Source organism: Eleutherodactylus coqui, chromosome 3 (genome assembly GCF_035609145.1).
Source record: "Eleutherodactylus coqui strain aEleCoq1 chromosome 3, aEleCoq1.hap1, whole genome shotgun sequence".
Taxonomy (NCBI): domain Eukaryota; kingdom Metazoa; phylum Chordata; class Amphibia; order Anura; family Eleutherodactylidae; genus Eleutherodactylus; species Eleutherodactylus coqui.
In genome coordinates this window covers 36,250,904-36,391,493 of record NC_089839.1, presented here as the reverse complement: position 1 = coordinate 36,391,493, position 140,590 = coordinate 36,250,904, and the positions used below count along the sequence as shown (strand labels likewise).

At 44.6% G+C, this 140,590-nt stretch overlaps 1 protein-coding gene across 1 annotated transcript; it reads right to left on the bottom strand.

Moving 5' to 3' along the window:
• Positions 1 to 30,913: 30,913 nt before the first annotated feature.
• Positions 30,914 to 110,640, bottom strand: SERTAD2 (SERTA domain containing 2). The gene is made up of 2 exons (XM_066594481.1): positions 110,457 to 110,640; positions 30,914 to 32,877 (listed from the first exon to the last, which is right to left on the bottom strand). Exon 2 carries the CDS (start codon positions 32,871 to 32,873, stop codon positions 31,929 to 31,931), a length of 945 nt encoding a protein of 314 aa, XP_066450578.1. The 5' UTR covers positions 32,874 to 32,877; positions 110,457 to 110,640; the 3' UTR covers positions 30,914 to 31,928.
• Between the last annotated feature and the right edge of the window lie 29,950 nt (positions 110,641 to 140,590).

Sequence of the window (140,590 nt, the reverse complement as noted above, 5' to 3'; positions counted from 1 at the left end):
TGCCTTCCTCTGGATCAACACAGTAGGATAGACAGGCTGGACTAGATGAACATTGTCTTCATTCGGCCTTACATACTATGTTACTATGACACAAGGTAGTGATACTGCATTAGCAAGGTCTACCCCAGGCAAAGATTTCACAGCAGACCAGGGGTTTCAAGATGTGCTGTTTAAGCTCTTTTGAAGCAGCACAAAGAAACAGTCAACTCAACTATGCATGAGACAATGGAATTGGGGTACAAAAATGGCAGCAGGTGCTCTGGACTGATGAGTCAAAATCTGAAATATTTGGCTTTAATAGAAGACAGTTTGTTTAATGAAGGACTGGAGAGCGGCACAATAATGAGTGTCAGCAGGCAGCAGTGAAGCATGATGGAAAGCGGTACAATAATGAGTGTCTGCAGGTAGCAGTGAAGCATGGTGGACAGCAGTACAATAATGAGTGTCTGCAGGCAGCAGTGAAGCATGGTGGAGAGCAGTACAATAATGACTGTCTGCAGGCAGCAGTGAAGCATAGTGGAGAGAGGTACAACAATTAAGTGTCTGCAGGCAGCAGTGAAGCATGGTGGAGAGTGGTACAATAATGATTGTCTGCAGGCAGCAGTGAAGCATGGTGGAGAGCAGTACAATATTGAGTGTCTGCAGGCAGCAGTGAAGCATGGTGGAGAGCAGTACAATAATGAGTGTCTGCAGGCAGCAGTGAAGTATGGTGGAGAGCAGTACAATAATGAGTGTCTGCAGTCAGCAGTGAAGCATGGTGGAGAGCAGTACAATAATGAGTGTCTGCAGGCAGCAGTGAAGCATGGTGGAGAGCAGTACAATAATGAGTGTCTACAGGCAGCAGTGAAGCATGGTGGAGAGCGGTCCAGTAATGAGTGTCTGCAGGCAGCAGTGAAGCATGGTGGAGAGTGGTACAATAATGAGTGTCTGCAGGCAGCAGTGAAGTATGGTGAATGGTCCTTGCAAGTTTGGGCTGCATTAAACAAATGGAGTTTGAGATCTGATCAGCATTAATGGTGTCCTCAGTGCTGACAGGTACAGGCAGATACTTATCCATCATACAGTACCATCAGGGAGGCGTCTGATTGGCTCCAAATTTATTCTGCAGCAGGACAACGATACCAATCATCGATCCAATGTCATTAAGAACTATCTTCAGTGTAAAGAAGCACAAGGAATCTTGGAAGTGATAATATGGCACACACAGAGATCTCAACATCCAGTCTGCCTGGGATTACATGAAGAGATAGAAGGATTGTAGCGAGCCGACATCTACAGAAGATCTGTGCTTAGTTCTCCAAGATGTTTTGAAGAACCTCCCTGGCCAAGTTCCTTCAAAAACTGTGTGCAAGTGTACCTAGAAGAATGGATGCTACATTGAAGACACTGAGTTAATTATCTTGCTTGGACAACGAGGGTCCATAGCACCAATCTAGAATGACCACGACCAAGAGCATTGTTCCATTCAGTGTAGATGTCGGAGGAGGTACCGATGCCTATCTGTTGCACCCACGAGAGCCGCGGATGACCAGGAGGCCTCCGCTATCCAGCAGGGGGTCGGCTCTTGATTTTGTTAGGAATTACTGCCGTTAGAGCACCGTGGGCTGACAAGCGTGCAACATGACCAAAATGTGTGTCGTCTCCTTGTTATTGTTTCTGTGATTGACTCAAGGCCCATGCAAGCCTGTATCTCGCTGTTTCTGATGAAGTCAGACCAATGGACATGGAGAATCTGGCGTTGGCAGCGCATGTGAAAGGACTCCTGACGCTCAGTGGTTTGCGACAGCAAGGTCCGGGTCTCTGAGCCATACAATAATATTGACATAATGCAGGTCTGGTAGAATCGAATCTTAGTCCTGGGTGTTATGTTCTGCCTCCACCAGAGTTTATCCAGGGACCTCATCGCCGAGGCTGCCAGTGCTATTCTCTGCAGGATATCCGGAAGTGCCCTCCCATCTGTGTGCTGCATGCTTCCGAGGTACACAAACTCACTAACAGTGTCGACCCTCTGGCTGTTTGCGTCTAGGTCCGGAGGGATTGCGCTGGCTCCTAAATTCTGCAGCTTGTTTTTTTTGTCAGGGAATGTGGAGCCCAAGACAAGACGCCTCAGAATCAAACTGTTCCAATGAGTGTCTCAGGTTATTAGATGCGACATCCAGGAGTGCAACATCATCGGCATAGTCCAGGCCGGTGAAGTGGTACTCTAGAAGAGTGACCCCATTACATTGCAAAATACGCTGAAGGATCCAGTCCATGGCCCTGCAGAAGAGTGCGGGAGCCAAGACACAACCTTGTCAAACAGCAGACAAGGTCTCAAAACTAGCAGAGGTTAAACTGTTGATACGGACTTTGGCGGATGTGCTCTGAAGCATGTCTTGCAGTAGGTTTAGAAGGGATGTAGAGACACTGATGCCACACAAGGCCTTCCAGAGGGCTTCTCTGTCAACCAAATCGAACGCCGCCTTGAGATCGACATACGCGACAAGGAGCAGTCTGTTAAATTCTCTGTGTATCTCTGAGAGGAGCCTAAGAGCGAGTATGGCATCCACGGTGGAGCGGCCTGCCGTGAAGCCTGACTGCTGGAGTCTCTGCTTGGAGGTCAGGAGTGGTTGTACTCTTTAGAGTAGACTGTGCGCAAAGACCTTGCCGGGAACCGAAGGGAGCATTATCAGCCTATAGCTAGAGCATGCAGTTTTTGGACCCTTCCCTTTGTACAGGGCGAGGATGATGCCCTCTTTCCATTCGACGGAGACTTTCCCAAAGGGCCAGAAGCGCAGAAATAGTTGATGTAGAGCAGTGCTTATTGGCTCAATTGCACATTTCAGCAGTTCGGGTGTAATGCCATCTGAGCCGGAGGCATGTCCATGTCCAAGTTTCTGAATAGCAGAGCGGACCTCTTCCTGTGACAGGGCATCCTTACCAATGGGGTCCTTACCATCCTTGCCAATGGGGTCGCCTCTGATGCAGTGCTACAACTCACAAGATTCATTCTCACACACAATTATTTCTCCTTTGGCAAAGAGAAATTCCTGCAACTCACAGGGACTGCCATGGGCAGTAAAATGGCACCGCAATATGCCAACCTTTTTATGGCAAAACTGGAGAGTGACTTTCTGGCCTCTTGCCCCAGCAAACCATTGGCCTACTTCCGCTACATGGATGACATCATGATCATCTGGACCAACACCGAACAAGAATTAATAAAATTCCATGAAAGATTCAATGCATTCCACCCCACCATAAACCTGACATTAAACTACTCGGATACAGAAATCAACTTTTTGGACACCACCATAAAGATTTCAAATAACTCAATACAGACATCCCTGTACCGAAAACCGATCGATCGGCCCACATACCTCAGATGGGACAGTTTCCATCCTAAACACATCAAAAAGTCCATTGTCTACAGCCAGGCCATCAGATACAACTGGATCTGCTCCAACCCAACAGACAGAGAGGAACATTTGTACCATCTTAAAAGAACATTTATAAATCAGGGCTACCATCCCACCTCAATTGATGACCAAATCACCAGAGCCACCAGGATACCCAGAAGTCAACTACTCCAATACAAGGAGAAGGAAAGAAACAATCGTGTGCCTCTAGTAGTGACCTACAATCCGCAACTAGAGGTACTAAGGAAAACCGCAAGAAAACTCCACCATACCCTGCACAAGGATGACCGTCTGAAAACCATATTCCCGGACCCTCCGCTTCTGTGTTACAGGCAACCTCCTAACTTGAGGAACTTTATAATCAGGAGTGCATTACCCTCTGACACACAAAAAGGAACTTATCCCTGTAATGTAAGGAGCTGTAAGACCTGCTCACATGTACTGACTGCGGACAGGATACGGATCCCCAACACACAGCAGGACTATAAGATCCCGGAGACATTCACATGTTCCTCGTCCAATGTTGTGTACCTGATCCTGTGCAGTAAATGTCCTGTTGGGGGTCTTTATGTTGGAGAAACAGGACAGAAACTCAAAGCCAGGATGAGATCTCATCGCCACACGATTGAACACAGAAGAAGAGAATTACCTGTGGCCGAACACTTCTCTAACCACGGACATGACATAGGAGATATGAGAGTTTTGATATTGAAGGGTGGTTTCAAGTCACAAAACCACAGAAGAATTTGGGAATATAAATTGATAACAACCTTTGACACGCTGAATACTGGGTTAAACTATTCCCCAGGATTTATGCGTGAATGGGAAGTGTGAGACTTGATTGCACAGATAAGACCCCCATCAACAGTAATTCAGGGACCATAAACTTTCACTCCCTTATCAGTATTTAGCTAAAAATGTTTGTGTATCTCTTATAACAATTCGAGCCTGTTGACCTTTTTCCCCCCTCCAACAGTAATATAGGGACCATAAAACTTTCACTCCGCTATCAGTGCCTAGACAAAAAAAGTTTGTTTTCTGGTTTGCAGAATTCCTTTTAAGTGCGAACCAATCACATCCATATCTGTGCCTTGTCATAAGTATGTATGTTATAAGTGTGTATAAATATGCATGCCTCTTCAGATCCAATCCATTTAAGCCGGAAGAAGTACCCTGCGTTGGTACGAAAGCTCGCTATTATTACATCATGTATTTTTGTTAGCCATTAAAAGGTCTCATATCTACAAGATTACGTCGTTTCTCTTGCTGAGAACAATCACATAGGGCATCCTTAGGCACAGAATGGTCAGCCACAGCAATGGATGTGAGGTCGTTGTGGTCGTGGCACGGATTAGCCAGTGGATGGTTTAGGGCAGATGAGAAGTGTTCATGCCAGCATCGGAGTGTCTCGTCATGGTTGGTACAAGGGCTACCATCAGATTTGTGGATTGGCGTATACCGGCTGGTCCCTGAAGACCCTCGGATTCTGGCGACTGCTTTGTATGCTGCTCTTAGATGGTTAGACTTCAGACCCTCCTCAGCTTCATCAGCCAGAGCATTATAGTACCACTATGACCCTGCCACTGTGAGGCCCATTGAGGCACAGAATGACAGTATCCGATGTGAATTGTCGTTGGTTGGGTCTTCGCCAAAGGGTCCAATGATGTCTTTGTAGCCAGGAGTCCAGGGACCTGGCTTGGCATTCAGGTCGCCAAGCACTATGAGTGCATCATGCAGAGGGACGGACTGCACGGTGGCAGCAAGCTGGTCGTAAAAAGCATTTCTTGTCTGCAACTGTGTGTTCTTCAGTTGGTGCATATGCCACAATGATGGACATGTGACCGTGACGATGAATGAACCTGGCGTACAGCAAACGCGGTGAGATTTGATGCCACATTACCGTGGAATGATTTATGGAAGGGCGAAGGATCAGTTCCACTCCCTGGGTGTGGTCTGAGCCACCAGAGTGTAATATGGTGACGCCATTAACCTTGCGCTGGTCATGATGCAGTAGACGACCTTTGGTGATGCCGGCTACTGTGATGTTATATCTAGCCAGTTCGTTGATGAGTGCTACCTAGAACCCAGTCCCGTTCAGGGTAAGGACATTTCATGTGGCAAAATAGGTGACTGAACGCAGGTCAGTTCTCGGTACCCGGTGATCAACCTTCATCCAGAAAGGGCCGTCCCGAATTGGGCTTTTGGCTCTTTCCTTAATGCGTGCAGTGTGAGGTGCTGGTTGGCAATGGAAACTCAGGTTGTCAAGGGCTCTAACACTTGCCAGGGTTAGCGTGGTGACATGTTAGTCGGAATACCAGCATTGTATTTGGCTCCAATTTGCATGACTGTGCTGCGCCTGTTTGTCAGAATGATACTTGACGTTCTCCTCTGGACCTTTTTGTTGATGAGTTGTTTGCATCCACATTTGCTGGATGTTTTTTCTCGATCACGCCATTTTCCGTACCCCCGTCCTACCGCTGCATGAGAAAACCCCACATGGTTGGCGGTGGGATCCTGACCCTGGCTAGTCTAGCACCAATGGCCAGGCTTTGTTGGGTGTTGCTCAGATCGCTGATTCACGAAAACTTGTCAACTCTAATTTCCATACAGGGAAGCTCCAATCATGACAGGGTGGGTGCCTCAATGGCCACTCGGTGTAAATAAAAATGCTAAAGACTGGTGGGGAACGGTAAACAACCGGAGGTAATTAATGAGTATCTATTAGAGATGAGCGAGCGTACTCGCTAAGGCAAACTACTCGAGCGAGTAGTGCCTTATGCGAGTACCTGCCCGCTCGTCTCTAAAGATTCGGGTGTTGGCAGGGGAGAGCTGTGAGTTGCAGGAGTGAACAGGGGGGTGCGGGGGGGGGGGGGGGGAATGAGAGAGATCTCCCCCTCATTCCTCCCTGCTCTCCCCGCCGGTTCCCGCCCCCCCCCCCGCCGGAACCTGAATCTTTTGAGACGAGTGGGCAGGTACTTGCATAAGGCACTACTCGCTCGAGTAGTTTGCCTCAGCGAGTACGCTCGCTCATCTCTAGTATCTATCCAGCAGCTATCATACTGAAACTTTTGGAATCAATGGTAGAGGGCACATTCCAAGACCCCCGCCTTGGGCACAGCTGCTCTTGTTATTGCACATCTTCATAGTCCATCTAGCGTAAGGTTCCAATAGATCTACAAGAGAACGTTTTGGTTCATCGGTCCGGAGCACTCCCTTCCATTGCTCAGCAGCAGTCCTAATGTTTTTCTGTTTCTTGGCTTTGCATTCACTTTAGTAGAATGAATTTCATGGCTAATTTTCCACGAAAACCACTTCTGAAAACACTTATCCAAATGTTGGAGGAGCACATTTAGGTTCTGAGAAGTTTCTGTGCATCCCAATCTGATAACAGTGATGGACAAAGGGGTTGTAACATGTTATGTTAGGACAACATACCGGAAACGTTCTATCTTTGTAAGCAGGTTTTCCATATTCTTCATGACCTTCCAATAATCCAGAGCATCAGATCCGCCAGTGTTGGATTAAAAGCATTTTATTTTATGTGCAATACATCTGCTTGTTCATTTTCTTCACTTTTTCAAATATGAACAGCGCCCTATTGCTTAATGTTACGTTAACGTCACGCACTCACTGACAATTCCTCAGCGCATGTGTTCCCCAAGCCAGGAAACCACTGACTATGCATTTTTTACAACAATAGAAAAAAAAGCCTTTACTTATAAAGCTCCAGAAATAAATGGTTTTAGACCTAAAATGAATAAATGATACATTTTTCGCGCAATTGCTAACATCCAGATTGACACAGAGAGTTGGATGTGCGGGCATTCTTGGAGTACATGGCCTGGATATCATGTAGAATCAATGGAGTTCACAGTCAGTGATGGAGATCTTTCTGATATTTTTAGGTTGTTGTATACTGTAGCCAGGGACATAACTAGAGACACATAGTCCCTACAGACTCGTTTCCTTTGTGCCACCATACAGTAACAATGCCCACATTGTGTCCCAATACAGTAATAGTGTCCCCTTTGTTCTTCCATACACTAATAGTATGCCATATAATAATAGTGCCCTCATTGTGCCCTTCTACAGTAATAGTGCCCCTTTTGTGCTTTCCTGCAGTAATAATACCCCATATAGTAATGGTGCCCTCATTTAGTGATAGTACCCATATAGTAACAGTGCCCCTATTTATACCTTCATTTAGTGATAGTACTCCATATAGTAATAGTGTCCCCTTTGTGCTTCCATACACTAATAGTATGCCATATAGTAATAATGCCCCCATTGTGCCCCTCTACAGTAATAGTGCTCCCTTTGTGCTTCCATGCAGTAATAGTGCCCCCACGGTGCCCTCATTTAGTGATAGTACCCACATAGTAACGGTGCCCCCATTTATACCTTGATTTAGTGATAGTACCCCATATAGTAATAGTGCCTTCAGTGTTCACCCCTACAGCAATAATGCTTTCGCTGTGCTATCATACAGTAATATTGTCTCATATAGTAATAGAGCCCCCATTGGGCTCCCATTTAGTTATAGTAACCTATATACTAATAGCACTGCACTGTGCCCTCATACAGTAATAGCGTCCCATTTGATCAACAATATAGTAATAGTATGCTATATAGTAATAGTGCCCCAGTTTGCCACCATTCAATAATAGTGCTCCCATACAGTAATAGTACTCCCCATAGTAATAGTGCTGCCATTGTGCTCTCATTTAGCAATAGTACCCCATGAATCAATAGTGCCTATACAGTAATAGTACCCATTTAGTAACAGTGCCCCCACTGTGCCTTTGTGTAGTGATACTAACCCATATACTAATAGTGTCCCCATTATGCTCTTATTATAGTTATGGTACCCCACATAGTAATATTGCCCCTACTGTGCCCTAATTTAGTGATAGAACCCCATATAGTAATAGTGCCCCCATAACAGATAGTGCTCCCATTGTGCCCCCAAATGCAGATACAATCCCTATATACAGAAAATGCCACCTTTGTGCCAATCGAAATTTAAAAATCTCACATAATGGCCATTCCGTGACAATAACCAGAAGTTCACTTTCATCTACCTGTACCCCGATGCAGAGACATCATCATGCCAAAAGCATTGTCCAAAATGTGTGATATTCCAAGTCCCAGCCACTGGAAGCGCTGGGACAGAAAGTCAATACCTCTATGCAACCTTAGTTTTCAACTTCAGCCATGTCCCAAGGCTACAGATCCAGTTGCAAAGGAGTGCTCACCTTGCGATCCAGCAGGTCCCTTTCCCCTCCGGTCTGGTTGCAAGTCGCACCCCCAATGACAGTAGTTGTTACACCCTTGAATGTAGCTACTTTTAACACATAGTCCATTCATGAAACAACAGGGATGCTTCTAGCCTTTCTTGGACCCGGAATGTAATCTAAGTATAATGATCCCTATCCCATAAAAGGCAGGGATGGACTATATGGAGAAGTGCTGCTGAAGGAGTTGGCAGAGGGTGAGCTGAGAGTGCTGGGCAGGTGTCCCCAAATGTGCGATATTCTGCAGGAGAGACTATTGGCTGCACAGGTAGAGGTGCAACTCATTACCAGGCTGGAGAATAGTAGCAGGAACTCTTGGAAAACATTGGTGTTCCCAGGACTGGGGAAGATAAACTGCCCAGCACTGCAGAGAGACTACTACAGAGGAAGACAATCTGCAAAACAAAAACAGTCTATGCCGAGCCTTCAACCCCCAAGAGGACATCTGAATAACTGCTCTGATTGTGAGGAACTGTGGTCAAGGAATGCTCTCACCTCCCGATCATTGGGGCCAGCCAATGCAGGTATTTCCATGCAACTACCGTAAGTGAGGCCAGCCTCATTAAAAACTGAGTAGTGTGCAAACCCATAAAGGTGTAGAAAGCAATTGAGCACTAATCACTGGGACAGTGCAGATTTCACGGAGGCTCGACTAAGTACTAGTGAACTGTTACTGGGATTGAACTTAGATACGTATGGACACTAGTAATAGAGTTTCTGCAAACTGCTTCAGGGTCCTGCAGGGTGTGGGTGGAGGGTATTTTGTTATTCACGAGCTGTGTGTGTTAACCCATGATTTCCTGCCCCATTAATCTATGATAGACTCAATAATATTGTGTTGCCGGCATTGTAATCATCTTATACGAAGTGTGAAATATTTTTTCCTAGGGCACATAAAGCAATATTGGTAAGCCTTAGCTAGCCACAGTCAGGATATACTACTGCCGCCTGTAGGGATGACCAGGCCTCATTGCAAGTCGCTCAGATCGCTGGATTTTCTCATTCTAATGTGGATTCATACTGAAACTGATCTTCAGAAATCTTGTCATGATTTTATGCCAGGGTCACATGTCTAATTTCCATAGAGGTTAAGCTCCAATCGTGAAAGGGCCAGGGTCTCTAATAAAGTGGCCAGTCTGTGTAAATATGTCTGTCTCTGACGGCACGTGCAAAAACTCATTGCCTTTGGCCAGCTATAGTCTTACCTTCACATCAAACCCACATCCCTAGTAAGACCACATTGCGGTGTATTGCACTTGTACGTAGGTTTGATGTCTCACTCCTTTCTCTCTTGCTGCTTTGATATTTCCCATCAAAAGTAAGGTAGTAAAGTGCAGGTGAGGGCACTAATGATTTTCTTTGTAGCGTACATTTGCAGGGTGAATAGAGGGCAATACCAGCTGAAGAGTATCAGACGTTATTAGAAAGTATGCCACGGAGAGTATCTGATGTCAATAGGGCCCCACTGAAGGCTCCTTCACACAAGCATGTGCTCATTTGTGTGTGCACTGAACAATGCTTTTGTGTGCACGCTTTGGCATATTTTACTGTACTTTTTGCGCCCGCAATGCATGTTCATTTGCGCACGGCAAACAAAGACGCACCTATTAAAATGGCTAATTAGTCCTAATACTGGGTCCTTGTGTGGCGCAGAGTGTTAAGGCAGCAGAAATGCAGTCCTAAGCTCTTGCTCACAACCTGAAGGTTGCAGGTTCAATCCCCACTTGGTTCAGGTAGCCAACTCAGCATTCTATCCTTCCAAGGTTGGTAAAATGAGAACCCAGCATGGTGGGGGGTAATAAATAAATTACCTGAATGCGCTGCAGAATAAGTTGGTGCTATGCAAATAACAAGTCCTTAATACATTGCTTTCTTTTTATAGCGGAATTATGCTGCGTTTCACGCATCTCCTTGTGTATTGTGTGCGCATTTGCACAGCCCCATTGACTTCTGTGAGGACCTTTGGTGTGCAAATATGCAGAAAAATAGAACATGCTCCATTTTTTTTTTGCGCCACCGAACCGTGTGTGCAAAATACGGAAATGTGAACGAACCCAATGGATTATATTCTCTGTGAATATTAACCCTTTCCAATCCACTGTCTGACGTCTAAAGACATTCTGATTGAAGGCTGTACAGCTTCCGATGCCGGAAGACGTCCGGTAAGGTATTCTTACAGTATATTACTAGCCGCTCTGTTGTCAGGGGCCTCTCCAGCATGTCCCATAACGCAGTACTGGCTCTAGCCAGCAGGTGGCACTATTGTATAATGGCAGAAAGAGAAAAACCCCTAGGAAACCCTGAATCCAAAATTGGATCGCAAAGGGTTAACATATGGCAATAAATACCACTTTTGATTCTCAGGTGTCCGGTTACTTTGGGCAGCACAGTTTGTTTTTCCCGCTATCTACAATGTATCTTACCCAGCAGCAGATTGTTATTTTACTTAAATCTCTGCATTACTACAGCGACGTAAGGAAACCTCGAATATCGCCAGGTCTGCGCTGGAGGAGAAGTGAGTTTGTCTCGTCTATTTTCTTTGCTGTTTCCTGTTTCTGATCAACTCCGTCTAAAAATAGAAGTAGTTTTTCACTCTTCTTGAAGGTCATGTAAGTATTTCCTTGTGCAGGCAAGAATTTGTTCCATAAGAGAAAAGGGCAAACATTTGTAAAAGTGCTAAGTAAACTAGTCAGCATTTAGCAAGCGCTTGTACAGAGTGAAACGTGTTGTGTGTACTTCATATGTATCTTCTGCTGATCCGTGGCGGCGCGCCCAGTCCCCATGTGTACTGTTACACCATCTTCCTCTGCACAACCAGCCACTCTCGCTCGCTGCTTCTTTGGGAGGAGGATCCAAGTTCTTAACTGTTTATCAAGTGGCGATGCGTTTTGGAGGGACCTTCTGGAACTGATTTTGCAGCACTTTGCAATTTTGCATTCCCTAATAAATCGAAGATGAAAGACATAACACACCCTTCACATCTCCTATGTAGTCAATAGGACGCAGCGGCAACATTTGTACAGGTCACACAACTCCGGGGGTCACGGGTCGTGCAGTGTGCCAGAGTGGGAGGTTAGGGTCACGGTGGCTAGTCTTCTTCCACCTAGTCTTCTTCCACCAGTGAAATTGTTACCATACAGTGCGGCATGGGGTCCCGCGGTCGGCGCGCGTCGCTCCGGCGTCGGCTCCAGCAGCCTGGAGCCCTGTGTCGAGGTCATCCCAGCAGCTTGGGTTGGCCAGTGGGCGGCGGCGTGGGCGTGCCCACCCGTAGGGTGCCGCCCGCACTCCTCTGTGCTTCTTATACAGCAGTGGGTGGAGTTGCCTCCTCCCACTCTCCGCCCCTGGGCGGAACCTTGTGGTTAAAAGACTGGCAGTGAACTGAGCTCATTGCCAGTTATTGGTTCTGCATGCACCTAGCCAGTCTGTCTGCGGTTCTCCTCAGTCAGTCCCTAGTTGTCGGTCAGCTCCCTCTGGTCCCCTGTTACTCAGTCTGTTTTTGTTGGTTCTGTTTGCCTCTAATCTAGTCTGGCCCAGTCAGCACTAGTTGCTAGCCAGCACCCTGCCAGTTGGCCTGCGAGTTCCATCTCCAGCCTTGTCAGTTTTGTTGGTCTGATTCATCTGCCTCCTCTGTCGGCACTCTGTTCCCCCCATTAGGTAGGTTCCTGCTTGTCAGTCGCCAGGTCCCTAGCCAGGGCAGGGACCGCCGTCCAGTTGTCCGCCTGGGGTTAGCCAGGGCCGAGGCAAGTAGGCAGGGACAGCGGGGGTGCGGGAGAGCAGGGCACCCCAACTGGCGCTCGGGGGGCAGAGTGCCGTAACATAATAACTGGCCCTTAAAATACTGTTTTTCTTTTCATGGCGGCGATCAGCGCCCTCGCAAACCAGCTGCAAGACCTGGTGCCGGTGATCCGGGATTTGTCAGCTCGCATGGTGGCCCAGGAGCAGTGGGCATTTTCGCAGGAGCAGAATGCCGTTACCAGTCCCGAACCCAAGTACCCTCTTCCCGAGGTGTTCTCTGGGGAGAGGAACAAGTTTTTTGTTTTTCAACAGGCGTGTCGCCTGTTTTTTCGGATGCGTCCCCGCTCTTCCGGCTCGGAGGTCCAGAGGGTCGGGCTCATAATGTCCCTGCTGCGGGGCTCTGCCCAGACTTGGGCCTTTTCCATTCCCGAGGGTTCCCCCTCCCTGCATTCGGTGGACTCCTTTTTTCAGGAACTTGGGGGCATCTTCGATGAACCGGACAGAGTGGGGTTGGCGGTTTCTCGGTTGCTGGCGCTGCATCAGGGGTCGCTTTGTGTGGAGGATTATTGCTCCAATTTCAGACGCTATGCGGGTGATACTGCATGGAACGATAGTGCCCTGAAAGACGTTTTTATGCAAGGTCTCTCAGACGCGGTCAAAGAACTGTTGATCTCCCATCCCGTTCCCGGGTCCTTAAAGGAGGCTATGGAGTTAGCAGTGAAGGCAGATAGGAGGCTCAGGGCTGGGAAGCAAGATAGACTGACCCATAGAGTCAGGGAGGTCATTTGTCCTGTTCCCTCTCCGTCCGTACCAGTCTCTGTTCCCGAACCTATGGAACTGGACCCGCTGGACCCCAAGGAGCGACGCCGGATTCGGTTATTACATAATCTCTGTCTCTACTGCGGGAAAGCTGGACATCGGGTGATAACTTGCCCCTGGAGGCCTCAGCGTCCACAGTCTGAATCGGCAGAAAGACTTCCAGTCCTAGGCGACTGCAGGGAGGGTCGCCTAGGACCTCAGGTACGTCCTAGACTTCTGATACCCTGCCAGGTTAGATTCCGGAACTTCTCCCGCCTAGGGCAGGCGTTTATTGATTCCGGAGCAGCTGCTAACCTGATAAGCATGCGTCTCGTTGAGCCCCTGAGGGCTGAATTTGTGGCGCTGAAGATGCCAATTCGTTTTGCTACCATTGATGCTACTCCTCTTGCTTCGGGCTTGGTTCGATGGAGGACCCCAGTGTTACAACTCATGGTGGGGGGTCGCCATTCGGAAGGTCTATCATTCCTGGTGATGGAGAGAATGTCGGTAGACATGGTACTAGGGATGCCGTGGCTGGCGTTGCACAACCCCCAATTCGATTGGGCCACTGGGGAGCTAACCCAGTGGGGGCCGTCCTGCCATAGCCATCGTGCTCCCCCTCCCCCCTGCTCAGTCGAACAGAAGGGGTACCGGTCCTCTGGAAATCGCAAAAGGAGGGGTCGCACGGGGTGCCATAAGTCTTTGTCGAAACCTGTTGTCTCTTCGGTGATGCCCACCTCCGGTCCCCCGCCGCCCACCCTGGTCTGTGATGAAGTTGAACACAAGGCCCAGGAGGTCCTGGATTCTTGCCGGGGTCCAGAAACCGTACAATTTTTGGGGGCCCGGAAGAGTTTTTTGGAGTATGATAGCTCAGATGACAGTGATTTTAAAGTTAGAGATGCCTCAGATTTTGAAGGCAGCGTCATTGGTAGCGAGGATGGGTCAAAAGACAGTGGCGAATGGTTGGACATTGACTCGGAAGACGACCTGAAACATGACGATATGTCAACGGTTGGCCCTGAAGGAAATGGGGCAGCCACAGACTACCGAAGTCATGGACCTGAGGATCAGTCCATGGTGTCCGCTCAGGAGGGTCACATTCTCGGGTTGGTACAGCGTTTTCACAGCCTTTGCCTGGATAAGCCTGGTCGAGTTTCCGGGGGCCCGTAGGTCCCCCGTCAGAGGGGGGGTAATGTTACCATACAGTGCGGCATGGGGTCCCGCGGTCGGCGCGCGTCGCTCCGGCGTCGGCTCCAGCAGCCTGGAGCCCTGTGTCGAGGTCATCCCAGCAGCTTGGGTTGGCCAGTGGGCGGCGGCGTGGGCGTGCCCGCCCGTAGGGTGCCGCCCGCACTCCTCTGTGCTTCTTATACAGCAGTGGGTGGAGTTGCCTCCTCCCACTCTCCGCCCCTGGGCGGAACCTTGTGGTTAAAAGACTGGCAGTGAACTGAGCTCATTGCCAGTTATTGGTTCTGCATGCACCTAGCCAGTCTGTCTGCGGTTCTCCTCAGTCAGTCCCTAGTTGTCGGTCAGCTCCCTCTGGTCCCCTGTTACTCAGTCTGTTTTTGTTGGTTCTGTTTGCCTCTAATCTAGTCTGGCCCAGTCAGCACTAGTTGCTAGCCAGCACCCTGCCAGTTGGCCTGCGAGTTCCATCTCCAGCCTTGTCAGTTTTGTTGGTCTGATTCATCTGCCTCCTCTGTCGGCACTCTGTTCCCCCCATTAGGTAGGTTCCTGCTTGTCAGTCGCCAGGTCCCTAGCCAGGGCAGGGACCGCCGTCCAGTTGTCCGCCTGGGGTTAGCCAGGGCCGAGGCAAGTAGGCAGGGACAGCGGGGGTGCGGGAGAGCAGGGCACCCCAACTGGCGCTCGGGGGGCAGAGTGCCGTAACAGAAATGTGTGTGTGTGTGTGTGTGGGGGGGGGGGGGGGGGGGGGGGGGGTTGATGGTAAAGGCCGTCCTCTGCTCCCTGGTGTGTTGTTTTGGTGTAGTGCAGTGTCGTCCAGATGAAGAGAGTCCAAGGAGCCAGGCAGTAACTTATGTTTATTCAGCACCCGGGTGATCAAGGGTTAAAAGGATTGTCCGGTTACAGAAGACAACACCACTTCAATAGGCTTGCTTGTATTAAAATAATAAATAGAGCTATACTTACCCTTCCAGCACCACCAGGATCCAGAGCTGCAGTCCCGCTGTGGTCCCAGTGTTTGTTGTGACAGATGATGTCACAGAAAATCAGGTGAATGTTGCAGCCAATGAGAGGCTGCAGCGTCACTGCTCGTACTCCTCACATGCTGAGCACCATGACGCCGAAAGTTTACTGGCTGTCGGGACTGAGGTGAGGGGAGGTCAGTAGGATCTGGAGGGACAGTGAGTCGAACAGAGAGGCAACGGAGAAGGTGAGGTGACTGGGGTCACTAATACTTCTGGGGCCGCTAACAGAGATCACTATTACTACTGGGGCACTATTACTACTGGATAAGCTAACGGGGGATATTTTTACTCTTGGGGCGGCTAACAGGGTGGCACTATTACTACTGGGGGTGCTAACATGGGGTCTCTATTACTCATGGGGCCGCTAATGGGAGCACTATTATCGGGGGCACTATTACTATGGTGGCCGCTAACTGTGGCACATTGGAAGTCCTATTTTTGTGTGAAGCAGTCACCGAAGGGCAGTATTACAGGATATGGAGGGGTGTGGCCTGTCATAAAAATTTGCTGTCCTTTCACCGCTAAAACGTTAGGAGGTAAGCTCTAATTTCCACAAAGAGAAGCTTCCATCGAGAAAGATCCAGGGTCTCTATTCAAATGGCAGTTTAGTGTAGATGTGCATTTATGAAATCAACCAAAGTTTTTGGGAGTTCTTTGTAACTGAGGCCATGGTTAAAGCGACCCTCTGATCCTGGAGAAACAAAGATGGCCGCACTGCTTCTTTGACTGCCTGATGCATATTAGTATGCATCATTAATTACTATAAGACACTACACATGCTTTCGTTGACTACTGCTGCTCACGTGGGGCAGCGCTATTAAATCAGAGCAGGTATAATGTCTTAGACTAATTGTGCATACTAAGGCTGGGCTGACAGGACCCTGTTTGCGGTTGTGCCAAGCGAGAACACGCAGCAATTATGCAATGACAATTAGGCTATATACATGGGCCTTTTTTTCACACGGTCCACCGGAAAAATCACAGCATGTCCTATTCTAGTCTGCAATTCAGTAATTGTTGCAAGGCTTGTATAAAGAGTCTAACATTGACTTGCGGGAATGCTGCCTTCCAATAAGTGGCACTGCAGAAGTACTGTTCCATCTTCCTTATTTGCATATTACCCAGAGGAGCATGAATGGCCTTATAAGTCTTCTCACTCACCCACCTTCTAGGTGCTCTCCCTAAGGAGAAAAGATAGCATTCCTGACCCTATTCTAGTCCGTATCACAGACCAGAATCATGCAAATACGGAAGACGGGACAATACCTCTGCAACACCACCTATTGGAAGGCAGCATCCAACGATACCCTTCTTGAACTACATCTATACTCCTAATAGGTGGCACTGCAGAGGTATTGTTCTATCTTCCTTATTTGCATATTTCCCAGAGGAGCATGCAAGTCTCCTCATTCACTTCTAGTTGCTCTCCTTATGGAGAAACGATACCCTTCCAAACCGGAATCAAACATGCAATATCTTACTACCCACGGTTCTTGCACTTCACCCGTCCGAGAAGGGCACCTACATACGGGGGCATGAGCTCATGCAAAACTATTCTGAAGCAGAGCCTTGTGAATTAGCAGGTGATCTATTTCAGGGCCGCTGCCATATTTTAGTTTCCTCAATCTGTGTCCTCCGTGTCTCCAAGCCATTTGTTCTCATGGCTGAGCAACACTTGCAATGTTAGCAGCAGCTGCTATGAGACAGAGCTACAAGCTTCCTATATGCAGTACCAGCCACAGCCGGCTGTGAATTCCATAACCCTCACCGCAGTGTGAGCGCTAAAGAGTGTGCAAGGCGAGTCAAGGCAGGATATACTAAATATAAAGCCCCCAAATATCTTTTATATATGATTGTTCTTTACAATAAGGAGTCCTGGGCATGTAAATCCGAGATCTTCAGGAGATCCTCCTAACTTGTAACAGAACCGTTCATCCATGGTCAGACTTACTATCCTTTTACGCCCGTCAGATTTGACACGGGTTTCGGCGTGCTGAAATCCGTGTCAACTCTGATGACAATCTGCATCCCATGTATGTGAATGGAGTATCCTCAATCTCTTTCACATGATATGGAAATTCTCTCCATGGACTTTCGGCTACGTCATTGAAAAAATTCTGCACAGAAAAGCCGAAGGTAACGATGACAAAGGGGCTAATCCCTATGAGAGCCACTGCACATCCTCAGCAGAAATTAAAGTGCCAGCCTCAGATTACTGCTGACATTTCCTCAAAATTCAACCCATGTGGACATACTCTAAGGGCTCCTTCAAACGACTGTGTTTGCGCGCTAAACACAGAGAAGAGAACCCATTGATTTTAACTTAATTTAACTTGAAGGAGTGAAATCCGAACCAAAATCTACGACAAAATCTGTACTACGTCTGGGCACACCCTTCAGACAGCAGATTAGGACATGGATTTTTCCGTGTCCATGCCGCCTCTAAAAACCATGAAGGTAGCAGCAAATAGGACCATTATTAAAGATCACTATTACTGAGGTAGGGATGGGGAGCAGGAGCAAATACATTATTATTGGGGATGAAGGGGCAGCAGGAGCATGGCGGACCCCTATTACTGGGCGAGAGGGAGCACTATTACAGGTTTTTGAAATGTCTGACATTGCCTTCTCATAGGTGGTGCCATAGAGGCATTGTTCCATCTTCCCATATCTATGAAGTTCTGAAAGAGCTGGTGCGGGGCAGTATCCAGCTCACCAGGATCGGTATTGGCTTGTAGATGGTGTAGTCCATGGGGGGAGGTCAGAGGCCTACCTGTAATCTGAATGTCAGAGTTGTCCAAGAAAAACCTTGCATCCACATCATCAGCCCAGCTCCAGCTCTTCAGGCTTGGGCGCTCAGTCACTGTTCTGTCTCCTGTTGGTACTAACCGCTTCTCATTCCGGCTCTAAGTCATGGCCTCACCAACGCGGAATGAATGCAGCTTGCATCCATCTTGCAATTAACTGATTTAGTCAACACAGCTTGCTTTCTCCCTGAGTCCTGGGGGGACAATCTATGGACATCCCCGGTCCTCTTACTCTCAGCCTCACACCAGACTACTTTTTGTTTCACTATCACTTACTTTCCGCCAGGGGGCAGGCACCACCCTCTCTTATATACCATACCCTGGTTACCAGGGTGATGGGGAAAATTTGGCGGGTTGTCCTTACCAGCACTCAGGGGCCCAGTCTCAAATAATATATAGAAACAGAACAACTACAATAATCAGAAGAAGAAATAATCAACATGGCACCATGGGAGGGCCAAAGCTGAACCTTTGAACCAGGGTCCATAAGTTTTTAGCTGCAAACCTGCACATGCTATGCTCCAGGAGAAAGGTGCTCCAAGCATTACTAAGGTATTAGGAAAACTTGCAACATCTTCTATCACATATTAAAATGTTACCATTGTTTTACACTTCTTTTTAAACTCCCATACATTGATGAAGAGCACAGGGTTGCAGAAGCCAATTGCCCCTCTTATAGTCGGAAATTATTACCCTCAGGTATTAGTGTAATATGTCGACACCGGAAGAGCGCCAGCAGCAGATGACCAGTGCCAACACCGCACACATCGGGAGGCCAGTGGCAGTATATGCCTGATCCAACAGCCATGGCAGAGGAAGAGTGCCAGCAGCAGATGATCAGCACCAACACCGCACACATCGGGAGGACAGCGGCAGCACATGCCTGATCCAACGGCCATGGCAGAGGAAGAGCGCCAGCAGCAGATGACCAGCACCGAGACCGCACACCGGGATCCTCTTTGGTGCAAACTAAAGTTCTGCTGCCTCCTTTATTAGGGTTTCTTCTGAAATAGAAAGGACTGGTGGCATCACACAGTTGTCCTGCTGGTTTGCATTCTTTAGGTTTTCTTCATATTTTCTCTAGGTTGGACAGTCAGCCTAAAGAGCTTCAATGAAATTAGAAAAAGGCATCCATATATATGAGGAGCCAGGGTCGTAACTATAGGGGATGCGGTTGCACCCGGGCCCAGGAGCCTTAGAGCGCCCATAAGGCCTCTCTTCTCCATATAGGGTCCCCAGTACTATGAATAAAGCATTATAGTTGGAGGCCCTGTTACAGGTTTTCTATTGGGACCCAGGAACTTCAAGTTATGTCTCTGTGAGGAGCAAATAGGCATGTCTCCAGAACATTGGCAATCACCATATGAGAAAGCCCGACGATGTAGTAGCTGTTTAGAGCCTACAAATACATATGCACAGGCAATGCATAACTGAGTTGTCCCGGATTTCCACTTCAATGGTTAAACTTTCTTCTGGAGACATTCCTATGACACCCTTACAAGTTTGCCAATACTGTACTATTTGTGGTTGCACATCTGGGCACGGTTTGCTGCCTTCAGCTTTTGGCTTTATGTAGCCTATTTAAATAAGTTACATCAGTTTCACAAAGCAATTAATTTAATATGTTCCTTCGATACAAATAGCATTGTCTTTTCGCGTTACGCATTAAGCAACCTCGTAATATTTAATCCTTATTGCCCATGTCCAATTCCCCCTTAGTTACACCATCTTAGGCCGCTCTCACACCTCAGAATCAGAAGGTCCGTCGCAGATCCGGCACGAAATACCAGAAGCAAAAAATGCTGCATGCAATCATCCGGTAAAATGCCGGACAGCTGAGCATCTATGAACTATGCACTATGAACGAGGTAGCTTGGTGCGCATATTGGCGCATTCCTACCGCACTTTTTACGCACTCAGTGCATGTTGGCATAGGAACACAGCCCCATCATGATCTTAAAGGCTATTTAGCCTAATGAGGTCCAATTTTTTTTCTTTACAGAATCGCGCAGCGTATTGTGCATTTGCCCGCACATTAAGCACACATTTGCTCACCTCCCATAGACTTCTATGGGGATCCTAGTGTGCAAAAATAGAACATGTCCTATTTTTTTCTGCACGCCCAAAATGAGTGACAACGAATCCATTGAAATCAATGCGTTTGGTTCTCTGTGTATTCCGTGAACATATTTTGAATGCACACGGGGTTTGTTCACATGCGCATATATTTTTTTGCGCATTTTGGTCATGCAAAAAAAATGTAGTATGATCTATTTTCCTGTGCATTTCTGTACCAAAAGCCCCCATAGAAGTCAATAGAGATACACAAATGTGCGCAAAATATGATAGGAGTTGCGTAAAACACTGCGTAATTGCTGATTTCACATGGCAGTATGTACAACTATGCTCACCGCTTGCGCAGTAATGTATTTATCTTCTTCCTGGGTTGTTCAAACCCTACGCCATAGCTGCAGCGTTTCAGAATAAATATATTTTTGAAGTTTGACTCTGCTCTGAGTCACAGAGGCGGGCAGCGCCAGCCTCTCCTCACCCGCAGCATATGTATGGACAACTCTCACCCCATACACAAGCAAAGAGAGAGGGGTCAGTCAATATGATGTGAGTTGGGTAAGGCTGGCACGGCCCATTGCTTTGACTTGGAGCTCCATTCTGAGTCACACTCCGTGCTTATTTTGGAGTTTTTCAAAATAACACATTAAGGGGCAATGGGCATACCTGTCCCAAGTTCATGCTGCCTCGGGTTCGGGCGGCATGAATCTGATGACAGGTTCACTTTAGGGAGTCCCTTTATGTCACGCACTCTCTGGTGAGTACACAGTAGGTATCCAATATATATAGTAGGCAATGTTTATAGCGGTGTGTAGGAAAAGTACAATCTGGCCTTCCAATCCAAAAGCGTTTGTTTTATGAAGCTTCTATACAGAAGGTCCTTTTGCCTTACCTTTAGCATATATTGCAGACATAAACTAAAAAAAAAAAATACAACTTCCCAAAGTCTTTGTTTTAAATGTTTATTGTATAATATAAAACTACAAAAAGACTGCTCATTTCCATGTACATTTGTCCAATTGGTTTGCTTTACAGCCCATACCTACAAGTGAATACAGTAATTTGATATCAGACGTGTCTGTCGTATTGCATAGAAAAGGCACAGCTGTAAGGTCTGTAGGAGGAAAATGCGGCCTTCGTTTAGACGGTAAAAGTTTCATGCATTGCCCAGATTTAAAAAAAAAAAAACCAAAAATGTATATTTTCTGCAAAGACAAAAATCAGGAAATTTGCATAAAAGTGAGCAGTTTGGTGTTCCAATATCTGAAAAACACTTTATAGGATGAGAAGTCCTGTGAATTTGTTAGTATTTGTTCATTGAGAGATGTGGCAGTGCAACACGATGAAGAGGTCAAGGAAAAAAGGGGTGAGAATTAAGACCGCAGGATTGGTTGGCATTTTTCTTCAGCCACACCCATCCGTGGCTTTGTCTGGTATGGCAATAAAACTGCATTCCCTTGAATAGGGCTGAACCGAAATACCAGGCATAGCCGGCGGTGGAGCTGTTTCTCGAATAGTGCAGATCCATTTTTCTATTGCTCTTACTCATGATGGGGCAATTTGATCCTTGTCATGAATGAGGAACTCGGAGCTCTAATTGGCACACACCAACGAACGAGGAAGAATAGTACGAAATTTCTTTACTATACAATAAACTACCAACGCGTTTCGCTGTTAGACAGCTTCATCGGGACATTGTCATGATCTGATGAAGCTGTAAGTCCAGTAGTGATACGTGTTGCCTGTATTCTGTAAGTTCAAAAAGTTTTATACTAACTTTCCTGGTCCCCTGGTGTGCGCCAATTGGAGTTCCGAGTTCCTCCTCATTCATTACAACAGCAAGGGAGCTGGTGACCACCAGTTACTACGGGTGTAGTCACAGCTTCTTCAGGTGATCCGTTATCCTTTTGGCCCTGTAGGTCAATACACGAGGCACTTTTTTCCCAATTTTCATATAGTCTAATTTGATCTTTGTGATACATAATACATATAAAGGTAAGCCTACAAACTCAGAAAATATTTCTAGTGGTTGTGGACATATAACTAAAGTCCGGTAGAAGGGAGGCACAATGCAGTTTGGTTCAATTCATATATGAGGTCTGTCCACCTATAGAAATATAATACAGTATTGTGATATTGGACATTAACACTACAATGTGTATAACACTTTAGGCTTCATCAATACGCCCATGTTTTTTTTTTTCTAGTGCGGAGAATAATTAAGCAAAGTCAACGGTTGCTAATGTACTAATAGACTGTGGTCTAAAATGCCCATCCGATAGAATGATTGCTTGGGGTGTGAGTAGGTGATAAAAACACTTTTGTACGTTAAGCTTATGTCGGCCTGTCATCATAAATCAAGACTTCTAATGTACTCCAACTGGAAAACTACCCAGTGATATATTATACAAGGATCTCAGTACTCTGGATTGAAAAATGGTCTATGTTAATGCAGCTGTGAGCAGAAGGAAAAATCTGATTACTGCTTCTAGCATGTAATTGACTATAAAAAAAAAATAATTTGTTTAGTTTCCATGCAAGATGGAAATGTACGAACTAATATGCTGCATCACAAATCTCACGGAAACTTTAAGCCTTGTGTATCAAAAATGTCTAGAAGAAGAAGTTGACCGCAGCCACTAATAAGGTTCTGCATTCACGATCTGACTCACTGATTGCTATGAGCAACAAGGAAGGTTTTTCGGAGAGAGTGTCTTATATTATAATTCAGGGGGTACAATAGGGGCCGTCAGATCCAGGCCATGGTGGCTAAAGGGGGCTTTAAGACTGTTGGCCATTAGTCGCTTAAGAGAGTGAATGTAAGAGATGGTTGTTCAATATAAGGATGGTCAACAACTGGGTGATGAGCGAGAATTGGTTCCCTGGTTGCTTCGTTTCAGCTCAACTAAAAAAAAAGCCACTGGTTGATTAATTATCATCTTGGGTAAATGGACACTATTTCGAGAATTTTTTCAGATGACTGTTAGCCCCATGTAAAGCCACCCTTTAAGCTCTTCTGCCACAGAAGATAACACCAGTATTATAAATGGTAGGTGAGGGGCCCGGTTTCAGATTTTGCATTGGAGGTCCACACCTTCAATAGTTGTTGGCCGAACGCTCATTCGGCTGACAACTATTTCCTTGGCTCCTGCATATACATGAGTGGTCGGTTGGGATGAGAGTTCATGTGTTTTAATGAACAAAGAGGAGTATCTCCAGAGAGAACAAAAGGATCAGGGGTTGAAATTCAATGCACCTGATCCTTCTTTTCCCCCGACAACATCTGCTATGGGAGAGTCAATGGTCCCCTTACATACACAAAAGTCATCCAGTTTTGCCGAAATCCCTAATGTGCATGGAGGCCTTTGTACTGCTTAAGTGCATCAAGCCTTTTCTGTCTTGGAATACTAACTCCTCTGGCTAAGATTCTATAGCGGTACGCCATCCAAATTTATTGTTTGATCTCGTTTTAACATAGCATTAAAAAAAATGGCACTGGAAAAACATATTTCTCCTATATCCACAATTCAATGCCAACTCAGCCTGAGTGATCTGAGGCTGACTCGTCACCAGGAATGACCCCAGACAAAAAGAAGAATTGGCAGCAGTCAAGCTGTAGCATATTCAGTGTCCATCTGCACTATTAATAAGACTTTTCTGTAAAGGGGTTTTTCGGGACTCAGCTATTGATAACTTATTCTCAAGATAGGTCATCAATAGTTGATCGGAAGGGGTCTGTTGCTTGACATCTATACCGATCAGTTGGTTGATGTGAGCGCTGCTCTCACTTCAGTCTATACTAGGCACAGCGCCATACATTGGTATTGCAATTTAATCTCATTCACTTGAATAGGACTGAGCAGCTTTCAGGCCACATGACCGATAAATGTGAAGTCACTGGCTTGTAAAGAGGTTGAGGCATGGACATAAGTGCTATGGCCTCTTCGATCAGCCGAAGCGGCGGATCCCTACTGATCAACTATTGATAACTTTATCATTTACAGTAAACCAATCTACTTCTAGGGCTCATTGAAAAACAAATACCGGATGGGCAACATGGTGGTAGGAAGCCATATGTACAAAATGCACCACATTGTTATAGACTACACCATCCATTTGTTGCCTACTGGTAGAGAATTGTTGACACGGTTGGACAATGGGCACTCAGTATAGGAAAGTTGGAAAACAGGTAATACTTTGGAAATTTCAATTGTCTTGAAACAATACAGTGTACAGTAGATGTATGGGAAAATTCTGTGGCTAAAACTAAAGTAAGAAGAATAAACTTAAAGGGGTTAGAAGAAAATGGCTGCTTTCTTTAAAGAAAAAAAAAACACCACCACACCTGTCCTTGGGTTGTGTCTGGTATTGCAGCTTAGCTCCATTGAAGTAGATGGGTGTGGTGCTGTTTTTGACAACTGCCATGTTTTCCAAATTCTGCACCACCCCTTTAACTCTCAGATTTCGAATATTGGAACACCAAACTGGATCTTTTCTTTAGTTCTCCAACTACGGAAGGGTATGGCAAACATTTTCCTATCCTTGCCTCACACCCACTTTTGAAATGGACGTACATTCCTAAACAGAGTACATTCCTACCATACATTCTGTACATGTTACAATCCAGATGTTAGCTTCACAATAAAATAAATATATTTACAAAAAAAAAAAACTGAAAAAACAAAAACTGAAAAAAAAAAAGGTATAAATAACTTAGGGAAACATCACTTCAAAATCATAGCTGATCGGCTCTGCTCAGTTCTTGTCATATCATTGCACATGAGTGTGTATAAGATCTTTCTTCTGCGGTTTTAAACCTTAAATTGTTTTCTTTTCTCCCAAAATAGTTTTTTTTACATAAATGTATATTAAAAGGAAGGACTGGATTCATTTACGTGGCATCAGAAAATATTAGATATGCTAAACAATAAATCTAATTTAATAAAAGTAAAAACAAACAAAATGCTAATTTCATCATTAGAATTTGCCAAGAATCAGAAAAGTAGCCATTTTGTATTTATTTTTGTAGGCTCTACAATTTTTTTTAAAAGACTTCACCCACAAAATAGTGCAGAAATACGCGCTAAAAATTTGGGAGCTTATTGCATACTGCTGGCATTGAGCACTAACATAAATCAGTATTCTATAAGCTCTATACTACCCCCAATTGAGGCTGCAAGGAAGCAAAAATTCGCTTTGCTTGTAGGTGCTCTGCACTATTAGGGTAAGTTTATGCATTGCTTAGAAAATCCGGCAGATTATGTGGGAACCAAGCCTTAGTGGTATGTCTCCCATTTGCAATAGGCATGAACCAGAAGACACAGTAGAGTATCACAATTTCCTTAGACAATAAGTGGCTCTAAAAAAATTAACTTTGACTAGAGTTGAGTGAACGTACTCTGCCGAGCTTGATGCTCGTTCGAGTATTAGCGTACTTGATGGTGCTCGTTACTCGAACGAGCATCATGCCGTGTTCGATCCCGCCCCAGTTTTTGGCCCCTCCCCACTGTGACGTGCCTGTTTTGGCTCCTCCCCAGTGCGCGTCAATGGCAAATTTTTTAAGAGAGAGAGAGAGAGAACACAAACCACGAAAAAAAAAAAAGCTCGGCACCCAAAAATGCTCAAGTCTCCCATTGTAGTCAATGGGGTTCATTACTCGAGTAGAGCTCTCGAATTTTACGAAAAGCTCAACTCGAATAACGCGGACCCGAGCATTTGCGTGCTCGCTCACCTCTAACTTTGACGCTCTTCCATTAACTACTTCACATACCTACATCCATCTAATGATCTCCGTCCAGTTTATGACAATTTTTTTAAGTGAGACCATTTTCTTCTGGAGATTACTTAAGAGAATTCAAAAAAGTAATAAATATTATAAATTAGACAATTTCTAGAAAAAAATCACTATTTAAACTCACTTTAAAATTTACCTTTATACAAAATGGCTACCTTCTCGGGCCTCAGTAGGAAAGGAAATACAAAAACTACTTAGACTATTAATATTCTCTTTTTTAATGATATATTTACACATTTCAGCATGGTGTTGTCTGTCTGTAAACACATTTTGTAACTTCAAATATGTTCCTTCTATAATTAAATCATACATGCTATAAAATAAATAAACTTCAAAGAAATCTATAGGTTTTGTTTAGCAAAATAATCGGAAGCGGAGTAAATTCACATTTCCCGTGCACATATATATCTATATATAAACTATCAAGCAAACTTTAATACAAGCCTTTCACAATCGTAAAACCCTCCTCTTCACCTTTACCATTTTGTAGACCCTTTTGTAAAAGTTGTCAGTGTGGTGCCTTAAAGTGCCTATCACAGACAAACCCAAGCTGATCAACGGCAAGAAGTGAGCAGAGACCGCTTTTATAAAAAAAAAATCGCCGGATGACATTAAAAACATAATTTAAAATTTCTTAAATAAATTAATATAAAAGTAATTTCTAAAAGAAGCCATACACATTTAAAATAGTAGGTTGCAATCTGTAGTTAACAGCTAAAAAAGTACCATACAGAAAGCAAAAGAAATACTGCACAGAGTCTGGAGAAAGGTCCGGAGACATATTTTTGTTTGCTTTTCCTTTTAGAAAAATCGGCAACACTCTGATAAAGCCACAAAGTTGCATTTGTCGTTGACACAAGACTCTTAAGATATTGTAAGGTGACCCATTTAAGGTGGCTGCCAAATGACATTTTTGACTTGCCTCTGCCTCAAGACATACAAAAAGTTTTCAAAATTAAATAGGAAGGATAAATTAAAGAAACCCATGAACATTATTTTTTTTTTTACATAAAGTATTGGTTAAGAGTGAACAAATATACAACAAACGGATATAAAAGTACTGAAACAGCAAAGACAAGTGATGATGTCACTCTCGACAAGCCCATTAAATATGGAGAAATTGGACTACTTCCTGCTTGAAGACAAACTTTGAGGATTATTCATATACAATAGAAAAAGTAGTGACCCAAATGAAGGCAAGACATGTACTGTAATAGAATGCGTTATTACATAGCAACCAGTAATATCGGTAGTTTTCATCTGACCGCAAATGTCCAGTTGGTTCTTACAGCATTTTCCTGTTCAACTAATGTACCACTATTCCCTTCAGTACGAGCAGATGGGAGTCACTTGATAAGATTTGTTGGGAACCAAAACATTTTTTTTTTGATCGCGTAAGCCCATTTTGAATAAGGATGATAAACTGTATAAAAATTGCATACAAACCCAGTAATGGGTTATTCATGGTTCCGATAATAGTTACCGTATCTGATAGATAAGCAAAATGGCATTTGAAGGTTTCCTAGAATACAGCATTGCATCTTTTTCTTGTTTTGGGGTTCAATATTGACACCAAATACGGAGAGGAGAATATTGCCTACTAAAGTTCAATTGTGCTCCCTTTATCCCTACAAAAAGTATGAATGAGCCATACTGAAAACTGATATAGAACTAATATAAATCTAGAAGGGGTTCCCTACAGAACTGGGTGGGTCAGCAATGACTCTTATGAGGTAGCTGGGAGGTGTTTAGAGTTACATGAAAACTGAATAGAAAGCTCAAAAAGTTTAATGGGAAAAATCATTCAACTAGAGGAGGAATTTGCATTGAATGGGTTCGCCACAATTTTGATGTAAAGACTAGTGTTGAGTAGAAATGAGCGAGCATTGTCCTTAGCGAGTATCTCCCTGCTCGGAGGAAAAGGTTCGGCTGCTGGCGCGGGTGACAGGTGAGTTGCGGCAGTGAGCAGGGGGGAGAGAGGGAGAGAGAGATCTCCCCTCCGTTCCTCCCCGCTCTCCCCCACCGCTCCCCGCCCGCCGACGGCAGTCGAATCTTTTCTTTCGAGCAGGCAGGTACTCACTAAGGGCAATGCTTGCTCAAGCAATTGCCCTTAGCGAGTATGCTCGCTCATTCCTAGTGTTGAGCAAACCGAACCAGTAGAAGAACACTATTACAGGTCGAACTTTGCTAAAAGTTCTATTCAGCATGAACATAAACTTTTAGCAAGGTTCTACTGGTTAGGTTTGCTCAACACTAGTCCTCAACACTGGTGTATAACAGTAAGAGCAATAAAAGCCCTGTATACCACTCTCAAAGTGGTATACAGGGCTTTTATGACTCTTAGACAGTGTTATGCACACGTTTTAAGGGTTTTCGTGAGCTGCAGGTTCGGTTTAATCTAATTCAGACCAAACCGAACTTTTCCGAAAAGTTCGGTAAACCCTCCAAACTGAACTTTTCAAAAGTGTGCCCACCATAGTAAAGACTTGTCTGCAGAGAAGGACGCCCATTAGTGTACAACTCCAACTTTGGTACTTATAAAGCCTTGGCCAAAAAGTCATGGCTTTATCTTTCTTATTCGACAACTTTGATTTCTTACATCTCAACCATGGAGAACCTCATTAACTTCTGCCATGTCTTGGTGCGTATAAACATACTGTTCTTGACTTACACTTGGAACAACAATGCATGATGTAAAGTGGTGTAAACACAACACCCTTCACGTATGTAAAGGTCATTTCAAAACTCAAACATTTTTAGCTCATTCGGTCATTGATATTAACTGAATTAAATTTCGTTATTCTGAGGAAGAATATGGTATTATGATTACAGGAACATGGCCGCCATCTTTTGCTGCTTCCATATATTTATCAGCTGCATGGAAGGATTAAAATGAATAGGGATTTAATATATGGAAAGGAAGTCTAAACACACCAAAGCTGGCCAAAGACTTGATAGGACTGCTAGCTTCCCTACCTTCACCATAAATGTATCTATTTTGCGGCTAGATGGACATTTTATTGGTCAAGGACAGTTAATTTACATACTTTTCCCATGAAGCATTGCCTTAATGACTTAGCTGGATCTCCCATGGAGTATCTGTACCTTTCATTAGGTTGTTGAGAGAAGCAACTCATGGGATCAGATGGCTTGAAATCCAATCGTATTACATTGGGCGTCTACCATTAGACACAATAACATCTCTATCTATGGTCAGCTTTAGTCCTAGGCCATGTTTGTATCTGAGCTCACATACCATGAAATGTATGTATCAATGAAACACTGCTAACGAGTTGCCTATTCCAAGCTGTAAATGTTGAGGGACAATATTTTAAGTCAAGCTTGTTTACCATGAAATATGGTATAGGTTTTTTTCCGATACAGATGGTCTTTGGTCCTACTTCAGAGGATACCTTTCTGGTAACAGCTTGGTTTTTGTCCCTGTTAACAAGGTTATACACTTTGGACATGAATGAAAAGGCACATGTCTGGCAAACGTATGATGGGAGCAAATATACATAAACACATGGATGGCATGGCTGTATTTCCACTACATCATTTTGTTGTTCAGGTTTTTCAAGACATGTAATTACAGTTCAGTGATTTATAATGTCTAATATGGAGCTGGAGTTTAATGTATTGGAAGAGACATTCTTAGTGGGAGGCATGGCAAAAAATGGGCTACAAATAACAGTTGAAAGTGGGCACTCCATGTCTTCACTTAGTAAACTTAGCACGTGTCCAATGACCTTTCCCATTAAGATATGGTTGACCAAAGAGATCACCTACACACAGTATTAAAGGGGTTGTCCATTTAGAAAATCCAGTTCTTGGCCAGACTCGAGATCGGTTACCAAGGGCATCTCTCGCCCTGTCCTACATTACACATACAACCCATTGATTTAAACAGGTATGGTGTAATACTTCATTTCCCTTGTGGTGGAACTATAGGGAAAGCAAATGCCAGGTTTCCCCACTGTTCTCAGTAGAGGGACACTGTTAGAAAAGCCCCTTGACAAAAAGTTGATAACAAAGGAACTGACCAAACTGGACAACCTTTTTAATAGCAGAACCACATTGTGTGCATCATGACTGGGTCTCCATAATGTTTCTGGAAACGGTCATTGTTTCCTAGATAGAATGTACTGACAACACTGATTTAGACACCAAAATGGTTATCAAGAGTGTAGCGGTGACAATGGCCCTTTATAGAGATGAGCGAGCACACTCGGTAAAGGCAGATACTCGAGCGAGCATCGGTCTTCTCGAGTATCTGCCTACTTGTCCAAGCAAATGCGGGGGGCGGCCGTGGAGAGCAGGGGGAAGCGGGAAGGAGAGTGAGAGAGATCTCTTTCTCTCCCCCCCGCCGCTCCCCCCCGCATTTGCTCGGACAAGTAGGCAGATACTCGAGAAGAGCGATGCTCGCTCGAGTATCTGCCTTTACCGAGTGTGCTTGCTCATCTCTAGTCCTTGAGCATACAGCCATGAAGCTGTAGTCCCTGTGATTACCATAGATGGGGGAAAATGTTAACCTTTTGTTCATTTTAAGGAGCCACATTGATGCTAAAGACTCTTGTATAAAAAGACAAAAGTATTATAGAAGTGATACCTTTATTGACCAATCAGAAAAATGATACATACAAACTTTCGAGGCTACTAAGTCTCTTCATCAGGCTGGTGTAACAACATATGCACCACCCTGATGAAGAGGCCTAGTAGCCCCGAAACGAAGGCTTGTATGTATAATTTTTCTGATTGGTCAATAAAGGTATCCTTTCTATAATACTTTTGTCTTTTTTTATACAAGAGTCTTTAACTTTATAGGTTTTTCTGGCTAACATGGCGCCGCACTATTTTTGCCCTACAAGGAGCCACATTCTAACTGTACATATCTATGCATGTTCAATTTTCTATATAAAATCGACAGGTAACATAATGAAAGAATTAGAGAAATTAGTGAAAGCCTGTGACCCAGTCAGGTGTTTATATACTCAGGGAAGTTAGAAAATAATACTTTTTGCAGGGTGAGCAGAATATTTGCTAATTAGGTTTGTATTTTTTGCACCTCAATGGGCAATTAGCCCATTTCCTTTAAAATACAGCTTGATCAGAACCTACTTCTTAAATTTCGCTGGACTGTAGAACCTAGGTATAAAAAGGTTTGGACCATTATTGTACATTTCAATTAGGAAGTAAATTCATACGTAAATCCTATCAAAATTACTTTGTCGCTTGAAATATTACTTGTCTCGACACGTTTTTTTTTTCTCTTTTTTTTTTCCCTTTTCTAAAAAAAACAATATAATAAATGACAGAATCTGTACAAAAATATAAAAAAACATTTGGGCAAAGGGGAAGTGGGGTGGGGGTCTAAGCAGCCAGGTATATGCAATTCTTACTGAAAAAGCAGTAATTAATGCCTCCAATTTTATTTCCTCCCGATCTAAAATGCCAAAAAGGGGGTTCTGATTACCTAAATAATAAAATTTACCTCTTGCAATAAACCTTATTGAAAAAATAGACAGTTATGCACATGCAATTTACAGCGTTCCCCAACGTAATTCTTGTGCTTATACATGGACAACTTAAATTGATATCTAAGTTGTCACTTTGAGAGTTTGTATGAAATCTTCAGTGGACTGTGGTACAACCATTCCCGGAGAAGGACTTTCAAAAGCATCTCCAAAGTGGTCATACGGAAGGCACTCCAATACAGCGTAATGCAATATCTAAACAGGATCCTTTTTTTGTTTTTCAAAAAAAGGCAAAAGTATGCATGCACAGTGCTGTGAATCTGTGGGGTAAAGAGTTGAGAAGGATGTAGAGTTATTTTAGGAACCAACCAAAACCTCCATTATATGATCTAATTCCGTGAGGTCCATTTTGAAAGGCTGATTTGGGGTTACCGGTTGGTTGCTATAAGGAGACAAAGTTTTGAGGAGTTCATCAGGTGCCATTTTAGAGGCTGCTCCGGTATTGGATGTGCAAGGGTCAAAATCGTACATGGACGTGTCAATGTCAGAAAAAAGGATGTCATCTAAAGTTAGGTCTGTAAGAAAGCCAGTGGAGGTTGTTAATTCGAAATTCCCTGGAAGAGAATCCATTAGTTTTGGCTCACTTGTTCTATTCTCTTGTGTTCCCTCAGGCTTAAGGGTTCCTGCTGCAACAGGTTCATCTTTTAGATGTACGGCCGCTTCTGAAGCTGCCTCTGTGGAGGTAGACGATGGACACAACTCCTCGATTTCATCCAATGCTGAGGAGAAACTGTCTTTTACTGGCTGGACAAGAGGAGGTGGAGGCGGTGGTGGTAATCTGCTGCTAGAAATATTTTGCTGGACTATTTGGGAAGTGCAATATGTGTCCTCCTCAAGCAGAGAGGCAGGAGTGAGGCAAGACTCTAGTGGTGTAGTGCTTATTAAGTCAGTGAGTTGAAGAGGCTGGGAGTTGAGATGGCTGAAAGCAGGCTGAGCCTCCTGGTACGTGTCGCCAAGAGGATCAGAAGACTGGGAAGTGCTAATAAAAACAGGCTTCAAGCTGCCTTCTTGTTTTAGCTCCTCCTGTATCCGTCTCAACATGTTATTAATTAAAACTGTTTTCTGCAAGCTTGGCTCCGTCAGTGGCCTGTGGTTGTAGAGTTTCATAAGGGAAATGTTGAAGATAGTCTGGCGCTGTAAAGTGTAAGATACTTTCGATGGCCCATCTGTTGGAGACACCACTTTGCCTTCCAGCCCATCTTCATGCTCGTCAAACTTTCGCTTTCCCGGTTTAGCCAACATATATCTAAAAGACAAAAGACAGAGGAACATCAAGTTGCAACCCTTGACAAGGTCTGATTTTCTTCTATAAACAAAACTGACACTTTAAAATGAATACGGTACAATTACTGAAGCAACCTTCCAGTAGCAGGATGGCCAGAGGAGAGCAGTTCTACCTGGTGCCCTCCTCTAAGTTCATACTGCTATAGATCCATCTGTTGCTAGGTCAGCTAGGTGGCTTTTCAGAAATGGCCAAGCCACGTCTTGGATTAGTCAATGCACACTGTGCTGGCCAATCAGAGCAGTGTTGACTACTGTTGCTCAGTATACATTGAGAAGTCTAAGAAGTAGCACTAGAATAATGGAAGACTGCTGTTGCCCCAGGAAAGACTGATCCGCGACAATAGGGAAATAACAGAGGGCACCAGGTAATGTACCTTCTTCTCTGGGCTCAGGTCAAAATTTGTCTCGGGACTGAAGAGTCACTTAAACTGTATTTTACTGTCTAACACAATAATCCGCTATGATATACAGTGAATGAAAATGTACCAGCGTTGTATTTTTTTTTGGGTCTAGACGTAAAATTACCATGGACATGGCCATACTCTAGATCCAAGAAAAACATGGCAGGTATCTAATGCAGCACATACCTAGAAAAAGTAAAGGCTATAGTACTCAAATGTCTAAATTTGACTATACTGTTAATTCATCGTTAGCAATGAGCATGTTTGGCCCTAAAAGTTGTTCCACCCTTGACCATTGTGGACGCCAACTTCGACAACCTAAGAGTTTGCATGATCTAGATGCTCAGTTACAGAAAATGTGGAGCGATATGCCGCAGGATGCCATGCAGAACCTGTAAGTCTCCATGCCCACCTGTGGAATTACAAGCATCAGTACAAAAATGCCAGTCGTGTCAAATAGAGTATATGTTTTACATGCATTTTGAAAGAAAAAAGTTAGGCTGATGATCATTAAGTCCTAGTTCTGTCATGGGAATGGGAAGGCACTCCATTAGATGAGATATTCCTCTTGTAGTTGAAGCTTTAGCATGATCCTGACACTGCACTTGTAGGTTCCCAGAGGATTTTCAAAAAGATTATCTGCAGAAATGATCCTTGTATTCACAAATGAAATGTCATCTACAGTACTTCACAAAAGGACTATGTGGGGACTGAACACAGCAAATAAAGATTAGTTTACTTCTCCTGCACATTCTTAAAAGCCAAAAATGTTTGACATTTTGCCACTTAGGAATGGCTTCATTACATATTTAAATAAGTATTTTTATGAAGGGTATTGGATAGTTAAAAAGCTGATGAATTATGTGTATTTGTATGTAAATTATGGGGCTCTTTGTTATGCAAAATGCTACATTGTATTAGTTTAGAAGTCGTAAATTATAAGAAAGTCCTTTTTTGTCCACACATTGTCGGTGACCAGGTATGCCAAATATAGAGGTTGAACCCCGTACACACAAATGTCTAACTTTGAGAGAGGTTGGATAATTGGCATGTTCAAAATGGGGGCATCATATCGTGAAATCTCCTTAAGGACTTGCCGTAGTGCAATGCCAGTACAGAGAGTGGTTACTCCGTGGACAAAGGATGGCTCCAGTACTCAAAGACCTGGCAAAGGTCCACATAATAGAACAACGCCATGTGAAGACCTCAAATTGTGTGGATGGCAGTTGTTGATAGACAGGGAACTGCAACACAGATCCAGCCAGTGCTTAGAGTCAGTTTCACTCTACAAACAATTGTTAACAGTCGTCATACGCTTCATGACCACCACCCAAAATGGTATCTTCCAACAGGATAATGCCCATCCACATACTGCAGTCATCACAAAACAAGCCTTATGAGGTGATACAACCATGGATTGGCCCGTCTGGTCACAAGATTTATACCCAGTAGAGCATATTTGGGAAACCATAGGTAAACGCATTACGTCACATGGCCACCCACCAAAAATGGTACAACAATTGACTGCATGAGTCATGCAGGTATGGAGAGACTCTAACAAAATATACGAATACTTAGGCCTCCTTCCCACGAGCGTGACGGGCTCCGCAGCGTAATATTACGCTGTGAAGCCCGTCACGGCGCCCCCCAGAGCCCCTATACTTACCTGCGGGAGATAGCGTGAAATCGCTTCCCCGCCCACCACCGCCGCGTCACCGCTCGTCACCGCTCGTCACCGCCCACCGCTCTCGCGTCACCAGCCGTGTCACGTGACGCGGCCGGGCCGCGTCATTTGGCGTCATATGACGCTCGGCGGTGGGCGGGAAAGCGTTTTTTCACGCTATCTCCCGCTGGTTACAGCGGGAGATAGCGTGAATGGACGGCTTCCATTGACTGCAATGGAAGCCGTCAGTGCGTACAGCCCGTCCTCACCCGCAGAAAATAGAGCATGCTGCGGGTGAGGACGGGAGAAATCGCGGTGCGTAATTCCGCGGTGGAATTACGCATCGTGAGCATGGAGCTATTAGGTTCAATAGAACCTAATAGCTGCGTGCAACGCAGCGGATTTTCGCCGCGAATTACGCGGCGGAAATCCGTTCGTGGGAAGGAGGCCTTATTGATTCAATGCCTGTAGGGCTTCAAGTGTATATAGGTGTTCATGGTGGGCAGACTTCTTACGGAAACCTGTACACAGCAGAAATATACTTTGTCTGATTGATTCCAATTTGCTATTGTTTACTCATACTGGGTACGACTCTGTACATGTCATGTTTATGAAATTCCACCAACTCCTTCTGGGTGTAACACTTCAATTTTCACCAATGTATATTAATAAGGTCCCATGTGTCAATTGAGAATCAACTCATAAGAAACAAACCCTACTTGCTCAACTTTCACCATGCCAGATGACGCCGAAGAAGGACCAGGGACGTTGAATTTCCATGTCCAATCATTTTGCTCCCCAGGAGATAAGCTAGAGCCACAGTGTCTGGCTGCACCTTACCACCCTAAACATACGAACATTTGGCAGAACCGAATTTTTATGACTATGGGGCAACCAGAGAAAATAGCTGTTGGATCAATGATAGGTGCCACCTAGCAGTTCAGCACAACATAGTTCCCTAATTTGTCTATGAGCATGATACTTTAGTTTATATTTGATTTCCTTCTTGCCTATATAATATATTGGCACTGTCCAAGATTGACAGTATAACTTTACCTATTGGGAACATGCCCCACTGCCACTCTCAGATCCTACTGAAGACAACGTTGTTCATCGATTCTGTCATGAGGAAAGGAGATAGAAATCATCTGTTTTACGCAGAGCATGTTGCATGAACATCTAGTAGGTAAGTGGTTAAAAAGAAAATGTTCAGTAAAAAAGGGACTAGTATCTTCACTAGACATAACAGCCTCCATCAAGGTCACATTCGGTCTTACTCAGCACATGTTTTCTAGCACTAATGCACAATAACTCCAAATTTCCATCATGAAACGTGACATTACGGTTATATTTTTCCACGGCTACACTCTACCAACAAATCAATGAAACGAAATCTGAAGTTTCACCTAAACTCGAAAATGCCTACTGAGATACCCTAGCAAATACAAAAGGTCACCACATCTACGGTAGGTACAACAGAGCTTCAAAAAAGAGAACTGCACAAATAAATCTCTGAATACAAATACAATTTTAGCAAATTATTAACTGCTGGTCTCAGGATTTAGTCTACTTTATGAGACGCTCATGTCCAATGAGTTATGTGGGGAAAACCACCCATCCTGGCATATGTTGGTAATATTCAGCAGAATGAGACTACACCATTGGCAGTTCATGTTAGGGTCATCATGGATCAGTTCAGTTTTTAGGGCACTGAACTGCTAAGACCGTATGGGCGTCTTGGGGACATTGAAGTTGCTACTTAGAAACGAGACAAGATGGATTTTCACACTCGACACTTGCCATCCGAAAGGAATCAATGAAATGCTATCATTTGCGCCATTCATCTAGGTTTCTCTGGCTCTTTGTATGGCCTATATTAGGCTTATGTGCTATCTGATATTGGGAATTGGCCTTCTAGGTCAATAAATAGTCATGTCTGTCTATCCTATTATCCGGCAATGCAAGGTGGAATATTTTGGCATGTTGTGGTTCTAGTTAGCCACAAGGTGGATGAATGAAATAGTATCATCAGCGACTTTTTCTAGGTGACTCTGGTCCTCTGCTCAGGCTGCTTCCATATCTGCATTCTGGAATTTCGTCTTGCTACTCCATTTATGGAGCAGGAAAGGGGAATCCCCTGGTCAAACGGGTCCATCTTATGATGGAACCGAGCAGAGCCAAATGGACCCCATTGACTAGAATGGGATCCATTCAGTTTCCACTCAGTTGCCCTGCATTTTACCAGAACAAGAAGCACTGCATATACTGAAGAGCACAAGGTCATTAAAGCCGGTATATTCCTAGCTATTTATTCAGATATTTGAGCATCAGCTGTATACAGAGTGAGGTTGCTGCTTTTCAGGAGGGCCTCTTGGTACAAGCGGATAGTGGTGTTTTCGTGATCAGCTGGATACACTTAACTCTCCTAGTCCCTCTGCTGTTTTAATGCCAGCTTCTTTCAATTCTATCCCTACTTCTGTTGTCTGTGGGCCATCTATGAAATGCTGTGGGGTTCAGGTTGAGACCTTTCCTGGCCCCTGTATTTATGTATGGCCCATATCAATTTTCTCTTTAGGTTAGTATTGTGAAAGTATTGAATTATATCTTATGCAGTAGTGTCATGTGCATAATATTTGTGCCGTATGCGTAGCAAGAAGTACGTGTGCTAGAGACACACATAGTAGGTAAACTTTTACTAACAGGGTATCAGACGTTAAGCATGAAGATTTGTCATGATTAACCTTTGTAATGTTTTACTAAGAGAGAAGTATCACACATGCTGTAGACTTAGATTTTTTGACTTTGTGGGAAATGTGCCACACTATATAAGCTCTTGCATTGGAACAATACAACAGAAGAGCTTGGAAACATCAATTGAGTGTTTCTCATTGTTTTTTTCTCCAATGCATCGATAAATAATTAGGCATTGAAAAGGCTACGATACCCCTTGAGTGTCAACTAAATTAAGTGATTACTTCAGCAGGATATTCTCTACATCAATAGTCACACGTAGAGAAACTATTATTCCATGCAGTGAGATTTAAGGGGTTTGGGACAGGGGCGTAACTATAGAGGGTGTAGGGGATGCGATTGCACCCGGGCCCAGGAGCCTTAGGGGGCCCATAAGGCCTCTCCTCTCCATATAGGGAGCCCAGTACTATGAATAAAGCATTACAGTTGGGGGCCCTGTTATAGGTTTTGCATTGGGGCCCGGAAGCTTCAAGTTACGCTTCTGGTTTGGGAAGTACATCTAAAGAAAGAGATAGTGGCAAGGTTCTGACATCTCCTTGTCCATAAAATGTGTTCATATATTTGTAGGTTTATCTGCCTCTCCCTCCTCGTTGCTGCCTGGTTGCTAGCTATGCCATGGGCAATCCTTGTGTTTATTTGTATTCAGAGATTATTTTTTTGCTAGCTTACAATTTTGAAAGAATATTCATAAAAGTTATGTTTTAGAATTCTTTCAGTGACTGGGTTCAGGGGTAAAGAAAGTTCTACTACCCATCAGTGTGGGTTTCTTTGAATGGCAAGTACAAGATTTAGGCTGGGATCACACGAATAGGCCGAAAGTAATTGCAAATAATCATGGAAGATTGCGGAAGGGAGTTTTTTCCATGTGGATGTACGCTATGCACATCGTTCCGTACGTGTGGAATAAAGCTCTCCAGCTGGCATTTTGGCTATTCTATCTATTTTCCTCTGAAGTTGCGAGTGTATTCACCGCTCACACGCAATGTTAATTCCTATGGGTGATGGAAGACTCGCATCCATTGACTTTAATGGGGGCCGTCTGCCTGGAATCGGCGCTAAAATAGAGCATGCTGTGGTTTTTCTTCCGCTTGTGGAATACGAAATTCGTATCTGCGAGTGTGAACGAAAAAACAAAAATGCATGCCTTTCAATGCCCGTGTTTTACCGTGGATCCTCAGCATGGACGGGAGTCACAGATTCCGCAATTAAAATCCACCCGTGTGAGGCCAGCCTTATTGTTATAAACAAATCCTGCAATCCCTACCATTTTTAATCATTCCGTTTAGAAACCCTATTTTGAACTCAAAGAAAATATAGGGGAGGCCCCGGTTCAAGATCTTTCTTAGCAAGAATGAACAACAGTTACAAAGACCACCTCTCGCTCTGGAGGACTGCGCTGTCTGGTATTACACAGACAACCCATTGATTTGAATTAACACTGCGTAATACTTAATTTCCCCTGTGGTGGCGCTGCAGGGAAATTGAATACTTACCAACAGATTACAGTTGATTGCCGGAAATCTCAGCAGGGGAATATTTTGTGATTGTGAAGGGACCCTACTAACAAATAGGAGCAGAGTGGCACAGAGTAAGCCCTGCTCTTGCTCACAACCTAAAGGTTGTGAGTTCAATTCCCACAAGGTTCAGGTAGCCGGCTCCAGGTTGACTCATCCTTCCGAGGTCGGTAAAATGAGTACCCAGCTTGGTGGTGGGGGGTAAAAAATAAATAAATTACTTGAAAGCGCTATGGCATAAGTTGGCACTATACAAAAAACAAGATTTATTTATTTAAATAGGGATGGTCCGAAGTGGAGAACCCTTTGAAGGTGGTTTTCAGTCAGTGAAAAAAATCTAGCATGACGTACTTTTGACTAGAACAGTTTCTCCAACCAATAGCCCCCAGAATATAGCAACAGCTATCGCTTTTACAGCAAGGATGGGATAACTGAACAATAGGGGAAAAAAATTACTGCTTTAGGGATTGTCCAAAAGTATACAAAGTCTTCAAATCCTAAAAAATGACTGAAACGTCTACCATGATGTAGCTGGATGTTACTATGGTCTAAATGTATTCCATAAGAGACACTAGCGTACCTCCGGATACTTTTCTTCTTTCCTGTACAGAACAACTAGGTCACTAAACTCTTTCAATTCAGCAAAATGCATATATTTTCAGAAAGTCAATGGCAGATCAAAAGTTGCATTACTACACTAACACATCAATCGCAACATTCTATGAACTTTATGGGATGGAACGCTCATACAAAAGTAGTGTTGAGTGAACAGAAATAGTAGAAACCCATTTCGGGTCAAACTCTGCTGAAAGTTCGGTTTGGGCCAAACACAAAGCTCCGGAGGTTCATCTCACATGAACTTGCTAAAATTCTTCTTCTTTTTCCTTTTTTTTTGAAAGCGCAGATGGATAAGGAAGGAAAAAGAAGATAAAAAGGAAAAAAAATCTTTTTCCTTCTATTTTGTTCACTTCTTTTTCTTCTTTCTTTTTTTTCTTCATTAACTTTACCTAAAAAAAGCTCAAAAGTACTTTGATGAACTCCTAAGTGACCTGAGGGTGCATTCACACAGGCAAGCGTGAAAATCGCATATATTTTCAATAGGAAAAATTTTAATTTGCACTCGCCTATACATGTGAATGCAATGCGTTTTTGTTTCTCACCCACTAGAAATCATGCACAAGATTTCTGTGGACTCGCAGAAAAATGGAACAATGGGGTTTATGTCAGTGCGAGTTTTCTGCGTCTCGCAAAACACAAAACTCGTGTGAGAAACCTATTACCCTAAGGGCTGTTATGACACTTGTACAGTGTTAGACAGCAGTTTTAGGGATACTGGTAAAGTTCTGTTTCAGTTCAAACTAATTCAGACCAAACTTTAATTCTTAAAAGTTCACTCCTCATTATACAAAAGTATCAGATTGGTGGGGGTCCATTTCCTGGCACCCCCGCAGGTCAGCTGTTTGAAGAGCCCTCAATGTTTAGTCAATTCTTGAGCTTGCGATATGATGTTGATCAGTCACATGACCTTTTTGTAGTTCAGTCCAATTCAAGTGAGTGGGATAGAGCTGCAATACCAGGCCCCACCACTACACAATGTATCGCGCAGTGCCTGGTATACAAGGAAGAGGCCGCAGCACTTGCCTAAGCACTGCAGCCTGCTCAAATAGTTGATTAGCCGGGGTGTTGGGCACTGTTCCCTCTACGTATGCCCTATGAAATGACAGGTATATCTGTAATTGGGCCCATTGAAATCTTTAGTATGTTGTTTTAAGGCTGCTATTTCACAAGTGCTAGCGGCTGCTGCAAGTGCTCGGGTTTTCTCGACCTGTAGGTGCAAGCACAGGTCCAACCCAGCAATTAGCACTATTACACGAGCGGTAACAGCACTCATGTATTAATAGCCTAACGTTTCCATTTTCAGATTGCCCAGTTTAGAGGAGACACCGATACCATGTAGGATCCCTATAGGTCTGATACTGATGACCTATCCTACGGATAGCTAATCAATTTTTAAGGGTTTTCCAGGGTTAAGCCATTGATGATCTGTCCTCAGGATAGGTTATCAGTAGTTGATCGGTGAAGGATCCATGCCGATCAGTTGACTGAAGATTCACTCATTTAGTGCTGCGGCCTCTTCTCTGGCTAGTGACGTCATGTTCATTGGTCACATGACCTGAAAGCAGCTTTCTCCCATTCAAGAGAATGGGGCTGAGCAGAAGTACCTGGCACAGGTGCTGTGCCCGGCATGGACTGAATTGCAGTGTGCCGCTTCAATCAGCTGATCGGCAAGGATCCCAGCTGACGGATCCTCACCTATCAACTATCTTGAAGATAGGTCATCAATACTATACTCCTAAAAAACCCTTTTAAGTCCCAGGAAGCCCCTTTAACTGTTGCTTTATGGCATTGTTGTGAACCTAACAAGGCCGTGTAGCCAACTATCTTAGGAAAGTTAGGCATAATCAGTTACCTTTATATTATGGTTACTCGATTAGCTGACATCTATTAACCAATCAGACTGATTACTTCTGGACTATTAAAACAGTAAAAGTAAGATTGTTAAGATTCCAGCAATTAGCGAGAACATGAATGTTTATCGAGTCTAAATGCACGCGCAACTGAACGAGACGGGCTGGATCGATCGTCTGTCGGCTCCACCTCCATTCACTAGCGATGATCGTCCCTATGTGAAAACACGGGACTGATCATCACTGGGACGACCTTCTCAGGCATCTGTGACCAACGGATCCTAATCCTATAGCCAACAGCGAAACTGAATTCTATTAGCTCAATACCAATAATCATGGAGGGTTATTTATTGAAAGAAATTGACAGTACTGCCGGACCAAGATAAGCAGGATTCACACCATCAAAAGCAAAAGGTAAGGATAGTAGAGACTGAGCCCAATCAGAGGAAGGCTTATGTAGGCAGGGCTGATGATTACTTTTAGTACATTTAATATACCCCTGCATGCTGTGAAGAGAGGGCCGTCAATTGCTTCAAAAAGTACATACAGCATAAAAACTGAATAAATGAACTGAAACCAATTTTGGGAATTTACCACAAAACAACAAAAACATTTCAATTTATCTTAAAAAAAAAAATGAAAATTGCGTTATAATTTATAAAGTGATCAGCGTACAAGTTTTTGTTTTACTTTAGGCAGTAGAGGCCAAGTGGATTTTAACAGCTCAGATATAAAATGAAGAGACAAAGGGATAAATAAGTGCCTATAATGGTGATGATAGGCGGCTCACAGCTGCTTGTGACGGTATTAGCTGTTGTATTTATCCATCGGGACTATGCAAATGAATTTGCTACTATTTTGAGTGTTATGATATAAAGAACTGACTTCAGGAACACAACGGTGTGATATACTTTGCATGGACACTTTATTAGAGACCCGGTCCTTTGGAGATTCCCAGTATTGAAATGATCCCCGGAGTGCAGCATAAAATCATGTGACGAGTTTTTCATGCATCAGTTTTAGTGTGAATCCACATTAGATGGGAAAATGAGCAATCCGAGTGACTTTCAACAAAGGCTGGCCATTGGTACTAGACTAGTCGGGGCCAAGTGTTCACTGCTAACCTTGTGGGACTTTTTCATGTAATGGAAGGATGGAAGTCTGAGTCAACCTTGAGCCGGCTACCTCAACCACGCAGAGATTGAACCTGCAACCTTCAGGTTTTGAGTGAGAGCTTAGGACTGTATTTCTGATGCCTTAGCACTCTGCACCACACAAGGCTCTACAGATGGCTACAACCAGTTCCAGCAGCATTGCTGTCTTAGAGAATCAGAAAGGCGAAACTCCCATGTGCAAGAGTGCAAAAATTGGATCAGTGGAAAATCATCACCTGGTCAGATGGATCCATATTTCTGTGCTGATGGGAGGTCAGAATTTGGTGCAAGCAGCATGAACTGATGAACCTTCCTGCTAGCAGCTCAGAACATGTCAGCACGTGCAGTATGGCCCAATGTCCATGGGCGGATCCGCAGGTCTAGAAGCCCATAGGGATACATTAGCATCCGCAGACCAATTTAATGCATGCGGACGTGATTTTTTTCCCAGTCAGGAAGAAATCGCAGCATGTTCCATTTCTCTGCGGATCCCGCAGGTACGGCATCCATTGACGTCAATGGAAGCCATCACATCCGAGGCACAGTTACAGCTGTCACTGTGGCCGTGCCGCGGATCCGCAGGAGATTAAAAAAAGAAAGCACAGTGCATGCACGCCACCTGCGTGCCGAGCGCATCCACCAGGCAGAAGAAAGAAAATCCAACCACGATGGAGAAGAGGCCCATAGCGTCCGACCAGGTGAGTAAAGTGTCATTTTTAGCTGCGGGCACGGGTGGAAACCGCTGAGGGATTCCATACTTGGAAACCATGCGTGTCCCTAGACATGAGGCCTAACTGCAAGAAGATTCCTGTCCACAGGGGCCGATACTCCTGCAGAATGATTTCAGCACCTAGTGGAATCTACACCATTGCTGCAGCTCTGGAATGAAAAGAGGTCCGAAGTGCTACTAGATGGGGGTCTGTAATAAAGCGGCCATTCAGGTGGAGAGGTATGACCACGAACCCCTAATGGAGAAGCGTTTGGTGCGAGGGCCCTCTCTATGCAGTGCTGTAGCATATGCTGCGGCGGGATGAATTATGTAGAATGAGACAGTCAATGAATCCTGTTCATTTAGTTAAAGCAAATTAAATAATGGGAAAACAATTCATGTGTATATAATCACGCCATAAAACCGGCAGATCGCTCCGAAGTGACACCGCTGTAATTGTCAGACAGAAAGGTCAAGTGTTTTGCTGAAGTTCATCATAAAATAAAGCGACGCTCGGCGTATATTGGGATTTAATAGCATCCAATCAAAGGCCATTGTAAATGGAAACAAATATTTTCTCTCCAGCGTTCCGGCACGGACCTTCCTTATATTGTTTACTTGCCCTATAAATTTTTAGAATATGGTCATTTAGCCGATTGCAAGGAAGCCTTTCCTTCGCCATCTTATGAGTAATGACTGAAGATTTCCAACAAACTGACTTTGGCGCATAAAGGTTAGGATGTTAACCCCTTAAGGGCATGACCTATTTTGGCCATAAGGACGCAACCATTTTTTTTTGGTGGGGGGGGGGATTTCATCTGCAGTTTGTGTTGGTACCACTTTTTGGGTACATATAAGGCTGGGTTCACACGGGGCGGATCTGCCGCGGAAATTCCGTGAGGAATGTCGCCGCGGCAAATCCGCATGCGGACGCTAATCCCGGGATTAGCCAGTCATGTGGACGAAATTTCTCAGAAATCTCATCCACACGGGACGGCAAATCCGCTGCAGCCAAGCCGGCAGAAGCCGCTGTTGCGGCGAGGATTTGCCGAACGCAGCATGTCTATTTTTTTTTTCCCGCTGCGGCCGCGCTCTCCTCTATGGGAGCGCCGGCCGCTTCAAAGCCGCCGCGGTTCTCCCGGTGGAAATGTCGCGGTTTTTGCTGCGGACAAACCGCAACATTTACGTCGGGAATCCGCCCCATGTGAACCCAGCTTAAATGTGTTGTAAAACTTTTGGAGGACGGGGTGAGAAAACGCATCAATTCCGCCATTGTTTTTTTTTTTTGAACGCGTTAACCATGCAGCATAAATGACATGATAACATTTTTTCTGCGGTCTGGTACAAATGCAATTCCAAAATTCTATTTTTTTTTTAGGTTTTACCACTGTTGCACAATGCAAACTTTTTGGGGGAAATTAGTTTTTCTTTGCATTCATAGTCCCATAACATTATCTATTTTTCCATGGATGAAGCTCTGTTAGGGCTTGTTTTCTGCACGACGAGCTGTAGCTTTTATTTGCAGCATATTGGGGTACATACGTCTTTTTTGACAACTTTTATTTTTTACTTTCAGTTTCACATACATCCCGTGATACATCAGGACAGCATTTGCAAGAGGCTATACCATTTCTGCCCACTTGGGGGACAGTTTAATTATCATTACCTTCAGTATTCACCTAAATAAGCTACAGACCATAGGTATGCAGTCAGGAGAATGAGCGCTCCCAGAAGAAGAAAAGAAGAATCTGGACAGTTGAGCGGGGTAACCAGCCAGGATCCTGCATGCCAGATCCGACCCTGTCGTGTAAAGGAGGCCTTAGTTAGATACTGTGGCTTTCACACAGCACCTATAGTTGTTCCGTGAATCTAGGCGGAGCACCTGCACCCATACCTAAGCCATACAGGCTGCAGTCATCTGTACCTGTACCCATACCTAAACTATACAGCCTCCAGTCATCTGCACTTGTACACATACCTAAACCATACAGCCTGCAGTCATCTGTACCTGTACCCACACCTAAACCATACAGCATGCAGTCATCTGTACCTGTACCTAAGCCATACAGGCTGCAGTCATCTGTACCTGTACCCATACCTAAACTATACAGCCTCCAGTCATCTGCATCTGTACACATACCTAAACCATACAGCCTGCTGTCATCTGTACCTGTACCTAAGCCATACAGGCTGCAGTCATCTGTACCTGTACCCATACCTAAACTATACAGACTCCAGTCATCTGCATCTGTACACATACCTAAACCATACAGCCTGCAGTCATCTGTACCTGTACCCACACCTAAATCATACAGCATGCAGTCATCTGTACCTGTACCTAAGCCATACAGGCTGCAGTCATCTGTACCTGTACCCATACCTAAACTATACAGCCTCCAGTCATCTGCATCTGTACACATACCTAAACCATACAGCCTGCTGTCATCTGTACCTGTACCTAAGCCATACAGGCTGCAGTCATCTGTACCTGTACCCATACCTAAACTATACAGCCTCCAGTCATCTGCATCTGTACACATACCTAAACCATACAGCCTGCAGTCATCTGTACCTGTACCCACACCTAAATCATACAGCCTGCAGTCATCTGTACCTGTACCTAAGCCATACAGGCTGCAGTCATCTGTACCTGTACCCATACCTAAACTATACAGCCTCCAGTCATCTGCATCTGTACACATACCTAAACCATACAGCCTGCAGTCATCTGTACTTGTACCTAAGCCATACAGGCTGCAGTCATCTGTACCTGTACCCACACCTAAACCATACAGCCTGCAGTCATCTGTTCCTGTACCCATACCTAACTCATACAGCCTGCAGTCATCTGTACCTGTACCCACACCTAAACCATACAGCCTGCAGTCATCTGTACCTGTACTCATACCTAAACCATACAGCCTACAGTCATCTGTTCCTGTACTCATACCTAAATCATACAGCCTGCAGTCATCTGTTCCTGTACCCATACCTAAACCATACAGCCTGCAGTCATCTGTTCCTGTACCCATACCTAAATCATACAGCCTGCAGTCATCTGCACTTGTACACATACCTAAACATGACTCATTTTCTGGTCTACAAAAATTTGTTTGTAGCCCATTAGGCATGGTCCATATCACAATATACAGGGAGCTGTACATTTATAAATATATACAGAACATATGCCGGTTATACCAGCTTGCTCCATATTACCCCATGCATCACAAGTCCGAGCTGTTATCTTGCGGTTCTGGGCCTCATACTGTAGCTAAACGTCTGACTCCTCCACCAGTTTGTGCTGCACTGAGAACACACTGCTGGTGGAGGAGTAAGCAGCACCATGAAGCCTGGAACTAGAAGAGGTGATAGCATTACTGTAGGTAACAGCCCGGAGTTGCAGTTCAGTGGGCTGTGTGCTGGGAGGGCTTTCTCATGGGTGCTGCACTACAGTGGCAAGGGGGGCCTGTGGGCCCCCCTGCCATAGTGGCTGGGTCGCAGATGCGACCCCTATAGCTACACCACTGACTGGACCTGTGTGATCATCATCAGCAACTGTGTGCCTGTGTGCCCCTCTGTGCTGTTTCTGTGGTGGGGCCCATGCAACAGTATAACACAAACTGAGAAATTGACTGGTTTCAGACATCATAAGCCCAAGTAGATCTGAGCTAGTCAGAACTGAGATCACATGATCATCTGAGGAAAAACAGGCTGGAGTTTTTGATAGAAAGGAATAACTAACCAAAGTAACACTAGCTCACTTATATAGACTGGGGGGATAGCGACATAGTGAATGAGAAAAAAAAAAAATCACCGGAGTGGACCTTTTTAGTTCTGGTATATTCCTTTAAATTTGAGATCCCACATAAAAGTATTGCCTTCAAGTCTGTCAGTGGTTTTATCCATGCTAAACTGCTGATAGAGCTAGATAGGAGCTATGGAGGGGTATTTTAAGATATGGTCACAGTGGGCAAACCTGCAGCGAATTTCACTTTGGTGCGAATTTGCCCCCACAGATGAATACCATAAAAAGTGCATCCTCACTATCTCCATACAGAGTCTTGCCCCTGGCGGTCTCTACATCCTGGCCTGCAGTGATGACATGTTGATCTATGTGACTGCTGCGACCGGTGATCGGCTGCAATGCTCACGTACCTATAAAACAGGTCATCACTGCAGGCCACGATGCAGAGACCAGTGGAGAAGCAGCCAACGAGGAACCCAGCGATTAATCTTTAAAGGGGTTCTGTCACTAAACTAGAAAAATTCTATACTTACCTATTCCTCCCCCATCAGTCTACTTACCAGATCTTCACCTCCCTTATCTTCTCCTCTCTCCTGCAGTCCAAGGGGTCACTTCACCTTGAGCTGCCTGATTCTTTTCCTTTCTGTGAGGTTATGTACATTGGTTGTCAGTCTTCTGCCTGTCAACCAGTGTATGTTACATCACAGTTCACAGGCCAGCAGGAGGACTGCCTATCTTCTTCAGAGATTGCTCATGCCAGCTGTCTTTGAAATAGATTACAATTCCTACCTAGGCAGTGAAGCTACAGCACAGGGACGTGACCTTTACTGACCCGGCCGGAAGGAATTTGTGATGAGCAGCCTTCATAACAAGCTGGGCCCAGCCTGCAGTGAGCTGACCCGGGTCACTGCAAAAGCTCAGCTAGGAGAAGATGTGCCAAGGAAACTGACAGGGAAGGAATAGGTAAGTATAGATTTTTTTTTTAATGCCAAAACCCCTTTAAGGGCACTTTTCCCCCCTCTCTCTAACAGTCTGTTCTAGCAAGTCACTTATAGAAACAGGCATAATAATGCAAATTACCTATACGTAATCGCATGTCAGAATTCTCATCAGGACCTTTAGACTACAGGCTCCCGGATTTCTTGTATAGAGGAGTCATGGAGTCTGCAATGGCTGGTTTAACATAAATGTTCCTTACATGTAAGTATAAAGGCATTTTATAAAAGAAAAGTGTGTGTCACTTTACATCCATTAACGGCCACGGTCGTGTTAACGCGGTTCACAGCTGGTCACGTTGGAGGCCACGAGAGCAAATAAAAAAGGAGGAAAGTGGTGCGTGTCTACAATGCAACTCCCATGCAAGAGGTGGTTCTGCCATGATAAAGGGAAGACTGGTTACCGCTGAAATTCAGTTCTACATAAATGTTTTCAAGATGCAACACTTCTTTGCACCAGACTAGTCATGTCTCTTGCGACTATGCACATTGCCAACAATATGCTGCCAGCTATACCGATTAAGGGGAAAACCGGTAGAGGAGGTCTAGCGTCCCATTCATCGTTCAGACGAGCCATTTGCCAGGATTTTAGCAACAGCCCTACAGGAGTCTACCTTGCTGGCGGTCTCCACTCCAGTCCCTGTGCCCAGCCTGGCCTGTGCCACCTTGACTGTCCCAATCCTCCACACTTATATCCTAGTACTTCACAGTATATTAACCTAGAGAACTTAGGCAGCAGTTGAACATGAGCCCTGGAGTCTAAGAGACCCCTAAAGAACCCTATTTCCCATATAGGGACAATAATACTGTAGATGACTCATGATAGTCAGAGGGCCCTGTAACTGATTTTGAATTGGAGCCCAGGATCTTCAAAAAGCACCTCTGACTGCAGAGCCTTGTACCAGTTCCCATTGCCCCAGAATAGGGGCAACATGAGCTCATCCTCCGACCTCAAGAGGTTTCATAGATTTAAAGGGGTTATCCAGCTGTAAAGTATTAATGGCCCAGCCACAGGATAGACCCACTCTGATCTACTAATGATGACCTATCACCCAGGAACCCCACCGATCAGCTGTTCAATGGACCAGTGTGCTCATGCACTGAATTGATTTCTGCAGGAAGCAGACAGATCTATTCTCACTGCAGTGGCCAGGCTTGGTATTACAAGTAAAGTTCTAATAGAAATGAATGTCCTGTAATACCAAGCCTGGCCATTGCAATAGGAAGGGAGCTGTCTGCTTCCTGCAGAAATCAGCTCAGTGAATAAGTGCACTGGCCAGGCAAACAGCTAAATCAGAGGGGATCCCAGTCAGTTGACCCCCATCTATCTACTATTGATGGCCTATGCTAAGGATAAGTCATCAATAGTTTACAACTGAACAACCCCTTTAATGGTTCCATATAATTCTGCTATATTTTCAGCACATTAGATAATATTGGAATAATGAAGTACCATAAAATCCTCAATGCAGTTAATATCTACAAAAGCATTTCCCCTCCTATTCCAGTTTCTTCTCATCAGGCTTTTGTAGTAATGACCCCAATTACTACTGTGCAAGTCAGTGCCACGATGCACTTACCCAGGAAGTGCTCCATCTAGTATTCCCCGCTTCCCCTACAGTTGCTGGTGATATTAATCCCAATATTAATTCCCACACATACCTACAATAAATGGATTCATAAAGCTCTGCGACAAGACATGGACTAACAATAGTGGGTCAGCGGAGTGCTCAGCAGCAGATGGAAAGAATTCTCCAGTAGAGTAATACAGATGCAAATTGTGTAGAGGCGAGCAAGAGTTAAACTGCAGCCAAAGTAGCTGACTAGACAATCCCGGGAGGTGCTTACATCAACTTGCCGTCTGCATGCAGAATCCACCTGCTCTAGAGGAAATGGTGAACCTGAAGGCTGTGGGCTTCATTATCTGAGTTAAAGCTTTACAGGCCGTGTACACTCGAGCAATCAGTTTTTTTGTGCTCCACTGCATCTAAAATATAATATGCAGCATCTTAGCTAACAGTCATGCAATTTGTTTTCACGTAAACATATGTATTTTGCACTGACAATCATTTTTGCAATAGAGTTTGATTAAGAATTTTGCACCATTTGTCTTCTGCAGCTACTGCATATCACTATATATAGAAACTGCAGTCTGAGTCTCAGTAGGAGATCCGTAAGTGAGGCCGGACTCAGGGCTTAAGTACCTTTACATGGGACAACTCTCGAGCTACCACCAAATATCACAAGAGCGATAGTCGTTTACGTGTACTGTTCAGGCCGCCCGGCTCCATGCATGGTAAATGGGTATCGATCAAAAAAAGCTCAAAAGATGGCAACAGAAACTAATTTTTTTCTAAGATTTTTTTTTAGAGTAGTCCATTAAAAACTATAGAAACTTGGTAACGCTGTCCGACGAAATAAAGTTATCATGTCATTTTTGCTATACTATAAAAGTGAGATCCTCCCAAAAAATAGCAAAAATTGTGTTTTTTTTTCTTTCACCCCACTGTTCTATAGGAAAATAAGTTGTGATTTTTTGAATGCGAGGAGTTGAAAAAAAAAAAAGGGAAATTAAGCAAAGAATATCGCGGGAATGAAGGTGTTAAAAAGAGGTTTTCTGGGCATTTACTACTGGTGCCCTCCAAAAGATCATCCTCTCATCATCGCTTTAGTTAGTTTCCTTCCTCAGTATTAAGTGAAACCAGAAGTATCCACAGCGATCATGCGTTTGTCACCTATTACAGATGCCAGGGAGGCAACAAGGCAGGTGGGTATGGGCTTTTTAAAAAATTATATGCATGGGGACATCACTGGTGAAAGGGGGCATTACTACTAAAAGAGGGCATTATTAATAAAAGGGGCATTATTTCTAAAAATGAGCAACTGGACATTATTTCTGAAAGTGGGCAAATGGGGGCATTATTTCCAATCGGGGCATTATTTCTTAAAGGGCGCATTATTAATAAATGGGGACTAAAGAGGCAGTATTACTGAGTGAGCACATAAGGCATTATTGCTAAGTGGGGCACTTTTACTGTGTGAGAGTCACTATAAGCAGTTCTTACCATGTGGGGCCTGCAGGGGCCAAAAAATGGGGACAGTACTTCTGTATGGGGTACCACCAGCGGCATTATTACTATCTTGGATACTATAGAAGGGCTATTGTATAAAGGTGTAAATAATGTAGGGAGGATGATGGAAAAGCAAAGCGCCAAAGATGTCTGCGTGTCAAATTCCACAGAGACAAGCTCTTGCTGGAAGAAGTCATCATGATGGTCTGGGCCAGATACAGAAGACAAAAGAAACTGAACGACTCCAGTCAGAGAGGACATCACCTCTGATCACTGGATATAATGGTACTCCAATCACATATATGGTCTGCAAAACACCCATGTAGAGCTGGTATCTACCGTTCTAGCGGTCTTTACTACAGTAACAGCATTCTCAGCTCTTGCAGATCACAGAATCGACCAAAAACAATGATCAACTCTTCATTTCAGTTGCTATGGGGAAAATTTGCAAGTTTTCATATAGCAGAAAAATTCTCAAAGAGTGAGCTAAAGACTTAAAATGTGTTAAAAGGAAACAACTACCGTGTTTCCCCGAAAACAAGACAGTGTCTTATATTAATTTTTGTTCAAAAAGGTTTAGCTTTTTTACATGTATAGCTGCCTGGACACTATTTAAATTGACTTTTTTAATTAACTGTTAGCAGGGCTTAATTTTGGAGTAGGGCTTATATTTCAAGCATCCTCAAAAAGCCTGAAAAATCATTTTGCATCCTCAAAAATTCTGGAAAATCATGCTATGGCTTATTTTCAGGGTATGTCTTATTTTCAGGGAAACAGGGTAACTTCCAGCAAATAGATTGGACTCAGATTCTCTAGGGAACTGCAGGGACACCCCAGGTTGGGGAACCGCAGGGGTGACACTATGGATATTTATCCCCCTGCCTTCTGCAAATCCATCTTGTGTTATTCTGTGTTCTCCTACAGCTGCAGATCCCTGGTGATTCCCGCGGCATTGCTGATTCTCGGCACGCCGTTCCAGCGATCTTCTATCTACAAGAAATACATTCTATGTTACCTTTATAATTAATTACTAGGTTTAAATCCCCGCCTCGTTTTTTTCTTCAGCGTCTCAATGAACATACTGTGCTTGCTGACTGAAGTGTTCCAGGGCTGTTGTTTAATAAGCAGGCCCGTCGCTTTAAATGGGAGCACAAGAGCCTATTCATAAGTACATATGGGCAAAAGGTCAACTTTTTTTTTTTCCACTTTGCAAAAAACCTTCATGAAATCGTCGTCATTTTTCCAAGAACGGGTTTCACTTCATGTAGAGAGATAGACGGTAAAAAGGAGAGGCTGATAAAGAGCAGACATGCAGAATCTTCAGCATTGCATACATTTACTTGTAAACACGACTCGTACATTTTTTTTTTATTTGGCTACAACTTTGGCAGAATGAAGTCGAAGCCGATTCTAAGAGCATCCGGACAACTGACCGGACACCTTCCTAATCTACACTGCTGCTGAGCCAAAGGTAGAACAGTATAGGCTCTTTATAGTGATCCAAGTTCAGTTCAGTAGCACTGCAGGAAGTCTTGTGGCCGAAGAAGGAACACTTACACGCAGCCAGCGCCGATCCTCGGTCGGATGGCAGTCTGTGCAGAGATGTTTTTGCATTGCATTCCATATTGCATTGATAGGCAGTCTGCCTGTATTCAGCTTCTGCAGATAGCAGCATACCCACATCAGAACAGCTCATGGAATAAATAAAGCACCAGAGCCAAACTCATAGCAAATTCAACACCAAAACCAAGCTTAATACATAGATACAGCACCAGAAACAAGCTCATAACATAAATACGGCACCAGAACAAAGCTCAGCACATAAATACAACATCAGAAGCAAGCTCAGCACATAAATACAGCATCAGTACCAAGCTCAGCACATAAATACAGCACCAAAACCAAGATCAGCACATACATGCAGCATCAGAACCAAGATCAGCACATAAATACAGTATTATAACCAAGCTCATTACATAAATTCAGAACCGGAACAAAGTTCATAAAATATAGTAACAGAATTAAGTGATAATAAGAGCATAAGAAGCAAGCTCGTGACGTAAATACAGAAGAAGAATCAAGCTCGGTGCATAAATACAGCACCAGAACCAAGCTCCTAACATAAGTACAACATCAGAACCAAGTTCATAAAATACAGTGAAAAACTAAGTGATCATAAGAGCATAAGAAGCAAGCTCATAACAAAAAAAAACAGCATTAGAACCAAGCTCAGTGCATAAATACAGAACCAGAACCAAGTTTATAAAATGTAGTAACAGAACTAAGTGATAATAAGAGCACAAGAAGCAAGCTCATAACTTAATAACATAACAAGTGACCTCTACTCCCCGATACAAAGAGAGAGAAGAAATCTTCTTCTTTGGACTTGTATCTTTATCTATACCCACTGTAGTAGTGGGGATATATCTCCTGGCGACTCACTTGGTTATCTAGGATACGGACGGGCTTGGAGGAACATTATTTACTATTGATGTCAAACTTGGACTTCAAGATGCTGGTTGGGAACTCCATCCAGAACCCCACCAAGCATCAGGTAAGTCCTATCATTTTTCTGGATTTTCCGTTGTGATCCTGTAACTGCGAAGCGCTGTCCAATATTGTTCCTTTTAAGCTCCTAACATAAATACAGCACCAGAACCAAGTTCATAAAATACAGTAACAGAACTAAGTGATTGTGTTGCCGGGGTGCCAATGGTCTGACAGATGTGTTTCCGAACATCAGAGGGCAGGAGATAAGAGACAGGAGGAGTCTGATTCGTGTGGCTCCATAAGACGCTGCTGCAGAGAGGAAGAAGATTGTCCAGCCAGACGGGCCTATGGGAGGCGATTGCCTCCAGCCTACATCTGCCTGGTGCACCAACTACAAGTTGGTGGCTGGCGCCCGGGGTGCCTGCATGAGTTGCATGTGGCTACACACAGCCATGGATGTGGCCATGTAATGACAGTCTCAAACCAATGCTGGATGACACTGCTAGAAGCCCACATGCTCCGGGCAGCTTTAAGGCCATTCATATTAAGCAATTATTGGAACAATTAATTGGTTTCTGAATTAAATGGTAATTGGTCAGGAGCCAGCGTGAATCCAGAATGGCATCCGATCATCGGTATTAATTAATATGCTTAGTAATTGTCGCTTGACATGCCAATGTCCAGGGGCGTAACTATAGAGAGTGCAGGGGATGCGGTTGCACCCGGGCCCAGGAGCATTAGGGGGCTTATAAGGCCTCTCTTCTCCATATAGGGAGCCCAGTACTATGAATAAAGCATTATAGTTGGGGGCCCTGTTACAAGTTTTGCGTTGGGGCCCAGAAGCTTCAAGTTATGTCTCTGTGCAGCATGGTTTAGGTATGGGTATGGGTACAGAAACAGATAAAGGGGAGGGGGGCCCAGCTTACGTTTTGCATCAGGGCCCCTGAGCCTTTAGTTACGTCCCTGCCAATGTCTATAAATGCAGAATTAGAATGGTATCTCAGTTCTTTCCAAAAATGCCTTTTTTCGGGAATAAGCTTTCATTGTTATACATAAAAAAAAGTTATGTATGATGCCGGGCAGCTACATCCATGCAACACATGCAGACACCCATGGAACAGAATGCCCCTCCTCAGAAGCCCTTGTCTTACCGCTTGCTTCTAAATATTCTTCTATCGGAAATAGCAACTTATAAAGAGCTGGGAAAGTCACATTCAAGGTGCAGAAGAGATTGTATCGGGAGCCGTGCAATACGAGGGCAGTCCCAGTGACATGGCTCCTCAATCTGGGACTGTCCCTGGTTATTTGGAAGAGAAACTAACTTGATCCTAGTGACGGTATGTTTGTACTATAGAGCTACATAATAAAAGGAAAGATCCATGTTCATAATGCTTTGGCCTAGTTTACACTACATGGAACCAACGAAATGTGTACTGAGTACTTCAGATTTAACCTGATGACTGCAAAGTCGAGAGGTGATTACTCTCTACTAATCCTCCTTGACCTGTCTGCTGCATTTGACACTGTTGACCATGATCTCCTTCTCACTATGCTCCGCTCTATTGGCCTAAAGGACACTGCTCTCTCCTGGTTCTCCTCCTACCTCTCTGACCGCTCTTTCAGTGTTTCCTTTGCTGGTTTTATCTCTGCTCCACTTCCTCTTGCTGTCGGGGTACCCCAGGGCTCGGTCCTTGGTCCCCTTCTTTTCTCTATCTATACTGCCCCAATTGGACAAACAATCCACAGATTCGGCCTCCAATACCATCTCTACGCTGACGACACCCAACTATACACCTCCTCTCGTGAGATCTCTGGACCATTCCTCCAAAATATCACCGACTGTCTGCCCGCTGTCTCTAACACTATGTCCTCCCTTTTTCTCAAACTAAACCTCTGTAAAACTGACCTCCTTGTCTTTCCACCTTCTAACCAACCTCACCTCAACATCTCCATTCCAGTGTCTGGCACCATCATAACCCCCAGACGGCATGCCCGATGCCTTGGGGTCACACTGGACTCTGACCTCTCCTTTACCCCCCATATCCCATCTCTGGCCCAAACATGCCACATGCACCTCAGAAATATTGCTAAAATACGTCCGTTCCTAACCACGGACACGCTAAAGACGCTCGTGGTTGCGCTCATCCACTCCCGGCTTGACTACTGCAACTCGCTACTCATTGGCCTCCCCCGCACTAGACTCGCTCCGCTCCAATCCATACTAAATGCAGCAGCTAGACTCATTTTTCTATCCAGTCGTTATTCAGATGCCTCTGCATTATGCCAGTCGCTGCATTGGCTGCCCATCCACTACAGAACTAAATTTAAACTCCTCTGCCTCACTCACAAAGCTCTGCATGGCGCTGCGCCACCATACATCGCCTCCCTCCTGTCAGAACACCACCCAGCGCGCTCACTCCGATCGGCTAACACACTCAGACTAAACACCCCTGTAATACGAACCTCACATGCTCGCCTACAGGACTTCACTAGAGCAGCACCCATCCTCTGGAATGCTCTACCCCAAGGCATCCGGACAATTCCCGATGCACGAAATTTCAGACGTGCCTTAAAAACGCACCTCTTCAGGGAAGCATACCAAATCTCCTGACCTAGTCCCTCGCCCCTCCCTATGGTGCCCCACCCTGTTTGCCTTCTGATAAATGATCTGTACATGAAATCCCCTATTGCCTGTGTTCCCCACCCCCTGCACCTCCTGTACCACCCTCAACCCATTTGTGTCTAACCCAATGTACCTTATATTGTAATTGTTGTATTGTTTTGCATTTATCCATGCCTGAAAGCGCTGCGGAATAAGTTGGCGCTATACAAATAAAGATTATTATTATATTATTATTAAATGTGTACTGAGTACTTCAGATTTAAAAGGGCACTAACTTTTCAGACAACTCTTCTGCTCACCTACTAGCTTCGGTTGGTCTCATCATATCTGTAATGTACTTGCATTAAAAATTTCGTTGCCTTACCACTGTAAATCATATTTGAAGTGGTGGCCACTAGGGGTCTCCCTTCTAGTTTCTCTGCAATCCACTCTCTGTCGTTTGGTACAGAGCTTCCAAGGTAACAAGGACACAGCAATGTTTCCATAACAACAGGTGGCGTGGCTATCTTCACAAGCAACCCTCATGCACTTACAGGCTGCAGTCTAACAGATCTACAGACACCCTGAAAATGATCTCCACAGTCTCTGCCTTTCCCACTGTTACAGTGTGGGTAACACACTATAGTGGGTTTACTAACCATTTGGCTAAAATGTCTCTAAAGGTCTGGGAAAGCAGGCGGGCGGACATTCAGATACCGCCTCCCTGCTGATTGGACCGGAGACTGTGGAATTCAGCATGGGAAGTGAGGGCAAGGAAGTCAGGACAGTGAACTACTGGCAGAATGCTAAGCTTGCTACACACACCCTCCCTGAAAGTGGATCCTGGGATTAGCCAGCCATGTGGACAAGATTTCTCAGAAATCTCGTCCACACGGGATGGCAAATCCGCTGCGGCTAAGCCAGCAGAAGCTGCTGCTGCGGCGCGGATTTGCCGATCACAGCATGTCTATTTTTTTTTCCGCTGCGGACGCGCTCTCCTCCATGGAAGAGCGAGCGGCCGGGCCGCTTCAAAGCCGCCGGTTCTCCCAGCGGAAATGTCGCGGTTTTTCGCTGCGGCCAAACCGTGACATTTCCGTCGGGAATCCGCCCTGTGTGACTGTGGCCTAAATGCTACAGAATTTCCGCAGTAAAATCTAATGCAGGAATTCCGCAGTATTTACGCCCGTGCGACACAGGCTTAGGCGCTTTGTGCAACTGGAACGTGCACATTTTATTACCTTTTTTCAGTGCGCAAGGAGTGCGTATTTGCAAAAAAAAGCAAAAACACAGCCATGCTTCCGTTTACTGAATTGCGCAATAAGTGTAACTAGTTCAATATGTGCTCTTTCCCTGCACAAATGTGCACAAAAATAGAGCACGTTGTGTATTTTTTTTTTGCGTGCACAAAATATGCGAACGGCCCCATGGGTTCTATTCACTGTGTATTGCACGCGCCAATCTTTTGTGCCTAATACGCTGTGCAAAAAAACATTGGGCCTTAAATCCATGAGCCTGGTACAAAAATCTGTCCAGAAATCTGCAACATTTCCACTACATGTGTTGAACAAGGCATTCCTCTGAAGGGAGCAGCGAGACCTCTGTCTAATGACAGACCATCATGGGCTTTCAGCACAGCGGCACGATGTTCCATTGGGACTACTGTGCACAGGACCTGATCGCTTCTATTCCCATAACAGACTATTAGGAGCTCTCTGACAAATTGAAGTCCCCAAATGCAGAATTTCATGCACCGACTATTAGAAGGACTTATTAATAGTGTCTTTTTCTCATTAGGTCCACATGCTTATGCAGAATAACACATGATAGACTATGATGTAATCATATATACAACAGAGTTATAAAGGAATTAAAACTATGGTATGTCAGTGCAGACATGGGGGTGACCAGGAGCTAGATTCACCTGTATGGCTTCTACACTATGGTTTGCTGATGCAGCAATATTTAAAGGGCTTTTCCAGGACTTCTAAAAAAAAAAAATGGCTAAGGGAATGGAATCAAAAACTAAACTATCCAGTACTCATCCACGGCTCCATTGCAACTGCTCTGGTCACGAAAGCTCCTGCAGCTGTCATGTGCCATTTATCATTCCTGTGATCGCTGCAGCCTCTGCAGTCACGTGACATACAACACAGAATCACTGCTGAAGCCAGATGATTCACGCGAATGATAAATGGTACGTGCAGGAGCTTCCAAGAACAAAGTGGGGGAATGGATGTGTTAAACTATCCAGTGCTGACCCATTGCAAGTCCTACTGCTCTAATATTATAGCCCATTCCTTGACTCTACTTTTCCTTGTCCCGGAAATCCCCTTTAGGGACCTTTCACACTAGACGGAATATTGAAACTGCCATTTTCAATTCTGCACCAAAATCTACACGCCAGCAGTGCGAATTATGGTGCTAAATATGCCGCAGGAGGGCGTATTCCGAAACGCTGTTGCGCAATATTCTGTCCCGCGTGAAAGATCCTTAAGGCTGCCATCATACATGGTATACCCATTGTAGGCGTTCTGCTGCAGTAATCCCATAGCACAAGAAATAAGTAGTAGCAAAATCCACCTTTAGGGCGGCTTCAGGCAGATGTAAGCACAATTGCGCATGCTTTTGCGCAGTGAACAGCTTTGGTTTGAGCATGTCTAGGCGCATAGTGCTGCAATGTTTGCACACGCAGGGCCTGTTCACATGCGACGCCCCTCCCGGTCATGATTCAAAAGTCTCCTTAGCCGAAAGAGGTGAAGATGTGTTCGCTTTTTTTACGGAATTGCGCATGTTCTTGCGTTTTGTGCACATATTTGCACGCCTTCCATAGAGTTCTATTGGGACATTTGTGAGCGCATTACATGCGCAAAAATGCATGCAAATACGTCCCTCTGAAGCCTCCCTAAATGTTTTGACTTTTGCATCCGTTTTTCTTGCGGACCGGTCGTGGATTTTAATCACAGATCTAGGCCTCATGCACACGGGCGGAGAGCGGGCATCCACCACTGGATGCCGCAAAGGGAGGGGGAGGGAGTTTAACGCTGTGGGGACTCCCTTCATCCCTGCAGGGACTTCCTTCATCATTCTGGTGGCAGAGGGATTTCAGGGCTGCGGCTTCAATGCACTGCAAGACGCCAGCCAGGTAAAGTCACAAAAAATAGCTGCATCTTGGTCACGGCTATTCCTCATTCACACGATTTAACGCACCGACAGCAGCAATTTTTAGCGCGGCTGTTGGAGCGCTAAAATGATGTTCGTGTGAAAGAAGCCTATTGGGGGTGCTCAACCGATAACTGCGTGATTACACAATACACTGCGCAATTCTGCAGGAAATCAAACACACCTGGAGCCTTTTAAATCCCGATGAGGCGGCTGGGTGTCCTGCAGCCATGTGAACGGTTCCTGACAGCACAAAAACTACAGCAAAATGCGCAGCTACACATGCGATAACGTGATGTTCACAGAGCCCTAAGGCGGCCTCACAGGGGCGTATGTGCAAAAAGCAGACTTGCGACATGAACAATGCGCTCATGCGTGCATTTTTGCCCACTCACACGGCCGCGGGACACCCTCCTGCCGTGATTTTAAAAGCGCAAAAACCTGTAGCCACAGCCCCATACATAATTAGACCAATTCGTTTCATATGTTCTGTTTCCTTGTGGAAATGCGCATTTGTGCAATGGGCGTTACATTATTTGCCTGTGCATTTGAGTGTTTTAACCCTTTCCAATCCAATTTGTATCCTGGTTTTCCTAGGGGGCTTACTCTTTTTCTGCCGTTATACAACTGCGCTATCTGCTGGCTAAAGCCAGTACTGCATGAGGTGACACGTTGGGTAGGCTCCGACAGCAGAGAGGCTGGCAATATACAGTAAGAGAACCCTGATGGACGTCTTTCAATATCAGAGCTGTACAGCCTTAAATCATAATGTCTTTAGACATCAGACAGTGGATTGGAAAAGGTTAATGCATTCTTTGTGTGCGCAAATTGCGTGAATTTGTACACACAATAAAACGTGCAACATGCCCCCATTCATTGAAATGGGCAATTAAGTTAATTAGTTCCATACAGGCGATGTGCAGGAAAAGAGCACGCTGCGTATTTTTTTGTGCAAACGAAATGTTCGCGCAAAATACGCTCTTGCGAACGAACCGACAAATCAATGGGTTGTATTCACTGCGTATAAATGCGTTCGTGCGAACGGGATCAAACCGAAATAGAACATGCAGCGATTTCTTTCACACGCCTCCATTCACAGTGAACAGGCAGTCATTCATAGACGAACGACTCCCTGTTTACGCGGGCCGCTCAGTCATTCAGTTTTCCACATGCATAAACTGAACAATGAATGAGAAGCGAATGATTTCTCGTTCGTCATTCAATCGGTGCATGTATACATACTGACCGAAAATTATTCTGATTTTCACTGGATGCGGGAATCTGAACAGTTTCAGGCTCCCTCACATGGGTGTATACACAAGTGCGCATGCCTCCGCACAACGTTCTTGCACAAGTTTTTTCGTAAGCATGCTGGCGTATTTTACTGCACTTCTCCTACCCGCAAGACGCGGCAAACAAACACACCCAAATGTAAATCGCTATTTAGTCGAAGACATTCCAAATGTATTCTTTTTTTCTGCGTAATTGCGCATCTTCTTGCGTATAGGGCGCGCATTCGCTCACTCCCATAGACATCTATGGGGATACTTGGTTTGCACAAAAGTTGAACATGCTGCATTTTTTTTTCACGTTCGCGAAATGCACAGGAAAAATACGTGCGTGTGAACAAACCCATTGAAATCAATGGGTTCTATTCTCTACGAATTGCGCAGTAGAAGTCTTACGAAAAAATGCCCATGTAAAGGAACCTTTATCAGCCGTGTAAAAGAGCCCCAAGTGCATACATGCTAGATCAGTATTGCAATCTTCAAAACAATCTGCAGGGACATCTGCAAGACAATTCTGCACCAAATCACGCAGACTTTGGTTCAATTCGCAGCTGCAAAAAAAAATAAAAAATTAAATACGCCTGCAGTTCAAATCCGCCATTACGTATTTTGCTGCAGATCCTGATGCAGCATTAAAGTCCCTCAGGTTCATGACACCTTCAACATCTGCATGAAGCCGTGCCATTGTCTGCTCCATCCTCCCCGTGTTATGTACTACAGAGTCCAGCAGAGGGCGTATACAAGAGGTTAGCATACACCAGAGATAGCAGGCAGAACCTCTCAGAGGGTGAAGAATCTATAGAAAGGGGGATCATTCCACCAGGGCTGAAAAACGGAAAATTCTGCATTAAGTAAAAAGAAAAACGTCAAATCCTCATCGATTGCGAACGTCGCATGAAGACGAATTTCTGATAGCGACGTAACAAACGCCAACAAGAAACTCATCCGGCATGATGGATATTCCACAAGTCCATAGGAGAACTTTTTAGGAATGAAGTCTTAATGATGAGAATTTAAAGCCGCGCCGCACGTTTCCTATTCGCGCGGTCCCAGCAGTCACATCCATGTTAATTGGAAGGCAAGACCAGACCTTCTTTAACAAATAAGCAGTGTAATTATAAAGGCAGTTAATAGCGCAGAGCAGCTAATGTGTTCCAGCGATATTTTGAAACTGTAATCGGATACTACTGTTTCCATCGGCGTGCTGCTCCCCTCTCCCTTGTTGCAGGCTGTACTATTTGGAGCCCAGAGGGCAGAGCCAGCTCTCGCTGCTTATTAATGTTCAAACACTGGGTAGGACTGGCATGTACGCTGCACCCACGCCAGTCTAGCCACCAGGCCTTCCCAGCAGCTCCCATGGGTCGCTTTTATAAAGGGTTAATAGGAGAGTCGCCCTGTGAAACATTCTTCGAGAATGTGAGAAATAGAAACAAACAAACATTCCAAAAGGCGATTTGTTACATTGTATCACTTCGGGGATGGGGGAAACAAATGCCACTACAGATGACAGTTTTTGAGTATATTTTTTCCTCCGTAGGGGGCAGTATTAGGCTTCATTCCAAAAATATACTACACGTTGATACTAGTTCCTAGTGTGGAATCGCACGGACGTATTTGTGTGCGCAAAAATACGCAGAGAATACAACCCATTGGGTTCTGTTAATTCGCTCTGTGAGCAGTAAAAAAAATGCAGCATGCTCTATTTTAGTACGGATTTGCACACCAAACGCCCCGTTGGAGTCTGATACGTAATTGGTATTTATGTGATTACGCAATACGGTGCGCAATTTCGCACGGAAAACATCACACTGGCGATTAATTAGGTTTAATAGCCCTTTAACTCGGGGCATGGTTGCGTCCCGCACCATGTGAATGGTCGCAGTTTGCGTTTTGCGCATACGCTTGTGTAAGTCCGCACTTAGGGGTCTTTCACGTGGGCGTATTTGCAGGAGCAAAATTTACGCGTGCAATGCACAGAGAATAGAATTCGTTGATTTCAATAGGGTCGATCTTATTTCCCGATTTTTTGAATGCATTTCTTGCATGCACAAGAAAAAAAAATCAGATCTGCTCTTTCTGCACATCAGAGGCTCCCATAGAAGTCTATGAGAGATCAATAGTTAATTGGCTGGGGTCCGTCGCTCGGAAACCCGACCGATCAGCTGAGCGGGCGCATGCTGTTAGCGCCACAAATACCCAGAGGTCGGAATGGAAGCAGCAAAAGTCTCCGCGCCGACCTCTGTGTAGTGGCCGGCACTTGTAACTGCAGGCACGGCTCGCGTTTATTTCAATGAGCCCTTTACATGCTGCAATCGATGTTGATTGCAGCATGTAACATGTTAACAGCGTGCGAAAAAAGAAAATGTTGTATATTCTGCAAATTTGCGCTCCAAACGTCCTCACTGCAGTCAATGGGGGATGTAAATGCGCACGAAATATGCAAGGACATGCGTGAAACTCGGCAGAATTGCACGGGGAAAGGAACTAATTGGCATTTAAATCGATGCTCCTTTTTTTGCCACTCGCATATAAGCATGCCTTACGGGCGCAAAAAGTACAGTAAAATACACTGAAGTGCATGCAAAAAGCATTGTTCATTCCGCAGAAACCCTACGCTCATGCGCACGCAAATACTCTTCCACTCGTGTGAAGCCGGCCTTAGTGGCACGGACTGCAGGTCGGAGGCCCGGGACATGAAGGGTTTTGTGTTTCTTCGGAGAGCTGTATGGTTGCTGTTGGAGGAACTCCTTGGCACTGCGCTTCAGAGAGGGAGAGATAAGCACATGTCCCGTCACACAGCACTGTAGTGGGGGTTTCATCAAACAGGGAACCACATAAATAATAGTCTGCTATCCGACTACCAACTAGCAGCCTGCAGTCTAAAGTGTACAACATAATGGGCATCCGAAATAGGTTTAAACATGGCAGAAATAAAAAAAAGAAATTGAAGAGTTTACTTTCTTTTGCCGCACCCTTAAGGCAAAATTAATAGCAGGCCTTGAGTACAACAAAAGGAAAGTCTACAGATATGACACAGTGACGAGGAATTTGTGCTACAATGTAATAAAGCCAAAAAAATAAATTAAATTAAATGGCATCGACACCCTTTTCTTCAGACGGCGGGCTCAATTTTTTTTCCGTTGGGTGATGAAATGGTGAAATTTTGCCAAAGGGTACAAAATGTGCCCTGCCCGCTGCAGTTTGGAAATGCTCCTGATTCCGCCACTGCTCTGTTTCATGAATTGCTTCACCTGCGCTAGCACAGGAGGGGGGAGAACAAGGATAACTTGAGCAGCGAGGCTTAACATTGAGGTGGGGGCTAGGTCTCCATTTGCCCATTTTCCCAAGGGTTCTAACTTAGTAGCGCCTGTGACTCCCATTTAGTTTTGTGGGGAGTAACTGTGCATGCGACGCCACCGGTCCTGACTGCGGGAGCGAGCCTTCCTAAAGCTCTGTTCACACGGGGCAGTTCGGTTAATTTGAAAGACCAAGGCCACTGGATACTACTTTAAGGGAACCCGTCACGTAAAGAACTGTAAAGTAAGTTATGGTGCTACTACGGGACGTGACAAGTTAAGGCCTCATTCTCGCAGCTAAGTTACAAAAAAAAATTCAACTATTAGAACCAATGGATTCCTATGGAAACATTGAGATGAAAGAATTTTAGGTGGGGAAAAAAAAAGAAAACAACCCCCCCCCCCCCCCCCAAAAAAAAAAAAAAAAAAAAAAAAATCACACCTACAATAATAAGACATGCCTGACTGAAATAATCCCACAACTGACATTCCCTGCTGCATGAAAAGATAGAACCTGACCGATCTTTGGTGCAAGGCGCAGGGGTTTCCATAGACTCCTATGGGAGCTGGATAACAAGGGAGGCGGATTCCCTTCTAAACAATGGGGATAGGAGAGGAAGGGAGATAAGGGGGAGGGAGTGCTGCCATGCCGCTAAACGCAGAAGCACATTTTAAAAGTTAGTCTCAGCGGGGGTTGAGGGGACAACTCTTTAGCCCCACCACTCTAGCCTCCGCCCTCTCTCTTTTCTTGCTATGGAGGAATCCCTGGGAGAACCCTTCTAGCCTGGCCCACTCTCTAGCACCACCCTCTCCCTCCCCACTACAGGGGAATTCCCCAGCAGCGGGGGATTTCCTTATTCTTCCCTGCAGGGGAACCTCTCTCCCCGTAGTGGGGATATCCCTCCAGTCCCCCTGAGATGAAGGGAGTCTCCAGCAATGAAGAAGAGCCCCGTGGGGCTTTCCTTCATCTTTCTTTTCTAATGCAGCAGCAGCGCTTGCTTTTAGCAACACAACTCCTAACCGTGTGAATGGGCAATATCACCGCATATAAGTTACCTTAAGATACCCTCAGCATGATTTTCACGTTAGTCTGAATGTGCCCTAAGGTATATTTTATACTCACCTGCTCCCACGATTCAGCAGTCTCTAGAAGAATGCATGCATGGGCCTCTGCTTAGTGAGCAGACAGGGATTGATCTCTGCAGGCTGTGCATGCACTCCAATAGAGGACAACGTGTGTGCGTGAACAGCGGACTCATCTCCACAGGCTAGAACTGCATGCGCACCGCTCTCTATGGGAGTATTCGTGTGTCTTACCTACCTCGGTTACAAGAGGGTGTATCACTGCTGTCTTATTCTGTTCTTTAAGGGATGCTGGCGGCAGTTAAAAGTAAAGGAAGACTGGAGCTGGAAGACTCTCATGAGAGTTAGATGGAGATATAAGACTCGGAAGCGTGAACCTATTGCGCAGGTGTGCAGGCAGTCTACTTCGGTGGCTGCTAGTTAAACTGGATACCAGTCCACTTGTATGATGCGCTTTGATCCAAATTTGCTCAATGCCGAGAGCCACAGAATCTCTGATATGCCAGCTAATCTGGCACCAAGACTAAGCCAACGCAAGTACCAAAAGGTCAGTCTGCTGCTGCGAAAACCTGAAGCCTATTCTAGCCGCCTCTGTCTTCTGAGAAATGCTGTAACGAGTACGTATCAAAGTTAGAATAAAGTTGAGTTGCAAGCAGATAAGTGCTGTGATGTGGTCAAGACCATTGGCAACCTCATTGTACCAATCCCTTATTCAAAACCTCTACTCCAGGAACTTTCATCAAGAGCATGCCGTGACCTACTGCCACCCAGAGGTAAGGCCATGAGTGTCAAGACTCCCTCGATCCAAGACGTTCCGAGTCCGACCTATCCCTGGACTACACGCACAAGCCCGTAGAGACGAGTCCCCAAGTACCGATTTCCATGGGTGACAATGTGGGATTGGGGAGCTGGGTGAATATAAAAATACATCCCTGGACTCTTCGGGACCGTCCATATGAGCACCAAAACTTAAATATGGTGCTCATAGGTGGTGATAAGTTAAGACTGAACCCTTCAGAAATGGTATAGGTCAGGAAGATTTTCTGATGTATACATCCAACATAACACTGAGATATAGGCAAATGTATAGGCAAGCAGTAGCATACTGTACACAGCATACTAGTCAGAAGAAGGCCAAAATGGCGCTCTGTGGATATGTCTGACGTATTCGTCTGAAGGCTTTCTTGACGTTCAATACATGCCAAACGTAAGGCTGAGACGCCGGTGAGCCTGATACAATGGTTGTAACATTATCTCCACCATGTGTTTTGGCAGAGATTTCTGCATGTGCCTTATTTGGAATTTTTACTCTAACATCCTACGGTCTCCAACGTATTGGGAAAAACAAGTTATCTTTAGGGAAAAAAAAAAGCTACATAAGGGCTGTCAACCAGGATCAACATTCTGATATAGACAGGTACACAGCTGTGTCCAGAGATGTGCAGCCAGGAATTTCTATTTCTGTTAACAGATCATTTGGTTTGGATCGTTTCTGCCAAAATATCAGGCCAGAGTCAGCTAAGGTGATTACTGGGGTCACTTCTTAACGAATAGAAAATAATACCGCATTTAATAAATCGGATTGTGCTAGTTTGCTTTTTTTATTTTTTACTAAATAAGTGTTATATCAAAGGGGTTCGCCATTACTTGCTGACTGATTGGCGCATCTTCAGCTTATTCCTATCCCAATGCTGAGCAGAGAACTGAACCCTATTGAAGAGAATAGTTTCAGTCCTACCTAGAAGGCTGTGGTGCCATAAAGGAAATATTTCGGAGCTGTGACAATCCAGAGTGCCATAAGCCCTTTGCTGCAGTCCACACCAATCAGCAATTCATGGAATATTTTTGAATTCCTTAGCTCCCCAACAGTTTAGGACGAGCTCTGTTGGTTCCGCAGGTAAAGGACATTACAGTTTCGGACGAACAGAGCTTGCTCTACTTTAAACAGTTGGAGCTCCGGTTCTATCAGGGCTACCAATATGCATTTGAAGTCAATGTAAAGTTGGGATTTGTGGCTTTAAAATGACTCTAAAGGCATGTTCATAGCCCTTACAGAACTGGAGCTACAACCATTTAAATTGGAGTTGGGAATACTGAATTTACAGCTGTGATGCAGAGGAGAGAAGGAGGGGGAAGTGGGAATTTTTATTAATGTTATCACCCCCATCAATCAGAGAGCATATTTGCTCTCTGATTGTCACATTTGGGATTTTTCCCAGAAAAAGACTAAAATCATGAGGACTTGCTCATCTAATCACTCCTCTACACTGGTTAACCTCTCGGATGCTGCAGTCATTACTGACCGTGGCATCTAAACGTTTTTTCCATTTTTTTACATTTTTAAAACTTTTTTCCTCTTACACAAGGCTTTAAATTTAGAGAGCACATTTGCTCTCTGATTGTCACATTTGGGATTTTTCCCAGAAAAAGACTAAAATGATGAGGACTTGCTCATCTAATCACTCCTCTACACTGGTTAACCTCTCGGATGCTGCAGTCATTACTGACCGCGGCATTTAAACGTTTTTCCATTTTTTTAAATTTTTAAAACTTTTTTCTCCTGTTACACAAGGCTTTAAATTTAGAAAAAAATAAAAATAATAAAAAAACTCTACATATACATTAGTATCGCTGCATCTATAACAACCCATACGATAAAATATTACATGAAGCATGGAAAATTCCACTGGAACAAAAAAAAAACCCTGTTTTCTAAAGAAGAATAAAAAATAATTTTAATAAATCGAATGCACCTTAAAATGGTACCAATAAAAAGTACACGTCGTCCCACAATAAACAGGCCTGATACAGCTCTGTCAACTGAAAAATAAAGAAGCTCTGGTTCTGCAGTGTGGTGCCAAACAAAAAGTCTTTTTGTAGACGTTAAAAGGGTTTATATCGTGCAACAGTGGTAAAACATAATAAAACCGCTATAAATTTGGTGTTGTCGTAATCGTAACGACCCGTAGAATAAAGGTAACATAATATTTATACCCCACTGTGAACGCCATAAAAATCAATAGCAACATAACAATTGTGAAATTGCCTTTTTCCATTTTCCCCCAGCAAAAATAAAAAAAATTAATAAAAGTTATTCAATACGTTAGATGTACCCGAAATTGGTTCCTATAAAAACTAGAACTTGTCCCGCAAAATACAAGGTGTCAAACAGCTACATTGACGAAAAAATAAAAAAGTTATGACCGCTGTAACACAGAAGGGGGAACGCTTTACCGGCTCTTAAGGCCGCCTGCAGAAATTAGTTTTGTCAAAAAGGGGTTAAAATGCACTTTAAGGCGGCAGAGTTCTGCAACAAATATATTTACGTGAGACATGAATCCAAAATTTACAATAAAAAAAACTGAGATTTTCAAGAGAGTTTAACCCTTGGCAATCCAATTTTGGATTCAGGGTTTCCTAGGGGGCTTTCTCTTTCTGCCATTATACAATGGTGCCATCTGCTGGCTGGAGCCAGTACTGCGGTGTGGGACATGATGGAGAGGCCCCCGACAACAGAGCAGCCAGTAATCTACAGTAAGAATACCCTGCCGGACGTCTTCTGACATTGGGGCTGTACAGCCTTCAATCAGAATGTCTTTAGGCATCAGACAGTGGATTGGAAAGGGTTAATGTGACTGTTGGGAGGTTAAGGCATAGGTGATAGTGACATATCAAAAGTTTTGATTGGTAGGGTTCCGGGTGCCTAGACTCCCACCAATTGCTAAAATGAATAGGCACTGCTCTCTATGGGTGTGTGCAGACGAGTCCACTGCAATGTCCACAGACCAGGTTCCACAGGTGGCTGTGCGCGAACGGGGAGCCAGATAAGTGTACGAATGACTGCCGTTTATGCAAGTTGACACAGAGCGCATGTTGTTCCTCGCAAATACTGAACGAATTGTGGGGAGTATTTACATGGGCCGAGATATTGTTTGTCCTCTAGTTAGGGGGTGCGAGATTCTTTGGTGGGTGTGTATTTGAAATTTTAACTCCTCCCCCGTGCCCACTCATTGGGTGCCAAGTCCACTCAACACATATAAATATGTGCAAGTGGTCTTCAAGTCAACAATTGCTGTTGCAAGAGGCAACAGGACCAAGAGTTCTGTCGAAGGTCAAACCAACCAGAGACCGTAGTAGTGAGTGTTCTTCCAAAGACCAGCAGGGACTGTTCAGTTGAGGATCACTTGTATGTGTTTATGAGTTTTCGGGAACTAATGAGCATTAAGTGGAAGGACAAAATGTTCAGAAAATGGCGCAAGTCAATCTGTGTTTGGTGGGTTTACATACAGAAGTTTAAGAAAATTGTCTTGATCGTGCCCCATGATATAGGGATGCTCCATGCTCCCTCCACACACTTACAGAGCAGCCCCACTCTGACAATGGCTGCTGATGTAAGTCCTGTCCCCAACTAGTGACTTAGCCTGGCAGGAGAGATGGCAGGAGGAGGATAGGAGGATCCACCTCCATCTGTCACTACTGCACCATAATGTACCACCCACCTGCTTCATCTTGGTGTAGTCGGCAGAATGGTACAACTGGTGGCAGGTAGAATGCAGTAGGGAAACCATTACCCCAGGGACAGTGTATGGATGTTATCAGTTTGCCGAGGACAGCAACTTAAAAAGAAGAGGGGAATATACCAGGGTGGATGGATCACTGCATGCTCCTTTCATACACTTAAAGAGTGGCCACCACTCTGACAGCAGCTCAAATGGCCGTCGATGTAAGCTCCGCCACCAGCCAGTGACACAGCTAGGCAAAAGAGGTGACAGGGAATGTGAAGCACTGAATGAACTATGAATCGGCATCACAAAATAGGTGAAAAACTGTAACAACTTGCTAAAAGTTAAAAATGAAACAAAAAACCCCAAAACGCCGAATGCAACTCAGCTGGCATATCGCATCAGAAGAGTCCTATCGACATTCACCTAGCAACAGAAGCCTGTACTAGTAATACTCGCCCCGCAAGAAGAAGACTCCTGCTTCTTTCCGGTACCCCCTCACAGTCCAATGGGGTAACAATGTCCATTTTATTTCCTCCTTGTGTGCAAATCTTTCTTTCAATGTAGAGTAGAAAACGTATAATGCTACTGTGGGGGAAAAAAAAAAAGAAACTTCTAGATGAATACTGCATAGTTCGCAGAAGAGACGAAGGAAAGTGGGCGAAAGAGGAAGGAAGTTCTCTGACTAGCAGGAAGATTTTCTCTGCAAATAGTGACCAGACGCGAGAGGAGACAGCTGCTTAAAGCATTAGCAAGCACAAAGAGCTTCTCTAATGTATGCACCAACGTAAATGGGCAGCGTGGAGTTAATATCAGTCACACCTATGTGATAGAACCGGGTGGATATTACTAATAATGGTCAAGGCTTTGTGTTTACACCATTTCAGTTTGCAATTAGTAGCAATTACAGAAACATTTAGCACAATGGCTTATGACCACAGAGGAGCCCGGCTCCTCAGCAGGGGCGTAACTATAGAGGATGCAGGGGATGCGGCTGCACCCGGGCCCAGGAGCCTTAGGGGGCCCATAAGGCCTCTCTTCTCCATATAGGGAGCCCAGTACTATGAATAAAGCATTATAGTTGGGGGCCCCGTTCCAGGTTTTGCATTGGGGCCCAGGAGCTTCAAGTTACACCTCTGCTCCTCAGCCAACTGCATGCTGTATACATGAAGATACAGGGTGACCTATAGAAAAGTATATATGCATACGTACGGAGAATGAATGATGCTTTTTTTTGGCATGTGCATAAGTGTATTTAATCGTACTTTCATACTATAATACGCCCCGATTAAAATGGCTTATTAGTCTAATGCGTTCTAGATGTGCAATCACGCAGTGTTTCAAGTATCTGCTGGCACATTTTGCACACATTTGCGCATCCCCATTGATTTCCATGAGAAATTTTATTGCACGAATGTACAGTAAAATATTTTTTTGGCGCGAAGGAAATACACAGCAGAAATATGCACTTGTGAACGAACCCGTTGAAATCAATAGGTTCTATTCTCTGCATGCAAATGCGTCCGTGTGAAGGGGGGCCTAATGGGAGATATCTGAAAGAACATCTGCCTTTGTTGCTTATAGCAACCAATCACAGCGCAGATGTCATTTTTATACTGCTGAGGGAAATGAAAGCTGCACTGTGATTGGTTGCTATGGGCAATAAAGACTTTCTTCTAGACCCCTTTCATAAGAATGTGGTGCCGGAGTACTTTTCCATGGCTGACCCTGTATTTCTATGTCCATATTCTACATCTATGTCCATATGGAGCCTAAGGGCCCTTTTACACTCAACGATTACTGCTGGATCATGGGAATCTGAACGATTGGTCCGGATCGTGCCGGTGTAGAGTGTGGGCAACTGGTAGAGTCAAGACGCCCCTTAGCCCCTACTTTCAAAGAAACTGGCGGACTCATCTGTTTGTGTGCACCAAGGGTCATTGTTCCCTCGTAGCTAAGACATTAACCCCTCATGTCCTGGTTCAGGTCACAGCAGATCTTGAACAGGGCAGTAGCTTTGTCTCGTTGAAGTGTCCCCTAGGAAGGGGTACCCAATGGGATTGGCATGGCAAACTCTCATATGCAGACATGAGCGCAATGCTCAGAACTTTATTTATTAACAGTTTTGACATGGTCAGTCCGGCCGTAAACTAAACCAAACCCCCAACTCCGGGATGCAATAATAGAACAAGGTCGTATTTGACCACAGCAATCTTAGAGAAGATGAAGTCCGTAATAACTCGTACGAAACGTGTTTTTTTGGCGCAGCCGCGCAACCTAAACTTTGTCTTCTTTGTTCCAATGGCAACGTCTCTTTGGTCTCAGCATTTACCGCTTACCAGCGTTGATGAAGCCAAGTCGACGCCGGAGGGGTGCTCAAGAAGTGACGGCTGCCGTAAACACCGTAATGCAGGTTTACAGTTGGTGCTGCCTCCAAAATCGCCAGTAGGGCATAAATCCAGCTGTGTCCCACAGGCTCCTCCTACTGCAGCCTGCCAAATCAGCTCCCCTTCCAGGTTCCGGTCCAGAGCAGCGGTCTCACTCCGACCATTCCCATCTCTACACTTTTTTAAACTGCTGTACCTATTGCAAGGACAAAAACACCACAACTATGTCTCCCACGTACACGGGCATAAAAACCTCTTGGCCTGCTATGTATTTTTGCCCATTAAGGGACTAAAAAAAATTTAAATTAAATAAGTGAAATAATGTTTTTTTTAATTATTACAAAAAAATAAAAATATATTAGAACTTTAACCCTTTCCAATCCAATTTGTAGCCTGGTTTTCCTAGGGGGCTTACTCTTTTTCTGCAAATATACAACGGCGCTATCTGCTGGCTAAAGCCAGTACTGCATGAGGTAACACGTTGGATAGGCTCCAACAGCAGAGAGGCTGGCAATATACAGTAAGAGAACCCCGACGGACGTCTTCCAACATCAGAGCTGTACAGCCTTAAATCATTATGTCTTTAGACGTCAGACAGTGGATTGGAAAGGGTTAAAGAAAAACTTTTTCCTATATTTGCCATGAAGAATCAAATAAACAACAAAAAACGTTATAAAACTCTATAAAAGTGCCATGAATTAAAATAACTAGAGATGAGCGAACGCGTTCGTCCGAGCTTGATATTCGTGCGAATATTAGGGTGTTCGGGATGTTCGTTATTCGTAACGAACACCATGCGGTGTTCTGGTAAATTAAACTTTCTTCCCTGAGACGTTAGCGCTTTTTTTTGGCCAATATAAAGACAGGGAAGGCATTACAACTTCCCCCTGCAACGTTTAAGCCCTATACCACCCCCCTGCTGTGAGTGGCTGGGGAGATAAGGTGTCACCCGAGTATTGAAATCTGCCCCTTCCGCTGCTCGCTATGGATGCATTCTATATGCGCTCAATGGGGCCAGCGGCAGCAGCGCTGACCCCATTGAGAACATATAGAAGACAAATCCTTCTTCTCTGGCACAGCTGTAACAGCTGTAGCAGAGAAGAACGATGTTTGCCCATTGAATTCAATGGAGCGGCAATACAGCATGTTCCACTGAATGCAATGGGCTGCCGGCGATCGCAGGATGAATGGTCGGAAAGGGGTTAAATATATAACCCCTTTCCTGCAATTCATCCAGAAATGTGTTACACTAAAAATATATACCGGCGTATAAGGCGACCGGGCGTATAAGACGACCCCCCAACTGTCACCTTATACGCCGGTAATACAGTGGAGCAAAGAATAAAAATCATTACTTACGTTTTTAGATGATCTGCGGCGCTCCTGCAGGCTGTCACTCCCTCCTGGTCCACGGCAGACAAGCTTTCTCCACGAAAGACTTTAAATCCCTGCCTCCAGAAGCACACGTGCCTTCAGCCAGTCACAGCCAATGACAATGATGTCATTGAATGGCTGTGATTGGCTGTGTTTCTGGAGGCGGGGATTTCAAGGCTTGAAATCCCCGCCTCCAGAAACACAGCCTATCACAGCCATTCAATGACATCATTGTCATTGGCTGTGATTGGCTGAAGGCACGTGTCTTCCTGGAGGCAGGGATTTAAAGCCTTTCATAGAGAAAGCTTGTCTGCCGTGGATTAGGAGGGAGTGACAGCCTGCAGGAGCGCCGCAGATCATCTAAAAACGTAAGTAATGCTTTTTATTCTTTGCTCCACTGTATTGCCGGCGTATAAGGTGACAGTTGGGGGGTCGTCTTATACGCCCGGTCGCCTTATACGCCGGTATATATTTTTAGTGTAACACATTTCTGGATGAATTGCAGGAAAGGGGTTATATATTTAACCCCTTTCCGACCATTCATCCTGCGATCGCCGGCAGCCCATTGCATTCAGTGGAACATGCTGTATTGCCGCTCCATTGAATTCAATGGGCAAACATCGTTCTTCTCTGCTACAGCTGTTACAGCTGTGCCAGAGGAGGACGATCTTTATGCTGACAGTGGGGGGGGGGGGGCACTCTTGCCGCTATTGTGGCTTAATAGTGGGACCTGTGAACTTGAGATGCAGCCCACCATGTAGCCCCTCGCCTGCCCTATCCGTCACTGTGTCATTCCCATCACTTTCCTGAATTGCCCAGATTTTCACACATGAAAACCTTAGCGAGCATCGGCGAAATACAAAAATGTTCTGGTCGCCCATTGACTTCAATGGGGTTCGTTGTTCGAAACGAACCCTCGAGCATCGCGGGAAGTTCGTTCCGAATAACGAACACCCGAACATTTTGGTGTTCGCTCATCTCTAAAAATAACGCATTATTTATCCCGCTAGACGAACACCATCAGGAATAAAGTACAGAATGCCAGAATTGCGCTTTTTTAGTCACCTTGTCTCCAAGAAAAAAATGTAAGAAAAGGGCAATTTTAAAAGTAGTACAACATAAAAATATAAATTTGGTATCCTTATACTGACCCACAGAATAAAGCTCCAATGTCATTACTGCAGCAGTGTGCCAGATGTATAAACTAGACCCCCAAAATGGCACAATTGTATTTTTTTCCATTTAACTCCACTTAGAAATTTTTTCAGTACATTATATGATACATTAAACATTGAAAAATACAACTTGTCCCACAAAAAACAAGCCCTCAGACAGCTACGTCGATGAAAAAAAAAAGTTATGTTTTTTTTTAAAGTTAGGAGGAGAAAACAAAATTGAAAAATAAACAAAAAAGTTCATGTCCTCGAGGGGTTAAGACAAAGCCATTCCTAATTCTTTTTTACAGCTTATCGTTTTTTTTTTAGAAAACCTGAGTTACGATCACTACGACTGCCACAAATACCCGTTGGCTCGTGTGAAGGGGCCCGGCTATGATTTTTGGATTTTAAGTGGAAATGCTCTTTGGTATCGCCCGATTTACAGAAGAAAACTTCTAGGCTGTAATTATAACTCTGAAGTCGAGATATTTTTAGCCGCATTAACAATCCCTTCCTGTAGAACAGGTGATGTTGCTTTAAATGCCTTCTACTTGACTGTACAGCCTATGAGCAGGCGAGCGGCTCCACCAAAATAACCCCTTCATTATTCATAGCGTCATTTTATATTACACACTATATCAGCTACTGCAGCTACCTGGAGATATACAGCGTGCCAGTCACTGCCAGCACTGAACCAGGAGTTAGATCTCTGTGGGTCTGTGTGCGTATATATATATCTATATAACACTCATTGCCAAAAACAATCCCTCCCTTAGAAAATGTCAGATTCAAATGAAACTTTATATATGTGATTGTAATGATTATCAGAGCAAAAGGAGAATTTGTTGTGGAGAACTGACCCCTTGTAGGGAGGCTCTAGTACCCTGCTGTACCGCCTCTAGCTTGGATACAAGATGTGATACAGGCGGGCATGGAGGCTTTAGTACCCTGTTGTACCGCTTCTAGCTTGTATACAAGATGTGATACGGGTGGGCATGGAGGCTCTAGTACCCTGTTGTACCACCTCTAGCTTGGACGTAAGATGTGATACGGGTGGGCATGGAGGCTCTAGTACCCTGTTCTACTGGCTCTAGCTGGATACAAGATGTGATACAGGCAGGCATGGGGGCTCTAGTACCCTGTTGTACCGCCTCTAGCTTGGATACAAGATGTGATACGGGCAGGAATGGAGGCTCTAGGACCCTGTTGTAGCATCTCTAGCTTGGATACAAGATGTGATACAGGTGGGTATGGAGGCTCTAGCACTCTATTGTACTGTCTCTAGCTTAAATGTAAGATGTGATACAGGCAGGCATGGAGGCTCTAGTACCCTGTTATGATTGTAATGATTATCAGAGCAAAAGGAGAATTTGTGGTGGAGAACTGACCCCTTGTAGGGAGGCTCTAGTACCCTGCTGTAGTGCCTCTAGCTTGGATACAAGATGTGATACGGGTCGGCATGGAGGCTCTAGTACCCTGCTATACCACCTCTTGCTTGGATACAAGATGTGATACGGGCGGGCATGGAGGCTCTAGTACCCTGTTGTACCACCTCTAGCTTGGATACAAGATGTGATACAGGCAGGCATGGGGGCTCTAGAACCCTGTTATACCATCTCTAGCTTGGATACAAAATGTGATACAGGCAAGCATGGAGGCTCTAGTACCCTGTTGTACCATCTCTAGCTTGGATACAAGATGTGATACGGGGGGCATGGAGGCTCTAGTATCCTGTTGTACCATCTCTAGCTTGGATACAAGATGTGATACGGCTGGGTATGGAGGCTCTAGGACCCTGTTGTACCGCCTCTAGCTTGGATACAAGATGTGATACAGGCGGGCATGGAGGCATACAGGTTTCTTATGGTATCCTGTGGTACATCGGTTCACATTTGCTATAACTGAGCCTCTAAATCATGTAAACTTGTAGGCTGTGAAGTTGGCATCCCAGCTCTTTCCATACATGTTCTATTGGGATAATTCTGGTAACCGGGTAGCCACAGAAGTGTGACCATGTTGTGATGGCTCCTGTGACCCCCTTCTGTGTGCGGTTGATCATTATCCTGCTGCCTCTTGGAAGCCGCCATGAGAGGAACACATGTGGCTGCAGGATGTCCTGAACATATCGCTGAGCTGTCATTGTCCATCGTACCACTACTAGGGGGGACCGACTGTTGTATCCGGTGTCCAACCCAGACCATCACACCAGCTGGGGGCAGTGGGCTGCTCCACAGCAAAGGCAGGATTGTGGCGCTCACCCCGAGGTCCCTAGACACGAACACATGATTGGTGTCAGTGACCAAACTAAACTTGGATTTGTGACTGAAACCCAGCTTCAACCAGTTTTGTCGTTCACAACACCATTGTAAACGGAGGTGATGGTGGGTGACAAAGGCTGTACATGTAATGGGTACTGGGAGACCAAATATCAGTCGACTAAGAACCTGGAAATGGTTTTGACAGACACAGGGGTCTGAATGGAGGACAGCGAAACAATTGAAGTTGCTTGTGCTTTTCAGGTGGTCCTCTCTACTGGTGGTCTGTTGGGGTCCTGAGCCCGGTCACCTTGTGTGCCCTCACACATCCATTAGTGCCAACACCCACTAACAGTCTGGTCAGACAATCCTCTCTACTGGTGGTCTGTCGGGGGTCCTGAGCCCGGTCATCTCGTGTGTGCCCTCACACATCCGCTGGTCCCAACACCCCCTAACAGTCTGGTCAGACGCTCCTCTCTACTGGTGGTCTGTTGGGGGCATCCTGAGCCCGGTCACCTTGTGTGCCCTCACACATCCATTAGTGCCAACACCCACTAACAGTCTGGTCAGACAATCCTCTCTACTGGTGGTCTGTTGGCGGTCCTGAGCCCGGTCACCCTGTGTGCCCTTACACATCCGCTGGTCCCAACACCCCCTAAAAGTCTGGTCAGAACGGCCGGTGGGGGACAATTCACCGATACGACCATCCAGCTTCTCACATCCCAATAATGCACCCCTCTCAGACTCTGGTAACGGGGTGAAATCTCTTCTCTGTGTCGTAGAGGCGTCTAGTGGTCAACAAGCTCTACACAAGCTGAGAGCCTTTTTATAGGCTTTTATGGTGTCAGGTGACAAGACCGTTCATCTAATCACGCCAGAACTCTAACCATATCTCCCTGAGATGTGACTGCATGCAGAGTTTTGCAGTAAAACGACAACTCCTTCTAGTGGCGCAATTTTTTTGACAAAGAGTGTATATTCATATAGGAGTACACACACACCTATATGTGTAAAAAGATCAAGGTTTAAAGTCTTTTGTCCATATTTAGAGTTTCACGAGCGATTTCTGTGTGTTGCAATGTGAGATGTACACAAATCGCACTTGAAATAATCATAAGTAGGATACCAGTAGAAGTGTCTCAGCCCGATATTGTATTAGCCTGTGTACATACACCCTACAGCCGTTTGCGAATCGGACACGTAATGCACGGTGTCCTGCATCTCACACAGCACACGGACGGGTGTTATTCGATGCGAGTTGCGCCGAGAACCTCGGGCAAAACTTGCTTTGGCCCATGTAAATACAGTCTTAGGGTAAAAGTACACATATGATATTTCTGTGGATACAATGCAGACGGGATGTCTGTGTGCTGTCCAATGCACTCCGAACAACATCTGGGCAGCTCCTGATGAGACGATAGATGGTATCCTGGGGGTTTCTTCCCAGACCTGGATCAGGTCATCGGTGAGCTCCTGGTGCTACTTGATGGCGCCGGATGCACCGATACAGAATGTCCCAGAGGTTCTCAATTGGGTAACATGAGGGGTGATCAGTGGCATCAATGCCTTCATCATCCGGGACCTACCTACATACTCTAGCCCCAGGAGTCTGGACATTGTCCTGTCCCAGGAGGAACCCAGGGCCCGCTGCACCAGACTAAGGTCTGACAATGGCAGTAAGGAGTTCATCCTGTTACCTAACAGCAGTCAGGGTACATTAGCTATACATACAGGTTTGTGTTACCCTCCAAGGATATTCTTCCCAGACCATAACTTACCTACTGCCAAACTGGTCTTGCTGCATGATACTGCAGGCAGCATAAAATTCATCTGCTGCGTGTGAACCTGCTCTCATCCAGGAAGAACCCGTAAATCCTGGTGTTCTTTGGCGAATGTCAATCGAGCTGCACAGTGCTGGGGTGTGATCACAGGTCCTGCTACTGGACGTTGGGCCCTAATGGACTACGTGCCTGAAGTTCGGGTCAGTAGCCCACTGGAGGTTATCTTGAGCCCCGTATGGTGTACAGTGCTAAGGCAGCAGAAATGCAGTCCTAAGCTCTCCATCATGACCTGAAGGTTGCAAGTTCATCCCTGAATAGTTCAGGTAGCCGGCTCGCGGTTGACCCAGCCTTCCATCCTTCGGAGATTGGTAAAATGAGTACCCAGCTTGGTGGGGGGTAATAAATTAAAAAATTACTTTAAAGTACTGCGGAATAAGTAAGAAGATTTTTTTAGGACTCTGGCAGTGCTCCTCCTTTCAAAGGCAAAAGGGCAAGTGTCAGCTTACACCACAATGAAGTGGAGTACTTTTCAAAATACATTTTGCTATACTTTTTGATCAATGCACACCTTTAAATAGAACCTATAAAGTTTTCCCGGACTGCATGGTAACTCCCAGGGTTCAGTCCATTGGGCAGGCTGGACCTTGTCTCTCGGCTAGACTATATGCCCTTAACACTGTCCCTCCGTAGCACTGCGACGTGGTAATGTAGGAGACGTCATCCACGAGCCGCTCAAATTCTGGATCTGCTGATCATTGACTTGGAAGGGTTTTTTTTTGTACACGTAAGACCAGATTCACACAAATGTATATGCGCATGCAATACGCAGTACATATAACCCATGGATTTCAATGGATTGTGTTATTTCTTGCAGATTTCGGTTGCGCAAAAACAGCCGCAGCATGCTGAATTTTCCTGCGCATTTGCGCACAAAAAGTCCCCATAGAGGTCAATGAGGATGCAGAAATACGCAAAAGAACCCTGGTGCAAAATCAGGGTCCCCTCTCTTACACCAAGAGCCCATGGCCGCTTGCATGCAAAAAGTACAAGAACTAAGTATGACCCAAACTAAATGATTCATGTCTATAGTGGTTGATATGACGTTGGTGACCTTAAATGCCCAGCGCCGAGATCGCTCACAGCCCACCCCTTAATGCCGGTAACTATGGGAGTGCAAGCGCTTATTTTGTTGCCTTTACAAATATACCTAAGGCATTCCTTCCTCAATGAATCTATTGCTTCACCACACAGGAAAGTGGTCCCCGAAGTCACCAGTTTAGTTTAATAAGTGCATAAAAGTCTGCTGCTACTGCTGCGCGTTGGTACGACCCAAAAAAAATGGCAGTCCTGACCGTCTGCAGAGGAAGGGTGCACTGTTAAAAAGCTTAAATGTTCTCCAAAATGTACATGAAGCCAAAGGCTAAATACAAAGTCGCCTTGTTCTTGTCTTTACAAAAATTCCTAAAGAAGAAAGAACTATTGATATTTCCTATTTTTATTTGGCTTAAGCAGGAATTGGCAGATTGTACCACGTTCTTAAAAGCTTTGGAAAAGGGCTAAAATATTTGTATTCTCCTATGTGTACCGTAATGGGGTATGTAAGCGCTCCACGCTATGCCGCTCATGTTGTCTCTCCGTCAGGCTGTCACTGGTTTCTGATTGTAAGCTCATAGGGGCAGGACTGTTTCCCGTTGGATCTCGTTACTGATATGCTCCTAAAAGGGTATGTACCATGTTCTACAGAACGAGGGAAAACATTTGGGCTATAGAAATAAAGGATCAAATATAAATGTCTAGAACTCGTTAAGATTGCGACCTTTCTTTTTTTTTCTTTATCGTCATGTTTCTTTTTTTTTTTAATTTAAATTAATAAAACTTTTGTAAAAACTTTTTTTTGTTTTAGTCCCCATAGGGGATATGAACTTGCGATCATTGGATCACTCCTGCAGTATAATGTACAGAGTTGATCTTTTCGAGAAACTGACAGCTCACTGCAGTTGTCCAGCTTGATATTGCAGGCATTGAAATGAATGGGAACTTGACCTGCAATACCAAGCCGGGCCACTGCCATGGGAATGGAGAGGTCTGCTTCCTGCAAAAATCAGCTCAGAGGACCGGCCTGGCGAACCTCTGGTCAGCAGGAGTCCTTGGAGATGGCCCCCCACCAATTTGCTATTGATGACCTACCCTGGTGGAGAAAAAAAAAAGTCACAAATTTTGGCACATACCCGTCTTGCATACGAATTTGCACCTTTTTTCCTTTTTATGTTACGTTCACCGCTTTTCTAAAAAAGTGGGTGGAGCTTGGTGGGAGGGACATGGCCTTTAGCACCCTGGAAATGTATTATAATTTACACCAGTACCTAGGCTAGTTTATAAATGGCATAAATGTGACCTAATGGTTCATGGAGGCCAGAGATGTGCACCTCTTAACCCTTTTGAATCCACTGTCTGACGTCTTAAGACATTACAGAATAACTGTTCCATAGGGTGATGGCTAAAGTTATACTTAAAGAGGTTGTACCAGAATTTGAAGTATCCCCTATTCATAGGATAGGGGATAACTTGCTTATCAATGGGGGCCTCACTGCTGAGACCCCTACAGATCTTGAGAACTGGACTTTCCTGTCCTATTCTCCTGTCACTCCCCCCACAGTGACGTCACAATGAAGAGAGAGCTGGCCAAGCATACGCAGTCAGCGCTCCATTAATTTCAATGGTGCTGACGGAAATACGTAAGTGGGCGCCACTCGCGTATCTCGGCAGTCCCAATTAAAAGCTGGTGCACTTACATGACTAGCGCTCAATTGACTAGCGCTAATGACTAGCGCTCAATCCTCACTGCGGGGGGAGGGGGGGTGCAGTAACCCCACAGTAAGGAGCATGGGGAAGCAATCACCAACCCTGTGGATAGGGCATAACTTCAAATTCTGGTGCAACCCCTTTAATACTGTTCACAATGTATATAAATGTGCTCAGCTCCTCCGGCCCACAGAGGGGATAACTTATACCCAAGGTGATGGGTTTTCTTTAAGACTAAGAACATCTTCTAAAGTTTTGCATTTCCTTTTCTACCGATGTCCTTCACTCGTAAAGCAGTATTACTTTTTTGTCAAGGAAATTATAACCAAATTTTTTCTAGGTCTGATTCCGGGTGACTCAGAGATAAAAGCTCATTAGCAAAAAAAAAATAAAAATCACTAATATGTGAAGGCGTACGGATAGCAAAACACGTGTAGATTCAAAAACTATTTCATATACAGTAATCTATGTATATAGGGGAAGTGGCAGCAGATGCCATCAGGGTAGACCCTATGAACTTCCAGGAGAAACCATTATGGGCGAGTCATTGATGGGCCGCGTCTCTGGCAACCTACTCAAAGACTGACTGTCCCTCCAGAACGGAAACAGAAAATGCGGGCAGATGTAAAAAAAAACTAAACCCAAAAATATAAAAAAAGGCAGTCTACAAGCATTTCTGTAGGCTCCAACTAGCAGTCGAGAACACCACCAATGAAAACCAGTGCCTCCTTCTGGGCATCACCATTGTCAGCGGAAGACAAAGAGAGGGGTACGGTTTAATTAAAGGGGCATTTTAAAGACAGGCATTTTTGCCCAGAATTCCCTATTTTAGCACAATGTAGAATTGCAAGAAAACCTCACTTCTGTCAGTTTTCTATCAATTCCTAGAAATTTCAATAGTTGTCCCCAAAAAACCAAGGGGTCAGTTAAAAATAATAGAGCAAACTATGGTCTGTTCGCATCCAAATACTCATCCAAAGCATGGAATATCAAAAACCTCCCCAGGTGGGTATGCAATTTATCTCCTCCTCCAATGAATCTAGGAAGGGGCGAGACTCATGTTGCATGTATCCTGGTCTCAGCGACACAGTGGCATGCACAGGCAGTCGTTGCTGCCAGGGGGCACCATTCACCCGCTAAAAGTTTTGCTAGAACAAACCATTTGTACAGATTTTTTTAGATCTTTTAGTGAATGGAGGTGGAGCAAGCCAGGGATGATTCTGGCCACCCGCCTCCATTCACAGTGAACAGGCAGTCGTTTATAGATGAATGACTGCCTGTTTACACGGACGATCATCATTCAGTTTTTATGTGTAGAAACTAAAGACAAACAATAAGTGAACCAATCATCATTCACTGAACGATTATCCTTCAGATTACCGCGGTCCAGCAAGAATCGGATTGGCCCATGTTAAAGGGTCCTTACTGTCCTCAAGCATAACACTGTCCAGACAACATAGCACAGCACGCTGCGACTATTTTGGCCAGCACTTTGGACCAGATCTGCACCAGAGGCTCCTAAAGGTGCTCCAACACAGATGTAAGCACAGCCTTAAAGGGGTTGTCCAGGGCTATTACTATTGATGATCTATCTCCAGGACAGGTCATCAATAGTTGATTGGCAGAGGTCCGCCAATCTGCTCGGGATTCCTGCAGATCAACTGATCCCCACGCCCATTGTCAATGTGGAAGCAGATAGTGCTGTCAACATTATAGTGGCCCATTTTGGTACTGCAGGCGCAGCTCCATTGAATTCAATGGGAGCTGTACTTGTAGTAACAAGCCAGGCTACTGCAATACAGACAGCGCTCTCTGCTTCCAGCGCTGTCCACACTAACAGCGGTGCTAAGAATGAGCTGATCGGCCCCTGCCGATCAACTATTATTCAGCTATTCCGAGGCGTTCATACATAATACTAATTTCCACCAATATGACAGCAGCCCAGGGACGTGGCGAACATTAACAGAAATTTTTACAACTCCACATAGCTTTTCAGGCACCTCCAAACCTGCCGATCCTCACTAGATTATATGGGTGACTGGAACGGGAGCGGGTAGTATGTAGTTAAATAGACACTTATCTGCCCCATTCTGCAAACAGAAAGGTGAGTGTGCTTGATTACACACGCTTTGTCGTTCCCTGTAACAGGAGAATACTGCAATGCAATGAGACAATGGCGCACACCGGAGAGAGCAGTGACTCAAAAATAAAGGTGTTCAGACTGTGACAGAAGGAACATTCCTGAAGGATTACAAAAAAGTAGAAAAAAAATAATTGTATAACATCAGACCTAAAAAAAAAAAAAAAGAAGTGATTTATAGATTTTTATGCTACAAATGTTAAGTCTAATTATTACTGGCCTGCAATAAAATAGAAAAACACGTTTTTTAACCATCTCATCCACTATACAGTATATACTATCCTTCCGACAGCAATTAGACATCTGAGCAAGAATCAAAAGTATTATTTATTTCCATAGGTTAATCCTTAATGGGGCTCCTTCAGCCCTAATGACATTGGATACTCCCTGTAAAATACTTTCTACTAACGCCTGATACACTTCAGCTGGTGTTTCCCTCCATTCATCCTGCAAATATCTGGTGAGTTCTTTCAATGAAGATGTAGTGGTCCATCTACTATGGTGCAAGGAGCGCTGTCATTGGACAGTTGAGCAATGGAAGAACATTCTATGGTGTGACGAATCACGCTATTCCATATTCACATTATATCCAATGCTGTTTTACCTTGGTTTGAGGATACGGATGTTCCACGATTGGACCGACAGCACGGAGTCCCCTACTAAACATCTTTGGGACAAACTGGAACATCGGGTCAGGAAATACAAACAGTGTCCATCTTTGAGAGAACTTACTAGATGTTTGCAGGATGAATGGAGGGAAATACCAACTGAAGTGTATCAGACGTTAGTAGAAAGTATGCCACAGGGAGTATCCAATATAATTAGGGCCAAAGGAGCCCCACTAAGTATTAACACATGGAAATAAATACTACTTTTGATTCTTGCTCAGGGGTCCAATTACTTTTGGGAGGATAGTGCATATAGTTATCATGATTCTTAGACACTACAAGGAGTGCCGGCAGTTGGTGGAGGATATATGCAAAATTGGGATTTCCAGAACATAGCTTAGATTATAAAGATGAATCCTTTATTGTGTACATGTTAAAAACAAAAGGCAACAGAACGAGCCTACACATTGACCCTGTACTCTTGTGGTCCTTAGTCAAAGACAATATATAGCTGCCCCTGAGGCTAAAAGCAAAATCTACATCCTGTTGTACATGGGTGGCATAATTATCGTTTATTGATCGCTTAGATTGACCCTTTATGTGCCAACTTGGTTTTGTATACAATCGAATTTGTACATAAAGGGTTAATCAGAGCAATCAATTAATAAACGATAATTATGCCATACATGTGCAATAGGATGTATATTAGCCTCAGGGGTAGCCATATATTGTCTTTGACTGAGGACCACAAGAGTACAGTATAAGCTGCAGTATGTTTGCGGAGATCCTACTATGTGGACTGGGGTGCCAAATATATAATCAGGGAAGCTTTGCCTTATTATAGGGACTTTATACCTTATGCTATTACATATCAAAGTACCTGCATGACCCCTGCATTCTAATTAAAGGGACTGTCTACTTGTAAACTATGAATGACCTATCCTCAGGGCAGATAATCAATACCCCAGTTCACCGAAAATAAGGCCTACCCCAAAAATAAGCCCCATCCTGATTATTGGGGAGGCTTGAAATATAAGTCCAACTCCAAAAATGATCCATAGCTGGTTACCAAATTCATAAATCCCATCTCCAGGTAGCGATGGCTCTGATTGGTTCTCGAGTACTGCTCAGCCAATCAGAGGCATCGCTTCTGGGAGGCAGGCTTTATGAATCCTGTAACCAGGAAGTGATCTAATGTGGGCGGCCGAGGACTGCAAGAAGCACATCAGAGCTTCAGAGAGCAGCGGGAGGGACCTGGACCAAGCCTGCTAGGTAAGTATAATAAGACCTAGTGCCTTTTTTGGGCCAAACATTTATATAAGACAAGGTCTTGTTTTCGGGGAAACACGGCAGTAGATCAGCAGGGGTCTGTTTGCTACACCTATGTACTCATTCACTGAGATAATTTTGGCAGGAAGCAGACATCTCCATTCTTACTGCAGTGCCAGGCTTGATATTGCAGGCAGAGCTATAATTGAAATGAATGGGGCCTTGGCCTGCAATACCAAGCCTGGCCACTGCGGTAAGAACGGAGCTGTCTGCTTCCTGCCCAAATCAGCTCAGTGCACAAAGTGTGCTGGCCTCACAGCCGTTTGGTGGGGGTCTTAGGTGAGTGACCCTTGATGATCTACTATAGGCAACCTATCCTAAGAATAGGTTACAGACAGACAACCTCTTTAACTAGTGGGAGTTTCATAAATCTCCCCCTGTGTCTATCAAATAAATGTCACAGGTACAGTCCACTCTCAATGAAGTGGACTGTACCTATGACATCGAGACGTGACGCCAACAGGCATTTGACTGCTACAAACGTACTCAGTTGAACAGCATGTGTTTATTGTTCGTGAATGCTGGCACATAAGTGCCATCCCGCCGACTATCGCTCTTGTGCTTTACATGGGCAAAAGGCATTCACTGATTGGTGGCAGAGCGGCTGGAGATCGTTCCAGCCCACCAGCTTCCATTCGCAAGTAAACAGGCAGTCGATCATATATGAAAGTGATTTGTCGCTCGGTGCCCTGTTGGCGGCCACTTGTAAATGGGATGACCATCATCCAAAAAAGTGGTTTCCTGCGATCAATCAGGCGATCATCGCCTCGTGTAGAGGTACCTCAAGTCTGGTGGCAGAGAGGCTGGAGATCGTTCCGGCCCACCGTGCAGAGGTACCTCAAGTCTGGTGAAGGAGGTGACTGACAAAATCCTGGATCCACAAACTGGTGAAAACATTTGAGACAATCGGAAGCGTTTTGACTCAACAAAGAGTTGGCCGGAAGGTGTGCGATTGCACCGCGCAGGATATGAAGATCGATTACCGGAATCGTCAAGAAAATCCTTGACTTCCGCAAGAAGCTGGCATTCCTTATTCCACGTGTCAAAGAATTTCTAAAAAAGCAAAACTGCGCCCTTACGTGTGTCCGTAGAGCCAACGCATTTGGAGAAATATTGTTTACGGCTGACACCCTCCAAGACGCGATGCGGCGGGAGGATGCTGCCATTACTGATGGAACATTAGCAGATGTCTTCGTCAATATGCAGACTCACGTACAGAAGCGTTCGGATGCTGGAGGGGACATTTTCAGTAGACGCTCCGAACAACATAGAAGATCAATACAGATCCATTTGCATAGAGGACCGGACAAAATTTAAGGAGTTACTGAGGAATATTTCGGTTTGGTAACGAGAGAATCACCCGGTTATTCCTATTCATTCCACCTGGGTTCTTTTAAGTGCCGAGAGAGTGGGTGACGTCTCGAAATCCACTTAACCCGACATCTAACAGCAACTTGTGTATTCGCATTGATATGAGGAACTGAGCACAGGGGAACTCAAGGTGCAGGCTTCTCTAGTTATTATGTATCATCTTAAAAAGGGACTATACCACCCATTTTTTTTTGTAATTAAAACATTTTTTGCATTTTTCATATCGGCTTTCAGTTGCGGATTGTAAATTTTTAACCCCGTAATGACCAGGGTTATTTTAGTCCTAAAGGACCCAAGACTTTTTTTTTAGGGATTTTACCCATAAAGTGCTTTTACTGCCCTAGGTTTTGTTTTTTTTGAGCAACCAAAATGATTTTTGCGGTTTTTTCTTTCTGTGACAAATAGGGCTATTTTTTAGATTTTTTCCCCCTTTTTCTTTAGCTTTATAGGTGGGTAAAAGGCTAAATTTTTTGAAATTTTTTAGTCGTTTATTTGTAAAATTAGAACAATTACGGATGTTTTGATACATCATTTTTATAGTCTTGGATTACAGGGTGCATATTGCGATGGTTTTGGTTGGCGTCATTTTCTTTTTTATGTATGTATTTTTTTACCTATTTTTGTAACTTTTTTTTATAACATCTATGTCCTCCGTGATATCATATAAGACCTCTGCGGTCATTCATGTTGTCTTTTTAAATTTTTTTTTAATTTCACACTTTTACACTATAGCTGGGACATCCATAGGAGCCGTTGTTACAGGAGAAAATATCCTCCTGTAGTGATAGTAGTGTCTAACAAAGTTGATCTAGGTCTGCCAGGACCCTGCAGCTCTGCGGTGGCAGGGGGCACCCAGCGGTCATGTGATCACCCGGTCGAATAGCAGAAGTAAAACTTCCACTTTCACAATTCTCTACATAGCACTCATTGATCACTATACAGCCTGCAAGGGAGAAGGCAGAAGTGGCTAAAAACAGCTTCTGCTTCCTCCTCTGGGTCCTGGACTGTGACTGACAGCTGAAGACCCGACCTGCTCCTGCTACATTGCAGAAGCAGGAGCTTTAATCCTGCACCATATTTTTACCATTTGCTGAGATTAAAGCCCAGGATCAAGCGGCGTAAATTTTAAAATGCCTTCCCTTTTCTGATGGATTACTTCTTTTTTTTGGGGGGGGGGGGGGGGGGAAACTCCTCTCTTCTGATATCTTAATATTTTTCTATTTAATAAAATTAAAAAGTTCTTTTTATTGAGGTTTTTGCTTTCTGACCTTTTTTTTTGTCTAACCTAAGAAAGAGATGACATTTTAAGTCATGAAGTTTGTTGAAAAACTTCAGTCTAGCAACTCTTTGCAAATTTACCTCCAGGCAATTAAAACTAGTCAGACCTGCTGTAGCAAGCTTGTGTCGCACTACAGAGAATGAGAGGGATAGCGAAATAGAAAGAGAGAGAGAGAGAGAGAGGTACCGTCCACAGTTCTCCAACATCCACCCACAGTCATCTGCATAGGTTACCTCCAGTCATGGGCGTTCCTACAAAGCTGCAGCTTGCTGAACGAGAGAGAAACGCTTAGGACAACGCACACAGGGGAAAATATGAAAGGGTCAGAAACCCAAAAAGGGTTTACAAAGGGGGCCACAAGAATGCCAAAATTAAGCATTCCAATGAACAAAATTAAGTTTTATTAAAAACTCAAATATATGACATCACGATTAGAGATGCATACTCGCTAAGCACAATTTCTCGATCGAGCATTGTCCTTAGTGAATAACTCCCCGCTCGGCAGAGAAGGTTCGGCTGCCGGCGCGGGTGACAGGTGAGTTGCGGCAGTCAGCAGGTGGGAGCAAGGGGGAGAGAGGGAGAGAGATATCTCCCCTCCATTCCTCTCTGCTCTTCCCCCGCCGCTCCCCGCCCGCCGCCGGCAGCTGAATCTTTGTTCCCGAGGGGGCAAGTACTCGCTAAGGGCAATGCTCGCTCGAGCAATTGCCCTTAGCGAGTATACTCGCTCATCTCTAATCACGATACTTAATACTAAAGAACATTCAGTGTAGTCACTCGTGATAGATGGTAATACTAACCCTTGTGGCGCTAAGGCCGTATTCCCATCGGCACTCAAGGCTTCCATTGGAGGTCGTCACTTGAGATGGTAAGATCGGTACAACGGGTGGAGCTATTCTTGCCATTGAAACAACGGAAACCTCAATAAACCCCCATTGATGGTCAATGGGACCCATCAGTCACCAGTCAGGTCCCTCCTACAAAGTACTTGTTACAACAGCAAGGCTGCATGAACATGGCGTAACAAACCAACCCACGACCACAGACACACCAATCAAATTGGATACAAGTCTAGAATTACTTTTTGGGATTGTTGTAGCGAATCCATGTGAACAAAGGTAGCATAATATATAAATGCAATTCCATGAGTATTTGGTTGCAATAAAAATCGGACAGGCGGCAGCGCTATCCACGGTCATCCCTTTTTTTTTGCTCTTGATAAGAAATGTTGCCTAAAGCCATATTATTGTCAGCCCTACAACACTCCTGTTAGACAACTGCTTAGTTCTGCAACTGTATTTATATTATGAGCTTGGCTCTGGGGCTGTATTTATGTCATGAGCTTCATTCTGGTGCTGTATTTATATACAGAGTTTGGTTCTGGTATTATATTTATGCACTGAGCTTGGTTGTGGTGCTGTTTTTCTGTTATTAGCTTGTAGGTATGTATTGAGCTTCATTCTGGCATTGTTTCTATGTACCTAGCTTTATTCTGCTGCCTGATTTATATGAGCTTGGTTCTGGTGCTGTATTTATGTTAGGAGCTTGGTTCTTGTATTGCCTTTATGGTATGAGCTTGGTTTTGTACCATATATATGGCATGAGCTTGGACCTGGTGCTGTATTTACATACAAAAGGGTGAGTTCTGTTGTTGTAGTTATGTTATGGTGGCTTCAAAAAAGTGTAATTCACTGTGCGCCGCCCGCATGAGACAGTAGCGTGGCACACAGCAAGTACGGAGTGATATTGCATACTTGCTGCTCACCACCAATCAACATGCACTATTTTAGTGTGTATGCACGCATAATACGCACCAAGATAGAACATGCTGCAATCTTTATTGCATGCAACTTTTGTACAAAATGTGCGAATGGCAACATGGCTGTCACCACATATTCATGTGAAGGAGTCCTTAGGAATTAGATTCTGGTACTGTATTTATGTTATGAGCTTGCCTGTAGTGCTGTATGTATGCTATGAGATTGGTACTGGTGCTATACACATGTACCAACTTTGGTTCTGGCATGGTTTCTATGTACTGGTTGAGTATGGTTCTGGTGCTGTATTCATGCACAGGGCTTGGTTCTGGCATTGTTTCTATGCACTGAGCTTGGTTCTCGTGCTGTATTTAGGTATTGAGGTTGGTTCTGGCATTGTTTCTATGTAGCGAGTTTGGTTCTGGTGCTGTATGTAAGCTATGAGTGTGGTTCTCGTGCTGTATTCATGTACTGAGCTTGGTTCTGGTGTTGTATTTATGTTATGAGCTTGGATCTGGTGCTGTATTTATGTTATAAGCTTGGCTCTAGTGCTGTATGTATGTTATGAGTTTGGTTCTCGTACTGTATTCATGTACCGAGTTTGGTTCTGGTGTTGTATTTATGTTATGAGTTTGGTTCTGGTGCTGTATTTATGTATTGAGCTTGGTTCTGGCATTGTTTCTATGTAGCGAGCTTGGTTCTGGTGCTGTATTTATGTTGTAAGCTTGGTTCTAATGCTGTATGTATGCTATCAGCTTGGTTCTCGTGCTGTACTCATGTACTGAGCTTGGTTCTGGTGCTGTATTTATGTTGTAAGCTTGGTTCTAATGCTGTATGTATGCTATCAGCTTGGTTCTCGTGCTGTATTCATGTACTCAGCTTGGTTCTGGTGCTGTATTTATTCACTAAGCTTTTCTGTGGCTGCTATCTTGCCACTTTCTGCCCCAGCAGAATACCAGCACACTACCCATCAGTGCTAAATATACCCTTTTTTCTTATGATGGGGGGACACCAAAAAAAAATTGTCATAGGTTGCCACTGAGATAGTTTGGTGGTGATCTGAGAAGCAGGTCTATGCAAAGAAGCCAGACAAGATGCGGCGCCGTTACTCGCCCTGATATTCCTAGGGCAGCGCTGATTTCCTCCATTGAAAACCCTATTTTAGAAAACCTTTATTTTTTTCCAGCTGACTGCCCCTGCAGAATTACGGAATACGCTGAAATACCAACATAAAGCGATGTTCGGACCGAAGTACGTCATGTGACAGACGCAGCCCAATGTACTCCAGCATTCCGGAGGAAACGACGCAGTAAATTATCCAGAAGCATGACATTTCTTTCCTGCATTTGCCAGATTTTGATCATTTTCAGACTATAGGCATGCACACGTTCCCTGAAAAACCTACAGCCAGGGGCCAGCGCGAAAACCTATGAATAATGATCAAGGATATACTAACTCCATCAGACGAATCCACCAAGACAGAAGTCTGAGGTTCGGCTATACGTGCGAGACGGAAACACATGACAAATACAGATGTGCCGCTACGGGGATGATGGATATCCGAAATTAGCTGCCATATTACGCCACTTATTATTCATTCCAGGTTTCCGTACAGCATATAGGAAGAGCGCCATGTGCGGGACTTCATTCACGCGTACGTATAAAAGTGCAAACACAAAAACACATCGCATTAAGGCCACTCGCTCGCAAAACGTGGCGCTTTACCGTAATTTCGCGCAGCATTTTCAAACGCATCTTATAGCGCCTGAGAATGTTGTTTTTTTTTTTTAAACACACCCATCATTGTGATGGGTGATGCATTAAAAAGCGTTAAAATACACCAGGCTGCGCTCGAAATCGCGGCGTTTCTAACACCACATTTGAGTGCTGGTCTGCAAAGCCCCATTGAAATCAATGGGAGCGTTGTACCGTGTTTGAAATGCTGCGCTACTCTCAGTAAAAAGTCGGCTGCGTAAGAGCAGCTTTTCACGGACGTATTTTTGTGGCACGCATGGTCCACGTGGAGTTGACGTGCAAAATACGCGGAGAATAGAACCCATTGATGTCAAGATGTTGGTTCTCATTAACGATATTTTTGCACGCGTTTCAATCGTGCGCAAAAAAAAATAGTACCTGCTCTATTTTTCTCCATATTTGCACGCCAAATAGACACAAAGATGTCTATTGCAGGTGCGCAAATGCGCAATTCCGTGAACAATAGAACACATCTGGACATCATTAGGCTAAGTGGCCTTTTTAAATCAGGGTTGGGGGGTGTCACTGGCGCATATGAACAGGCCCTGCATGCGCAAAACGGAAAAAAAAAAACTGTATAATGTGTTGATACGCGGGCAAATCAACCTTGTTCTCTGTGCAAATATGCTGCATTCTATTTTCCGCGAACAGATTACGCAATTACGACCCACTAATGTGAGCAGAATACTGTAATCCAATGTATTTGACTGATCCATGGATCACCGCAGATCAAACGCTCAACACAGGTTAGTACCCTACGCAGGGTCACTGGCCGGGCTCACAGCTGGAATCCGCTGCAGGCTTCTGCATGCCGAATCCGACCCAGTCGTGTGAGCCAATCTTTTAACTGAGTCGTTCTGGTGTGCATATATGGCATCTATCTTGCTTCTTTCTGTAGAAGCTGAATAAAAGCAGACTGCCTATCAGTGCAATACATTATATTATAAATATTACATATCAAATAGAATGCGTATAATGAGCTTGATTCTGATGCTTTATCAATGTTATGAGCTTGGTCCTGGTACCGTATTTATTCTTTGGAGCGTTGGGAGCCCCGGCTGTGAGACCTCCGCCAATTATAAAGTTATGCCTTACCCAGTGAAGAGGATAACTTTATAACTTGGCACAACTCTTTTTAAAAAAATACGGTACCAGAACCAAGCTCATAACACTGATACAGCACCAGAATCAAGCTCATTACACACGCACTAGATCATAAATCACAGCTTTTTTCCTATGACGGGGAAGTGTCAAAGACAATTCTGCCATGTAACCAAAGTTGGCATCGCCCCTATTAATATAGTGCTAGGAAAATATAATGGAATTGCTGTAGATATAAATCAATATAAAACATATAAGTAAAGGTTCACCGAAAGACAGATGTAATTGCATTAAATGTGCATCCAGTTCTACTTCAGGGTGTCCACAATCTCCCAGAAACTCTGAGCCTGCGAGTGCAGATAGGCAGAGAACATGATGTCCTTACTGGAAGCAGAAGGAGCAGCCCTCCTCCTTGTGCCGGCTGCCTGCTCCTTATTAGCAGCGCAGCTACACTAGGGGAGAAGACGGCCGGCCGAGGCTCAAAGCATTGTGGCCACCAAAAACTAAAGAATTCCACCGGTACATTACTGTAAGAGGTACGGGTGTGCGTCGCCAGTCATAAACACGTGACTCACTCATGAATCAGTTATTTGTTCTTTCCCAAATGAATCACCTGTAAACTCGCCAAGAACGGGATCTTTACATCCTGAGCAGTATGGCCTGTAAGCTACGAGGCGTCCGATCTGCGGGGAGGTCACAGGCTGATATTACAGAACAGATTCACAGTCCTGCTCCACAAACAAGGCTCGTTCACACGGACGTAATAATACGCAGTGAATAGAACCCATTGATTTCAATGGGTACGACGGCGTGAAAAAATACGCAGCATGTCCTATTTTGATGCTTATTACTAGAGATGAGCGAACGTACTCGGTTCGGGTGTTTTCGAACTCGAGCACCGCTTTTTCCGAGTAACTGACTACTCGTACAAAAAGAATCGGGAGGCGCCGGGGGTGAGCGGGGGGTTACAGAGGGGAGTGAGGGGGGGGGAGAGAGAGAGAGCTCCCCCCCTGTTTCCCACTGCTACCCCCCGCTCCACCACGCCGCCCCCCGGCGCCCCCCAAATCTTTTCGGCCGAGAAGTCCGTTACTCGGAAAAAGCGGTGCTCGAGTGAAAAAACACCCGAACCGAGTACGCTCGCTCATCTCTACTTATTACGCACCGCAATAGGCCATTGAAATAAAAAGGCCGGCACAACTATGCAGCGAATATGCCGAAATGCAGCTATGTCCGTGTGAACCGGCCCTAAGGCCTGCGTCACGAGAGCTTTTGTGTATTTGCCTGTGTAGCGTTTTTGCGGAAGGAATGATGCTTTTTTGAGTAAGCATCGGCGTATTTTATGGTATTTCTTGCGCCCGTAAGGCATGTTTATCGGCATGCGGCAAAAGAATAGGCACCAATTGAAATGGCTAATTAGTCTAATGAGTTCCATAGGTGTTCTTTTTCCTGCGCAATTACAGTGTTTCGCGCATCTCCTAGCGTATTTTGCGCATCCCCATTGACTTCTATGGGGATTTCTGGTGTGCAAATGCGCAAAAAAAATTAAAACATGCTGCGTGGTTTTTTTTTGCCCAACCGAAATGCACAGGAAAAATATGAGCATGTGAAAATTTTGCGTGCGCAAATACGCCCGTGTGACGCCAGCCCAAGGCTTCTGGAAGATTCTTCAATGAAATATTATAATAAGCTCCTTCTCACTCAAATTTTTCTTTACCTGTTTTAAAAGCAACCCCGTAGTTTTGGGACAAAATTCTGTCCCAGGATCGGTGGCGAAGGGGGCATATATTGCCCACAGTTGTTCTTCCGTGCCGGCTTTGTGATCTACCAGTTCCACGTCACATTTTGGGCTGTCCAAGATGGTCGATGCAATATTTAGGCTCGATAAACCCCACAGCGCCTTGTTAATATCAGATCAAAGCACTATATCTACTCTCTGATTGGCCAGAGCTGGTCACGTGATCATCACATGACAATCAATGCACAGTACAAAGTTGTTTTAGCCGTCTTGGATGGTCGAAAACCAGGACCGGGGGTCGCTTTAACTTTTTTGGAAGTGTCCCCAAGAAACTTCCTTGCTTCATATGCAAACTAATTCAAGAGTTAGTCCTACATGCAATGAATGCCTGGTCCAACGTACTATACATGGGCATATGTACCACATGATATGTGACTGGTTAATATGCTGCATATCACAGATAGGACTGATACTCTACTTCTAATTCACGTAAAGTCACTATATAGCCTGAAGAAGAAGAAGCTCTAATAAGATGGACTACACTTCATTTGAGGTCATCTACACCAGCACGTCTTCAAGAATCCCCTTCCCTAATGAGTCCAGATGGGGTCATTTCTTAGCACGGATGTGATTTAACAGCAATTCAAGCGCCATTGTTATCGAAGAGAAACAAAATTGGCAAAAAAGTGCAAAAAATGTATCCCTGACAAGTGGAAAAATGTCACCTGGTCAGCTGATTCCAGATTTCTGTTGCACCATGCTGATCGGAAGGTCAGAATTTGGCACAAGCAGCATGAATCGATGACCCCTTCCTGTCAGCTGGTCAGCACCGCCATCTAATCTGCGGCAACTACAAGAAGCTTCCTATCCAATGGTCACTTATCAATTATTATTGACCTATTCCCTTGGCCGGTTCCAGTAATGGGGCTAAGTCAACCGGGTGATGAGTAGTCAACCGGGTGATGAGTAGTCAACCGGGTGATGAGTCTGTAGAATAGGACTATACAATGTCTGTTTAAATAGGTTGAGTAGTAAGTATTTCCATGCAACAATTCTCGCTCTTGCCAAGCTTTTTCTTTCACACAGGCGGGCCCGGTGTGCATCTAAGATACATTGCCAACATGAGCCCAGAGGACCTCACCTAACCATAGAAGACAGGAAGAACTCAAAGGACTGGAAGGGTTTTTGGCAATCATGAGGCCTGCAATAATAATAAAAAAAAGTACATGATCTCTGTGAGAGCCATATTTGCTGGAAAGCGAGCTGCTTACCCATAGCGAGTACACTGGAGGTAAACTATGAAGGCCATCCATGTAAGGGAATCCAGAGAGTTATCAGTGAGAAATATAAATCACTACTTATAGGGAGCCCTTGGGTTGAACATGATATCTTATCTGCATGTTACAGGGCAAGAGGAGCCGAGCAGATTGATATATAGTTCCATAGGGAAAGATTCAGTAGGGCTGGTAATTTATGTAATTAAATCCTTGCTTTTTCTATTATTATGAGTCCAATGGCCGGCCCTACTTACTGATTGACAGCTATCTCTATACAGTGAAGGCTGTCAATCATTAAGTGGAACCGCCCACTGGACTCTTAATGATAAAGAAGGGATTTAAGTAAATAAATCATAATCTTTTACTGTAAAACTATAAATCCATCTGCATGCAGAGTGCTAAGGCAGCAGAAATGCAGTCCTAAGCTCTCGCTCATGACCTGAAGGTTTGGAGTTCAATCCCCGCTTTGTTCAGGTAGCCGGCTCAAGGTTGACTCAGTAACAAAAAAATCTTTTTGGGCTCACCTCTCCTGCAGTGCCTCGATGCTGTAAGGAAGATAAAGTGGGAGCTGAATCCTTAAAAGGGGCCGTCGGATAGCGGCTATAGTCAGATTCCATAGAGCAATAGCTGGAGGACAACTTCAACCACTTTTAATCTTCTTTACTGATTAAAAGAGCACTGGGCTCACAGAAATGGTACACACAAGCGCTGAACACGTTTTGGCCAAATGGCTATCTTTAACAGCTCTCGCTCACGACCTGAAGGTTGTGAGTTCAATCCCCGATTGGTTCAGGTAGCCGGCTTGCAGTTGACTCATCCTTCTGAGGTCGGTAAAATGAGTAGCCGGCTTGGTGGGGTGTAATGAATTACCTGAAAGGCTGCGGAATGAGTTGACGCTATACAAATAACAAGATTTATTAATTTTTTATTTAAACTATGGCTGACACCTCCAAAGGGTCCGCATCGTATGTAGCATGGTTTAAGACGCTAATAAGACAAGACCCATCCTACCGATGTCCAAACACTTTGATAGGATAGTATATAGTGTTCTGCGAACCAGAAACGACTGGTGACTACTGGTTTACGCATTCTCAACGGGAGCATCGTCTGCTATTAGAGATGAGCGAGTATACTCGCTAAGGCACATCACTCGAGCGAGTAGTGCCTTAGCCGAGTATCTCCCCGCTCGTAGCTAAAGATTCGGGGGCCGGCGCGGGTGACAGGTGAGTTGCGGCAGGGGGGGGAGAGAGGAAGAGAGAGATCTCCCCTCCGTTCCTCCCCGCTCTCCCCCGCCGCTCCCCGCCCGCTGCCGGCCCCCGAATCTTTAGAGACGAGTGGGGAGATACTCGGCTAAGGCACTACTCGCTCGAGTAATGTGCCTTAGTGAGTATACTCGCTCATCTCTAATAGCAGACGATGCTCCCGTTGAGAATGCGTAAACCAGTAGTCACCAGTCGTTTCTGGTTCGCAGCATTTATTTTATTCTCCTTGCATGAAATGATCGACAGGAAGGCAACCGAGTAAATTATCTCTCTGCTTATAACACGAGGAGTCATAGAGGGAAAGGAAATTCTAGATCCTCTGGCAAGCAACGTGTTACAGCCAGCCCAGAGGAAGAGCACAGTGCACAGGATACTGCACATAATGCAGGCAGCCGGTCTACATTTAAATGGACCTTGCCCCTTTTCTTCTGGCTCCGTAGAAGTGCAGCTTGTGATCTTTGGACTCGGTAATGAGCCAGTTTTTCTCTACTACAGATTCTCTATTGCCAAGTACTGTTGCAACTGGAGCCATCTCCTCTTGTGTCCAGCACACAGAAAACAGAGCGGCGGAGCTGCAAAGAATCACTGCAGCCATTATTTATACAATGTCACCATGCATGTCCATGAATGACACCCAGGCTAGTCCTACAAAGAAATCACGTCAGACTACGGGCTCTGAGGTCATTCTAAATGCCATTAAAGTATCCGCACAAAACACGGAGGAGGATTAGACATTTAGCATTAGGATATTTTATTTAAATCTGCTAATTTTACTAAACGACCTGCAAAATTTTATCATGTTGACAGCAAACCCAAGCTGAACATAACTTGCATCATCGACCTTGGCCTAGGTCAACTCACCTTTATTAAAGGGCCATTAAATAGTCTTCTGTATGCGTGACTTATAAACCATTGATAAATGCTACAGTCAGCCCAGAAATGACTGATACCAGAGAATAATAGCTTGCATATGGTGAATTCATTCCTTAGATTTTGTGTTCCTTCAACCTGGTGAATGATTTGGATCTTATCTGATCTGAGCAGAACTGTCTGGTTTTTGTGGTCTTATATGGTGGATCCGATCATCGTGTGATCCAAGATCATTTTTTCTCCGTTTACATCCTATTATAATAGATTGAAGGGAAATCTAATACGCAGCGCTTTCAGGTATGTTGTTTATTACCCCGCACCAAGCTGGATACTCATTTTACCGACCTCAGAAGGATGGAAGGCTGAGTCAACCTTGAGCTGGCTACCTGAACTAAGTGGGGATTGAACTTGCAACCTTTGGGTCGTGTAAATTTCTGCTGCTTTAACAGTCTGCGCCACACAAGGCCCATTAAATAGATAGACATACAGATAAGGCCGGCCATAGCTATATGCGAGCTGTATGGTCATACAGGCTGTCGGCCACTAGCTTGTAAGGGGGGCCCCCAGGCGGATGTAGGCTGGGAGCGATCACCCCTCTCAGGTCCACCTGGCCAAATGATCTTCTTCCTCAGTGCAGTACCATCTTGGGTAGCTACATGAATCATCGTTGTTCTGGCTCCATCTCCTTCCCTCCCCTCTCATGTTCCAAAGCACCTCTGTCAGCCATTAGTTTCACCGCTACACAATCTCTTAAAGCTACTGGATTTATGTACCAAGCTTCTGGGGCTGCATCTCTGTACCGAGCCGGCTGCTGGGGCTGCATCTCTGTACCGAGCCCGCTTCTGGGGCTGCATCTCCGTACCGAGCCCGCTTCTGGGGCTGCATCTCTGTACCGAGCCCGCTGCTGGGGCTGCATCTCTGTACCGAGCCCGCTTCTGGGGCTGCATCTCCGTACCGAGACCGCTTCTGGGGCTGCATCTCCGTACCGAGCCCACTTCTGGGGCTGCATCTCCGTACCGAGCCCGCTTCTGGGGCTGCATCTCCGTACCGAGCTCGCTTCTGGGGCTGCATCTCCGTACCGAGCCCGCTTCTGGGGCTGCATCTCCGTACTGAGCCCGCTTCTGGGGCTGCATCTCCGTACCGAGCCCGCTTCTGGGGCTGCATCTCTGTACCGAGCCCGCTTCTGGGGCTGCATCTCTGTACCGAGCCGGCTTCTGGGGCTGCATCTCCGTACCGAGCCCGCTTCTGGGGCTGCATCTCCGCACTGAGCCTGGTTCTTGTGTTGCATTCATGTTAAGAGCTTGGTCCTGGTGCTGAATTTATGTTATGAGCTAGGTTCTGGTACAGAATTCACTGAGCTGTTCTGTAGCAGCTTTTTGCACAAGTGGAATATAAGCAGACTGCAATATCTTTGCGGTAGTTTTCTCTTATGACGGGCGCTCAATAAGAATTTGCACAGTGCGCCATCTATCCTAAAGCTGGCGATATATATAAATAGACAAACACACAGATATCGAATGTATCTCAGTATATGTTTTTAAACTACCCTACATTTTAACAGGAATTGAAAATGTACAGAAATACCGACTGCTATAAACACACGTATGTAAACCTGGACAGATGCCAAGGCCCATGGCAATCTGGGTAAAGGCATGCATTATATGTGCAAAGCTAAGAGTGGGGTAGACAGGAGGTCTACGTTGACTCTCTCCCCCAGGGGCCCTCAGACCCGGCCATGATTTAATCAAATGTTGTGCAAAGTCACCAAATCCAAGTCTGAGGCTATGACTCTCCAGCTGCGGTAGAACTACTAGTACAAGCATGCCATTAGAACAGCTGGCAGACCTAACTCACAATCACCGATGAAAGACCGTGATGTAATATGCCTGAAAAAGGCGGTGACATCATTCCATCTGAGAAAAGGAATCCTGGCAACTCTGGACAGACTAAACAGTATTCTGCCAAGATTCATGCCAGTGATGATATGAAAATCAGTGCAGAGTAGTAGGGACTCCGCTGGCCGGGCCGCCGTGATTTACTCTGGTGCACCGCAAAGTTTGAGAATAGTAAGCAGCTATGGTTTTATCGATATTTTAGGTTTGCATGAAAAGAAGACTTATGTACATAGGAGATTTAGAAGATGCTAATCCATGCACACACTTTATAGCTGCTCGGCTCCACCATCTTGCTATATGTGATATAAGAGGGCTCACGCGTTTGCTCCGCCTGCACGGTTGGGAGGAGAAAAAAAATGACACAGCCCCCTGACCATGTCCTTCTATTTCTTGACCATCCTAGGAGAGGGAGGAGGAGAATTAAAACGACCCTCCGGTTTCTAGACAAGATTCTGTCCCAAGACCGGAGGGGGATGGATAACCTGAACTTCCGTCCAATCTGCCAATTTCGAAGTCCCATTTTCATCCATCCAAATAGCCAACGTCGCCTTCGGACCACCTAACCCGCCACAGTGCATTGGTCGTGTCAGGCTGCTTTCACATCTGGGACGACGATTCCGATTGCCTCCTCCATTCGGGAAGCAGGAAAGGGAACTCCTCTTGCTGAACGTCTTATGACGGAACCGAACGGCATCCAACGGACCCTATTGACTATAATGGGGTCCGTTTAGTTTCCGCTCAGCTGCCCACTATTTTACATGCAACGCTTTTTCTTCCACCACAGCTATGAAGGCAGCCTAAGGCCGCCAGCACACGGCGGGTCGGATTCCACATGCGGAATCCCACAGCGGAATCTGGCCCTAGCAGCAGCGGGGTCCGCACGTACCTGACTTTCTTTTTCCTCTTCTGTACTGCAGATGGTCCGCACAGCGAGCCGTCGGACATGTGCAGTACAGATTTTTTTTTTTAACTCCTGCTTTACCCACGTCATCGCCTAGCGACCAATTGCGGAAGGGCCGTGGATTGGATGGCTTCTATTAACTTCAATGGAAGCAGTCCACATGGAATCCACGCAAAAATGGAGCATGCTGTGATTTTTCTTCCGCGAGTGGAATTGATTTCCGCCCGTGTGCAGGAAGAATCACTTTTCAATAGCATGCTATGGGAGGTATTTTCTGTGGAATCCAGAGCCGCTCCAGATTCAGCAATGCAAATCTGCCCATGTGAAGGCGGCCTTAGACTACCAATGCACTACCCCTGCCTGCTGACTGGCCAGAGCTGATCACATGATCAACACTGGTCAATCACAGCAGTGCGCAGTGTGCATTAGCAAGATAGAAAATTGCAGTGGACGTTTTGGGTAACCAAGACCGGGACCAGAACCAGCAGTTGGATGGATGGAAAAGAACAACTGCAGGTAATATATACCCTTCTCCCTGGTCTCTGGACAGAATTATGTCCTGAAAGGATCAGCCTAAAGTGACCCTTCAGTTTCAGAATAAAATGCCGCCCCGATACAGCGGCAGGGGGGTAAATTACTTGCAGTTGTTCTCCTCTACCGCCGCTCTAATCCTCGGGTTACATAGTATGTTAGGCTGAATGAAGACATTGTCCATCTAGTTCAGCCTGTTTCAACCCCCTTGTTGATCCAGAGGAAGGCAAAACCCCCCAATGAGGCAGAAGCCAATTAGCCCATTTGCGGAGAAACATTCCTTCCTGACTCCCGGTTCCGGGTACTCTTCAGACTACCTAATCTCCCATAGGGCACTCATAGTATTAGACTACTAAAGACACTTTACCCGCTCACTAATTGGCCAGAGCTGTTCACATGATCATCACTGGCCAATTAGAAAGCAGGGCACTGTGAGCATTAGTAGTCAGAAAACTGCTGCAGCCATTTGTCAAACGGACAAATCAGATGGGCTGCAGGTAAGGTCCCTCCTGTCCTGGGACACAATTTTGTTTTGAAACCAGAGGGTCGCTTTAATAAGTGGCTGCAGTGACCAATTAATGCCGAATGCCCGCAGCCAGGTGGGATTCCGACTGCGTAATCTCGCAGTGGAATCAGACCCGGTGTCCAGCCAGAGATACATACGCACCTGTCCAGATCCGCCGCAAAATTTTCGGCCATCGTTCCAGCGCGCATGCGCAGTGCAGGGCATGATGCACTGTTGCGATGACCCGGATCCATGGCGAATTCAAAATTTACATTTTGGAATCGCCGCAGTTCGGACGGCTTCCATTGACTGCAATAGAAGCCGTCCATGCGATTTCCAAATAGAGCATGCTGCGATTTCCCCCACAAACGGAAAATCGCAGTTGATTTCTGCTTGTGGGCATGGAAGAATCTTTTAACATAGTATTCTATGGAGGAACATAGCTGTGCTATTTGCGGCGGGCGTCTGGCCATGAAAAAAAATCTGTTCGTGGGCATTGGGCCTAAATCCTATCATGGTGTCGTGCTTTTATTGGGATGGTAAGACGAAAAAACGAATCGGGTTTATAGGTCCGATTCAACAATACTCTACAGTCATGGAAATTAGGAATGTTGACATATCCTGGCGTAGAATTGTAGAATTACCAGTACATAATGTAATGCCGCCCTAGGCCCGGGTACAGCCCGCAAGTCAAGTGGAACAGTTATAACCTTCCTGAGCACCAGAAGGCCTCGATCACTTGATCCTCGAGCAAAAAGTTGTATTAAGATGTGGGAAAACCCCTTTAAATTGCTTTGTAGCCACTCCGTCCCTCCTGGTTGCTGCTGACCAGGACATGTGACTGTTGCAGCCAATCACTGGCCTGAGCAGTGACCTTCTACAGCAGTGATTGGCTACAGCAGTCACATGTCCTGGTCAACCAGGAAGGACGGAGTGGTTGTGAAGCAATTTTAAGTTGTGGCACAACTCCTTTAAGGTGCCATCTTCTGCCACAGATGATATTAGTGAAGATATCAGTTCCTACTTTCATATTGCATTAGTTAGATGTGCACTTGGTTTTAGTTGCAGTAAGGAAACCTGTTAGTTTTGCAAGGGTTACCTTAAAAGTAGTTTTTGGTCGGAAAACAACTGCAGGAAGGATTTTGCGCTACAGAGCGGTACTACGGTCTAATATAGCATAAGTGCGCTATAATTCTGCACGGTCTCTTCCTTCCGAGAGCGTATGAGCGATACATATGTTCACTGCTACGTTGTAAGTTCTTCATTCTAATGATGAAGGGTTTTCTTTGCCAAGCCAGCTGTTTTTGAAGTACTTTCCAAATTTTTCACAGGCCGCAAATATGGCATTACTGAGTGTTCATGAGCAGCGGCGCTCGCGGAGAGAAGGAGGCTGATAGAAAACATGCAGCCTATATGAAATACGGACCGACAGCTGGACAATCTCAAAGAATGGAAGGGCTTTTTTTTTTCTACATGGGATTGTTTCCAAAATTATATTTGCAGTCATTAAACGAATACAAAACCTTTTCTCCGCCTGAAATACGAAGATCCCGCTGCTGTGTTGCTGCATTCAGTGTTCTATGTGACAAGTGGGAGGGGACACAATTTTAAAGGAGTTTTCCGGAGGTTAAAGGTTTTTTTCAGAACTCCAGTATTGATGACTTATCCTTAGGATTGGTCATCAATATTTTTTCGGTGCCGATCAGCCGCTTGAAGGCACTGCCGTGATCGGGCGATTGCCACAGCCCCTTCAATGCCGGGTAAGGCCTCCGCACACGGCAGAGCCAGATTCCACCTCAAATGAAAGCCGTCCGTGCGGAATTCGCAAACAAATGGAGCATGCAGCGTGTTTTACTGTACTTCTCGTTTGCGCAAAAACACACAGCCATGCTCCCATTCATTAGAAGGGCCAATTAGGTTAATTAGTTCTATAAGAGCTATTTGTGTTCGGAAATGCACAGGAAAATAAATACGCCGCAGACTTTTTTGCATGAACGAAGCGCCCGATACGCTTACTTACAATTATGAACCCACCGAAATCACAAATACGTTCGTGTGACACCGGCCTTAATATTTCCTTACTGACTTACCGCTAACGCCTGCCGCAGCAATAATTGCACAGAGAAAAGTGTCAAAAACTTTTACCAAAAACGCAACAGTTTTTCCTAAAACCTCTATGTTGAAAACCACCATGGAAGTTCCAATCAGCTATTGCAGTCTTGGGGTACATTCACACGAACGAGTCTTTTGTCTAATTGGCGGACTGAAAAAAATTGGTCTGAAATTGGATGGAAAAAGAACTCATTAAGTTCAATAGGAATATTCAGACCAGTTTTTTTTTTTCTTACTTCAACAGATAGTCTTGAGTTAAAAAAACGAAATAAAAAATTGCAGCATGTCCTATTTTGGTGCGTTTTTGTATTACAATCGCCGATTTAAGAAAATAGGTTCTCTTGCATGATGTGATCACAATCTGTTTTCAACACGTGTAACCATGGGGACCGTAAAAAAAAAATTTAAGAGAACCAGGAAGTGCAGTTTTTTTTGATGCACAAAAAAAATGGATGCAAACCAGGTGCAAATTGTGCGTGAAAAATCACAGAAACGCGTGAAAAAAAATCATAAAAATTAGGCTTGTTTTTTCAGGACTAATTAAAAACAAAAAGTCACTTGTGTATCATCTGTGATAGGGACAACCAACGTACCAACCCGTTCAGCTCCCACCAGCTTTCCGAGACTTCTGAATGTCACATCTCATATTCAATAGAGCTTATATATAGATATTACAGATGCAGCAAAGTTTAACTTGATTGTGATAAGAAAACTTGTTGCAAAAAGTCATCTTAAAGAGACTCTGTCACCTACTTTTAGTACTATAAAGTAAGCTTATAGGCCAAAAGTAGGTGACCTGCTGGGTCCAGGGATGTAAGTGGCCACATGCGGAATCCGGCTCTGCCTTGTGTAGGTGGCCTAAAACTTATATCCCTGGACTCAGCGGGTCACTGACTTTTAGCCCATAAGCTTAACTCAAAGGACTAAAAGTAGGTGACAGATTCCCTTCGAGCCATTAAAAGCTATTGTTCTCTTATACAAGAAACCCATTGTAAAGCGATTAAAAGTGAAAACAAACTGAGGTGCAGAAAGTTATCATAACATGTAAATCCATGTAAAATTCTGCTACATCTGTAACGAAGTCTTGAGGAGTTTAGATTCGCTGTGATCGGTGTAATACAATAACAATAAACCAAACTGTCCCAGAAACTAAGACTGAATGGCAATGTGATGGAGGCGCGAGCCATGGTGTAAGTGGTGCAACGCACTTTAGGACACGTTATAAAGTCTTTATACGGATCACTTTGTATGTTAATAAAAATAAACAAAAACTACAGTTCCCACTTTATGGAGTACGAAATCAAGAGCTTAGAGGGAAATAAAATGTTCTCCGTCTACTACAGGTTTTCTTGCGTCAACAACATAAAAAAAAAACAACAACACACAACTGGCAATGCCAACTACGAGTGATAAACCAGAGACACAAATCTATAATAATACGCGCAGAACAGAAGAGAGCTGGGTACTCATTTTACCGACCTCGGAAGGATGGAAGGCTGAGTCAACCTTGAGCCGGCTACCTGAACCACGCGGGGATTGAACTCGCAACCTTCAGGTCGTGAGCGAGAGCTTAGGACATTATAGTAGACAACTCCATCTTTATCCCACTTGTGCGTTTTGAGCTAACCACTCTTACAGGTTACCCTGAAATGTGCAGTCATTCCCAAGAGTTGGGTACTTAACGCTCTTCAGACAAGTTGAGCAGGTGCATTGGTGACTTTGGATCTTATGTATTATTCACTCTCCAGGGACATAAAAGTGGGGAAGGCAATTGTTGGAAGACCATAAAGACCAATGATTGTGAATGAGCATTCGTTAGAACGCTCGCTCACCCAACCGTTGCCCCATGTAGACAGAGTAGTGATCAACCAGTGAATGAGCAAACACACATTCATCAACCACTGGGACCCCTCCACAATAACTTAATATCCCCAGAATACCCCTTTAAAGTGAATCGTATGAATGATTGTTCATCTCCCAATTCAGTCTGTAAAGACCGCTTAGACAAATGCCGATCTTGATGATCGACGCTCTTTCAACGCTGCTATCAATAAATTTACAGTACGATGAAGAACATGTCCACATCACAGCTTGGACTAAGGTTCCTACCTACCCTGGTATGGATCTATATGGCGGCACATGACTCCCGAGTCCTAATTGCAAAATCTGTAACAGGGCCGCCAACCCTCCTATGTGCCATGTGTCTTCTTATATGGCACGAAAGCCCAAATATTGCACCTTCTATGGCTGCACCCTCCGATGACACTCAAAGCCAGCCCAAACTGTACTTTTATGAGCCCCCCATTATATATAGAGGTGTTTTGCTGTATGGATTCTGTACTAATCAGTAAATTGTGGGAAGCTCCATTGTACTGTATGTCATACTATGGAGATATTCTTGGCAGAAGCAGGGCTGTAGCTATAGGGGGTGCAGAAGTAGCTGCTGCTACCGGGTCCAAAGCCTTAGGGGATGAAAGGCCACTCAATCATATAAGTAGACACCACCAGTATTATAAATGGCACATGGTTAATAGGGGTCCCATTACAGATTTCACATTTGGGCCCCGGACCCTGCAGCTAGGAGTAAAAAAACGATACTTTGTGAAGAGGCAACATATGGATTGTGTATGGATCCAACGACTTGGTGTGTTGCTGTACAATATCCATGTACATGACACTGCTGGGTGAAGAAGCCTTAAAGGTTTCTGAATTTGGCACATATAATTGAACTCTGAATATTGCACTTTTCTTCCCCCCCCTCCCCCCCCCAAGACCAGTGTATAATATAGCTGGTTGAAAAATCACTCCAAAGAGTAAATTTTAGACATGTGTACATAGCCTAAATTAATTTGACACTGTATCAAGACTACTTTGTGAGCTAGGGTAATACAGCAGATTTACAAGCAGTTCTACATAAAGTCACACAATACTTTGTGAAGTGACAGTAGGCTGTGCCAAATGACAATGACAGACTCTTGTCTATTTGACTCCATGGTATATTAGCATTACTCCAATGTCAATTTCTACACAGTCCGCCACCATGGGCCTATAGTGTTCATTAGAGATGAGCGAACGTACTCGTAATGAGTACTTACGCACCCGAGTACCGCCATTTTCGAGTACTTCAGTACTCGCGCGTAAAGATTCGGGGGGCGCCGGGGGGCGGGGAGAGGCGCGGCGGTGCGGGGGGTAGCAGCGGGGAACAGGGGGGAGCCCTCTCTCTTTCCCTCTCCCCCCCACTCCCCGCTGCAACCCCCCGCGCCGCCACTTTTTTCGCCCAAGTACGGAAGTACTCGAAAATCGCGGTATTCGGGCGAAAAAGGGGCGGGGCCGAGCACGTTCGCTCATCTCTAGTGTCCATGCTTTTAGACTAATTTCCAATGGAAAGCCTATGCCTATTGGTTCAGTGGTTAACACTGTTTTACATCACTGGCGAACTCAGTTCAAATTCAACTAGGGTAACATCTGCATAGAGCTGCAGTTCTGCGTTTTTTACCGTTTTCTCCAGTTTCTTGCTATGCCTCAAATACAAACTGATAGACTAAAGGGCTTCTTAGGGGCCTTTCAGAATTTGGCCACAACATTTAGAAAATTTGTTCACCAAAATATGCATGCCTCTGTGGGAATTTGGATGCAGAATTGAAAATGGCTTAAATCTGCTCCCAATTCCGCATTAAAATCCGTACTATAGACATGTGGGTGGATTTCTGCAGTGGCAGATCCAACTAATTGCATGTTGCGGCCGATTTCTGGCTTATGTGGAAGTCCTACTATGAAGCTAACTCTAGTATGAAGTGTCCAAGATGGCAAAATTGGATTGTGAGCCACTTATCCTCTGTGTATAGGCAACTTTAGATAAAAGTCAGTGGAAATGATCAGTTCTGATCATTTTGAGTGACAGTCTTAAAATTATATGCGGATGGCACTATGCTGTTTGCCAACATAGTATGTCATTTAGGGCCGGTTTGCAACTTCTGTCGCTGAATTTCATGAAAAAAAAAGAAAAAAGCACAAAATAGCAACGTGTGCAGCTCTTATTTCATCCTGTCAAATGCCAAAAGGCCATCCGGACACCATTATAGTTAATTCAGTCCCTTCAGTCCCGTCATATGACAGTTCTATTCGTCCACTGCGTTCTGTTTTTCTGCTTCCATAACAAACCAGAAAAACGGAACCCCTTCGTGTTTGTGTGAACGGGCGGTCAGACTTTTTCAGATGAGGTCAGCTTAAACGAGACATGTATAGCATGATCGAACAAGTGCGGCCGATCATTTGCCACTTTGTGCAAGCCCGCCCAGTTGTTTAAAACGTTTTTTCAATCTACATCCCCAATTCCTCCAGTTTAGTCTACCCATTTATGGTGGAATCGTTGTTACGAATACAACAACATACGACTGATGAGGCCCCTACTGGCCAATCCTCATCTTCAAGCTGGGCGCAGACATTTATGTGTCTGTGCGACTTGTGCCTGAAAGACACCACATGAACATCTATCTGTTTAACAAGCATATCCCAATTCTCATCCATGATGTAGACTAGAATAGGACATGCAATGAGAGTTTAAAAAAAACAAACAAACGGCAGTGTCCATAGACTTCAAGGCTATAACGGGTCTATGCGCCATCCGGACAGCGCATGGATCCAAATACACGAATGTACCAGAGGCCTTAATGCATGTCCGCCTTTAGTAGATACAATCTGTGTACATTACTGTTGGCAGCATACACATGATGAGGAATCAAACTGCAAACTTTTGACAGCCAGTTCTGTAATCCACTAATAAAATAGTAACTTTACAACTATCTTAAATTGTAAATTCTACTCATTACATTTCACAACAACCTGGAGACCGTACAGATAAAACAAACCGGTGAAGTCTATCAATGCACAAAGACGCTCCGGAAGACTTTTTAGTTAATGACTGAAGCGAAGACCTGAAAGCGGATGATAACTAATTCCAAAAACATCCTTGTTCTGGGATTATATAATAAGTTTGAGGAAGGACGTCCATTTGGAAATTAGCATAAAGTAAACAACAACAAAAAATATCCAAAAAAATTCAAAGTGCCATATATCATAGAACTATGGAAAAACTCAAATCAAGTTAAACAACATTCCCACCTGTTCTATGGTCTTCAAACATGGGGTGATGGCGAAGTCTTCTGACAAATAACTACCAAGACAGCCCTTCTGGTTAAGAAACACTTAAGATCCTCAAAAGAAGGCGAAAGAAAATGCAGTAACCTGGAGCCATACTGTTGAAGCCTACCCGCTTGTGATTGTCTAGAGAATCCTAACTGGAGACAAAAGGTCCAGGAACACATTGTGGATTTCTGGCCATCTGTCTACAGCTGCAGATACCCAGGGCTTGTCCGCCTGAGCCTCCAAACATGAAAACACACCACTACAAGGATGGCTTTTCCTGCCATGTACAAATCCGGCGAAGGGAATTTCCTCATCTGGAATCGGAAAAAAATGTTAAAAAAAAATTCAATACTATGCTAATATACAGCATTTAGCCGGAGACGGCGGACGCTTTCTTAACCCTTCAGTGCACCTCCAGCTGCAAAGTGCCTAGCGGGCACTGTATTAACACTTAAAGCCCCGATGCCTGCATTACAGACAAAAAAAAAAACTCAGTTGCAAAAGAGCAAAAAAAAAAAGAAAACAGCAGAAGCCGAAAAGCACAAAAATCATCCAGACTATACGGTTGAATAAGAAGGTTAAGAAAGAGAAACTAAAGTTTTTTCCAAGCAGTCGCAACTGTCTTAACCACCGACTGTAGCAGTAGGAGTAGTAGCTGGACCTAGAAATGGTTGAGAGTCAACCCTGTCCTCTAACTCAGGGGAAGTGCCTAAAGTAGCACGGGATAGCTGACACGGTCACACAGCTACCACCGACGGTGTCATCTGACATTTTCCTATGTCTTGTCTGTCAACGACAACTGCAAAAATCCTCTTGCTTCGTTCAATGAGAATTGTCTCCCTTAGGAATGTGGCACCCACACAAGCAGGTCATCTGGACGTTAGATTGCTGCTTCCTGGTCATGCAATGGCAAATAGGATAGATAGATTAGATAGATTAGATAGATAGATAGATAGATAGATAGATAGATAGATAGATAGATAGATAGATAGGAAGCTCTGGGTCTGTTAGGGTTGACAAATGTCAATATGTGTTTCCTATTTTGCTACTGTACCATAAATAATACATATTACCTATTTACTTCTGTAGCAAATGCACACAAACACAAATAGATACATTTAAAGACATCACACAAGACTTGCAGAAGAGCTGTCACAAATCAATGTCCAAGCTCCACCAAACACTTGCAACAACTCAAACCCAATGTAGCAATGAATGCAAGTGATGGAACTTTACGGATCGCCTATGCCAGCGGCTACCCAACTAAAGAGTTTTGACCCAAAAAATAAGCCAAGAGCATGTCACGAAATGACTGGAACTTACCACATGCAGTTGCACCTGAGGTCTAAAGCATCAGGATGGCCACCAAGGTCCCCTTAATCCAGCACCACCAGATCCATAGGTTGTTGGCGCTGCCTGATTATTAAGCCAGTGCTTTTTGCATGATACAATGGAGGAGGTGGGGAGAGAGAAGAGATGAAGAAGAAGAAGCCACTGGCTGTGAGGCTGCCTGTGCTCCCAGCACTTGCCATGAAACAATATGACGTGAAGTAAAAGCTCTTGCAAGCTCCTTGCCCTGTAGCTCAACGTCAAAGCTCCTCCTATGTCCCTGGCAGAACTCCCTCCTCATAGCTCTCCTCTCTTGTCACCCTCCCTTCTTGTGTTGTCTCCCTTCCCCTCCCCCTCCTCCTCCTCCTCCTCCTCCCCACCCTCTGCCTCTGATCTGCAGCTTCAGTCTACAAGGCTAGAAAGTAGCAGCTCTCAGCCACAGCCTAGCACATGCCCCACTTGGAGGCACTGGCCAATGGTTGAGGGGAGGCCTCTCACATATCACTTACATGTGTCTTTGTCCCAAGAGATGAAGATATGTTAATGCAAATCTGCTGCAAGGCAGTGTTGGAAGTGCTGCATACAGAGGTGCACACTCCATGCTGACCTGTCAAATCTCACTCTCCCTCATCTGCTGCAATGTATAAGGGAGGGGGGGAACCTACAAAAAAAAAATAAAAAAATGGAGAGGTTTATTTTTGCTTCAGCAACTTCTCCTCATCCACTACTGCTGTTATTTTAGGAGAAGGCAGCTTCATTTTTGTTGCATTATTCATGGGTAAGGTGCAGTTCTTCGCCCATTACACGGTGTCCTCATTATACCCCATCACTGTCACGGGTCGGGAAAAAAAAAATAGCCGATTTAATGAGAAATTTGGGGGGTGTTTTTGGGGGGGATTTCATTTTTTAAATCCCAGAGCAGCGTGAAAAAATAGTGGTTGTTTGTGCGACTATAGCCAGGGGCTAGATAGAGGAGCTGCACAGTTCGCTGTATTGCAGTGGTTACCTTAGGGCCGCATTCACACGGGCTGCGGAATTTCTGCTAGTGGAATCCCTGCAGAGTTTACAGTACATGGCAAGTGGATGAGATTTTTTAAATTTCCTTCAGGCGTCGCCGATTTTTTTTCTTCTGCCGAAAAATGGGAAATCTGAAAAACGGAAAGTGCGGCAAATTTTCGCCGTCAATGGTAACGTAAAAAATGCGAGGTAATCAGCAAATAAGAGTGTTCTTGCAGCTTTTACGCCGCTCTGAATCTGCTTGAAAATCCGTGTTTAATGATGTTTGTTAAGGGACTTTTTGCAGGGGACGCAATTACGTCGCAGGGTGCAGCCGGATCTGCAGATGCAGAATATCGCACCAAAATCCACACAGGGTTACTGCAGATTTTGATGCAGAATTGCAGGCTGGTTTTCAGTCAATAGGCATCAAAATAAGCAGGTAGCCTGCAGAATTTGGCGTGGACTTTATGGCTGCAGTGCGTCGTGCGGCCTGTTGCGTGCCGTGTAAAAGTTCCCAATAAAGTTTGCCAGTGGGAACTCAGTGAGAGCAGGAACTACCGCTATCTCAACAATCCGCACATAAAAACGCAGCAAATTCCACGCAGCTTGCGCTAATACGCTCTCCACTATGTAGTTGTGTATTAGCACGGTTTTTTTAAACCATTCAAACTCTGCGCATATTGCACGCGGGTTTTAAAAAAAAAAAAGCGAGAAGATAGGTCCTGCCCTATCTTTCTCGTACGCAGAAAAACTGGAGCGCTATCACCTGTTCTCGCGAACATATATGCGCTGCTTACTGTACTTATTTGCGCTGCCATGCTCGTTCACATCAGCACAGGACAAACCCGCGCCACTTTTGAACCAGATGAGAAGCCTAATTTGCCCGGGTGTTATCAATGAAGGGCTTCTTCAGATGGGCGTATGCGGAGTGCAGTCGCACGTGGACGGGGTAAGAATCTACTTTTTTTTTACCTTTCAAAGTCTGCGTTATTATTTGGGAGTTTGAAAAAAAAATGAGAAAGATAGCTCCTCCCCTAATTCATGGCCGCGTAATGGGACCAAATCACGCCTATTTGTTTAAGCCCTTATGCTGCAAAATCCTATAGTGCCTTGGGTGCACAAAATAGAGAATGTTGCGAAATTTTTTTTCCCCTAATGGAAACACTCAAGCAAAAATACTGAATGTGAAATTAGTGGGTTCTATTGTTAGCGGTTTGCACAAGCGATTTTTTTGTGCAAAATTGCACGCAAAATCACCGGTGTGAAGGGGCCCTATTCATGGGTAGCTGATTTGCGAAGGATTTGGTTGCAGATAACGGTGCAGCAAATTGAAGGGGTGAAATCCGCATCAAATCTGCACCAAAATACGCAGAAAATCAGCTACGTTTGAACGCATCCTTAGGGTATATTTTCCGAAATCAGAGGGAAATAAAACATTACTTTAAATGTCCATATTCAGACTTGCGATATTTTAATCAGAGGAATGTACTGAAGGTAAAAAAATAAAATCGCTGAATATTTTTATTTTTTTTTTGTGATATTTTCGGACAAAAATCGACCATTCAAGTCTACGGCTGCAGGTAAATAATAATGGGATTGCTGTCACATGATTGCGAGTGCGATCCGATTTTGACACAAGTAAACATGGATACCATAGTTAAAAAAATTCAACCAAGATGCAATTTTTTTTTTATAGACGCTTGAAAAACAAATCACGTGGAGAAAATCGCAAATGCGCAGAAAAATAAAAAAAAAAATCACAGGAAAAGTCACTGGTGAAATCGGACAAATTTATATGGTCTGAATTTGCGAACCCTTGCGTGAATTAACCCTTTACAGTAGCCGCAAACTGGATGAGGATTTAAAAATTTCATCCACGCGCTGTGGAAAAAATCCGCTACAGAAATGGGCAAGCGGTGCGCAATTTAAATCCTCTCTTCAAATGCAGGATGAACCAAATTCTGATGTGGAGTGTCTGCTGTGGACATTCGCCAAAGGATATGTCCACATGGAGCGGATTTCCCGTGGATTGTCGATTTTATAAAACCATTGCTTTGCAATGGTATCGGACACATGAGCGCTTTTTATGCGCTCGTCCGATAAATTATAGAACAGAAATCGCAGATCGCACGTATGTGCGATTTGCGATTCCTGTTCTCTTCTCTATATGCGCTCAATGGGGCCGGCGGCAGCAGCGCCGACCCCATTGAGAACATATAGAATACAAATCATTCTTCTCTGCCACAGCTGTAACCCGCTGAGCCAATGAGAGGCAGCAGTCACTCACCCATTCATGAATTCATGAATGGGTGTGTGAGTGAAACCTGCCTCTGATTGGTCAGGCTGTGACCAATCAGAGGCAACTCATTCAGCAGGCGGGGATTTTAAAGCCCCGCCGGCTGAATAGTGCTGAGAAGCAATTCAGGAGAACTGACAGCGGCCGCGGCAGAACTCCGGCTGCAGCGGAAAGGTGAGTATACATTTTTTTTTTATTTTAACACATTTTAAGATGAATTGCAGGGAAGGGCTTATATATTTAAGCCCTTCCCGACAATTCATCCCGGGCTCACCCGCAGCACATTGCTTTCAATGGAGCCGGCTGTATTGCCGGCTCCATTGAATGCAATGCGCTGGACAGCTCCGGCCCGTTTCTAATGAAACGCGGCTAGGAGCAGATTTTCGGACGTTTTTTCGGCCGATTTTTCGGCGCCGGTCACGCGATTTGCGCATGCGCATCCGTCATGCGATGCGCAAATCGCGCAAAAAACGCCCGTGTGACTAAGGCCTTACTGTGAGAGGGTCACTGAGGGACACTATTACTGTGAGGGGATCACTGAGGGACACTATTACTGTGAGGGAGTCACTGGTGGACACTATTACTGTGAGGAGATCACTAAGGGACACTGTTAATGTCATGGGGTCACTTAAGTGACACTATTACTGTGAGGGGGTCACTGAGGGACACTATTACTGTGAGGGGATCACTGAGGGACACTATTACTGTAAGGGAGTCACTGATGGACACTATTACTGTGAGGGGGTCACTGAGGGACACTATTACTGTGAGGGGATCACTGAGGGACACTATTACTGTGAGGGGATCACTGAGGGACACCATTACTGTGAGGGGGTCACTGAGGGACACTATTATTGTGAGGGGATCACTGAGGGACACTATTACTGTGAGGGGATCACTGACGGAAACTATTACTGTGAGTGAGCCACTGATAGACACTATTACTGTGGGGGGGGGGGTAGCTGAGGGACACTTACTGTCAGAGGATCACTGACGGACACTATTACTGTGAGGGAGTCGCTGATGGACACTATTACTGTGAGGGAGTCGCTGATGGACACTATTACTGTGAGGGAGTCGCTGATGGACACTATTACTGTGAGGGAGTCACTGAGGGACACTATTACTGTGAGGGGATCACTGAGGGACGTTATTACTGTGAGAGAGTCACTGATGGACACTATTACTATGAGGAAATCACTGAGGGACACTATTACTATGAGGGAATCACTGAGAGACACTATTACTGTGAGGGGTTCACTGAGGGACACTGTTACTGCGAGGGAGTCACTGATGGACACTATTACTGTGAGGGGATCACTGAGGGGCACTGTAACTGTGAGGGAGTCACTGACGGACACTATTACTGTGAGGAGATCACTAAGGGACACTATTACTGTGAGGGAGTTACCGATGGACACTATTACTGTGAGGGGATCACTGAGGGGCACTGTAACTGTGATGGAGTCACTGATGCACACTATTACTATGAGGGAATCACTGAGAGACACTATTACTGTGAGGGAATCACTGAGGGACACTATTACTGTGAGGGGATCACTGAGGGACACTATTATTGTGGGGGAGTCACCGATGGACATTATTACTGTGAGGGGTTCACTGAGGGGCACTGTTACTGTTAGGGAGTCACTGACAGACACTATTACTGTGAGGGGATCACTAAGGGACACTGTTACTGTGATGGGGGTCACTTAGTGCCACTATTACTGTGAGGGGGTCCCTGAGGAACACTATTACTGTGAGGGGGTCACCAAGGGACACTGTTACTGTGACAGAATTACTGAGGGACACATATTACTGTGAGGGAGTCACTAAAGGACACATATTACTGTGAGAGGGTCACTGATGGACACTATTACTGTGCGGGCGTCACCGAGGGACACTGTTACTGTGAGAGAATTAATGAGGGAAACTGTTACTGTGAGGCAGTCACTAAGGGACACATATTACTGTGAGGGAGTCACTAAAGGACACATATTACTGTGAGAGGGTCACTGATGGACACTATTACTGTGCGGGAGTCACCGAGGGACACTGTTACTGTGAGAGAATTAATGAGGGAAACTGTTACTGTGAGGCAGTCACTAAGGGACACATATTACTGTGAGAGGGTCACTAAGGGACACTATGACATTATTACTGTAAGAGGTCCAAAAGCAAGGCAGATAGGTGCCGCACTCAGGGACTCAGCAAAAAAGTATAAACTTTATTTACTCAATTAAAAGAAGCACAAACGAAGTTTTGCTTCTTTTAATTGCTTGACAAAGACCAGATTATGGTCGAAACGTCGTTTGTGCTTCTTTTAATTGAGTAAATAAAGTTTATACTTTTTATATGCAACGCATCTACTAACTACTGAGTCCCTGAGTGCGGCACCTATCTGCTTTACCTTTGGATGTCTAACTGAAGGCTATTGGGTCAGAGGCCTTCCACCTGGAGCCTACACCACGAGTGAGGTCTTTCCCACCTAGGTGGCTATTACTGGAGTGCTGTGGACTTACTTTCTATTCCTTATCTATTACTGTGAGGGGATCACTAAGGGACAATATTACTGTGAGGGAGTCACTAAGGCACACTATTACTGGGAGCAATTGTGCCACAAATGGTGGGGCGCTTCATCTCTTTTTAACTCTTGTAAAAAAAATTACCATTATTAGAAAAAAATATATATTTTTAATTTTCACAGTCCAATTCTAACCAATCCCTGAGACACTTGTGAAGTCAAAATGGTCACAACACCCCTGGCTGAATTTCTTGTGGGTGTAGTTTCTAAAATGGAGTGCCTTTGGGGGTGTTTCTTGTGTCTTGGCACCTCAAGGCTTTTACAAATCCGAAAAGGTGCCTGAAAACATCGTAATAGAAAAGGTCCCCAAATCCTCAAAGTGCTTCTTGATGTCTGAGGACTGCTCTTCAGTCAAGTAGTAAACTAAGGCCAGGATATAACTAGGATATTTCAAAATCGACACCCCGGGGAAAGACGTCTTGAGCTGCATTTCTCTGTAACACCTGTTGTGCGACGGATAGAAGAAAATGGATTAACATTGAAAATATGTTTAAAAGGGATATGTTTAATTTACCTCAGTTCTACTTTTATTCCCGTGAATCACTAACGTGTTGTCAAACCTTAAAAATGCAGTTTTTGGCTACTTTAAATGGCGCATATTTTTACATGGGGAAATTTATGGGGATTTCTAATATATGGGCCCCTCAAAGCCACTTCAGAACTTAATTGGTCTCTAGAAAATGTTGGTAATTTTCTTGAAAATTTGTAAAAATTGTAGTTAAACTTTTAAGCCTTCTAATATTTACAAAGGGCTGTTTACAAAATGATGCTAAGACAAGGTAGACCTATAGTAATTATTAATTGCTTTGTGTGGGTTGAGAATGTGTCTTAAAAGCAAAATTGGAAAATTGCTAATTTTGTCCAAATTTTTGGGGAAGTTTTAGATTTTTATTTGTAAATAAAACAAAACATATTGACTAAAATTGACCACAAACATGAAGTACTATGTCCAAGAGAAGAGAAGGGTGGAGTCACTCCAATTAGGGATGTGATACTAATATTCAGAATAGGTTTTTGTAGAACAGGTAGTAGGGTTCTGCCAGTCCAATAACCGTCACCATAGGTAACGGGGCATAGAAAATGATGGACCGCGGGCGCAACCCTAGTAATGTAAAGCGCATAAAAACAAAGGGATTAACTCAATTTCTTCTTTATTCATTAAATTCTAGCCAGCACAAATAACGCGTTTTTTAAAAGTGTGAAAAAGCTGCCAAAAAAACCCATAAATCTGGTATTGACATAATTGTACTGACCTGCAGAACTAATTTAGCATATTTATACTACACTGTGAAAGCTGTTAAAAAAAATGCCATCATTTTAGATTTTGTTTATTTCGCTTCTAGAAAAAAAATGGAATAAAAAGCAATGAAAATGTTATAAGCTCCCAAAAATTGGATAAATGAAGAGTAGAGGTCTGTCCACAAAAACAAGCTCTTATAGAGCTCCGTCAACGGAAAAACAAAAATTGTTATGGATCTTGGAATGTGGCAATACAAAGCATAGACTTTAGAACTGCATCAGAAAACGTATGCACAATTGTGCACTCTGCAGCGGAACACGTTTGTGCAGTGAACGAGATTGATTTGTGTGTATGTCAGCCCATAGGCCTGTACTCTTTGTGCACACAGGGCCTGATGACATACGCGCACGACAACTAGAGATGAGCGAGTAGTGCCTTATTCGAGTACCTGCCCATTCGTCTCTAAACATTCGGCTGCCAGTACAGGTGACAAGTGAGTTGCGGCAGTGAGCAGGGGGGAGCGGGGTGGGGGAGAAAGGGAGAGAGAGATCTCCCCTCCGTTCCTCCCCGCTCTCCCCCACCGCTCCCTGCCCCCTGACGGCACCCGAATCTTTAGAGACGAGCGGGCAGGTACTCGCATAAGGCACTACTCTCTCAAGTAGTTTGCCTAATCGAGTATGCTCGCTCATCTCTAATGACAACCCCTCTAGCTATGATTTAAAAGGCTATTTAGCCTAATGAGGTTCCCCAATAGAATTCTATGGGGCTCTTGGTGCGCAAATAAACTGGAAAATTGAGTCCTATTTTTATCACCCGCGCAAAACACGGAAATGAGAACAAACCTATTAAAACAATGGATTCTGTTCTCTGCTTATTGCATGGGCAAATTTTGCCCACGCGAACATGTGCACACATATGTTCAATTGAAGGAGCCCTTAAATAGGACATGCTGCGGTCTTTTTTTACGCGTGTAAAATACGTACATAAAAAACGCATGTCAGAATAGCTCAATGCAAATCAATAAGGTTTATGGTGTCCGAATTACATCTGTAAAATTATGGATATAAAATACGCCCTAACGCCATGGGCGCAGACCCTATATGCAGACTTATGGGTTTGTAATACAGATATGTGTCTCTGTATAGTACCTCCCGGAGCTCCACATTGGCGCACACCATGTATGAAATCATAAAGCATGCAGAGATGTACATTTATGGGCTCATTGTATGTGATGGCCAAGTTCATGAATTATTCATCCAAAGGTGCATATGGCTAGTGTGGGGCCCTTGGAGAAATGGGCCCCTGTCCTGGTTGACTATATCTCTTTTCTTACCTGTGCAGGATTCCCTTGTGTTGCCGGGAAGGGAAAATGGGCTCAAGGGTCATTGGGTTTAAGGGGTATTCTGGGCACTTACAATTGATGGCCTATTTTCAGGATACATAATCAATGCTTGATCAGTTGGGGTCCGCTGCTCAGGATCCCGCCGATCAGCTCATCCTTCAGCCCGCTGTCCATCTAGGATGTTGTCATTGCTGGTAAGAGCTGGTAGTTTAATAGAAGGCATTGAAATCAGTGGAAGAGATGCCTTCTATTACACTTCCGGTTTGGACTGCAATGAGGAGCTGGAAGTGTAATGGAAGCGTCCATTGATTTCACTTCCGTCCCTGGCCATCGATGAGGACATCTGACAGCCGGCCAGAGGATCAGCTGATCGGTGGAGATCGTGCTGATCAACTATTGATGACTTATCATAAGGATAGCAAATGCCCGGAATACCCCTTTGTCTGGAGGACAAAACAAACAATAAGCCCTTTAGTCTTGGGTGGCAGAATACAGCATTATAAATGGGGGTCCCATTTTGATTTTTTTCTATGAGCCCCCTTCTTTTATATGTACACACATAGCTATTTTTATTAAAAAATAAAAAAGAGATAAATTCTGTTATTTGTATAGCGCCAACTTATTCTGCAGCGCTTTTCAGTAATTTATTTATTTATTACCCCCCTCCAGGCTGTGTACTCATTTTACCGACCTTGGAAGGATTGAAGGCTGAGTCAACCTTGAGCCGGCTACCTGAACCATTCGGGGATTGAACCCCTCAACCTTTAGGTCGTGAGCAGCTCTGGAACTGTCTGTTCCAGAGCAGCTACTAACTGACTAAGTGAGCTCAACTTGCTGATGTTTTAGCACTAACAGTGTCCAAGATGATGGCAGCATGGAATTCACCGGGGGCAGCCGTATTCAGCTACGGCCAGGATCACTTACCAGTAATGACCTATATAGACATTCAGTCTCTTAATCATCATATAGATACATTTATTGTACATTGTATATCTGCTGTTGTAATGTCTTTTTTGTAGATGTACTGTGCAAATTGTTTAATCTCCTGTTATGTGTATTGCACAGCTGCAGCAAGTGAGAGGTTAAAGGGGTTGTCCCGCGGCAGCAAGTGGGTCTATACACTTCTGTATGGCCATATTAATGCACTTTGTAATATACATTGTGCATTAATTATGAGCCATACAGAAGTTATCAAAAGTTTTATACTTACCTGCTCCGTTGCTGGCGTCCTCGTCTCCATGGTGCCGACTAATTTTCGGCCTCTAATGGCCAAATTAGCCGCGCTTGCGCAGTCCGGGTCTTCTGCTGTCTTCAATGGGGCCGCTCGTGCAGAATGCCGGCTCCGTGTAGCTCCGCCCCGTCACGTGCCGATTCCAGCCAATCAGGAGGCTGGAATCGGCAATGGACCGCACAGAAGCCCTGCGGTCCACAGAGAGAGAGGATCCCGGCGGCCATCTTCAGCAGGTGAGTATGAAGACGCCGGACCGCCGGGATTCGGGTAAGTACTACCCGGTTTGTTTTTTTAACCCCTGCGTCGGAGTTGTCTCGAGCCGAACGGGGGGGGGGGGGGGGGTTTAAAAAAAAACAAAAACCCGTTTCGACGCGGGACAACCCCTTTAATGTCTGCATGAGACTGGGAGATGTCTGTAAATGTATCAATTTATGTCCTGTCACATGGTATGTTACAGATTATAAATATGAGTGATTTGGGTGTAGTCTAGAGTTCCATCACAGAGTCAGTTGTGAGTCCATCACAGAGTCTTCAGCAGAAAGCCACATGGGGGTACCTTCAATCCTCATGTGGTGAAGTGATGGAGGAAGAGGAGCTGTATCCTGAGGGCCCAATACCAGGAGCCAATAGAGAATGAGGAGAGCATGAGAAAAGAAGGCCAAGAGCACTGTACAGAGGTACGGTGTTACAAGAGTGTCTGTGGAGTGAACCTACCCCTATCCTCCTCTGGAGAGTTCCCCTTCCAGGAGTGGTACCTGACAGATAATGCAGACCTGCAGGATCAGTGTCATCCTGAGTTTCCTCTTTGTCCTCTACCGCCTGTTCTTACCTGCACTAGTGTGTTCCTGATTTGTGTGATATTGAAGTTTTCGAAGTAAAGTTTTGCCAGGCCCTGACCGTTCCCAGGGACTGAGGTACTTCAACCTTACATTGTGTGTGAATTCTCTTTATTACCGCCGAGGGCCATTCTGGCGGGTAGAAGGAACGGTGGCGTCACGCGTGACAAAGATGTATTCCTGTTCCATCTATATTGGCCATCCCTCTCCTAGGGGTGTCCGGAAGAGGCCCAGTGCTGCTCTGGCCAAGGCTGTGTGTGTCCATCCGGTAAGGAGCCTGGTAAGTGCCACCATGACAAGTGACCACTCTACCCTCCCAGCTCCTCAGCATATGCCCCGTGTCCTAAGTTACCCTTTGGGGCACTGCACTGTTATTTGTTGTGCATACATCATGAGTTAAAGAGACTCTGTCACCTATTTTTAGCTCTATAAGTTTGGTTTATGGGCTAAAAGTCGGTGACCCGCTGAGTCCAGGGATATTAGTGTTATACTTATCTCTCCCGCTGTTCCCCTGGTGTCACTGCTGAAAGCCGCCGCAGTAGTGCACTGAGCTGCGCAGCTAAGTAGTCCGCCATTTTTAATTTTATAATGGCGAACGACTGTACTTAGCAGCGTCGGTCAGTGGCGGCTTGCAGTGCTGGCATCCGGGGAAGAACAGCGGAGGTAAGTATAATGCTTATATCCCCTGGCTCAGCAGGTTAGTGGTCCATCATTTCTAACAGTGTGATTTTCTAAAGCTGTCTGCTCTATTTTAGTGCATTTCAGCAATTTTTAACAAACCTCATCACCCATGGAAAAGATGGGGTGTGTTAAAAAATGCTGTTGAACACTGTTTAAGAACTATGGAGGCTGCTGGGCTCTTGGGAACTTTCAGTGCAGCAGAAATTTTTTGTAGCCTTCTCCAGATCTACACAAACCTGTCTCTGAACTCTACAGGCAGTTCTTTCCTCCTCATAACTTGGTTTTGGCTCTGATATGCATTGTGAGCTGTGAGACCTTATATAGATAGATGGGGCAGGGGGTGCACGCATGTGAAAACACAGTTCAAACATGCTGTAAAATGCCACGTTTAAGATGTGGTGCTTCTTCTCTGACACCTTTTGTGAGAGCAGCCTGAGGCAAAGGGTGAAATGACCCCATGTGGATTTTGATGCAGAATTGAAATTGGTTAAATCAGCCTGCAACTCCGAATCAAAATCTGCAATGGCACTTGTCTTAGGGCCATTGTCTTGCTGGAAGGTGAAGCTTCTGCCCAGTCTGAGGTTCCTTGTGCTCTGGATCAGGTCTTCATTAAAAACATCCTTGTACTTTGCTCCATTCAGCTTTCCATCCACCCTGACCGGTCTCCCTGTCCCCCAGCATAATACGGCCATCACCAGGCATCACTATAGGGATGATATTGGGCAGGTGATGAGTGGCGTCTGGTTTCCTCGCTCAAGTAGTTTGCCTTATCGAGTATGCTCGCTCATCTCTAACGACAACCCCTCTAGCTATGATTTAAAAGGCTATTTAGCCTAATGAGGTTCCCCAATAGAATTCTATGGGGCTCTTGGTGCGCAAATAAACTGGAAAATTGAGTCCTATTTTTATCACCCGCGCGCAAAACACGGAAATGAGAACAAACCTATTAAAACAATGGATTCGATTCTCTGCATATTGCACGGGCAAATTTTGCCCACGCGAACATGTGCACACATATGTTCAATTGAAGGAGCCCTTAAATAGGACATGCTACGGTCTTTTTTCATGCGTGTAAAATACGTACATAAAAAACGCATGTCAGAATAGCTCAATGCAAATCAATGAGCTTTATGGTGTCTGAATTACATCTGTAAAATTATGGATATAAAATACGCCCTAACGCCATGGGCGCAGACCCTATATGCAGACTTATGGGTTTGTAATACAGATATGTCTCTGTATAGTACCTCCCGGAGCTCCACATTGGCGCACACCATGTATGAAATCATAAAGCATGCAGAGATGTACATTTATGGGCTCATTGTATGTGATGGCCAAGTTCATGAATTATTCATCCAAAGGTGCATATGGCTAGTGTGGGGCCCTTGGAGAAATGGGCCCCTGTCCTGGTTGACTATATCTCTTTTCTTACCTGTGCAGGATTCCCTTGTGTTGCCGGGAAGGGAAAATGGGCTCAAGGGTCATTGGGTTTAAGGGGTATTCTGGGCACTTACAATTGATGGCCTATTTTCAGGATACATAATCAATGCTTGATCAGTTGGGGTCCGCTGCTCAGGATCCCGCTGATCAGCTCATCCTTCAGCCCGCTGTCCATCTAGGATGTTGTCATTGCTGGTAAGAGCTGGTAGTTTAATAGAAGGCATTGAAATCAGTGGAAGAGATGCCTTCTATTACACTTCCGGTTTGGACTGCAATGAGGAGCTGGAAGTGTAATGGAAGCGTCCATTGATTTCACTTCCGTCCCTGGCCATCGATGAGGACATCTGACAGCCGGCCAGAGGATCAGCTGATCGGTGGAGATCGTGCTGATCAACTATTGATGACTTATCATAAGGATAGCAAATGCCCGGAATACCCCTTTGTCTGGAGGACAAAACAAACAATAAGCCCTTTAGTCTTGGGTGGCAGAATACAGCATTATAAATGGGGGTCCCATTTTGATTTTTTTCTATGAGCCCCCTTCTTTTATATGTACACACATAGCTATTCTTATTAAAAAAATAAAAAAAGATAAACTCTGTTATTTGTATAGCGCCAACTTATTCTGCAGCGCTTTTCAGTAATTTATTTATTTATTACCCCCCTCCAGGCTGTGTACTCATTTTACCGACCTTGGAAGGATTGAAGGCTGAGTCAACCTTGAGCCAGCTACCTGAACCATTCGGGGATTGAACCCCTCAACCTTCAGGTCGTGAGCAGCTCTGGAACTGTCTGTTCCAGAGCAGCTACTTACTGACTAAGTGAGCTCAACTTGCTGATGTTTTAGCAGCAACAGTGTCCAAGATGATGGCAGCATGGAATTCACCGGGGGCAGCCGTATTCAGCTACGGCCAGGATCACTTACCAGTAATGACCTATATAGACATTCAGTCTCTTAATCATCATATAGATACATTTATTGTACATTGTATATTGTATATCTGCTGTTGTAATGTCTTTTTTGTAGATGTACTGTGCAAATTGTTTAATCTCCTGTTATGTGTATTGCACAGCTGCAGCAAGTGAGAGGTTAATGTCTGCATGAGACTGGGAGATGTCTGCAAATGTATCAATTTATGCCCTGTCACATGGTATGTTGCAGATTATAAATATAAGTGATTTGGGTGTAGTCTAGAGTTCCATCACAGAGTCTTCAGCAGAGAGCCACATGGGGGTACCTTCAACCCTCATGTGGTGAAGTAATGGAGGAAGAGGAGCGATATCCTGAGGGCCCCAATGCCAGGAGCCAATAGAGAGTGAGGAGAAAAAGAGTGAGAGAGAGAGAGCATGAGAAAAGAAGGCCAAGACCACCGTGCAGAGGTACGGTGTTACAAGAGTGTCTGTGGAGTGACCCTACCCCTATCCTCCTCTGGAGAGTTCCCCTTCCAGGAGCAGTACCTGACAGATAACGCAGGCCTGCAGGACCGGTGTCATTCTGGGTTTCCTCTCTGTCCTCTACCGTCTGTTCTTACCTGCACTAGTGTGTTCCTGATTTGTGTGATATTGAAGTTTTCGAAATAAAGTTTTGCCAGGCCCTGACCATTCCCAGGGACTGAGGTACTTCAACCTTACATTGTGTGTGAATTCTCTTTATTACCGCCGAGGGCCATTCTGGCGGGTAAAAGGAACGGTGGCGTCACACGTGACAAAGGTGTATTCCTGTTCCATCTATATTGGCCATCCCTCTCCTAGGGGTGTCCGGAAGAGGCCCAGTGCTGCTCTGGCCAAGGCTGTGTGTGTCCATCTGGTAAGGAGCCTGTTAAGTGCCACCATGACAAGTGACCACTCTACCCTCCCAGCTCCTCAGCGTATTCCCCGTGTCCTAAGTTTGGGGCACTGCACTGTTATTTGTTAGGCATATATCATGAGTTAAAGAGACTCTTTCACCTATTTTTAGCTCTATAAGTTAGGTTTATGGGCTAAAAGTCGGTGACCCGCTGAGTCCAGGGATATTAGTGTTATACTTATCTCTCCCGTTGTTCCCCTGGTGTCACTGAGTGGCGGCTTCCAGTGCTGGCATATATAAGTATAAAGCTTATATCCCCTGTCCCAGTCCATCATTTCTAACAGCGTGATTTTCTAAAGCTGTCTGCTCTATTTTAGTGCATTTCAGCAATTTTTAACATACCTCATCACCCATGGAAAAGATGGGGTGCCTTAAAAAAATGCTGTTGAACGCTGTTGCACGCGTATAAAAACACAGTTCAAAAACGCTGTAAAATGCCACATTTAAGATGCGGTGCTTCTTACAGACGCCTTTTGTGAGAGCATCCTAAGGCAAAGGGTGAAATGACGTCCCCCATGTGGATTTTGATGCAGAATTGAAATTGGTTAAATCAGCCTGCAACTCCGAATCAAAATCTGCAATGGCACTTGTCTTAGGGCCATTGTCTTGCTGGAAGGTGAAGCTTCTGCCCAGTCTGAGGTCCCTTGTGCTTTGGATCAGGTCTTCATTAAAAGCATCTCTGTGCTTTGCTCCATTCAGCTTTCCATCCACCCTGACCGGTCTCCCTGTCCCCCACATAATACGGCCATCACCAGGCATCACTATAGGGATGATATTGGGCAGGTGATGAGTAGCGCCTGGTTTCCTCAAGACATGAAGCATAGAATTAAGGCCAAAAAGTTCAATCTTGGTTTCATCGGACCCGAGAATCTTGTTTTTCACAGTCTGAGGGCTCTTTAGATACTTTTGGTGAATTCCAGGCGGCTTTCATGTAACATTTACTGAGGAGAGGCTTCTTCCTGGCCACTCTGCCATAAAGCCAAGATTGGTGGAGGCAGCAGTGATGGTTGACCTTCCGGAAGTTTCCCCCATCTGCATACAAGATCTTTGGAGCTCAGTCAGAGTGACCATTGGGTTTTTGGTCAGCTCTCTTACCAAGGCCCTTCTCCCCTGACTACATAGTTTGGTGGATCGACAGCTCTAGTAGAGTCCTGGGTGTTCCAAACGTCTTGCATTTAAGAACTATGGAGGCCGCTGGGCTCTTGGGAACTTTCAGTGCAGCAGAAATTTTTTGTAGCCTTCTCCAAATCTACACAATCCTGTCTCTGAACTTTACAGGCAGTTCTTTCCTCCTCATGGCTTGGTTTTGGCTCTGATCTGCATTGTGAGCTGTAAGCTGAGACCTTATATAGATAGATGGGGGGGTCTCTTTTAAAATTATGTCCAGTCAACTGAATTTATCTCAGGTGACTCCAATCAAGGTCTAAAAACATCTCAAAGATGATCAAGAGAAATGTGAGGCCCCAGAGCAACATTTTTTTAGTTTTAAAATATTTGTAAAGATTTCTAACATTCTATTGTCACTTTGTCATTATGGGTGCAGAATGGTGGGTAAACATGACATTTGTTTTTTTAATTTGGACAAGGCCACAACATAACAAAATGTAAAAAGAGAAAGGGTCTGCGGACTTTCTGGACCACGGGTGTGTGCAGGTATAATACTATGCCAATGAGGAAGATCGAAAAATACCTCTGCAGCGCCACCTATTGGATGGCAGCATTCCTTTAAATACTAATACTAAGCATCAGAGGCATAACTTGAAGCTCTTGGGCCCCAATGCAAAACCTGTAACAGAACCCCCAACTATAATGCTTTATTCATAGTACTGGGCTCTCTATATGGAGAAGAGAGGCCTTATGGGCCCCCTAAGGTTCCTGGGCCCGGGTGCAACCGCATCCCCTATAGTTACGCCAGTGCTAAGCATCACCCCCCCAATATAGGTAGGTGTGTGAGTGGTTGTTCATCAGTACTTTGTATGTGTTCCTCTTTTTGCGCATACATCCGTGTGAAGCCACCCTTAGGGCGGACTCACAAGTGTTTGCACGCACACAATACACAGACAATACAATCCATTGATTTCAATAGGTTCACCCTCCCTACCAGTTTTTACGCCCATGTGAGGCCACCCTCACTACTTGCGCTGAGGCAGGTGCATTTGCGCATACGCCTGTCAGAAGAAGCCAACAGTTGCGTAGATACCCTGTGTATTTACGCCACTGGAATACACATACGCCTGTGTGAATCAGCCCTTGTTTGTGTTGCTGATGCGATTCAGAGAGGCGTCACACGAGCGTTTGCACAAATACGTTCGCCGCAGCATATTTGCACATAAATGAGGTTGGAGGGCTATAATCAGGGTTTTGCGCACATGTCTGCGAATACTATTGTAATTTTTGCTCGTGTAGAGCTAGTATAGAGGTGCGGATGACACACCCTTTGAATGGCTATTAACGCCTAATGAGGTCCAGCTGTCTATTTCAGACTGCTATGGCAGTTTCGCTGTGCAAAATGCAGAAATATAGATGAGCTGTTTTTTGCGCACGCACAAAATGCGCGAAACACACTTGAAATCAATTGGTTTAAGATTGCCTAGACTAAACTATCAGCCAGTTTCCAACCTCTAGGTGTGAATGTCATTCACTGACAGCAAGAGGAGATCTTGAAGATGCAGAGGAAAAGTAAAGTGTATAAAATGTTGCAATCTTCGTGACACAAGGAGCACTACATGTAACACCGGCAGCTGTACGTGTGCTTATATATATATATATATATATATATGTGTGTCCTGGAGATGTTCTATAATGTACAGGACAGACCAGGGGGTTATAGAAGCACATTATACTAGTAATCACAATACTTCTGGCTCACGGTCTCTTCTCTACTTGCAAATGACGACTGCTCAGTATTCCCAGCCAGGCAGCAGACAGGCTGATAGCTGCAGGGCACTAGCTGTACTATCAGCATCTACAGCCCGCTGTCTGCACTCACTATAGTGTATTTTAGTATAGTGACATCATTCTTTATATAACGGCTGTGCTACAACCTGACTGATCAGACACTCCTTGTGTTATTACAGACATTACTCTGTATTGTTACATCTGTTGTGCTTATAATGTGCCGGAGCCTCTTTGAATTATCTCTCTGCAGTGACATCACTATATCTCTATGGTGTGATATGACGTCACTATGTGTATTGTACTGGGACACTACTCTGTACATTATCCCTGTACTATGACATCACTATGTGAATTATAGTTGTACTATAACATCACTGTTTGCATTATCCCTGCACTGTGACATCACTGTGCGCATTATTCCTGTACTATGACATCACTGTGTACATTATTCCTGTATTATTACATTACTGTGTAAATTAGCCTTATACTATGACATCATTTTGTGTATTATAGTTGTACTATGACATGGCTGTGTACATTATTCCTGTATTGTTACATCACTGTGTACATTAGCCCTGTACTATGACATCACAGTGCATTGTATTTGTACTGTTACCTCACTATGCTTTAATGTACTGTAACTGCCATGATTATAAGTAGTACTAGTAATGCATGTGACCTCTGAGGCCACTGATTGGCTGCAGGAGTCACCTGTTGTCCCCTTGTAAAGCCCGGGGGTCCTTCAGAGCATTTACACTGGAGAGATGAGTAGGTATAAATGCAGATGTGAAACCTCCCTTATATAGACAGATACTTTCTGGTTATTTACAGCAATTCCCAATAAAAAGAAAAATGGGACAAGGTTTAGGTCATGTTAGCGAAGATTAAAGGGCCGCAGCGTTCCGTATGATTCTAATGATATCTTGACGTGGGTATACCGGATGTGACCTCTGTGACCTAACCCAACCTCCCCCTTTTTCCAATTAAAACGCTGCAACTTCTAGCTTGGATAAATTTTGGCCACAGCGACCGTTTATTAAACTTCTATTAACAATTGGGTAAAACATCAAAATAAAACAACCCACTGAAAAGGGGGAAGTCCCTGGAGCCTCCAACCCCCTCTATCGCCTCACCAACAGGGAAAAGGATTTCCGTCCTGCCTCCCTCCGCTCTCCCTCGGGAGGCCGAAATCCTTTCCGCTAAAACCCTCCCGTCGCAAGACAGCCGACTCGGGAGGCAACACACACCCGTTTGCCCCTAGTCGCCCTCCTCCTCCCGACTCAGAGACCCGCTAGCCGTTCCTAGGCTAGCCCCCGTTTCTCCGCAGGGACTACGGCCTGACAGAGCCGGGAGGCGACAGGCTGACCACACACACTATACCAAAAGGGGGGGGGGGGGTAGCCATCAGCCCCCCGTTTCCCCCCCCCCCGCCCCGCATATCAGCTGGCTCCCAGAACTCCCCCCCCCTTCCAAACGCCGCTATGACAATGTCGCGCAACCTCTGCAACCCTTTCCACTAACTAAAACTGACCCCTATATACTAAAGTAAGGGCGGGTGGGTGGGACTTCCTCGTGGCCTCTGTCTTCTCCTCTTCTGCTTCTTCTTCCTCCGTTGCCGCCTAAGAATGCTCCGCCTACCGCTGTTCCCGCACTTTCTCTCTAACCTCCCCTTCTACTCCTCCCTATTCTACACCCCCCCTCTCCTTTCACTTCTATTAACCCTGGCCTCCCCGTTAACCCTGTCATGGGCTGCCTCCATATATATCCCCCGGGGGCTACTATTCCGGCGCCTCTATATCTGAAAGTCGACGGGTATAACACTTGTATTTAGTGCATAGAGCTTATCGTACCCCATTAAAGTTGTTTAATATTGGCGCTAGATTAAACTCAGACTGTCCGAATCGTTATATGGAATGGTGCAGATTTGGTACATTTAGGCCCCCTGCACTCGGGTGGAAATTCTGCGGCGGGATTTCCGCCCTGCCCGCCTGCATAGGATTGTATTAGATAATGCAATCCTAGGCAGACGGCCGCGATTTGTCCAGTGACAGAAATGTCACTGGTGACGGGCCGGCTCCTCTCTGTGCTTATATATAATGGAAAGTTCATATCAAATGTTGGTTGCATCGAGGTATCGTAGAAAAGCTGATGGGATTTGGAGGGGTTATGGAGAGAAGTGAGAAGGTGGAGAAGTGGGAGGTTTTTCTTCTTTTATTGTATGTGCCTAAACATTGTTTGTGTTGGGGATGGGGGTGATTAGGACATCCCTCTTGACCTCCTTCAGATCTTTCATATTCTCCACTGATGCAAGAACCCGCTCTGAGGTTTATTCCATTCTTGAGGGTATCAAAAATGGCCAGGAATGTATGCTCCCAAATTTTTCTGTGACGCTGCGACTTGAAGAATTTAGGAGTATAAATTTATGGCCATTTTCCTCCTCAGGAATCCGGTGGCAGCCGTTGACATCTCCCTACTCCCACCCCATATTGCAGAAGTGTAGCCAGTGTTACTTTGTAACTAGTGTAATTTTGAACTATGCTTGCAAGTGTATCCCTAGGTACATTCAGTGCCTTTGCTATCTTCTTGTCTCCTTTTTCTTGTTTGTTCAAGGCTATGATCTCTTTCTTACACTTTTTGACCACTCTCTTGACTTAGAAGTATGGCTGACATGCAATGAAATGTCAGAGTCAACAAAGCCCTAGCCAGTCCAGGCATTTGTTGTGTTTTTTCACAAACACACCTAATGCAACAAATGAAACCCTTGATTAGTTGCATCAGGTGTGCTTTAAGCAGCACCTGATTTGCAAATGTGTAGTATTATCAGGGATTCTATGCAAGGGTCTGACTAAGGCTGGCTGCACACGGCCGTGACGGGCTCCGCTGTGGAATTCCGCGGTGGAGCCCGTCACAGTGCCCCCCAGAGACCCTATACTTACCTGCGGATCCGGCGTCCTGGGTCCCGCATGACGCTTCGGCGTGACGTGCCCACAGCGTCACATGACGTGGCCGGCCGCATCATATGACGCGGCGGCGGTAGGCAGAGAGAGGCGATTTCACGCTATCTTCCGCTGTGCTACAGCGAAAGATAGCGTGAACGGATGGCTTCCATTGACTGCAATTGAAGCTGTCCGCGCGTACACCCACGGCAAATAGGGCGTGCCATGGGTGAGGACGGGAGATTTCACGGTGCGGAATTCCGCGGTGGAATTCCGCACCGTGAGCCCTGAGCTATTAGGTTCAATAGAACCTAATAGCAGCGGGCAACGCAGCGGATTTCCGCCGCGAATTACGCGGTGGAAATCCGTCCTTGGGAAGGAGCCCTAAGGCCTCATGTCCACGTCACGCGCGGATTTCCGCAGAGGACTACTGCGAATCACCATTAAATAGATTTTGTATTGCTTGCGGGAGATCATGAATTGGGTTTTTTTTTTCTGCGCGGATGTATGCAGATTCACTGCGGATCATCCACGCGGGAAAAATCTCCAACCCCACCTCCCAGCCTTTTCCCCACCTCCTTAATTGATTTTAACCTTCAAATCAGCAGTGCTTTCGCAAATGTAATTGCGGATGCACTGCGGATCGTAAGCTCCCATTGAGATGAATGGCGCACATCTGCACATGATCCGCGGTAAACTGGAGCATGCTGCAATTTCTTATCCGCGCGTGGCATCCACAAATCAAATAAAAACATCTGCAGGTGTTTTAAAAATAAACCTAATTTGCAATAGGGGTTAAATAACTGATTGCAACTGTAGTTTTACATGAGTGAATAGGGAGGTAAGTTGAGTGTTTGGGATCTTTATTTTAGAGAAGGAGATGAGAGTTAAAGAAGTGTCTAAAGTTCCACTGTCTGTAGGAAATACGGTGCAGATACTTATCTAGCAGACATCTTTATCACAAGCAGATTCCAGCTTCCCTTATATCACTGGTGAAAAAAGGGAAAATTTGCAGATTTAGAGGTGATGAAATCTGACAATATACTGTATATTACAAATATTGAAGAATTATAGATGTCTGTCACTTGCTAACCAAGAGAGGATGTGATATACAGCAGAGGTCTTCAATCTTTTTAAGTTAATCATCACATTAAAATATACTAAAATATATTAAAGTACCACAAAAAATAGGTAAAACTTATTGACTCGAGTATAAGCCTAGCTATACTCAAGTATATACTGGGTAAAAAAAAACAATGCAATACTCACCTCCCTGCGGGCGTCTTTCCCCTCGGCACGATGGTCTCCCCGGCGGTGCTTGAGACTTCTCCCCGCTGTCATCTCCCTGTTTGGCTTTGAATTTCCCCGCCATCAGCGCTGCGTAAGTAAGTGCTGTGATTGGATCAAGCAACAGCCAATCACAGCCGGCGCTTGATAAACCAATCACAGCCATGCAGTGATGTCATTCCCTGAATGGCTGTAAATGATGGAGCATCGGCATATAACTTATGGGCTGAAAGTAGGTGACCCGCTGAGCCTGGGTAAGTAAATGTTATACTTACCTCCCCCGTTGTTCCCCCACTCTGTGCAAGTATAACACATGCTCGGACTCCACTGGTCACCTAATTCCAGTCCATAAGCTTAACCCGTAAGGCTAAAAGTAGGTGACAGATGCCCTTTAAATAACCGTTTCCTTTAATAACAACTAGCGTATATATCCAGCATTGCCCAGGCATTCTTGTCGCACTTGATGCACTGGCTCTGTCTTCATAAATTCTGACCTCATACAGTTCCCAATCTCTGCAGTCCTTGATGTCCTAGCTCTTTTCCACAACACTTGAAGTTGGGCCTCATGCTGTTCTAGGCCCTTGATGTCTTGGCTCTTTACCGCTCTTTTTGAAATTGGGCATCATGTTATTTCGAGGTCTCTGCGGCCCTTGAGGTCCTGACTATTCCCCACTCATTCTTAATTCATTGGTCACGTTGTTCTCTTGTCTAACTTTCTTAAAGTTTGATGGGTTTCTGTTTTTCTCTGAGTCATTCCGGATCAACCACACATGTAAATCATTCACCACACTGAAATGACAATGCATTTTATTCTACCATAGATTACACAATAGGCCTCATCTATTGAAGCTGTAAAAAAAAACCTATGTTTGTTGCAGAAAGCAACCAATCATCATTCCTTAAACCATAAAATGAAAGCTGTGCTGTGATTGGATGCTATGAGCAACAAACTGTTGAAGCCCCGCAATATTTTCAACTGAATCATGAAGAGTTTGTCTAACAAGTTTGGTTGAGGTCCATCAAGGCATGTAGTAGCCTATGAACAATACATTTCCACTTTTAGGGCGGTTTCAGATGGGCATATGCACAAGTACGCTCGCCGCCACGGGGCATAGTGCGCATGAACAGGATTTTTTTTTCTCCTACTCTGGCTTTTCAAACTCTGCGCCACAGCGCAAAAGTTTGAAAAAAAGGGGGGAAGATAGGTCCTGCCCTATCTTTACCGTGTGTAGCATTAACTATGTGTAGGAAAGATAGTCTAAGAAAAGAGCTAGGGAAAACGAAACCATTGAAATCAATTATTTCATTCTGTCCCCTTATGCAGCTGTGATTATCACGAGCTTCGGTTGTAAGCTCTTAGGCTATACTTACCTGGGGAAGATATGGACGGAACTCGCAAGAGTAAAGAATCTATTATGTCCAATGGGTTTATACACATGCGCAATTCTTCCCTCGGACTCAATGTCTGAGATATAGAAATTGCAGCAAGTCCTATTTTTGGGCGTTTCTTGTTCAAGAATCATCCATTATTTCCTATGGGGGCGTGAAAAAGAAAAAATCACATTGCATATCACATTGCAGAGTGTAAATCCGAGCCTCGTACAGCCTTATAAATACAGATTTCCAGACAGTAACATAACCAGAAAATGTAAACTGTTCCGGAAAGCTGTGAATCATGGGAGGCGCAGTTCACAGGTGACCTCAGTAATGGAGGAAGCAATCAGCTTCAATAGTAGTCAGTATATGGGCATAAAGGACCTTCTACACGGCCTGATTAGCAGGCAAGAACGTTCTCCCACCTGATCATTCGGCCATGTAACAGGACCATTAAAAGATCAAGCTAAAGCTCGGTCATCAGCCGATCGTGGCTTTTTAGCAATACTAAGGGCTCCTTCATACAGGCGTATTTGGGCATGCGAAGTTTTGATGTACAAAAGGCCAAGAATAGAACCCATTGGTTTTAATGGCTGCGTTCTCACTTTCCGATTTTGTGCGTGCATTTCTCATAGGCACGAAAAATTGGAATGAGATAAAGGCCCCATTGAAGTCTATGGGAGTGTGAAAATGTGCACGCCATACACGAGGGGATGTGCGTAAAACAGTGCAAAACCATTAGGGAAGAAAACAAAAATTATTAGGCTAAATAGCCTTTTTATTAAGGGCGGGGGGAAAGGCGTGTTGAACATGCGTATGAACATGCCCTGCGTGGGAAAAGAAGTACAGTACAATGTTCAGCCATGCACGCAAATCAACCCCAATGAGGTAGAAGCCAATTTTCCTCATTTAAGGGGAAACAATTCCTTACTGACTGCAATCTGGCAATCGGAATAATCCCGAGATCGCCGACCCTTCTTAAGTAATTAGTGACTATAACATGTAATAATGTAATGTTCAAGAAAGGCGTCAGCCAATCACAGGTAGCGCTTTCTGGAGGAGGGAATTTTTCAATCACCAACTACCAGAAGACGACTGCCAGGGCCGGAGAGAAGAGTGGGACGGCTCTTCTAGGTGAGTTAATTTTTTATTTTTTAGAGCGAGGCATGATTTTCAGGAAAGTGCTTATATTTCAAGCCCTTCCCCGAAAATCATTGCCGTGGTGGTGGCCTTCTTTCTATTACTTTCAATGGGGCTGCAGCAGCGCCTGCCCAATTGAATGCAATGGGATAACATCGCAGAACTCTGCCACAGCTGTGTCAGGGCATTCCTTCATCCCCAAGGGTCTTACACACATTCTCATCTAGACCATTTTATATACCAACCATTTATGTGGCACAGTATCCAATGACTCCCTCCAGTTCAGTCTAGAACTTACCTCCTCGTAAAAGCTGATCGGATGGGTTTGGCAGGAGCCAAAAGTGACTTATAAAATGCTAAGAGAGCACAGCAAGAATTATAAATTACCAAGTGGGCCCCATAAATTTCTAAGGGGACACAGTAGGTCCTATAAATTACTAAGGGGCACAGGGGGGCCTATAAATTACTAAGGAGACACAGCACGGTCTATAAATTACTGACGAACACAGCGGGACCTATAAATTACTAAAGAGACACAGCAGGGCCTATAAATTACCAAGGGGCACAGCGAGACCTATAAATAACCAAAGAACTCATTGTGACTTTGTTGACCAAGGGTCCATGTAAACCCGGTGCCATCCCTGGTTTGAGCAGCACTACTGCATAGCACAACCGCATTAACACTAGGCAGCTGTCCCACAGCTTAGATACAATGTAGCCATAATAAGGGGAACGTCTGTTACATGTGCAGGCATCACTAATGGATGTGGTAACATTTTGTGAGCACTTTTCCTCGTACACAGTATCAGAAACTGGAATTTACAACATTAATATCTGGTTAGAAAAAGAATGTAAATCAGAAGACCCTTTAATAACCTATTAGTGAAAACTAGTTTTCTGCAAATGTATTCTAGTGTGTATTATAATACCTGTTTATTACGCTCTTCAGAGCACAGTACAATGATCTACTGCAGACCTGTTTTACAATGACACTGAGCAGAGTGTATCAATGTAACAGGCGAAATACTTTCCAGCCAACTTAGTAAAAGTGCAGCTATTCAATGAGACGTGAAGGTTCCACGCAGCACAATTATACAATCCTCCGTTGGTACATTCACTTCCTGAAAGGGAGAAAAAAAATGTAAATGTGCCACATATTGAATGTTCGCACACGCACACACTGGTATATGCATACATATGTAAATGAGCTGAAGAAGCCGAGAGTGACAAAAGCCAGTTCCTTTTAATGCACAACAGAGTAAAACCCGCTGAGTGGAGCAACCACAAATATGATAAGTATTTGAGCTATTCAACAACTTGAGACTGGTCAACAAGTTGGACGAGCGCAGCAGCAATGCCTTCACTACAACTACATTTCCAACTTGTGAAGTGAACAGCAGCTGGTGCTTTTTTTTACATTTTGGTCAAAATGGCCAAAAAAACATTCTGAGCAAAGCCTTGTAATAAATGGAACTTAAAAGTGAGGGTACAACGTCTCCCATTGTCGGCAAGCCCAGAATGGGGAGGAACTTTTTAAAGACCAAAAATGGAAGGTTTGGGAGGTTCTATTCAGAACTTCCATTGCTGATTTCTGCTGGGAAAAAGGGTTAAAATAGTGCTATTTTCTCCTGTAAACTCTGGCAAAATGCCAGGCTGCTGGGCAAAAATCAAACGGACCCCCATTGTAGCTAATGGGGGGTCATTCAGTGCTGTTGTGGTTCATCGTAAGACGGAATCGTCTGGCCAGGGGGTGCCTATTCCCTAAATGGAGTGGGAAAATGGAATCCCCTACTATTGATGTGAACTAGCCCTTTAAATAATTTGTGTTTTTAACAGTATATTTTATTTGCTGTTCCTCCACATTTTGACATTTTGTATATCCAATGTATTTCACATATACAGAATTGAGGGGCATCTTGAGTTTGCATCCAAAATAACTATATGAGTAGGGAACTTGCCATGTATTGGGTGTTGCTCACTACATCTGTAATGTTCATTCACTCAAGAACAGGAAACCCTCCAGTGTAATAAGTTCAAATGGCCATTATGGGCTCTCTCTATAACATGTTCCGTCTCAACACTGTTGCAGTAAGTAGTTACATACCAAGGGTGCACACAGACAGGAGAGGACCCATGTGCAAGACAATTATATGATAACAGAAGCACGTGGCTCAGAACTCATATACCTTAAATACCACCCATGCAATGCGTACAAGAAAAACAAAGTCAGCACTTCAAACACTTACATTAAATGCAAAGGTGCACGTAAGCCATGGCTGCAACCAGTACAGTAACAGAAACACATGCCTCAGCAAGAATACACATTTAATACATGAATAAAAAGGCACATCTGTTATTTATACTAACCACATAAAATGCAAGGTTCTTGGCACATACATTGATCAAAACATGTGAGCCCATCTACCACCTCCAAGCAAATCTTATTCGATGGGTTCATAACTCTAAAACAGTGTTCCCCAACTCCAGTCCTCAGGGACCCCCAACAGGTCATGTTTTCAGGATTTCCTCAGTGTTGCACAGGTGATGTAATTATTGTCAGTGCCTCAGACATTGCCACAGGTGTGCTTGCTGTAGGATATTCTGAAAACATGACCTGTTGCTGGTCCCTGAGGACTGGAGTTGGGGACCCCTGCTCTAAAAGACACCTTTCTTTTGGACTGTAGGTCTCCAAATTAACTCAGGGAAAGTAGGATGCCTGGCTATATACATTCATTACGAACCTAGGATAGATGGGTAAATGGAGTGCAAGACAAAAGTGAAGGCAGCCACTGCTCTACAAATGCAAATTCAACAAAAACAAAGTCAGCACTTCCAACAAATACATTAAAGGAGATGTCCCGAGGCAGCAAGTGGGTCTATACACTTCTGTATGGCCATAATAATGCACTTTGTAATATACATTGTGCATTAATTATGAGCCATACAGAAGTTATAAAAAGTTTTATACTTACCTGCTCCGTTGCTAGCGTCCTCGTCTCCATGGTGCCGACTAATTTTCGGCCTCCGATGGCCAAATTAGCCGCGCTTGCGCAGTCCGGGTCTTCTCCTCTTCTCTATGGGGCTCCGTGTAGCTCCGTGTAGCTCCGCCCCGTCACGTGCCGATTCCAGCCAATCAGGAGGCTGGAATCGGCAATGGACCGCAGAGAAGCCCTGCGGTCCATGAAGACAGAGGATCCCGGCGGCCATCTTCAGCAGGTGAGTATGAAGACGCCGGACCGCCGGGATTCAGGTAAGCGCTGTGCGGGTGGGTTTTTTAACCCCTGCATCGGGGTTGTCTCGCGCCGAACGGGGGGGGGGTTTAAAAAAAAAAAAACCCGTTTCGGCGCGGGACATCTCCTTTAAATGTGAATGTACACCTAAGCCATGGCTGCAACAAATACAGAAATAGAAACACACACTTTATACACATTTAATGTCTCAATAAAATTATATAACTGTTGTTTATACTAAAAATCCAAGGTTCTTGGCACATCCTTTGATCAAAACATGGGGGCCCATCTGCCACAGTCAGGTAAACCTCATTGGATTGGTTCCTAATTCTATAGGACACCTCTCTTTGGACCAAAGGCCTTCAAGTAGACTCAGGAAAAGCAGCATATCGGTCTATATGCTTTCATTTAGATACCTGGAACAGATGGGTGCATGGAGTGCAAGACAAAAGTGAAGACAGTCACTGCTCTACAAATGCAATGCATATAATAAACAAAAGTAATCACTTCCAACAAAGTAAATGAAATCTGAGTGCTGCGACTCGTGATTCTCTTACTGTATTTGTTGTAGCCATGACTTATGTATACCTTCCCGTTCATTTGTTGGACTTTGTTTTGCGTATGTAATACAAGCGTATGGGCTCTTGTTCTCAAGTAGCTCATCATGATGTCCACTCATTATATCTCTAACAACCCAGCAGTAATTCATTAGTTTTGTCTCTCACATGCAATTCAAATGGTTTCCCAGGGAAGGAATTACCTAATCCAGTTGTGTTGGAACATCTAAACCCGGGTCATGTAGTATGGCCCTTCCATTGCCCATGGTGTTATCACAGGGGACGGCTGTTCAGTTCATTTAATTAACTAAGCCAGCACTGCTTTTGTCACAGCCAATTGCAGCAACAGAGAATGGAGTTGACTTGCTTATTGAAGTGAGGCAGTCAGCTAACTGCCTACAATAAAATCACAGGCAGCAGAAGGGCCATTTAACATGACCGAACCTGGACGGAAGTGAAAGTTCCAACATCGCTGGCCTAGGGAAAGATTTTCAGTCTCTGGACAACCCCTTTAACAGACGTTAGGAAAATAATAGTTACTTTTAGGCCTTGGTCAGACAAGCGGTTTTTTTTGCGCATCAATAGGCGCGCAAAAAAAAAAAATCGGCACTCGCATGTGTCAAAATTGCGTGAATGGGCAATGTTTCATGCGCAGAAGACTTGAGCTTCATGCGCATGAAAATCGCCCATTCACTGGAGCAGTTGCGCTTTAAAAAGGAGAGAGAAAAGGAGCTCTGCAGGGCCTAAGGTTTTCTCCATAGTAGGGAGAGAAAGGAGCTATGGGGGATTTCCCCATAGCAGGGAGAGCTGGAGCGGGGCTATGGGTTAATCCTCCATAGCTCCACTCTCTCTTCCTGCTATGGGAAAATTCCTCATTGCTCCGGTCTCTTTCTCTGCTCTGGGGACGCCCAAGGGATATCCCCATAGCGCAGAGAGAGTGATCGGGGCTCAAAAGAGTGGGCGGGCTGTAGGGCTTCTCACAGAGAATCCCCATAGCAAATATAAAAGGGGCGGGATTAGAGGGTGGAATCCTCTCTCCTTGCACCTCCCCACGCCCTCGGGGAAAGCCCTGTAAGCCCGTCCCCCCTCTCTCCCCGCTATAGGGAAATCCTTTGGGGAGAGAGGGGGAGGTAGTCCCCTCCTGCCCCCCGCAGCTGGGAAATTGCCCAGCAGGGGGGCTGGAGGAATACTCCGCTGCTTACAGCAGGACATTTAAAACCTGCTGCCCAGGAGCATTGTAAGCAATGGGAGAACATCGCGATCCTCTGCCCTAGCTGTCACAGCTGTGACAGCTGTGGCAGGGGATTCTTTACTCCCCGCAGGGAGTCCTCTCGGCGCTGATCACTGTGACAGTGCTGTCACAGTGTTCAGTGACAAGGGGACTCCCCGCTGTGGAATATTGGCACACACCATGGACCTATGGTGCACGCATGTCCTATGTTTTGCAGATACGCGCGTTTGCACGTCTGTAAAACACGGACATGTGAACACACCATAGGGAACAAAGGGTTCTAATAGGAGCGTGTTTTTGTGCGCACAATTGTATGCACATTAACACGCTCATGTGAATCCACCCTTATAGTGCATCCGTTGCAGAAATCCGCGCAGGCCTGATTTTTCCCTTGGACATGAGGGTGATAGTGAATCCCATTGATTGTACTTACGGTATTTCCAGCTCTGGACAGATATGAAATAGATAGATAGATAGATAGATAGATAGATAGATATGAGAAAGAGATAGATAGATAGATAGATAGATAGATAGATAGATAGATAGATAGATAGATAGATATGAGATAGATAGATAGATAGATAGATAGATAGATAGATAGATAGATAGATAGATAGATAGATAGATAGGAGATAGATAGATAGATAGATATGAGATAGATAGAAGAGATAGATAGATAGATAGATAGGAGATAGAAAGATAGATAGATAGATAGATATGAGATAGATAGATAGATATGAGAGATAGATAGATAGATAGATAGATAGATATGAGAAAGAGATAGATAGGAGATAGATAGATAGGAGATAGATAGATAGGAGATAGATAGATAGATAGATAGATAGATAGATAGATAGATAGATAGATAGATAGATAGATAGATAGATAGATAGGAGATAGACAGATAGATAGATAGATAGATATGAGAAAGAGATAGATAGAAAGATAGATATGAGATAGATAGATAGATAGAAAGATAG

Bases quoted from the DNA above. Each gene is read 5' to 3' on its own strand.
- SERTAD2 (XM_066594481.1), bottom strand. From the start codon at position 32,873: ATGTTGGCTAAACCGGGAAAGCGAAAGTTTGACGAGCATGAAGATGGG.